Source organism: Acinonyx jubatus, chromosome D3 (genome assembly GCF_027475565.1).
Source record: "Acinonyx jubatus isolate Ajub_Pintada_27869175 chromosome D3, VMU_Ajub_asm_v1.0, whole genome shotgun sequence".
Classification (NCBI taxonomy): Eukaryota; Metazoa; Chordata; class Mammalia; order Carnivora; family Felidae; genus Acinonyx; species Acinonyx jubatus.
Window position 1 is genome coordinate 89820358 of NC_069392.1, and position 124761 is coordinate 89945118.

The following is a 124761-nucleotide window of genomic DNA, read 5'->3' on the forward strand; positions in this document are numbered from 1 at the left end:
GGCCTTTGGGGGTGATTAGGTCATGAAGGTGGAACCCTCGTGAATGGCATCGGTGCTTTAGAAAAGAGACCCCAGAGAGCTCCCTGGCCCCTTCCACCACGAGGGGACACAGCGAGAAGACCGCATCTGCGCCTCAGAGGAGAGCTCTCATCAGAACCCGATCATGCCAGCTCCTTGGTCTTGGACTTCCAGCCTCCAGAATGGTGAGCAATCAGTTTCTGTGGTGTATAAGCCACTCGGACTGTGCTACTTTATTATAGGAGTCTGAAGAGACTAAAACAGGTATCAAACATTGTGAAACAAATTTAAATCTGCATGTCGGTGCATCCCCAAGCCACGTCGTATGGAACAGACGTTGTGTATGTTACGCCGCAGGCACCATGGGTCAGAAGAGTCCCCTGGTTTTGAAACAGATGTCTGAGCAGGGCTGCAACCTGTGGGAAGCAAGCCTCCATGGACACTCTTCTGGTTATTTTGCTTTAATTATAGGCACGCAGAAATGTATCTGTTATTGCCGTTTCCCCTTAATCGGAAGATTTAGGTAATACTTCCCCAAATGTTGTACATATACCACAGATGGCAGAGGACATGATTTTAAGTGACAGCCCAACAAATATGTTTGAGTGAAGCATCTGTGCGTTTCTTTCATTTATATTAAAATATATTGCAAAACGTATTTGATAAAGAACTGGTACCCAAAATATACAAAGTTAAAATTCAACCACAGGCAAACAATCCAAATTAAAAAATGGGCAAAGACCTGAACAAATAGTTCATCAGAGAAGACGTACAGATGGGAAGTAAGCTCATGGAAAGATGCCGTATGTCATGTGTCGTCAGGGAAATGCAAATTGAAAAGAGGGAGACACCACCACGAGCCCGTTAGAAAGGCCCGAGTCTGGAGCTCTCGCGACCCCACGTGCTGGCGGGTGCGGAGCCCAGGAGCGCGCGCTCAGCGCCCACTGCGGGCGGCCACTGCCCACGACGGTTTGGCGGAACACGCCTCCCATACATACGACCCAGCAGTCGTGCTCTTTCGTGTTTACCCAAAGGTTTTGAAGATAATGTTCATGAAAAATCCCACACTCAGGTGTTCAGAGCAGGTTTATTCATAATCGCCAAAACCTGTAAGTGATCAGTGTCCTTCGCAGGTGATGGATAAATAAACCGTGGGCCCTGCAGACAATGGGATGTCGTTCAGCACTAACAAGAAGTGAGCTGTCAAGCCACGGCAATCCATGAAGGAAGCTGAGATGCGTATCACTAAGTGAAAGAAGCCGGTCGGGAAAGGCCACGTGCTGTGACTCCTGGAAGAGGCAGAACTATGGAGACAGTAAATGACGATGTGTGGCCGCCAGGCGATCCAGGGTGGGGAAGGCGGAGCGGCGCATGGGTGAGGCACAGAGAAATTTGAGGGCGTCGACACCGTTCTCTACCCCGTAATGGTGGGTACATGACATGCATTCGTCCAAACCCGCAGAATGAGTGTCCGAGACCAAGAGTGAGCCTTAATGTAAGGTGTGCAATGTATCGATATTGGTTCCTTCACTGTAACAGACGTACCAACTAATGCAAGATGCTGTTAGCAGGAGAGACCTGTGATGATGGGAGGGCGTATGGGGGCTCTGTACCAGCTGCTCAACTTTTCTGTAAATCTAAAGCTGTAGAAAGAATCTATTTATTAAAAAAACCTTCCAAGTTGTTGGTACCTGTTGTTATTTTAAGCAGCCAGTATGTGCCAAACACGGTTCCAGCACTGGAGGTCAGGCCCCTGTAATAAATGGCTCCAGTCCTGAGAAAGTGACGGTGGCATGGCTGGCCACCAGGTGGCGCTCCCTCATCTCACCCTCCTCCGTCCCCCCCCTTCCCTTCCCCCTATCCTTCCCCTCACCCCCTCTCCCCTTCCTGCCTCCCCATCCCTCCACCCCCTCTCTCCTCCCTCCCTCTACCCAATTTCTAATTCATTTTCTCAATTCCGTTCCTGTCTTTCCCTTTTCCCCTTTCTGCGTGTAAACCATCATCCCTGGACCTTATGACGAGAAGGTGGGTGGGGGAGGACCCCAGCCCTGCTCTTCTGGATAAGCATTGCCCACCCGGGCCAGGGCATGCAGAAAGGGGCGCTGACCGGCATCAGCCATGGTAATTGCACAGTGTGCTGGGTGAAGGGGTGAGGCTGCTCTGGGGCGGATCCCCCTCCCCCCACCACATACACTTAAGGTGAAGGGAGTGCAGTCCCGCCTGTGAGCTCTTAACTGCACCTGGGCACCCCTTGTCCACTTGCCGCCCTGTGCCTCCCCCTTCCTCCCCCAACCCCCGCCCACCCAGGTTTCTTTCCCTGTGGCTCCCTGAGATTCCCCTCACGCTCCCTCCCGCACCCTGGCCCTGGAGGTGATGATGAACGGTCTGCAGTGTGCTTCTGGACTCTCCAGCACTCTCGCGAGAACTGGTTTTGCTCTTGGGTTTCCTGCCCTGATGGGGGTGCATCCGCACTCAGACCACTGCCCCCCACCCATGTTGATCCTGAGTCTGAACAGCCTTGCCACCTCCTACAAATCCCCCTACCTGAGCAAAGGGGTTAAAATCCCCAAATCTAGTAGGGAAAACAGACACTCAGGTAACCAACACGAGCTATTACCAAAGGGATGGCCAGGATGCCCCATGGTGGGGGAAGGGGCAGGGAGAAAGCTGGATCTGATGGAAGGAAGCCTGGGAGGCCGTGAGCGTCACGAATGTGGGGGACATGGGTGGCGGGTGGACACATGGGCTTAGGAAGCCGGGCAGGGCTCTTGAGGTGAGTTAGAAAGGATCATGAATGTCCTGAAGGAAAAACTTGAAATCTCCTTGGGATGAGGAAAAGGCTGACATGTGAAATTATGATCAAATTGAAACTTGATTTTCTCTGATAAGATAGTATTTATCTGATAAAATACCCATATTTGTCATATAAACTATTAGTATTCAGAATATACAAAGAATTACAATAGATCAATGAAAATGCATACAACTGAATTTTTAAAATAGGCAAAAGCCAAACCAAAGCAAAAAAACCAAAAACCAGGCAAATCACCAAAGAGAAAAACAAGTGAGAGGTTTTGCCTCACTAGAAATGAAGAAAACTCACAACCTCACTGGTCCACAAAAGCTGAGAAGTCTGGTAAATACTAGATGGTGATGAGGACACAGCACACCAGACATTTTCAGACACCGCTGATAAGAATATAAATTCTTGTGATCACGTTGGAAAATCACGCTGAACCCCAGCAAGTCCATGCCTACGGCCCAGGGTATTTGTATCCACAGGGAGATGCGCTTTAACGATGTTTGGGGCAATATTATCTGTAGTAGCAAAGAAAAAACTAAAATTAGCCTAACTTTCATCGACAGAAGGGATAAGAAAATTGCAGTGTCGTCGTACAATGGAAGTGTTTGCAGCAGGGAAAGTGAAGACAATACGTCTGCCATCACAACATGGAGAAAGGAAGCAGATGCCCAAGTATACGCGGCACGATGCCGCCTGCAAAGAGAAGGCAAAGTGATACTCCATGCAGCTCAGCAGTGCAGGGGGAGCGGCCCCGTGGAGAGGAGCGTGCGGGCCGACACACGCCCCCCGGCTCCGTCTCTGGGGGTGACTTGGTGGAGGGGAGACTGGGGGCAGGTAGTGGCACAGCCCCTGTGCGCGTGCCCTGGAGTTGTGCAACGTAGTAGCTGTGAGGACACCTCCACCTGTGATGTCGGGGCAAGTGGGGTGAGGAGTGGGCAGGTGTTAGTGTTTATACACCTCTGTGCAGTTCAGCATTACACAAGGTATTTGAAATATTTTTTTAAGTTATTTATTTAGATAGAGAAAAATCGGGAGCAGGGCAGGGGCAGAGAGAGAAAGGGAGAGAGAGAATCCCAAGCAGACTTTGCACTGTCAGCCCAGAGCTCAGGTTCAATCCCATAAACTGTGAGATCACAACCTGAGCCGGAATCGAGACTCAGATGCTTAACTGGCTGAGCCACCCAGGAGCCCCCTATTTTATTTTAATGTATTTCAAAACAGAGTTTAAAATCCATACCGCGGGAGTTGGCGGACCCTCCGAATATTTAGGTTTAGGAGTGGAAAGGTCAGGTTTACACTCTAGAAAGATAACCTTGCTGGCAGGACAGGATGACTCAGAGGTTAACCCCACGGGGACGATGCAGGGGCAGGAGCCACGGAGCCACGGTCAGCAGATTCTGGGGACTGGCTGCAAGGAAAGCCCGAGGCGCCCCCGTGGAGCGGGCGGGGAGCAGCGCGGGAAAGCCGGCAAACCGTGTCCTGGGAACGTAGATCCTCAACCCGGAGGCAAGCTCGGCGGGAGCAAGGCCGTCCCGGTTCGGCAGGACGGCTTCCAGGTGACACTGGGCCGTGGGTGCAGGGAGACCTGGCAGGTGCTGGAGGGTCTCCACGGCACACGGCCTGAGCGGCTTGAGAAGCGGAGAGTGCGTCACAGGGGGTTGCTGGCTGAGACCACGGGTGGACCGATGGACGGGTGGGGGGCAACCAAGGGCAGGCCACAGCCGGGTGAAATGGGGCATGAGCTGAGCGAGGGTCCCACACGGGGACCAGGAGTCAGGGGAAGCATGGGCAGCGCATGAAGAGAGCAGGTGTGTGGGGGCCCGCCCTGGGGGTTCCCAGGACATCTGGAGGACGAGGGAGCTGAGAATGCGTTTAGACGGAAGAGCACACGTGGTCTTGCAGTGGAGGCGAGGGGGAGGCACGCTCCACAAGTGTGAGCAGTGGGTGAGCCCCGGGGTCCTCAAGGACACCGGGAGAGGGACAGGAAGGGGCCGTGGTGGTGGGGCGTCGGAGCACAGCCCGTGCCCTCTGTCACTTGGCCCCAGGGAGACCTTCCCGGGCAGTGGGCCGGCTGTGTTTAGGTTTGAAGATGAACGGGCTAGGATGCAGTCCTCTCTTTCAACGTGGCTGCCCCTGTGCTCTTGACCTTCCCAGAGAGGGGCGCTGGCACCACGGAGCCACACAAATGAAGCTGGGGTCTCAGTTTGCCAGTGAACTGTTAGCACATTGGTGTTTTTGTTACAGGCAAGCGTGACTCTCACACCTGCGATCCGCAGGCAGGCAGGGAGCCCTGGAAATGTATGTGTTCAACAGACTCTTCCTAAAAAAATTGTGTTTGATGTTTTCTGGTTGAAGCGTACAGGGGTGATAGCCTAGAGCGCACCAAACCGGCATGGGGACCTCAGAGAGCACGAGCTCAGCTCTTAGTTCTAATTTTGCCATTTGAGACCGAGAAAGGGAAGGTGATTTTCCTCGGGTTGCACAGCCTGACATCTGGAATGAGAAGGTTACTGTCAGCAGTTGCGGGGAGGCCACGGTAGGAAATGTGCTGGAAGTTTGTAAGCTCCACCGAGTAATGGCCACAAAATGTCGACCGTAGAACGTTCTTGTGAGCTGAGTGTGTAAAAAGATCTGGTTCATGGTGCATCTACGGCCTCCCACCTGGGCAGGTGAGGCTGGGGTTATCCGAGGTTAACTGGCTGGCAGAAAGGTCCCGTTTACATAAAACCTCTTATTTTTAGGGAGCAACTGAATGGATGAGGGTTTCCTGCCCCCAAATATGAGGCATAATTAAGAGCCCTTCCGTGTTTTATCTACTCAGGAGAAAAGTGGTCAGGCGCTTGCTCCAGCCCAGAACGCAGACAGCCTCGAATTTTCTGGAAGGATGAATCGAAGCTATCAGCCGAGGCCATAGGCTAGCGGGCCCGAACGGTTGTGGCATTCCTGTGGGGTTCCATGGGGCCGGTGCTGAGCCGTATAAATGGAAGGACTCACGGGGGTTCTACTTCGGGAACAATAGTCCATGTCACCTAAGTTCCTCGTGGACGCTGCTCTGGGACTCCTTCTGGAACGGAAATTTGAAAGATTCCCCAAGGGCCACCGAGCAACGTCAAAGGGCGCTGTGTTCCGCTCACCAGGAAGGGCGGCTGCGGACTGTGGAAGGAGTCTGGGCAGCTGTGTCCGAGGGCTGGATGCGGTTGTCCTTCCGCGATGGGTTATCACGTTTCCCCAGGAAGCCTCTGTGGGAGAGTCTGCAGCCGCGGGGTGCTCGCGCTGAGCTCCCTGCACCGCGAGGCACTGAGCAATGCCGTGAGAAAGAACGTTCCTGAACTGCGGGGCCACAGTAACGTGCCCTGTGTGAGGAGTGAGCGTGGTGTGCACCTGCTGCCTTCTAGAAAGTGGGAGCCGCAGCCGAGATGGGGATTTCTGCCTCAGCCCCTGGTGCAGGTGCGTAAAGAGTAAAATACAGTCTAAGACACCAAGGGGCTGGAAGGTGCCGGTGTGGGCTGTGGGGCATAAACATGGACATCAGAGACAGAACGGGTGTGGGTGCAGATGGGAAGGTGTCTGGAGAACAGCTCTGCTATTTCCTTCCGTGAACCTTGAGCAAGAGAGGTACTTCACCCCTTTGGGCCTCGGTGCCCTCATGACCCCTTGTCCATCTCACGTGGTGTCATAAGGGTCAGGTGCCAGCACAGACACAGACAGCGTCTTGGAGAAAGGGGGTGAATAAGCATTAACTTGCAAAGACTGCGAAATTTCCGAACGCCCCCAAATTGAATTTAAGTGCGTCATTGTCCGTATTACCAGGACAATCTGGAAATTTTATTCAGAAGTTTGATGTTTTGCCTGTTCTTTCTTGGGCATTTCCATGACTGAATCCGTTAGTGTATACAGTTTAAGAGAGCGAACGCTGTTATCTCTGTGATAAGTAGTCTTTGGCATAAAGAACTTAAAATCTGCCTTCTCCTTCCAACACCACTTTAACTTTCTGGTAGATGAACCCCTCGTGTTCCCCATTTTATTTACCCATTACTTTGGTCAACACGGGTGTGGAGGAACTGTGTGGTGAAAGAGGGCGGTGTCGTGCCTGGGGCATCGTGAGTGCCCAGTGGGCCCTATAGAAGGCAGAAGGCGGGTAGGTAGGCGCTAGACAGAACAAAGCAATCGCTTACTCCCAGGAACCTGTGGTCACTCACAGTTGTTCTGCCCTCGGGCATCGTCCCCTCCCTGACAGCACTTTCCTTTCCCACCTCTGTACTCCCATCACCGCTGCGGACCCTGTTCTGCGTCCTCCTAAAGCCTCATTCTTTCCTTATTATTCCAGGCGTTCACACATCACTTGCTTTCTTATTTGAATGTCTGAACATCATGCCTTATTTCCTATCGGCTGATTGTGCTTTTTGCAATCGTGCGGTTAGGCCGTAGATTCCCCCCACCCCTCGCCCCCCATCAGTTCTTTGCTAGTCTTTACACCACCCCTCGCGTGTGGACTGTGCCCATTCTCTTGGGCGACTGAGTGCTTCTGAAAGAGTCACAGGATGGGGCCGATTGGTATCACTAGGGAGTTCTCCTTGGACTCAGCAACCATCTTATTCGTCTGCTCATTGTATATCATTATTGTTGTTGGTTCACCTATCATGTTATTTCCATTTTCTTACGTGTCACACTAAGTCAATTTATTCTTGAAACTACTCCAGGCAGCTGCAGCGTCAGGTGGATTTCAGAGTCTAGTTCAATGGGCAAGCTGTGAGTGTAAACAACACTGGAGTGATGTTAAATTCACACTCCCAGATCTTAGTTTCTCAGACTCCTAGGTCTACACTTTAGTTTGCAGGTTCTGGAGACTTCGACACCTGCCTCCCCACCTGAATTCCTGTGCTGTGTTATCTTAGGCAACTTATTTAACATCTTTTGACAGACTTGTAACGTGGGAGTCATCGTGCACACTTCTACACCTAGGGCAACTAAAAGAGATTAAACATGTAAACATGCCTGGCTGCAAATGATGGATGCCCAATGTTTTTGTTTTCTTCCTCATTAGCCTTAGCTTGGATCCCGTCTGCTGGTACTTAATCCTTGGGAGCTAAGAAAAAGACAACAGCAGCAAAATTGAAAAGTCCAAACATTATAAGACTTGAAAAGTGTGCTCACGCTAACCTCTCCCATAAAATTCAAGAGAAAGGAATACTTCACATTTCCTGTTAGGAGACTAGTATTACCTTGTTACAAAGACTAGAAAAACACATAATAGGAATAAAAACAAAACAAAAGAACTACAGACTGAGGATATCCCTCATGAACACAGACGCCAAAGTTCATAACAAAATGTTAGTGAATGCAACAACATTCATTCATTCATGATGGAAGCTCTTGCCATCTAGGAGAAGAGGGGAATGTCCTTAATATGATAACAACTACAGAAAACCTCTAGCTAATATCCTAATTACTAGTGACAGACCAAATCCTCTCCCCTCTCATATCAGGGAGGAAAAAGATGTTGCTATTATGCCATCTACCCATTAGTACTACAGCTATTACCAGAAGTTCTGGCCAGTGCTCAGGGCGCCTGGGTGGTTCAGTCAGTTAAGCATCTGACGTCAGCTCAGGTCATGATCTTGCAGTCTGTGAGTTCGAGCTCAGGTCATGATCTTGCTGTCTGTAAGTTTGAGCCCCGCATTAGGCTCTGTGCTGACAGCTTAAAGCCTGCTTTGGATTCTGTCTCTCTCTCTCTCTCTCTCTCTCTCTCTCTGCTCTCTCCTGCTCGTGCTGTGTGTCTCTCTCTCTCAGAAATAAACATTAAAAGGATTTTTTAAAAAACTTAAAAAAAGTTCTGGCCAGTGCAATAAAGCCAGAAAAAGAAAGAAAAAAAGGTTCCATATTGGAAAAGAAGTAAAACAGTTTATTTTCAGAAATCATAATCACTTATTTAAAAAAAAATCTTTTGGAATCTATAGAAAAAGCTATTTTAAGTTTAACAAGGTTTCAGGATAAACAACCAATATCAAAAAATAAATTAAGCAATCAGTTTGAAACTACATAAACAATATGTTTAACATAACATCAAAGATGTGAAATACTGGGGCGCCTGGGGGGCTCAGCCGGTTAAGTGTCCAACTCTTGGCTCCAGCTCAGGTCATGTCTACTGGTTTTGTGAGTTCAAGCCCCGTGTTGGGCTCTGTGCTGGCAGCACGGAGACTGCTTGGGATTCTCTCTCTCTCTCTGCCCCTCCCCCACTTGTGTTCTCTTTCTCAAATAAAGAAACTTAAATAAAAATATATGAAATAGGAAGGATATATTTGACAAAAGATGGACAAGAGCTGATCACCAAAAACTAGAAAACATAGCTGAGAGAAATTAGACACCTGAGTAAGTGGAAAGAGACATTGTGGTAACTCAATATTGTTAAGGTGTGAATTTCTCTCAAATCAATTTATGGATTCAAAGCAATTTTTTAAGGTTTATTTATTTATTTTGAGAGAGAGAGAGAGAGAGAGAGCATGAGAAAGGGAGGGGCAGAGAGAGAGGGAGAGAGAGAATCTCAAGCAGTCTCCTTGCAGTCAGTACAGAGCCCAATGTGGGGCTTGATCCCACAAACTGTGAGATCATGACCTGAGCTGAAATCAAGAGTTGGACACTTAACCCACTGAACCATCAAGGCACCCCAGATTCAAAGCAATTCTACTCAAAATCTTAGTTGGCTTAAAAAAAATTTTTTTTTTTTGAAATTGACAAGCTGATTTTAAAATTCAGGAAATGTGTGTGGCATTGGAGATAAGCTAAACACAAAAAGTAATAAAACAGGGTCCACAAGAGACCCGTACATATATGATTAATTAATTTTAAACAATGTTGACAAGGCATTTCAATGGAGGAATAATCATCTTTTAATCAAATAATGCTGGAACAAGTGGATCACTTGTTGAAAAACAATGAAACTGAACTCTTATCTCATACCATATATAGGAATCAACTCATTACGAAGAAAGACCTAAATATAAGAGCTAAAACTTCTGAAAGAAAACACAGAAAATCCTAGTGACTTTGGGTTTGGCAAAGTTTCCTTGAAATGACACAACAGGCATGGAACAATTGATAATGTGAACTTCAAGAAAAGCAAAAACTTATGCAATTCAAACGACACTGTAACGGAAATGAAAAGGCAAGCCACGTACTAGGAGAAAATACTACAAAACATATACCTGACAGAGAGATTGTATCCGGAATATGCAAATAACTCTTCATCTCAGTGGTGTGACAAACAACCCAATTAAAAATGGGCAAAAATTTGAACAGACACTACATCAAGGACCATAGCATATACAATTACATATAATTACATTATACACCTGAAATGAATATGTTATATGTAAATTATATCAATAAAAAAAGGAAATAAATACTACTTAGCAATAAAAAGGAATGAACTATTGATTCCTACAATACACGGGTAAATCTTAAAATAATTATTGTGAGTGAAAGAAGTTAGGCAAAAAGAATACATATCGTATGATTCCATTTATATAAAATTCTAGAAAATGTGATCCAACTACAGTGACAAAAAGAACGGTAGTTGCCTGGGAACTGGGGATCAGGGAGGGGATGAGCGCATGGGGAAACAAGGAAGTGTTTGGGTGGTAGGATATGTTCACATCTTGATTGTACTGATGACTTCACATTTGTATACATGTGTCAGGTTTTATCACACTTTACTCTTTAATATGTGCAGCTCATTGTATGTCAATTATATTTCAGCAAAGCTATTAAAAATAAAATGAGGCACAATAAGAATTTAAGACATGAGCCCTTTTTGGATCCTGACTGGGAAAATAAGAAACCTTAGAAATAATTGGGAGTCTTTGAATCTGGACTGGATAGTAAATATATTAGGAGAGTATTGGTACTTTTCCTACGTATGGTAATGATACTGTTGCTCTGTAAAGAAATGCATGAATTCTTTTTTTTTAAATTTTTTTTTTAGATTTATTTATTTTTGATAGACAGAGAGAGACAGAGCACAAGTGGGGGAGGGGCAGAGAGAGAAGGAGACACAGAGTCGGAAGCAGACTCCAGGCTCCGAGCTGTCAGCACAGAAACTGACACAGGGCTCGAACTCACAATCCGTGAGATCATGACCTGAGCCGAAGTCGGACACTTAACTGACTGAGCCACCCAGGCACCCCAGAAATGCATGAATTCTTAAGAGAGTCATGCTGGCACAGTTAGGGGTAAAGTGATCTGCAGGTTATTTCAAATAGCTTGGCAAAAACAAAATAACAGGAAACAAAAACCACACACCAGAAAAACGAAAGACAATAGAAAAATAAATAGATAAAGCAAGTATGGCAAAAATATTAAGACTGTTGAATCTTAAGTGTTCAGTATATGGGAGTTCATTATACTATTTTCGAGCTGTTTTGCTTGTTTGATAATTTTGTCATTAAAAAGTTGGAAAAGCTTACCAAGTAGATTAGAAAAATAACCAAATTAGAAAAGATAAAAGATAATTGAATTATCAAGCTCAATGGATAGGTTCAACTGACATAGCAGAAGATAAAATTGGTCAATTGCAAAAGAAATATTAAAAAATCATCCAATGTGGAGGACAGAGAAAAAGAGAAAATACGAAGGGAAAGTTAAGAAAAATGGAGAATAAAATGAGAAGGCCTATCATTAAGTCTGGCTGGAACTCCAAGAGAAAGAGAGAGAATGGAGCTAGGGCCATCTTTGTAGAAATAATCCCTGAGAATTCCTAGTGAATCCCTGAATGTATAAATGAAAAGAATTCACACTTAGGCACACCTTAACGAACACACAAGGCATCGATGGCTGAGAGAAGGTCATAAAAGTTTCCAGTGGTGGGGAGGGGGAGGGGAATGACGTGCAAAAGAAAGAAGACGGATAACTGACCCTCCATCAATTACAACCGAAGCTAAGCTAAAAGTGGAATATTTTCAGTGGATTGAAAGAATTGTTTAACCTAGAATTACTTAACCAGAAAGAGTATCTTCAAAGAATGAAGACAAAATAAAGACGTTGTCAGGTAGACAAAAAATGTAAGAGTGCTTGTTGCTAAGCCGTGTTCACTAAGTGAAATTGTGCAGTGTGTCTATGATACCGACAGAGATAGGAGATGAAGTCTGGAGGTGTAAGGAGGAATGTAGAGGACAAAAAAGTTGGAATATATGTAAGTAATTTACACAAATGAGACAAATAAAACAATAATATCTTCTGCATTTTAGAGTAGAATTGAAACACCAAAAGACAATAGTATATGAATTAGGAGAAGACTAAAGGTGTTGATTGACATTCTACTTTCATAAGTATCATCTTGAAGTTTCTAAAGTTACCCTTAACAGAATAGAGAATATAAGTTTCAAACTAGCAAAAGGGAAAAAGCAGAATGAGAAAAAAAAAGTCAGTCCAGAAAAGGCAAGAAAGTAGAGGGAAGTAAACTTAGTTGACATGGAACAAATTGAAAGCAAAAAATAAATATTTTTCATCCAGTGTTAAAAATAAAACAAAACAAAAAACTCAACACCAGAAGGCAAGTGCAAAAATAGTCATAGCAGTGTGTTCACAAAACAACAGAAAAACAACTTGACATAACCCAAAAGTCTGTCAACAATGGATTGAATGAATAAACTGTGGCATACTCTTACAATGAAATGCTGTCCATCAGTGAAAATAAATGAACTCCAGCTGTATGTATCAGCACCGATTAATCTCACAAACCCAATATGAACAAAGATACAAGCCACAGAAGAACTTGGAAAACTTTGAAAGTTGAAAAGCTGGACCAACTGACCAATAGATTAATTTAAAGCCATCTAAAAAGACGGTACGATCATCAAGGCAAGGGGATGGTTATCAGTGTCAGGGGAGCAGATACCTGTAGGAAGAGGGCAGCCTCAGGGAGGAGCACCTAGGAGTCTTCCAGGCTGTTGGTCCTATTCTCCAGCTGTGCCTTGTGTGGTGGTTCTGGGGAGCATAGGTTTTATGTCCCCCTTTTTGTGTCTCTATAGGTATCAATTTAAAAATGAGATGGAATAAAAGAGCAGCCTTCCATGGAACCCTCTGAGACATCTAGGAATATGAGTCTAGGAAACTAACCTACATACAACCGACCAAGACTGACTCATGAAGAAATAGAAAATTTGAACAGACCAATGAGTAAGGAGATTAAAATCTAATAGAAAAAAAGTCTCCCACCAGAGGTGGGGCGCCTGGATGGCTCAGTCAGTTGAGTGTCTGACTCTTGATTTTGGCTCAGGTCATGATCTCATGGTTATGGGATTGAACCCTGCGTCTGGCTCCATGCTGGGTGTGGAATCTGCTTGGGATTCTCTCTCTCTCTCTCTCTCTCTCTCCCTCTGCCTCTCTCCTGCTTGCTCTCTCAAAAAACCTCCCACCAAAGAAAAGCTCAGTAACAGATGGTTTCACCAGTGAATTCTACCAAACATTAAAGAATAACACCAATCTTTCTCAAACTCTTCCAAAAAACCGGAGAGGGAATACTCTCAAACTTATTTTATGAGGCCAGGGTACCCTGATACCAAAGCCAGGTAAGGATACTACAAGAAAGCAAAACGAAACAAAACAAAACTATAGGCCAATATCCCTGATGAATATAAATGCAAAAATTTTCAATGAAATACTAGCAAACTTAATTCGGCACATTAAAAGAATTATACACCATGATAAAATGTAATTTATCCTTGGAAAGCAATGCAAATTAATGTGATACATCACTTTAATAGGATAAAAGATTCATGTTCATGTCAATAGACACAGAAAAAGAACTTGACAAAATTCAACATCCTTTCCTAATAAAAGCTCTCAACAAATTGGGTATGGAAAGAATGTACCTTAGCACAATAAAGGTCATATATGACAGACCCACAGCTACCCTCATACTCAAGGGTGAAATGTTCAAAGCTTTCCCTCTAAGATCAGGAATAGGACAAGGGTGTCCGCTCTCAGCAGTCGTACTCAACATTGTGCTGAAAGTCCTAGCCAGAGCAATTAGGCAAGAAAAAGAAATAAAAGACATCCAAATCACAAGAAGGCAAATCGCCTTGGTTTACAGATATGTTGTGTATGCATATGGATGGTAAGGAAAGAAACAATTGTAGGAAACTACATAGGGATATGGTGATAGGGATACAGCTGTCTTTTTATGGGTAAGAATCTTGTAACTAATCATGCCTATTTCTTGGGCTAAGACACCTGGAGTTCAACTCCTAGTCTCCTTTTATAAGTACATTGGACTTTATTAGTTTAGGCACTTACTCCCTTTGGTTTCCTACTTTCTTCCTTCATCCCAATTTCCTCATTTGTATTTTCCTGTGCTTCACATCTTCTTTGGAACAAAATAGGTATACATTTATACACATCGTCATCATCCAAATTGACTCACAAATTCTTATGATCTGCTTCCAGTCTATCTTCCCAGCCTTATACCTATGCTAGCCCTGATACACACGTTAATACTGTCCTATTTTGTCTAACCTTAGGTGTATTTCTGCTTTGATGCAACTGTGTACATGGGACGAACCAGTGAGATTGGGTTTGCACCTTGGACTTGCTGACAGGCTAGGTTCTCTTGATCAAATTACTTAACCCTTCTGAACCTCAGTATCATCTGTAAAATGGTATTTGCAGGATTGTGAAAAACACTAAAACGTTAAAAACAGCGGATCAAACGTTATTCAGTACCATTTGCCACTCATTGGCTAGCTGATGTTGGTTAGATAACTTGTCTGAGCTTGTTTCTTTTCAAATAGGATCCTCTGCTTAGTTTTCTTTGGCTCCTTGTGCCATCATGTCACCCCACTCTTTGTTGTCCCCTTAGTGTCGGAATTCTGTGGAAGCTGGTATGAGCAACAACAGAAATAAAAGACCAACACCTTTGAAAGTGTACATTTTAATGCGTTAACACCCGACGACGGGAACATCAGTGACGTCTGGGGCGGTCTTCGCCGGTCCAGCCGCCTCAGTTCTAAATTCGGCCGTGCAGCGTGTGCCGTGGGCGGGTGTCAGAGGCCTTCCCGCGAGACCCCGCAGGACGACGTGCCGGGTGTTCCCTGCCTTAAGTGACACACGTAAACGTACACGAACACGCCGGGGGCACCTGGCACGTCAAGGACCCTGGTCTTTTTCCTTCTTGTGTGTTGCTTCCACCGGGAAAGCGCTTTCTCAACACCTGTGCCAGTTCAAAGGCCACCTTTCCGATTTTCCCGACGGCTGTCCCAGCTGCGGGCTTCGGCCTGACACACTGCAATGCCCGCCCCCTCAGGCCAGACATGGGGACGGCGGGTGACCGAGGGTGACCACAGCCCGCTCCCCTCAGACCAGGACCGAGGAGGACCACGGTCGCCCACCCCCCCTCAGGCCACTGGCACGGGGAGTGACCGCGGCCCTTCCGTTCCCCCCAGGCCGGCCATTGGGACCCAGGGTGACGGAGGACGTCCACATGCCGCTCCCCTCCGACCAGGGCCGAGGGTGACCGATGGCGACCGAGAGTGACCGCGGCCCGCCCTGCCAGGCCATAGGGGCCCGAGGTGACCGAGGGTGACCGCGGCCCTCCCGCTCCCCCGAGGCCGGCCGTCGGAGGCGGCGGCCGCCAGGCGACCACGGCCCCGCAGGCCGCCCGGCCGCGCCAGGCCCGACCGGCGGAACGCGCATGCGCACGGCGCCTCTCCCCGCCCCCACCGCGCACCCGCGCCCAACGCCCCTAACGCGGCCCGCCGGGCCATGGAACCCGCCGAAGTCGGCTCGGTGCTAGCTCTCCCGTTCGCTCCCTCGGGCGCCTTCCCCCCGTGAGGCCCGCGGGCGCCCAGACAGGGCTCGGCGGCCGCCCGCCCTCCCGGGCCGCTCCGCCCGCCTCCGTCGCTCGGCCGGGCGCGCGCCGCGTCCCCGCGGCCGGTCCCCGCGCGTGCGCGCTCCGCCGAGTGTATGTGTGTGAGTGTGTGTGCGGCCGAGGGGTGGTCCGCCGCCGCCGCCGCCGACGATGCCGCGGGGCCGCCCCCCGAAGCCCAAGGAGAGCAAGGCGCGCGGCGACACCGGTAAGCGGCCTCGTCCGGGCCGGCCGCGCTGTGCCGCTCCGCGCGAATATAGTCCCCGGATGCGGCGCGGAGGGCGCCGGGAGCGGCCCGGGCCGGGGGCGGCGGGGCCGGGGGCGGCGAGCGGGGCCGGGGCCCGCCGCGCCCGCCGCCGCGCCCGCCGCCGCACCCGCCGCCGCCGCCGCCCGAGTGCGGGCCGCAGGGCGCGGGCGGAATGATACCGGCGCGGCGCGGCGCTCCCCTCCGCCGGGCTGGGCCTACTTTCCTGGGCCGGGCGGGCGGCGGCGGCGGGGGCCGGGGGCGAGGTGCGCGCCGCCGCCGCCCTCCTCCCTCCCCCTCCTCCTTCTCCTCCCCCGGCCGCCCTCCTCCCCCGCCGTCCTCCGCCCGCGGGGATCCGGCCTCCCCGGCCCGCCCGCCGCCCAGCCCGGCCCGGCGTTCCGGGGCGGCGGGCGGCCTTCCTGAGGGAGGCGCCCTCCCCGGGCGGGTCGCGGGGACGCCGGGCCCGCCGCCATCTCCGAGGCCGCGCGTAGCGTGGGCGGGCGGCAGGGCCCGCCCTACCCGCGGGCCTGAGGGAGCGGCGCCCCGGCCGGCCTGGCCGCCCCGGAGCGTCGAGTGCTCGTTCGCTGCGCGGCCCCGGCGGGGAGGCCCTGGGGAGGCCCTCGGGCGCGCGGCCCCGGGGGGTGGGGTGGGGTGGGGGTGGGGAGGGTCGGACCTGGGGGACGGCCGGGTAGACCGGCCCCGGGGCCTGGAGGCCGGGGGACCGGGAGGGCACCAGCGGGGCCCGGGAGACTGGGGGAGCCGGGGGTGGGGTGGGGACCAGAGCCGGGGCGGTCGTAGAGGGGGCTGCGTGGGCGCTGGATCCGGCCGTGCGGACTTGGAACGCGCTCCCGGGGTTCGTACCTGTCGCTGGCTGGTCCCCGAGCCGGGTGGCCCAGGCTTACCCTTTCCCGGAGGAGGAGTAAACTGGGACTCACTCTAGGACTGGTGCCAGGCGGCGCGCACACGCACTGGTTTTCAGAACGGAGCAAGGTCAGTTCTGGAAACTGCAGATCGATAGTGTTTAACTGAGCCCTTCATCGCGTTTAGGGAGAGAGGTCGAGACCAGCCAGCGGTGTAAACTTACGGGACGTACCGACCAGACGCTCTTACTGGTCTCATAACCGATCAAGTTAACAGACGGGTAAATGAAGGAGACGTTGGGACAGGAGCGCGTATGAATTTGGGCACGAACCCGCACGCCTCGCACTGCACTTAGGGAGCTTAGTGGGACGCTGGCGGGGGAACCGTGCGGGTTTGCAGATTTGTAGTTGGGCAGTAACTGCTCAGAATCTCGATTAGTGGCTCTTGGCTTCTGGAAGGAGTTCTGAAAGACCTCACTGCCTTGGCTTTGGCCTCATTTCGTCTAGTGTTTGTACTTTTGTTAATGTGCCCTCTGCCAAAAATAACAGAAGGTGCAGTGTCTCTCAGGTGCTCTAACGAAGGCTTAGGATGGAGAATGTAAAATCTGCCTTGACGGAGGGCTGGGAACCTAATCCCCCCAATCTTCCCCATCTTCCTGAATGGCATCACCGTTCACTTGGGTTTTCAAGCCCCGAACTTAAGAATAATACTCCTCTTATTCCTGAAGACGGTTCATAATGAAGTCTTGTGGCTTCTTCCTCAAAAATGTGTTTGCAGTGAGCCCCACCTCTTCTATCGCCAGTGTCCTTGGCTCCCCAGCCCCCTTGTCTCCAGGTGGACTTGAGTCCCAGGTAGTCTGGCCCCAGCCTAGGTCCATCACCTGTCCGTGGAGGGGCTCTTTAAACGGATATCATAGGGCCACACCCCGATTAAAACTCCTCAAAGGATTTCTCTTAAAGTCAAATCTACATTCCTACAGGATCCTAATTGATCTGGCCTTTGTCTAGGGCTCATTTCCCTCTTTTCCTTGCTGTAGCGTTCAATTCTTCGTGTTCCTCCCAGATATTCTGAGAATCCGCCTCCTCTGACTCCTCCCTTAGGTCTCAGGGCGTCAGCTTCCTAAAAAAGGCCTTCCTCAAACCTGCCTGCAAATAACTTCACTTTACACCAGTCTTTTTCTACCACAGTGGTTCTCAAAGTGTGGTTCGTGGACCCCTGGAGTTCCCGGAGGCGCTTTCAGGGGTCTGCAAGGTAAATCTTTTCATAGCGGTACTATTTGGTTTCTCCACTCGGTTAACATTTGCCCTAGTGGTACAAAAACGATTAGGAGTAAAATTGCTGACGCCTTTGCATGAATCAAGACTGGTGTATTTCACTCAAAACGGCAAACTCAATCTATCAAAGTAAAATGATTTGCAGGAAAATGAAATGCAACATATTGATTGCAACAGAGAGAATGCAGAAGCAGATAGGAGGATCTGCTTGTTTTGTCAGACATTAAAAAGATTTCTAAAAGTGAAAACTCTTCACTGTTTTTTTTTTGAGAATATACTTTTCATAAAAATATGTATTTGCATTAACATACGCTAGATGTTTGCTTTTAATTGAAGAGCTATTTTAAACAGTGCTCGGTTTGAGTAGGGCGAATAATGATGTAATCTATATAAACTTAAGGTCTTCGGAGTCCTCAGTAATACTTAAGAACGTGAAAAGATCCCCAGATCAGAATGTTTGAGGACTGTTGCTCTGTCACTCTGTTAATGATGCCTCTCATCGCCTGAAATTACCTTGTTTTCTGTGTTACCGTTAGGAATTTTATTCCTAAGAAAACGTGGAAGATCGGTGGGGATTTTTGCAGGCGGGGAAATGCAGCCCAGAGAGGTGAAGGGATTTGGAAGGTTTCCCCGCCTAGTCAGCACAGTTGAGATTTGAACCTACGTTTGACCAGACGGTGCGTTGTATTGTTCCACCTTGATAAATATAAAGCCCTACACATGGGTTAGTTTATTTAAAATGTTTTAAAGCACTGCCTGTCGCCGTGCTAGGGGCTGGGTTGCAAAGTTCAACAGCAGAGAGGTCATCTCTGCCTTGGCTCCTCAGGACCCTGTGTCCTGCGACGGTGGGGACTCTGCTTCCGGCGGCAGGTAACAGGCGCTGGAAGTACGGGGTTCCCGGAGAGGATGCTGTCAGTGTGGAAACCTCAAGAGGAGGTGGGGGTAGGCCCGCTGACAGACCTTTCTGGAAGTAATTGGCTCAGGACGAGTGCAGTGGTCCACCCTTCTCCGCACTTTCCATTTCCATCTGTCGGGGCCCCGCGGGCCGAAGCACGTGATCCTCTTTGCGGCCTATCCTCAGGAGGTCACGGGGGCCCCACGCTGTGTCCCAATGCCTCACAGGCCTAAGGTCACTCACCTCCCTTCATCTGGTCACGCGGGGACTGTATCATCTGTCGTCACCAGAAGGGCAGGTGCAGCACAGTAAGAGAGAGGGCGACCCCATGCACACGGCTTCTGTCGAATGTCGTCACGGGTGTCTACTCGGTTATTAGTTCTTGGTGATCTCGTACTGCGCGCAGCGTATGCTCAACTTTGTGGTAGGTGTGTAAGCGTAGGAAAAGACCCGATGTACAGGGTTCCACGCCCTCTGTGGTTTCTGGCATCCGCCGGGGATCTTGCAGGACACCAGTTGCCCAGGAGGGGGACCCTGTGGTGAGTAAGCCTGGGCTCCCAGCTGAGGGGCGTGTTTGTGGAGCCCTTGCTTGGCGCCTGGCACTCTCCTGGGCGAGTAAAGCTGGGTGAGATAAGAGTGCTTCCTTCTCACGCTTTAGTTTTGCTAAGCAGTAGTGACCTTGATGGAAGCCACATTTTGGGACCTTGTCTGGCCTCCGTTTGTTTTTTCCAGTGCGCTGGTACACGCTTTTTCTCCCGGGCTGTACCTGTGGTCGGCCTCCTGCTCACTTTCTGTTTTCTGTCGGAGGAGTATTTGTAACGCTTCATTTCCAGAGCTGAGAGCTGAGGCGGAGCTTGAGCCAAATGGATCCACAAGTCCTCTGTTGCTCAGATGATCACTTCAGGCCACTTCAGATTTTATTGCGCGTGTTCAGGAAGCTGTTGTCCCCTCCAAGGGCACTGGGCTAGTGGGAAGGGCTCAGCAGTAGGATTTTGTGTGCGAGACGGCAGGAGGTCCCGTGCCCTCAGATTTAGAGGTGAATCCTCTGCTTCAGCGGGCGGAACTAGGTACTCCTGGCGGTAACAGTTAAGGGGAGACAGATTCTGCTTCGAATAAGAACTTTCTGACAATATCAGGTGTCCAAGGATGAAAATATATTTTTTTTAAAATTTATTTTGAGACAGAGAGAGACAGAGCATGAGCAGGGGAGGGGCAGAGAGAGAGGAAGACACAGAATCCGAAGCAGGCTCCGGGCTCTGAGCTGTCAGCCCAGAGCCCGACGTGGGGCTCGAACTCACGGACTGTGAGATCATGACCTGAGCTGAAGTCGGACGCCCAACCACCTGAGCCACCCAGGCGCCCCGAAAAGATTTTTTCATAAAGGAGTACCCTTCACTCTCTGTAGTTGAACTTTTTAGGTAGGCAGAAACTTGGAGTTTTTAGTATTTTGAGGAAAGTGTATTAGGCAACACAAAATTTAAAGATTTTACTATCCTGGAAACAAGTGGTGAGTTAACATGAGTTCAAAATCTCGGTCTTTTCACAATAAAGGAAAAATATTTCATTATAAGGATGTATTTAAAAAAAAATCTTGGTCTCTGACACAGATACAGCCTCGGAAAACTGTACTGCACCGTAATCCTTCATTAGATAAACTCAATTCAGTGCTTTTTAAAATGATCGTTATCATATATCAGGGTCTTTATATTTTCTCTGTATACAAAGACTGTGTCTCTGTGCCCAACTGGTTTTCAAACTACTTTTAGTGTTGGAACTTTCTTACCTGAAATAATACAGCAAGGTCTCGAGGGGTGGTTTTCACCCTCGGCAAAACGTTGAAATTACCTGAGGAGATTTAAAAAATCCCGACGACCGGGCCTTGAGTCCAGTTACTTCCAAACCGGTGAGGTGGGACCCGGGTGATTCTGCTGTGTGGTCAAGGCTGAAAACCATTGATCTGTGGCAGGGCTGTGCAGGTTGAAAGGCATGAGACTGAGGGTTTCTCTAGGGTGCCGTCCCCCCAAATTCCTCTCAGCAGAGCAGAAAACTGTTGCTTTAGTGGATTAGAATAATTTACTTAACATAATAAGCAGCACCAACCGGGGTCTGAATTCTGATTAAGGGAGTCAGCCACAGAGGCTAGCAGAGCAGGGGAAGGTAACAGGTGCCAGTGCTTCTGGGGGTTTCAGAGAAGTGTGGGGGTCCTGTTTTGTCCACGGGGGCAGGCTCCTGCTCTGCTCCGTCCGCTTATCGCCGTGGCTTGTGATTTTTCAAGAGAAGCCAGACCTGTATGTTTTTGAAAGCCTTATTATCGTATTTTGGTAATGATGTTAATCAAACAGAACATCTATACAGGAAGTGTGTGGATTTTAAAATGAAGAACTTCACGTATGCGTATGCACAACATCGGTGGTATCTTAAAAGTTCCTTTTGTTCCTCCCAGTTACTACCACCTCCCTCTCCGCCCCACTGTCCTCTTCTGATACCTCAGGTTAGTTCGACTTGCTTTCAAACTAAGTTGGATTCACAGTATGTACCCTTTTGTTTCTGGCTTCATTCATTCAGTGTTTGCTTTTATGAGATCATCCCTGTTCTCGTTTATGGGTTTTATTTTTTAATGCTTTTATGTATTTTGAGAGAAAGAGCAAGTGGGGAGGGGCAGAGAGGGAGAGAGAGGGGCAGAGAGGGCAGAGAGGCTCTGTCAGCACAGAGCCCTGCTGGGGGCTGGAGCTCATGAAACCTGAGATCGGGACCTGAGACAAAATCAAGAGTCTTGATGTTCAACTCACTGAGCCACCCAGGCGCCCCTCCCTGCTATTGTTTGGCAGAGATAGGTTCATTCACATGGTTGTATATTATTCTGTTGTGTAACACACTGTCAGTTTGTCCTTTCTGCTCTGGGTGCTTGGATGGTTTCCACTTTGGGGCTATTACAGGTCAGCGCTGCTGTGAACTTGTATGCGTTTCTGGGTCCCAGCAGACACTGCCGAACAGTTGTCTAGTGACTATGCTAGTTTAATCTCCTACCAGCAGTGTCCCAGAGTCCCGTCTGCGCTGTCCTTTTAATATCTTAGCTATTCCGGTCTGTGTAGTGTTAATCTTGACTTCTAACTTGCGCTTCGGTGCTAATGAGGACTTTATGTTCATTAGCCGTTTGTTTTCTCTTGTGAGGCTCCTGTTTAAGTCTTTTCCCACTTTCCTGCTGGATTGGATATCTTACTTATGTATTTTTAGTTAATAGACTTTGCTTTTTATAGCAGTTTCAGGCTTACGTTAAATTGAGCAGAGAGTACATACTTCCTCTATACTTCTTATCATCCCCCTCCCCAATCCCCCCCCCCCCCAGGATTTCCCCTCTTATTCTCATCTTGTAATAGTGTTATATTTGTAACAATGGATCAGTTTTGTAGTAAAGTCCCTAGTTTACATTAGGGTTCACTGTCTCCATCGTTCTGCCTGCTCTCAAGCGGGAATCATACCATACAGAGCTTCGGACTGCCCTCTTTCACGAAGCGATATGCAGTTAAGATTCCCTCACATCTCTTCATGGCTTGACAGCTCATTTCTTTTTATTGTTGAATAATATCCCATTGTCTGGATGTGCCACAGTCCGTTTATTTACATTTTGAAAGATATCTTGGTTGCTTCTGGTTTTGGGCAGTTGCGACTTGCTATAAACGTTTGTGCGCCGGGTGTTTTGTGCGGACATAAGTTTCCAGCTCGTGTGGGTAAACACTGTGCTGGATGGTGTGGGGAGACTGTGTTTCGCTCTGCAAGAGATCGCCGCCCTCTTCCAAAGTGGCTGTGCCATTGTGCATTCTCACCAGCAGAGAACGGGAGTTTCTGTTGCTCCACATCCTCGTTAGCATCTGGCATTGATTTGTTTAGACTTTAGTCCTTCTCCTAGGTGTACGGTGGTGTGTCATTGTTTGAATCCGCAGTTCCCTTCTGAGATACAGTGTAAACCATCTTTTTGTACGCTTGCTTGACATCTGTCTATTTTTGGTGAAGAGTTGTGTGTCTTTTCATTATTGACTTATAGGAGTTCTTTGTATATACCGTGGGGGAGTTCTTTTACTTTGCCCTTCACTCTTTTAAGGATATCTTTCCATGAAAGAAATTCCCGATCTTAATATTGTCTAACATTAGTTCTTTCACGTTTAGTACTTTTGGGACCTGTGTAGGGAATTTTTGACAGTCGTAAGATCATGGAGACCTTTCCTTAGGTGTTCCATCTAGATGCTTCATTGTTCTACTTCTCACCTGTAGATTGACAATTCTTCGTCTACTATTTAAGGGCATTTGCATTGTTTTTAGCTGCCGGCTGTCATAGTAATGCTTCTGTAAGCATTTTTAAACATGTGGTTTGATTTTTTTAAGAGAGGGAGAGCACGTGTGGGAGAGGGGCAAAGGGAGAGAGAGAATTTTAAGCAGACTCCACACCCAGAGTGGAGCCCAGTGCGGGGCTCGATCTCAGGACCATGAGATCGTGACCTGAGCTGAAATCAGTTAGATGCTCAACCGACTGAGCCACCCACGTGCCCCTAAACATGTTTTTGGTCCACGTATGTGCAGGTTTCTGTGGGGCTATACCTGGGAGCTGAATTGCTGGGTTCAGGGTTTATGTGCGTTCAGCTTTGGTCAATGCTGCCAGATGGTTTTTGAGTGATTGTAGTGATTTTTAACTCTTTCTCATGGTACGTGCGATTTCCAGTTGCTTCATATTTCATCAATCCTTGTTTTCGTCTGTCTTTTAAATTCTGGCCTTCCTGGGGCGCCTGGGTGGCGCAGTCGGTTAAGCGTCCGACTTCAGCCAGGTCATGATCTCGCGGTCCGTGAGGTCGAGCCCCGCGTCGGGCTCTGGGCTGATGGCTCAGAGCCTGGAGCCTGTTTCCGATTCTGTGTCTCCCTCTCTCTCTGCCCCTCCCCCGTTCATGCTCTGTCTCTCTTTGTCCCAAAAATAAATAAACGTTGAAAAAAAAAAATAATGAGAATTTCATTTAATTCTGGCCTTCGTAGTAGATGTGCATTTTGCTTTTCTGGAGAAGTATTTTTTGTTTCCTATTTATTATAACTTGGATTTCCACAACCACCCTGTAAATTCCCTGTAAGGAAACCAGCCTCATCTTTGGAGGAAGAATTGAGCCAAGCGACGGATTATCTGGTTTGCGGAGACCTTACTGACCACTTGGCAGGACGGACACTCAGAAGTCTCATGACTGCTAGGCCTGTTTTCATCACCATCTCTCTAATCTGTGACCAACGACCCAAACTTTAAGCTATAGATACCCGTTTTTAAAGATAGGTACGTTAAAAACAGCATGTCCTGCACATACATACGTCATTGGAAATCGGGACAGGCTCTCGGACGGGGCCACGCACAGTTTTCTGTGGCAGTCTTCATTCAGCTCTACCTGATTGTTGTCGCAGTGCTGACATGAACCGTACGTTCGCAGAGATGAGAAACAGCGTTGGCAGCGAATACATCAAAGTGATTCTGTCACGTATGGAAAATTAGTTTTGTGCATCGTCTAAGGAGGTTATTCTCAGCAGTACACTCTCAGATCAGTCTCAAAAAGGCCCTGTTACTTTTAGACCTTGGGCCTAGATACGTTTTAGCTAGCTGGTGGGGCTTTAGATCCTGGAGGCTTTATTTTGTTGTAATTTTAACGCACTGTAGTTTTGTTAAATTTGGGTAACGTGTGGTGTCTAAATATACAGCCACCTGAGTTTAAAGTCTTTCTTTAGAAATCAAAATTTACAGGTAATAAAAGCAAATATTTGAAAGAGGACTTGATACTCCTTTTAAAAGCAGAGAAAATGTAATCTGAGTCATGAAAGGGGACCTTCACACAGGTACCTACTGACGGGCATTGAAAGTGCTCCTGGGTAAAGGTGAACCTTACTGTGGGAATATGAGCGGCCTGACCCTGTTAGGGATCATGTAATGAGTTTCTGACCAAGTATTTATCTTTAACTCTGTGCCACAGATACGTTTCATATCATGTATCATGAAACCAGTGCCAGTGTCTCTGTCTCTGATTCTCATTGAAACTCCTCATGGTTCTTTTTTTTTTTTTTTAATGTTTATTTTTGAGAGAGAGAGAGAGAGAGAGAGAGACAGACAGAGCATGAGTGGGGGAGGAGCAGAGAGAGAGGGAGACACAGAATCTGAAGCAGACTCCAGGCTCCAAGCTGTCAGCACAGAGCCTGACATGGGACTCGAACTCACCAGCCATGAGATCATGACCTAAGCTGAAGTCGGACACCCAACCGACTGAGCCACCCAGGCACCCCAAAACTCCTCATGGTTTTGGCCAGCGCTTTGGCTTGACAGTCCGTTGAATCTGTTTTATACGGAAAGAACATAAGCAGTCTTGGGCTGATAACTGACAAAGTGCTGTCGATAGAATCCCAGTTCATCTGCTGTTTTTACAGTAGGCATAATGTTGAAATTGGGGTCTTGTCTCAGAAATCAGGACCTTAAGAGGCAGGGAAGCCTGATTCTAGGACTTGAAGATCACTCCCACTTCTGCCCTGGCTTATTGTGTGATTTTGACCAAGTAGCTAAATTTCTCTGGGGTCTTGGTTTCCTTAGTTATGCAGCAAAGGTATGGACTGTATCACTCACCTTTCCCCCAGAGTAAATTTCATCTCTTCCTTTTTAATTCTTTTTGAACAGGTAATACATTCTAATGGTTTGGAATTTTAAAAAATGGAAGTCCCTTTCCCAGCCCTCGTCCCACTCCCGTAGTTGCCATTTTCACAGGTCACCAATGCTGTTATTTTTTTCTGTAGTTTCTCAAGGATATCATGTGCGCATGCAAGCAAACTCACGGTAAATCTCCGCCCCATCGTCCCTTTATTAAAGCAGTAATAGCACCGCAAACGTACTGCTTTTTTCGTCGACTGCGTTTTGAGGATTACCTTCATTTCCAAATGAATATTTACTTAACAGTAGATACATTTGAATAGATGAAAGAGGTCAGATTCAAACAGTGCCAGAATCTTCCCTGACAGTACTCGCCTCTCTCGGTGCGGGCACTCCTGAGTTGACAGATGCTTATTCCTTCTGAGAGGAAAGCGGGTGCTTGCAGCTGGAGCTGTTGACCGGAGCACTGGGTTTTCTGCAAGATTCTAGGGAGAAGATAAATGGCTCCTGGAACAACCACATGGTTAGAGAACATGTGCGCAAAGTCAGAATGGTTGGTGGATACGCAACAAGCTGGAGAAGTACTGAGTGTAACTTAGGTCATTTTGAGGCGTGAGTCAGGCTGAAAGTGGAAATTAGATATGTTGGTCTTGGGAGCTTCAGACAACTGGGGAGAGACCGAAAGAGTCATAACTTTCATCTTATCTCCGACTACTTAGCAAATACTCGCTGGGCGCTCAGGCTTTGAGCGAGGCTTCGGAGACACCGTGATGACCTAGAAAGGCTCACGGGCCCAGACCCCCCCATACTTGCCCTTGAACCGCTCCTGCCCGAATGCTGGCCCGTGTGGGGGGAGCAGCAGGAATCCGAGAACAGGAGCAAGTAGGAAGCAGTAAGAGAAAGGAGAGAATGGTAGGGAAGTGGCCTCACATGAAGCAGGGTGGTGGCTGTCAGACTCCCCGGGGCCCTCAGGGTGGCCTCAGAAGGCAGCTGGGGTCAGGGGGCAGAGGTCACGTGGGTAGAGAGCTGGGTTCCTGGGGACAGGGCGGAGTGTTGGAAGACGGGCCTATCGCAGAAGATAGGTCAATGATATTTTGGAAGGTTTTTATTCAAAAACATGAAAAGAGATACAAAGTTTAGGGGTTAGCTCAGTCTAGAAACTGAAACTGGTGTATCTCATTTTAATATTGATTATATAATTATAATTATATAATTAGTATGCACACTGTGTAATATATAATTATAATTATATTGATTAATAGTAATTATTGATACTGATATCCGATATTTAATACTGAGAATACCTCAGCAGGATTTATGGATAGCCGAGGTCATCAATGCACGGTGCTTGAGAATTTCAGTCAGGAGATGCAGATTTGAGGTAGGTCAGTGGAATGCTATAAATGTAATAGATTTTGTGGAACTCTCATGTCACAGACAGGCATTTTGTAGAAGACATCAACTTAGAGGGGCACCAGACTGGCTCAGGCAGAGGAGCACGGAGCTCTTGATCTCTGGGTTGTGAGTTCGAGGCCCACATTGGGTGTAGGGATTACTTAAAAGTAAGATCTTTGAAAAAAAAAAGGGGGGGGCCTGGGTGGCTGAGTCGGTTAAGCGTCCGACTTCAGCTCGGGTCATGATCTTGTGGCTTGTGGGTTTGAGCCCCACGCCGGGCTCTGTGCTGACAGCTCACAGCCCGGAGCCTCTTCGGATTCTGTGTCTTCCTCTCTGCCCCTCCTCCCTTACCCTCTGTGTGTGTGTGTGTGTGTGTGTGTGTGTGTGTGTGTGTGTGTCAAAAATAAATAAACATTAAAACATGTTTAAAAAAAAGAGAGATCAACTTAGCTCTTTAGATTGGAGATAAGGAACAGACCTTTGCCATTAAGATTTAGCTGACTGGGCTGAGCTGCCATGCCCGGTCTGGGAAAAGGACCAATTCGTAAGAGAGCTCATCCCGTCCCAGGTCCTTACAGAGCAGGCCTGCATAAAGCTGTGGAGCAGTGTGGTTGTGGAGGGCCGTGGAGGGCCGTGGAGCAGAAGGACAGCATTAGAGGTGGCTGTGCGCCTCAGTCATTGGCAGGCTTGTCCTCGTAGTGCCAGGAGGCGTTATCTGTCTCATTTCATCTGAGTGACTCTGAGGCTTTATTGTTTTGGGCCTGGTCAGTTATTATATACTCTTGAGAATCTCCGTGTGGAGTTAAATGATTCTGAAACTAGCGTTCACATTTTTTTCGAGGAAAACAAAGCTGCTCAAACAATTTTTGTTTAAGTTTATTTATTTTTCGGAGAGAGAGAGAGAGGGGGCGGGGGGGAGACAGGATCCCAAGCAGGCTCCACTTCCGCGTAGAGCCCGACACAGGGCTCGATCTCACAGACCCTGAGATCTTGACCTGAGCTGAGTTCAAGAGTCTGACTCTTAACTGACTGAGCCACCCAGACGCCCCTGCTCAATTTCTGATCTTTGTACAGTCAGTGTTTGTTTACATTTGGTGGTGAATTTGTGTCCTTGGAGTCAGGGAGAGCGGACAGTTGAAGAGAGTGTGTTGGTGCCTGTGTGTGTTAGGTGACTGGGTAAACTGATCTCGGAGTGATCATCCCCTGCCTCTGGGGGCAGGGATGGGCAGAAAGGCGTACTTGAAAAATCCTGGCCTGGGTGAACTCTTAGATTTGGGCCCTGCTGGATGCAGGTGGCTCTGTGCTTACTCTGCGTGTGTGGAGTCGGGTACAGAGGACACCGACCTGATTTGGACAGCATCAGGAACGTGTGCTGCCTGAGTGTCACGTGACGTTCCTCGGGCCGCTTCTTAACAATGCAGCTGTCCCCAGGAGGGCGGACCATTCGTGTGATCACACCTTACTTAGATCCGTGGCCCCTTAAACAATCTGGTGGCCTCTGTGGCTGCGGACATGCTACCTCTCCCCCAGCACAATGGGAAGTGTGTGGACGTGTGGGTTTCACAGGGTTTGTGGACCTCCTAAGCTCGTCCTAAGGATACATTTGTTTCATAGGCTTCTTTCTGAACAACAGGTACTCTGTGGACCGGAAATTGGACATTCGAATGAACTTGAAGAGGTGATAGGCGAAAGAGTTCTTTGTAAGGCCTGGGACGCTGTCCAGAAAGAACAGTGTGCATGATAGAGTCCACCTCGCCCTGGGAGGAAGGCTTCGTACTTTCTCAGTGCAGAGAAATGACGTGTGCAAAGCCTGTGTCCCCAAAGCAGAGCAAAAGTCGAGAGATGCTGTGGATTTTAAAATTATGCTCTCTGTGGAAACTAAGACATGTTTTTCCCTTGTAGTTATGCTTTGATTTGAATTATCATTTTAAGTTTGTGTTTGAACCAAATTAATAGTGTATTATCGCTGGTGGAAGGGACGTACTGAAGACATGATTTTAGTATGTTTTGAGCTTCGTTAAGGAGGTCTTGCTTCTTAAGATAAAAATCTTCCCTGGAAAAGTCTTAATTCATAAGCAAAACAATGTGATTTTTCAGGTTTGAGTGTATAGTCTCTTATCTCTTGGGTTTTATCTGTTAGTTGCAGGTAATTACATAATTACATCCTTTCTCATTTTGGGCTGTCATTAAGCAGTTTCAGCAAAGACGCTATGAACATCGTTTCGTTCTACATCCTGAAGTAGCCTTTTAGTTTTGTGTTTATTGAGGAGCTCTGTCACCTCTGTATTCAGCCATTCGGTGGAAGCAGTTGCTACTGAGTTCTTAAAACACAATTTTCAACAGATATTTTACTTGAACATTCTCAACCTCCCAAACTGTTTCTTTCCATAGTACAAACTTTTCCAAAGGGAATAATATATCAATTGATGTCCCAGCAACCATTTTTGGGGGGACGCGGGGAGTCCTAAAACATTTGTTATTAATTTACTGTAGAAATTTTGAATGCATGTCTGTGAACAGAATGTGGATATAGTTGAAGATAAATAGAATAAAAGCTATGTGCATCTTTTCTGTAGTAGACCCGTTTGTTTCTGGATGAAGTTGTGGTCTATCGAACTATGCCAGTGTTTCTAGAAACGAATCGGCTTTACCCGGGGTCCGCCGGAGGAATTCTTGAAGGTGCCACCCACTCTCTGTGCCCAGCCACCCCACCTCCTCCGTGGCCTGGCCTCTGCCCCGCCCCCCCCATCCGTGGCCACACTTCTCCTTCAGGGCACTTGCACCTTAGGAGAAGGACTTTTGGCCAAACTTGGAACCGTGGCTTCTTTTCTCAAGGGAGGCATTTAAAGGTCTTTTGAAAATGTGGAATGCCCATGTTTACCATGGCATTCCATGAGAAATAGAACACTTTCTGGAGCTTACTTTAACACTAGAGCCTTAAAATCAACCCTACTTTACTTCCAGATTTCTAAATTTTAATATTTTTGAGTCAGATTTGATACAAAGAGTCGTACGTGCTGTTATTTCTAGCTCTTGTATCATTAACATGTATTATGTATTTGTGTCTAAATTATAGTAAGACTTGGAGTTTATTTAAAGAGTTGTAGCAGTTTTGGACATCTTTATTTCCTGAAATTCTTGACGAATTTTTGTGATTATTGCATATTTTTATCAGAAAATACTCTTATGTTTGTAGCTGTTGACCTGAGTGCTGTCGAGAAGTGTATCGTGAGGCCCAGGGCTCATCCGGAGGGAGCACTGCCGGCCTCTGTCCGTCTGACCGGTAACCATCGGGGGACGAGTTTTCTCCTCTTTGACTTATCTTGCTCTGCGGCAGTTTTCAGAGGTGGATTGAGTGCTCCAGTTAGCTTTTCTGTCTCCACCAGAGTTTTGTTTGCTGCGTGATGGAAGAGGAACAGTGGGGGTTATTGGTGAATCCTCAAAGTGGCTTAGAGGTGAAATGCCTCTGCGATTTCAGGTGACTTTGAAACCATGTTAAGCCCAAAGGCAAGGCTAAGAGACTTGGCTTTCGTGTGTCTTTGCGTGGATATCAAGCTCAGGAGTTTAGCTTCAGGTTTCTAAAAACCCTACCACGGGGACCTAGAATTCTTTCGTGCTGTGCCTCAGGCGTCCCAGCGTTTCTCATATCTAACTTAAGAACGTGTCCGCTTAAGATACATTTAAGATACCATTAATTTCTTCTAAATTCTCTCATAAATCCCTGACGTCATTTGGTTTCTAAATAATAACCAAATAACTTAGTTTTATTTATGTGATGAGAATAACAACTGGTATTTATTGTCTATACTTATGCAATTTTATAGATGGAGTTTTAACATTGAATGCGGAGAACACTAATTATGCCTATCAAGTTCCAAACTTCCATAAGTGTGAAATCTGTCTGCTATCTTTTCCAAAAGAGTCCCAGTTTCAACGCCACATGAGGGATCACGAGCGAAATGACAAGGTATGTATCCTCAAGAGGGGTGTCAGAAATGTGAGCGTTGAAACTGGAGGTATTGTGAAAATCACCACGTCAAATAAAACTTTTCCTTGTAAGTTAGATTCCTCAGTCGTGGAGTGTTTTATCTTATGTCAATAAATCTTTGACGTTTTGTGTTAAGTTGTAGTCGTTTCCTAGCCATTATATTGGTTAATGAGACGAAGGGAGGGTTCGCCTAGGGAATCTAGGTGTTGAAGTTCTCTGTCAGCGGACAAAAGAAATAATCTCGAAACGGGACTTTCAGTAGTTCGGTTTCTGTATGCCTGAACACAACATTGGTGTATCTTGATGGGTTTTTCTCCAGCAGGGAGCGTTATCCTTAAGGTGTCTTGCATTTTATAAGAGATTCCAGATACTTTAGATCGAATTTCAGCAGGGACTAACACTATCTTAAATAGAGATTTGAATCCTTCTTTTCAAGGCCCCTTGTGGGCTAGGTTAAGAGTATTAGTGTCTTAATGGAATGATCTGCCCGATAGATAGGAAGTGGCAGTTAGAACCACCATTAAAAAGTGGTTGTTGACTTTCCTCTGGATGAGGAGAATGTAAGCCGGTGAGCCATTCGAGTTCAGATGACCAGGGAAGTCTCCTCTGGAGAACAAGAGGTGACTCACTCTGGCTTCGTCTGCAGTGCGAATATTAGAGATAACATATGACCAAGTATAATAACGTTAGTGCTGGTACTGACTGGGACTACCCTCCCAAGCGGAAAATCTGAAAATACTGACTCTTCAGGGTCTTGATACTTCAGAAATGCCAGCGATTACTTTATCTTTCTACAAGTAAGTGGCAGAATACTTTTCATTTGGGGGAAATTTTAGACTGTGAGAAGCAACTCTCTGAAAACCTAAAAACGTTGATTACTTGTTTTACTTGAAGTGATATTGTTCAGAGCGGTAGAGTTGATCAGAAAAGAACAGAAAAATCCAACCCAGTGAGTTGAAATTTCTCCCCTTTCTTTTCTTTTCTTTTTTTTTAATGTTTGTTTATTTATTTATTTGAGAGAGAGAGAGAGAACACGAGAACGCCCAAGTGGGGGAGGGGCAGAGAGGGAGGGAGACACAGACTGTGAAGCAGGCTCCAGGCTCTGAGCTGTCAGCACAGAGCCCAACTCGGGGCTCGAACCCACAAACTGTGAGATCATGACCTGAGCTGAAGTCAGACGCTTAACCAGCTGAGCCACCCAGGCGCCCATACATATATTTTTTAAAATGTTTATTTATTTATTTTTGACAGAGAGCAAGAGAGCATGAAGGAGCACAAGTGAGGGAGGGGCAGAGAGAGAGAGACAGAACCTGAAACAGGCTCTGGGCTCTGAGCTGTCAGCACAGAGCCCAACGTGGGGCTTGAACCCACAAATTGCGCTAAGTCGGATGCTCGACCGACTGAGCCACCTAGGTGCCCCACGTTTATTTTCATAGAGACTATATCCTGATGCATTTATATGCAGCATTTCTTATTCAAGATGTTTTCTACATACACGTGTTGTCATCCTTATAATCTTCTGAGGAATTTTGCAAGGAGCTTTGCCGTGTCCATTTTGGATTTATTGACTTCAGGTCCAGAAGAGACTTCAGAAATTCCTTAGAGAGGTTGTAGATCGTGGTACTTGTTGATATTTGAATGACATTTATTATGGAAAGATTGTGTTTCAGTGGCTTCTTGACTTTTCTCTCCAAATAGCCACATCGATGTGACCAGTGCCCCCAAACATTTAATGTTGAATTCAACCTGACACTTCATAAATGCACCCACAATGGGGAAGACCCTACCTGTCCTGTGTGTAACAAGAAGTTCTCCAGAGTGGCTAGTCTCAAAGCGCATATTATGCTGCATGAAAAGGAAGAGGTAATTATTTTGGCCTATACTTTGTTCATGGATTTTTAAAATGCATCTAATCCTTAGGGGGATTTTAGGTGGAAGCTAGTGTAAAAAAGCCTTGCGTATAGATTTCAAGGAGATAATTATCACTAAATGTGCCTTGGCTGAATCTCTAGTTGACTGACAAAACGTTTTCTTTTTCGCCTATGTCAGTACCTTAGGGCAGAGACCCTTCAATGTTTGGTGTATTTCCCCTACCCCCCCCACCCCCCCCCCTTTTTTTTTTTTATCAGAAATGAACTTTTGTAGGATTCCGCAGTGGCCAGAAGTAAATATTCTGTCTCTCAAGATGGTAGTGTCTCCTTGCTTGGCGTCTGAACCCCCTGAGGTGTGGGAATTCGGGGGAAGAGAAGTTCATGATGACCCAAAGCAGGTTAAACACCACAGTCAGGGGCTCTGTGAGGACCACAGGTGTGGTATTGGGAGCACTTGAGGGCCGACGGGGCTGCAGTGCTGATGAGGGAAACCCAGGCTCTCTGTCGCTGGTGAGGGGGGCGGGGGCGCTTGTGTCTGCAGTGTGTAAATGGGTGCTTCTTTGAAAATATTAACCCCCCCCATATCTCTGCTTATTGTGTAAAATTAGGAACATGCAAAAAAGTAAAAAGGGGAAAATAAAGTTTTAATTCTACTCTCCAAGGATGGTTAAGATAACTGTTTGGTATATTTTCCTCCTGAGACAGAAAAACAAATACATGATTGAAGTCGCATGCGGAAAATTTGCATCCTAAAAATTGAGTTCATACTTTCTACATAGGTTTGTCTCTTCTTTTTATATGTCTTTGCTTTTTATACAAAATAATGTGTTTTTATCTTTTTGAAACTTACTGTATAGGTAATATGTATTTACTTTGGAAAAAAGCTGGAAACTAAAGATTAAGAAGAGTAACATTATTAAAAGAACCAATAATCACAACATTTAGAGAGAATGCGTGTATAATCTTTCAGACTTTTTTTTTTGCTATATGTGCTTTCCATGATAGTTTATATATATATAAGAGTAGTTTAAAATTGTTTTTTTAATGTTTATTCATTTTTTGAGAGACAGAGAGAGATAGATCATGAGCGGGGTAGGGCGGAGAGAGAGAGGGAGACACAGAATCCGAAGCAGGCTCCAGGCTCCGAGCTGTCAGCACAGAGCCGGACGTGGGCTCACAAACCATGAGATCATGACCTGAGCCGCAATCGGGTGCATAACTGACTGAACCACCTGGATGCCCCTGTACTTTTTTAATATTATAAATAATACGTCTTTCTATGCATCTTTAATTATTTCATTAGGATAGATGCCTACAGTTGGATTTGCTGAATTGATAATACTTTTTCAGGTCTTTATAGAATGCCACGTTACGTTGTGGGAAGCCCGTGCTGCTTTATACGTTCTCCCGCACGGTGTAGGCGTGCCTTGTCTCGCTCGTTGTTTTTTGGTTTTGTTTTTGTGTTTTTTGAAAAGCAGAAAACGTGTGTGTTGAACGGTGTATTAAAATACTCTGGACTAATTTCGACACGCACGTGGTAAGAAATCCGAGTGGGGAGGGTGAGAGCAAGGTGTCGAGGCGTCCTGGAAGCGGTGTCTGTCCGCTTGCCTGGCATTCCGGGCGTGTGCAGGTCTCTGCAGCCCGGTCAGCGCGCGCCGTCCGTCCTGCCCCTGTTGTCTTCAGCTGTGCAGCCTCGGTGTCATTCCGCCTGTGTTCGTCTGGGCCGTCTCATTCTCTTCCACAGCCACACGGTGTCACCTGCAGACGCACGTGCGGAAGTCGGCAGGCTACCGTCCCTCTTCTAAGTGGCCTTCAGCTTTTCGTAGATACAAGGCTGCAGTGAGCAGCGCGTGCGGTTCCAGATCTGGTCCCTGGGACTTGCTCGGAACTCCTTCCCACATCTGAAATTACTTTGCAAGGCCCCGCCGCGTCTCGCAGTGCAGGTGCACGTGCGGCGTGGCACCCGCACCCGTTGCACCTCGCGGGCGCTCACACCGATCCCTCGGTTCCGGTCCTCCTGTGGGCCTTGCGCTTGCCCCCCGGCTCGGCCCGCGTGTCCGTCCTCTGCAGTCGGCACGCCCCTCCCCTCCCTCTGCCTTGCAGTTGTCCCTGGAATAGTTCCACAGCCCCCTGCTGGGACCGCTGTCCGCGCGCCCAGGAAGCCTCGTGCATCTGGGGAAGTCCGCGCCGGGCTCTGGCGTCCAGTCCACTTCTGTTTCACGTCCGCCCCTTTCCATCTGATTAAGCACCCGCCCCGGCTTTGGGTTCGGTGAGTGTGACCACACAGCCCGCAGCAGAGTAGGGATTGAGGGGCGAGGGGGCGTTCGGTTTCGAATATCTGCAAGGTAGCCTACTAGTAGAAGTCGAGATGACACAGAGAGTGGCATCAGAACTGCCGTCTCCCTCTGCCCGGTCCTCTCGCGGCTTCGTGGGGGTCACCACCTCCTCGTCCTCCACCGTTGTCTTTGCCGTGGTCCTCTGTGACCATAAGCAAATTTCGTATATTTCCTGCTTTCCTTTTCTGCTTTGTTACTAATGTGAACTTTAGAATTTTGCCTAGTTAGAAATCGGTTGGTATTTTTATTTTGTTTGAATTACATTTTTAGATTGTTACGGCTGAAAATTGAATGTGTTTACAATATTGAATCTTTGTTGTCAAAACATCTCAGTAATGTTTTATTCAGTGTATTATTTACACCCTTAAGCATTTTAGGATTTTTATTAGCATCGTTTAGGGTTTTTTTCTGTATGTGTTTGTCGTTCGTCTGTAGGAAAGCGATTTTGTATGTTAGCCTTTGTACCTTGCCATTCTGCCAGTTTCTCTGTAAGGTTTTAGCTACACAGCCTCGTCTAGAAATAGTAATCGGGTGATAAGACGTTTTGTTTTCACTAGCATATGGGGGGAGCATCTCCGATAAAACCAGCTTCTGATCCTGTGTGTCGTCATGGTGTGTAGTCAGTGGTAGCATATCCCCTGACTTTTTATTCTGAAAAAGTTCACACTTGAGACGGGTCCAGTGAGCACCTGAGAACAGTGAGTCCTTTACCTGGATCGCCAGGCACACCTCTGTCCCCCCGGCCCCACCGCATTGTCCCACTGCTGTTGCCCGTCTGAATACTTGAGTGTGGCATCTCCTGAAAGCAAAGACCATTTCCCTCGTCGTCACAGAACAGTGGCCGCGCTCCAGAATTTAACACTGCTGTAGGGACTCATCCTCAGAGGCGGCACCTAGCAGAGCAAGGGGTGACCCCCTGTGGGAGGGCTCACGGGGAGGGAGGGCACGGGTTTGGGGTGGACACCCGGCGGCTTCTGCTGCACTGGGCAGACTTCCCAACGTGTCTCAGTAAGTTTTTTCGGAGGCCAAAACCTAAGAGTTCCTTCTTTCCCTCCCCTCCCCTCCCCTCCCATCTTTTTTCTTTTCTTTTTCCTTTCCTTCCCTTCCCTTCCCTTCCCTTCCCTTCCCTTCCCTTCCCTTCCCTTCCCTTCCCTTCCCTTCCCTTCCCTTTCCTCTTTCCTTTCCCCTTTTCTTTTCTTTTTTCTTTTCTTCTCTTTCCTTCTCTTCTCTTTTCTTTCCTTCTCTTTCCTTCTCTGTTCTTCTTTTTTCTTTTCTTTCAAGTACTTAGATCCAAACAGCATAGTGAGTATTGGTCTTACTGAGTTATGTGAAAGACTTCCGTGCACGGATTACGTGCTGCACAGCTTTTTGAACCCTGGGATTTCCCATTCCACACTGATTGTCACTCAGTCCCTGCTTCTAACCACAGCAGGTACCGAAAGCCACTTCGCAAAGGTCTGATGACTGTGGAGCTGAGTGTCTGGAGCCGCTCGTGCATCCGGGACCGGACAGCAGTGAGCATCGCACAGCCCTTGACAATGCCCGCTGTCCCCGGCCCCGTCGTGACTTTGCCCTGGGGCACCCGGTGCCCCGTCCACAGCTTGGGCCTGTGGCTGGCTAGCCTCATTCTTCTCGGCGAGGTGGGAGCACTGCTCTGTCTTCATGAGGCCAAGAGCCGAGGCAGTTGGACACAGAGCAGGCGATAAGAGCGGAGCCTGATCAGAGACGCGAGCGGGGCGGTGGTGCAGGTGACGCGTGGCTCGTTGCTGAGAACGGGCCAGCGTGTGTTGGGTGCGAGCGAATGGCTGTGTGCAGCCTGGTTAGTGCTTCTGGAGCCTGTGTTTTGTGGGCAGAAAGCGTCTGGGCTGGGGTGTGTGTGGCTCCTCCTGCAGGATCACTCAGGCGGGGGCGAAGCGGGCCGGGGCGCCTTCCCCGGGCCACCCGCTCTGGCCCCTCGCGGCCACCCGCGGCTCCCCGACGGCCACACTCGCCGTGCTCCCCTGTAGCGCTTCTTCGGAGTGGCCTTTTGCAGTCGGCTTGGACCCTGACAGTCGCCTCTCGCTGGCAGGAGTTCTTAGTTCCTCGTACGTAACTTTCGGAGTCGTCCGTTGGTCGTATTTTCTCTTGCACACGCTTCGTCCGTATCCCTTCCCAGGTGGTTCCTCCCAGTGGAGCTCACCATCCTTCCCTCTGATCACGGTCTACGGTTTAACTTCCCTCGTGTCAGTTGTTGTTAGGCTGCAAGACGAGGCCCCGCCTGCAGGCAGCTGGTCCCACCTGACCGTCAGCGTCTTTGCCTTTTACTGTCATGGCTGTGACAATGTCAATGTTCCGTACTTTTCCGACTCTGTTACGGTTTTTCTAGAAAGTCTTCTGAGAGACGTGTCTTCCTGAGATGAGGGGACTCCACGTTTCTCTTGCTGCTGTCCCTGCGATCTGGCTCCTGTCTTTGAGTATAGCAGCCGGTCTCGGATCGTGAAGGATGGCGGGAGGGGAAGGGCGGCCACCATCGGGGAAGAGAGGTCTGCGGCACGTGCAGGGACGCGTGGGTGCCCTGTGTGTGCCAAGAAGGCTTCCGGAAGCTGGAGGCAGATACTCGGTGACCTGACTTAGTAACCCCACGCCGGGCAGGAATTTGTGTCTGGGGGGCTTTCCAGGGGCACAAGAAAAAGGGTTTGCTGTGCTTACTTCAGGTGTGAGAAACGTGTTGGCCTTACGTGAAAAGGAGGGAGCTCGTTCTTGTCTTAAATGCTTGTATCAGGCTCCATCCGGGTTCTGTATCCGTCGCTCACCTGTCTGGCCCCGTGCAGCTCAGAGCTGGCAGGGCCGCGCTGCCCCCTAGGCTGTCCAGGACCCCCTCTGCCCTCCTCTCTCTTTGAGGTAACCCTGTCACGTGGTTCGATGAGGAGGACGAAGAGGGCTTCTCCCGAGAGGCACGGTCCTCACGCAGGCTGGTGGCGGGTGAGCAGGATTGGGAGGTGGAGTATTTGGTCGGGTAGGAGATCTGTTACTGTGTAAGGAAAGTCTAGGTATTGGACCTCAGTTCTCTGTCTTTCCCACATATGTGAAAGTAATACGGTTTTGGCTGCCTTTCTCTGTGCGGTATGTTTGTATTTCTGGGTGATTGTAGAAGAATATGGTGTATGAATGTGACTCCAGGCAGAAGTCCTGTAGTCAGTCACATGCAGAAATAGGCCGTAAGAATCCAGCTAACACGGAGAAGCCCATCGTCCCAGGCCCCCTCACGGCTGAGATGCCTGGACGTGGCGGAACCCGCGGGTGGAGAGGGCCGGGGGAGGTGGGCGGAGGGCAGGCAGCTGGAGGGCGGGCCTCGGCTTCTTTCTTTCCTCCCCTCCCCCTGGGCGGGTTGCTGGAGGAGCCTGGTGCCCCTGCCAACACCGTAGATGAAAGCTGCTTCCCCGTAGCCAAAACCGGCAAAAGAGTGGCCACCGTGGGAAGTCTTTCTGACGATGCCCACCCTGCTCCGGCCACATACCAACTGAAAACCCGCTCGGCAAGGCTTCCAGTGATCTTTCACCACACCCCGTCCCCGTTCTCAGGAACAGATGGCCCTCTGATCCCGTGACCGCCTGGGAATATGTAGGAGCTGATCCCGCAGCCCTCCCCTGGTCGGAGGCGGCACCCAGGTTCCCCCACCTGATGGTGCCCGTGGAGCTGGGCTGGGACCTGACCTCCCATACTCTGTCTGGCAGGTGCAGGCAGTGGTCCGATTCTCTGCCCAGATAGTGTCCTTTGAGCCTCACCGCACCTGGCCGCGGCGACATTGAACCAGTTGGCGCAGGAAGGACTAGTCTGCCCTGGGCTTTCCACCCGTGGGGTCAGCGGGGCCCTGCGAGGTGAGCCTCTGCCCCTGCCCTGGTCCTGTGCTGCATCTAAGCAGAGTGACTACCTGCTGAAAGATAAGCGGAGATCTGGAGTCTACAGCATAATACCCAAAGTGTCCAGGATACAGTTGAAAGTCATCGAGCGGACCAAGAGCCTCGATAGTTCCAACTCTAACGAGGAAAGACAGCAAATACCAACACTGAAATGACCTGGCTGTTGGAATTATTTGGAAGGAATTTTAAAGCAGCCATCCTAAAATTGCTTTACGAATGGTTTTGAAATAAATGAAAAAAATGGAAGAGCCAAAGGGAAATGATAGAGCAGAAAATGCAGTGATTGAAATAGAGAACGCAGTTGAAGGGCTCAGCCGTGGAATAGAAATCCCAGAGGCACCTGAGAAGGCCAGGGGCAGACAGCAGCCTTAGATGCTGGAGCCTGGAGGGTGTGAGCGCGTGACTGAGAGATGGGGCGGCAGGGAAAGATCATTCGGTGGCCCCAGGGCTGGGGGGACGGAAGGGCAGGTGTTACAGGGGGAGTGGTCTCAAGGCAGTTAGTATTATCATATTTTATACCCTGACTTGTAAAAATTCTGTCTTCAGCAAGGTGGAGGCTGATTAGAATGCCATGCATTTCCCTTGACGATTTCTGCTTGCCACTTGTCAGTGAGGGAAACTACGCAGAAAGGTCTGTTCTAGGGGAGGAAGCAGTCGTCACTTCTAGCCTCAAAGATTGCCGTTAGCTCTGACTATGACTATGGAGCATGCGGCACGGTGAGAAGAGCCTTAGCTGTCCTCCGTGGCTCGAGGACAGGCTCCTTGTCAGGCTTCTGCAAGTGTCGCCAGCTGGCGGGAGGGCGGAAGGCGTGTCCTGGCTCCTTGGGCTTTCCCGGCGTGAAGCAGAGACCATGATGACGCTCTCCATCGCGTGGCCTCTTGCTTTGGCCCAGGGGGGTGGTTCTTGCCCTTGCTTTTACCAAATGAGCAAACTGCATAACCAGAGTTTTCACTCAGAGAACTGACAAACGTAGAGCTCTCCTAAAATATACTACTCTGATCATTTGGTAAAAAGGTGAGTCAAAAGAGGATGGGTCTGAGCCAGAGCAATAAAAGAATAAGGTGAGGACGGGGCAGGGTGCTGGGGTCAAGTTTTATTTCACAGTGACAAGATGGGAGGCCCGGGGGAGTCCTTAGTGAACGTGAATATTTTGCCATACAAATTGAGGAGCGTTTTCTAAAAGATGCAGCAAATTAGGTGTATTTTTTCTTTTTGACAGTTTCTGGGAGAGAGTTTTCTTACTATCAACAAGATGCTAACGATTCGGTAGTTCCTTATTTCCTTAAATTATTATAAAAGAATACTAACTTAAAGTTCTTTGAGTTGAAATCATTATGGGGTTGCCCAATATATTCCATTCATCCCTGTCTTTTCCTGCTAAGGATGCTCTCAGTGTCAGTGAACCAGCTCATTTTAATAGGGTTTACGCACATCCACAGGGCCATTATGTATAGTAAATGGAAGAAAGTCTGTTGAAAGAAATGGTTATATGTTTTGTTATTTGGAGGCAATAGTTTATGCTCATCGACGGGTTACACTCACTTTTTCCCCCTTGCTGGGACAGTTTATTTTGTGGATCATTTAAAAAATTGTATTAGGAACTCTGAATGGGGAAGCTAATCAAACCTCGTGCTCAGTCAGTAGCCCCTACTGATTCGTGTCATGCTGAGTTCTTCCTCCGTGCCGTGCTCTATGCGGTGTCTTTAGAGTACCGGTGAGGGCAGGTGTTACTGACATCCGTGTTTCACACACACAGTGGTTAACACCCAAATGCACGTGGCTCGTAACTGGCAGGCTTCATGTGAACCAACGCAACTCCAGAACATCTGGACCAGTGTTACCTAATTGACATACGACTGATTTAAAATGTATAGTAAGTAGTCCTACTACAAAAGAAAAAAAAAAAAAGAAATTTTATTTTGGTATATTTTGTATTGAAAATATATCCAAAATATTATTCACATATTAAAAGTTACTGACCTGTCTTATGTTCTTTGCTTTTTGCAGTAAGTCTTTGAAATCCCGTGTGTATTTTATACGTCCTCGTCCTCACGGCACTGTTCAGACCACACCTGTTTCACGTACGGAGCAAGCCAGGTCTGGACAGAGTCCCAGACTTTTCTGTGATAGACTCCCTGTAAACAAATTGCAACAATGAGAAATGTTTCCGTTTAAAAATTTGCCAGCTGTTTTGTTTTAAGGTAGTCTATTAAACTATAATCTTAAATTGTGTCCTGACCCTTCTGTGGAGGTGAAGTCGTTCTGCCTCTCTAATGTGTCCACAGCACAGAAGGACAAGATGCCAGTCACAACAGCCAATCGGAAGCCATTCACTTTGCCCAAAAATGGCAGTGTTCTCTCATCCCTTTCCCTATGTTTCTATCTTTTACTTCCAATAAAGATTATTTTTATATACTCACGTTTGGACATAGTGATGTATTTTTTGAGGCGAAATCGTGCTTGTTCCAGAGGAAAGTGTAATCTGTGTATTGACTGTTCCCAGCACCAGTTCTTGTAAGAAGTGTGGTTTTGAAACGCTTGCTCTGCTCACGAATGGTCTTTGCTGTTGCAGAACCTCATCTGCTCGGAGTGTGGGGATGAGTTCACCCTGCAGAGCCAGCTGGCCATCCACATGGAGGAGCACCGCCAGGAGCTGGCCGGGAGCCGCGTGCACACCTGTAAGGCCTGTAGGAAGGAGTTCGAGACGTCGTCACAGCTGAAGGAGCACATGAAGACGCACTATAAAATTAGGTACGAGCCGGGGCGCCTGCGGGGGTCGGCCGGCTGAGCGTCCGACTTCGGCTGACATGATCTCACAGTCCGTGGGTTCGAGCCCCACGTCGGGCTGTGGGCTGACAGCTCGGGGCCTGGAGCCTGCTTCGGATTAGAGCAAGAATTTTAAATAGGCAGCAGGCTGTATGGGTAGAGATTTTTCGCTAGTATAGAGTATTAAAAGTTGTAGAACAAGATCCTGGCAATACGTTTTTACAGGTAAGTAACGGTTCAGATGAGCACCCTTTTTCATGAATCGCTTTATTTATACCGTCTGTTTAGAACATTTATGTTCTGAACACTGCGCTTAGCGTGTGTATAAAAACACATAAATAAAGCTTAGTTTAATCATTACGAGCACCCCTGTAAGACCAGGTTGCCTTGCGGATGAGAAACCCGAGACTCCAGGACCAGGTTACTTTCCCACGGTTGTACAGCGCCGAAGTTTCCAGTGTCAAGGAATCAAACCCTCATCGTCTGCTTTCAGAGCTCATAATGCTGGCAGCATGAGTGTGCTTAAATACCTGTGTGCATTTGCTTCCAGTAAAACTTAACACCTCTTTCAAAGTTACCTGTTCGATTTATTCCTGATTGTGTATTCTTGTTGCAATTTCACTTTCTTGATGCAATGAAGACGGGCTCTTCCCGGCCTGTGCTCCCGGGGCCTGGTGTCGATGCTTACGTGTCACACTCGCGGAGCTGAGTTCTCCGCCAGACCCTGAGAGCCAGCGTCCGTTTTCTTGTTACCTACCCTTGTCACTTTGGCTCGCCACCGTTCCAGCCCCAAAGCTTAGGGAATATGCAGACCCTTAAATAACAACTACAGCCACAACCAGAGTGTCCGCAGCGGTAAATAAAGTGTGTGCACCGCGGACTCGGCAGGGCTCGTGTATCCTCTCGGGCGCTGTGGTTTGGATGTGGGGCCTGCACCCCATGTGGGGTCAGAGCTCTCTTCCCCTTCCCGCTCCCTCCATCTTGCCCGTTGTTGATGATGCAGAGCCCAGCGAGGACGTCACCATTTGAGCCGTGCTGCGTGTGCCCCGTCACACTAGATTTTTATTCTGATGAGGTTTTAGCGCAGGCGGTTTTGATGTGTCTGGGAGGGTTTTGGAGAGATGATTAAGGGTGACTGGGTGGTGGGCTTGCACTCGGCCACGCTGGCTTCTGAGTCTGCTGGGGTCGAGGGACACACTGGACAGACAGACAGCCTCGTCCTCACACTCCGTGAGGACTGCTCATCTACTCCTCGGGAGGCAGGGAGGCAGGCAGTGAGCAAGTGAGCGGAGAAGGGCGGTGGGTTGGGAGCCGCTGTGAGGAGGGGTCCTTGCAATGAGGAGGGCCCTTTGGGTCCAGGGCAGGGACCTGCAGCCAAGGGGAGAGCACACAACTCAGCAGCGGTGAGTTTTCTGCGTTTGAGAGCAGAAGGGAGCCTGGTGTCTGGGAGCCCACTGTGGAGGAGAGTTTGTGGCGCTGAGGCCATCCTGGGCTGAGGATTTTATCCCCAGGGTAGTGGGAAGCCCTTCCAGGTAGGCATGCCTGTCCCAGATCATGAGCGAACCACCCTGGCGCCCCGTCTCGATGGTACTGACAGCGGGAGACCGGAGGATGGAGGGACACTTGGCAGCGTAGAGCTGTTTACCTTTGACCGTCACGGTAAAGCTTTGTCCACAAGGGACGTTCTGACCTCCGCACCCCCCGCCCCCAAGAAAACAAGACAAAAGGAAGTTTATCGTTTCATTATGTAGCAAAAAATGAATTTTATGGTAATGAACACACAAAACAACTGCATGTATTTGTGCACCTGTGTGTGTGTGTGTGTGTGTGTGCATACACACACTCCTCTGTGATTTCTCACTGCTGTGTGTTCTGACCACCAGTCAGCCACACTTTCCGGTAGCATTTGAATTTTGAAATTGTAACACAAAGGAGATGACTTCATGAGTGTTTCCCCCCTGTGTTACACTAGGGTGTCAAGTACAAGGTCTTACAATCGGAACATCGACAGGAGTGGATTCACGTACTCGTGCCCACACTGTGGAAAGACGTTTCAAAAGCCAAGCCAGTTAACTCGGCATATTAGGATACACACAGGTATGAAGTACGTTCACTTTTGGGTGATTTATGAGGTGGTTTAGAGGAAGAACGAGTGCTCTAGAGCCAGCTAGACCTGGAAGATCATCTTGGTTTTTCATCCTTTGTCGTGTGCCCGTGGTCTTCATGTTGACTAGGTCGTTAGATATATGAGTCTACAGTTATGGGGCGGCGTTCTGTCTGGACAGATAGGTTTTGGGTCTTGAGTTTGGCGGAACGTATTTCTCTCTAGCTCATCCGGGGCTCCCACACTATGGAATTTTATTTTGATCATTTTTCTCCCTCCCTAGGTGAAAGGCCGTTTAAATGCAGTGAATGCGGGAAGGCTTTCAACCAGAAGGGGGCGTTGCAGACGCACATGATCAAGCACACAGGTGAAAAACCCCACGCCTGTGCCTTCTGTCCTGCCGCCTTTTCTCAGAAAGGGAATCTGCAGTCACACGTGCAGAGAGTTCACTCGGAGGTAAACGTCGCACGTGGGTGGGTGTGGTTTTCACGGGGCTGCGCTGCGCGGCTCTTGAGCCAATGGGTGAGCCTGAGACATTCTTTTCTAGGTTTAGGGTTGGTGCAGAGCAGACTTTGTTTTAAACAAGAAACAGATACCTGTAGATGGAAACCTTTTAGGCCGATATGGCAGAAACATAAAATATTATCCCTTTGTGGCCTTGCACTGTCATAGCTCTGATGAATAAATGTTTGAATATCATCATACCTTTGCTAGTTGTGATTGTTAACCTGTGTCATCCCTTTAGCAAACTTGAAACGTGGACACTCTGAAGTGTAAGAAATTGAAAGATAAGAAACAAATTGAGGAAAAAAGTATTTTTCCTATTATTATTATTATTATTATTGCTAAACTTACATGTGGCCTCATTCGCATTTTTTGTCAGACAGACCTCTGGTCTGTTTATTTCCCTCCGTGTTAACTCTTTCAGTGAAACTGATGTTGACAATTTTTTATTGTCTGTAGATCTTACCGACTTGCAAGGCTTCTGGAAGTATATCTCTTAAGCAGGTTAACATTTGTTCTTACTGACTATCATGATTTGGTGTTTTTATAGTCTAATTGTAGACTATAAATAAATGTTTAAGCGACACAAATACTTTTATCCAGGATCTGTTTATTTTGTGTAACTTTTGCAGAATTAAAACTCATGTATTTTTTAAATTTTTTGTTTTTTTAAAATGTTTGTTTATTTTTGAGAGAGACAGAGACAGAGCTTGAATGGGGGAGGGGCAGAGAGAGAAGGAGACACAGAATCTGAAGCAGGCTCCAGGCTCCGGGCTGTCAGCACAGAGCCCGATGTAGGGCTCGAACTCACAGACCGTGAGATCATGACCTGAGCCGAAGTTGGACACCCAACGGACTGAGCCACCCAGGTGCCCCAGAATGAAAACTCATATTAAAATCAAATGTGTCTCTTTTTATTTTCCTTGGAATGAAGTCTTAAGTATCACTAAAATAAAAAAACTCTACACCCTTCACGTAGTTTATAAACAGATTCAGACTTCCGTATGCGGTGAGTTACTTTTAAAAACCAAGGCTTATTATCTCAGACCCAGAAACATGAGGAAGAACACGTAAATGCTAGTGAGGTGGTAACAGCGTGAGGTGAGGCTTCCTGTAGATCGCAGAAGAATAAATGCGGCCTGCACGCGGCGTTCTCCCAGAGCCGCTTCTGCCCAGACGGGGTTTCGGGATGACCGTTCACTTGTGTAGTGCCCAGAGAGACCTCGCTGGGACCCCGAGCCACCCTGTGAGGTGCTCACCAGAGCTCCTGAGTTTGGAAAAGCCCTCCACATCACTCCTTATCTCTGGTGCCCACTTCCGGCTATGTCACAGTGGTAGAAAGTAGTTGCTGATGTGGAATATTGGAATTGGTGATGAAAAATGTACACACTGGGTGACCATCTGTCCTCACGTGTGTGTATGAGCTCCCTAAAGGCTCAGTTAGGGTGATGTTTATATCTAACTGTGTAGCCTTTCTTTTTTTTTTTTTTCTTAATGTTTATTTATTTTTGAGACAGAGACAGAGCATGAACTGGGGAGGGTCAGAGAGAGAGGGAGACACACAATCTGAAACAGGCTCCAGGCTCTCAGCTGTCAGCACAGAGCCCAACACGGGGCTCGACTCACGGACCGTGAGATCAGGACCTGAGCCCAAGTCGGACGCTTAACTGACTGGGCCACCCAGGGGCCCCAACTGTGTAGCCTTTCTAATTGAACATTGTGCTTAGCCATTTAAGAACTGAGAGTGTAAGTCAGATATTTTTACCAAATTATAATAACTGAACACTTCTTCCAAACGTGTCCTGATTTATAGAAAAGACTGAAATTTCAATTAATCTCAGATTGGCATTATTGATTAAAGAATTGGGTCATTGATTTTAGAGCTGTCTAATTTGAATGAGGAGGTAATGTTAAATGGTTAGGCTGTTTCTGTCATTTTCAATAGAACGGTAAATTAGATTGGCTATTATTTAAACATTTTTATCTAATTGTCAATTGTAAAAAACGTTTTTTCCTTTTTTGTTCCTTAAGGTCAAGAATGGCCCTACCTATAATTGTACAGAATGTAGTTGTGTATTTAAAAGTTTGGGTAGCTTGAACACTCATATCAGCAAGATGCATATGGGTGGACCACAGAATCCAGCAAGTTCTGCAGAGACGGCGCATGTGTTAACGGTGAGTTTAGTAAGCTGGTTGATAAGAGGATAATCTCTTACCGAAATCTGTCATCCTAATTTTGACCTTTAAGATTGAATATTACTTAAGAGTATTATTTAGTGCCGGGGCACCTGGGGAGCTCAGTCGGTTGAGCATCTGACTTCGGCTCAGGTCCTGATTTCGTGGTTTGTGAGTTCGAGCCCTGCATTGGGCTCAGTGCTCACAGTTCAGAGCCCGGAGCCTGCTTCAGATTCTGTGTCTCCCTCTCTCTCTGCCCCTCCCCCACTTGTAAAAAACATAAAAAAAAAATTATTTAATGCCATAAAGTGCCATGAAAGTTTCTAGCGGATAAGGGCTGCTTTCTTATTTTTTTAGTTAGTGAAAGAAAATCAGTCTTTTTAGACTTCAGAATGATACCAGATGACCCTGACTTATGGACTGTCATTTGAACCAGCGAAAAAAGGACAAAATGTAATCATTAATTTCTGACTTTGTAATTCCTACAGTGCTACTGACAATTATTATTGAATGATCTCTATCCCTATGTTATTATAATTTAAGAATCAGTTATCCTTTCCAAATAAGATTTCTCCATGTCTGACGTGACAGTGATAATTTTTTCCTGAGACTGTGGACTTTTGGGAAACTAAGTTGTATCTTCCAGTACACGTATTGAAAGTAGTCTGACACACAAACTTTTGGGAGGAATCTCCAGCTTGGCCTTGGTCTGTTGCCTCTATGGCAGGATCTAAGCGTAGGCTTGTTTCCACCACCGCAGACCCGCTGCGTCCAGGAATCTTGGAAGCGTTAGTGTGTGTTCGTCAGCACCTGCCTCCTGCCAGTGTAGACACTAGGCAGTGGTTAGTTCCTGAACGTGAGGGCCTCGTGTGCGCTTTGTGTTTTCTTCTCTTTTCTGCAGTATCTGCGGCATGGGATGGTTCCTCACCTTACCCCTGATCAGGGGGATTGTTGTCCATAAGTTCTGAAACTGGAGAACAATTAGAGACTAACGATTAAGTCTTCAAATGTCTATTTTGGGCTGTTTTTTAAATTAAAAAAAAATTTTTTTTTAAATGTCTATTCATTTTTGAGAGAGAGAGACAGAGAGCACGAGCAGGGGAGGGGCAGAGAGAGGGGGAGACACAGAGTCCGAAGCAGGCTCCAGGCTCTGAGCTGCCGGCACAGAGCCTGACGCGGGGCTCGAACTCACGGACCGAGAGATCACGACCTGAGCTGAAGGTCTATGCTTAACCAACTGAGCCACCCAGGCGCTCCAGCTGCTAAGATTTTTAAATTCTGAGACTGCTCCTTTGCCATCTGATTGCTTCTTTCTTTTCTGGTTTGGTGAGGTTTCCTGGGAAGCCTAGTTAGCATTTTCCTTTAAAAGTTCTCTTCTGCTCCTTGAGTGGTCTGCCCAGGGCCACTGCCCACCCTGCCCTCGTCGAGTTAGCCCGTGGCTCCCGGTGGCCGGTGGTGCTGTCGTCTTGCGCAGTGAGGCAGCAGTGAGCCCGTGTGGGATGGAGCTGTGTGGCCTCCAGAGCCACTTTACATGCAGTTGACCGGGGAACCAGCTCTTAAACTTGGGGTCCCTGGGGCAGAACGCAGACTTTGTTTAGTTGGGGGACTTCAGCCAAGAAGGTGCCCTGATCCTCCCAAGGTGCCCCCGTTGTTGCCTCTTCTAGAGACAATCCCCCATTTCTGTTGCCTCAGGGTAAGTGCCTGTCACTTGTTCTGTGGAGGAAGACAAGGGACTCACTGGCAGCCCTAAGTAGTTTTCCATCTTTTTTTTTTTTTTCTAATTAATAGACTTGATTTCTTAGAGCAATTTTAGGTTTGCAGGAGAATTGAGCAGAAGGTGGAGAAGTCCCGTGTACCCCACCAGCCCCTTGCGTAGCCGCCCCGTTGCTGCCCCCTTGCGTTTCCGTGCCGCGTCTGTCACAGCGGATGAGCGAGCGCTGCTGTGCTAGCAGTGACTCGGGTCCACGCTCTGTGTCGTGTGCCCTGTCGATTCTGGCAGACGTGTGGCGTCCTGTGTCCACCTTGATGGCACCGCACACACGAGTGTCTCTGACTTCCACCCTCTTCTTGGTGTGGCGTTTCAGATTCCTGAGTTTCTGGGTGATCAGGTCGGTCCCTGCTTGGATATTCTTGTCTGTGGCTTCACTGCGCATTTATTCCTCTAGCGCACGTGTTTTCCCTAAATGTCTTGAACTGTTTTGGCCACAGTGGTTTCTCTCTTACTTTATTTCGTAACCCTGTGCTCAAACCCCCACCTTGAACTGATGGTCTCTCCTGCCGCTTAGAAAAATTTAAAAAGTGAGGTGAACAATTCACCGAATACGTTCCTTTAACAGCCAGTATCGTGGCTCACGTAAAAATCAGTGAGACATTTTATTTACCATTTATCTTTGGGATATTGTTAGATTTTAATGGTCGTAAGGAAGAGGTGCTGTTCTTTTTTCTTGTAAATTGAAGTACAAGTTAATGTGCTTCTTATGTTTTCAACGACAATGCTGCTGCGTTTCAGGCCACACTGTTTCAGACGTTACCTCTCCAGCAGACGGAAGTCCACGTCACGTCCACGTCGAGTCAGCAGAATTCCCAGGCGGTGACCGATGTCATCCAGCAGCTCCTGGAGCTGTCCGAGCCGGGGCCGGCTGAGTCCAGCCAGCCCCCTCAGCCCGGCCAGCAGCTCAGCATCACAGTGGGCATCAACCAGGACATTTTACAGGTGAGACGCATCTGCCTGTTCCTGTCCGTGCTCGTCTGCGCCTGGGCTTCGGGACCAAAAAATAAATAGGCAGGGGCTTGTCAGAGGGAGGAATCATCAATAAAGATGCGTCCTAATTGAAAACGTTCTGTCGCAACAAAATCTGCTTATTGAGTTGCTTATGGACAGTGCGGAATCCTAGATGGTTAATGCATACATTTAGAAATAGTTTAAAACTTTAATTTTCTCCATGAGAGGTTTACTTGAGATGAATAGGCTTTTCAGAACCTTCCTGTATTTATCCCCGTTGACGGAGGCCTAAGACATACTTCGTTCTTTGTTGAGGCTCTCGTGTTAACTGTTTCGAGAGAGTCAGTCCCGTGTCTCCTCGGCCGTGTGGATGGTCCACGCTCCGGTGGGAGAGCAGCAGAACGAATCGGGGCAAAGTGCTCTTTTCTGATTCTTTCACCCCAGGCCAGCTGTATCCTCAGATCCTTCCTTTGCCAACAGAGACAGCCTGCCTTCTCCACCCTATTTAGTTACTTGCTGTAACAACTAACCTGTCTCCTCTCTGTACATTTTGGGACGAGTTGGTATAAAGAATCTCAGGGTGCATGACAACCGACGTAAACTTTTGGGTAGACTCGCTGTAACTGAAAACAGCGAGTCCCAGACCCGTTTGGAGATAACCAACGTGGTCTGAGGTAAAATTCCTAAAAGTCTAATAAGGAATTAACTTCAGTTCCTTTTAATTTTACCGTACCATGTTCTGGGTGGAGGGGAGATGTCAGTTATCAGAACGGACATTTCAGCTTCCTAGAGTTGGGAGTCGAGCTTACAAGTGACGATCGGCGGCGTATAGAGTTTTATGTCTCGTGGGGCGGAATTAGAATTCTGTGGGCGAGCCTTATTGCATCTCTGTGATTGATTTTGGCAGGCGGGTTCGGGCCTCACCCCTCCTAACCTGTTAGTTCTGTTCTGTCTCAGCAAGCCTTAGAAAACAGTGGGCTGTCTTCAATTCCAGCTGCAGCGCACGCTCACGACCCCAGCCACGCCAGGACGCCCTCCGCGCAGGGGCCCACCGCGGACACGCCTCACGCCTCAAGTGAGCCGCCCCCCCCCGCCGATGCAGAGCCAGAAAAAGAACAAGAAAGCCCAGAGAAGTTGGATAAAAAAGAAAAAAAAATTCTAAAGAAGAAATCGCCATTTCTCCCTGGTAATTTTCATATGCGTTAAGGCCGAGACGTTTAGGCTGGCATAGTGCTTATCTTTTAAGAAACGTGCCTCCTTTTTTTTTTTTTTCTCGCAAAGGCGATAGGTCTGTTGAACGTTCTGGTAGTATCAGCCTGTTTGTTTGATATTTCAAAACCACGACAGTTGTAAAACTTAGGCTGCTTTTCTCCCTGTGATTGGTGTCTCCTCCCGACAGCCCCTAGGGCTTTACCCCGGCGGTCTCTGCCTGTCCTTGATGCAGCAGCCTCTCGGCCACCCCTGTCCTCCCTTCCACCACAGCACCGCCATCCCGCAGGCTGGACCCTTGCCGGTTCCGACCGCGCTCACTCCTCGCCCTGTGGGTCCGTGAGCTCTCTGTGAGCCGGCCCCCGTGCCTCTGCGGCCTCCCTCCCTGGCCTTCGGGATGCTGGCTCCGTGGGCGTTTGAAAGAGTCACACTCTTTTTCAAGGGCCATCCTCTGCCACGGGCCTTTCTTCAGTGGGAGTGTCTTCTTTTCCCCTTCTCCGCCGCGTCCCTGAGAGCTCCGGCAGGCCTATGAGGCCATCCGAGGCCGGCACGAGTGCGGCCTCCTTGTGGAGGCTCGGAACCTGCCCTTCCTCTGCTCAGTGCCCGCAGCGCTGGCCCTTACAGCCCCCGCGCAGACTGTAGCGACATTCTGTTCGTTCCTGAGCACCCGCGGGGCTCAGCATGGCTTCATAGAGGGGCAGGCGTTCCTGCATCGTTCTTGAAGGAAATAGGTTTCTGTCTTTGGGGCAGGAGTGTTCCCACAGAAACGTTTTCTTGGGGACCGACTGTATGTCTCCCGGAGTCTGGGGAGCAGGTGCTCTCTGAGGGGCAAAGCGCTCATCTGTTAACGCTGCCTCCTGACACGCGTTTTCTCAGTGTTGACATGTGGCCACAAAATCCTAGTTTCTCGGCCCACAGACCGCGGTGGTTCTAGTCTCCTCTTCCCCTTGATCTGGCCCCTCGGCCCCAAGTGAAAAACTGGAGGTTGAAATCTAAGCGGTTTATCATCCGGGGATCCCCGCTGTCCAGACAGGAGGGAAGGAAAACAAGCACATTTCCACATATTTTTATTCACTGTATGAAGCCTCTGGGTTAGAAGTTCCCCTGCATTTCTGAGTATCTGCTTCATGTGCACCAATAAGCTGCTGGAAATCCACAGCCCGTGAAACCTCTCCTGCGAGAGAGCACCGGCCACTGTCCGGTTACTGTGCCAGAACCTTCCAAGGTGCTGTGATGTGGCCGCAGGCAGCACACGCTTCTCCAGACTCGCTTCCCCACAACACTGAGGCGCGCTGGCCCCCCAGATGGAGGGAGGCACTCGGCCCTGGGCCCGGAGACCGCGCTCTCTCCTGCCCCGAGCGCTGGATGGGGCTCCAGAGGCCGTGAGGTCCCATGCGGTGCTCCGCCTGGAGAGCTTGCATACAGTGCGTCCGTCTGTCGGGTTGTGACCCGAGTAAGCCACATACACGTGTAGACCGCTGAGCAAGTTTATGCAGTTCTGCTGCGCTTTCGGTAAACTGATCCTCAGGACGAGCTGGAGCTGGCGCTTGTTTTCTTCGTGTGCTGAGAAAAGGTTGAGAGACGGGTTGATGTAAAAGCTCTTTCTTCTGACTGACACTTTTCAGGGAGGAGCACACGTCTAGCATAGGGACTGTCTCTGCAAACACCTGTTTGAGGGAGGGGAGGGCTGTTGTCGTCCTGAGGAGACCTCACGAGCCAAGGTTTTGTTGCTAGCTCATAATTAACCATATATTTCCAGATTGAACACACTCCATCTAAAGCTGTCACTATTTGATTTATTTAGTTTTGTGAGAGAGAATGTTTTTAGTAGAATTTGGTTATTTTAAGAGGTATTTTGCCTATTAATTTAAAAGTTAATATGCTTTTTTGTATATTTGTCGTAAAACTTGTGACATATGAATCATTATTAAAACTTCACAGAGTTTGAAATTTGTTATAAAATACTGGCTCTCTAGAAGTCACAGCGAAAGGTGTTTTGAAAAGCTGGCAGCTTATTCCTTTAGGTATGACAGTGGTTTAACTGCTCCGTGTGGACGTCTTTCCTAAGGCCAGAGAGACTTCACCCTCTTACACCAGAGCAAGGTCTTGAAATCTTAACCTCTTCTTGATGACTTAGGACCGTGAACTTGACCCCTGCTCTGTGCTGTGATAGGCCGGCATCTGCTTGACCCGTTGCAGGACCTGTGGGCTTCAGTTCATCTGCCCTGGAAACTGCATTTATTATGGCGTGCGTATTGTTCTCAGCTGCCTGTAGCAGTCTTTGTCCCGCTCTCTTATTTTGCTGCTTGAGGTCTGCTAAGTGCTTGCAGCTCTGATACCTGAGGGCTTTTATAGCCGCCTGAAAAGTAAGTATGAATTGGGGCACCTTGGCTCCGTCGGTTAAGCATCCTGGCTCTTGATTTGGGCTCGGGTCCTGGGATCGAGCAGTATGTTGGGCTCTGCACTGAGTGAAGAGCCTGCTTGGGATTCTCTCTCTTTCTGCCTTCTCTCCCCAAAATAAACAAACATTTAGAAAAAAGTAGAAATTTGTTCTTGGTAAGAACTTTTGCAACCATTATACTTTGTCTAAAAATAACACGCATGAGCTTATTTGGAGTTTTATGTCTGCATTAAGTAATTCAAGAGAGTGGTATTTTCTTTTTATTCCTTTTCTTTCTCTTTAGATGGTCTGTGTTGTGAATAAAGAAGATTTCTGGGTTCATCGTTCAGATACATTGCTTGTTATTTTGTATTGTTTTATGCTTTTCATATAATACAGTATAGAAAAACTTTAAAAAGAAAAACTTATTCATTTGGACATAGTTGAATTTAGTTTGAAAATTCCATGATTTATCTCATTTGTGTACAATTCTTTGATGGTAAGATTCAGAGTTTAGAGGATTTTCTTCAGGTTTTGTTTTGAATTATTTGTCATTTGTAATTAAATCTAAATATTATCTTAAATTTTTTTTTAATGTTTATTTATTTTTGAGATGGAGAGAGAGCATGAGCGGGGGAGGGGCAGAGAGAGGGGGAGACACAGAATCCGAAGCAGGCTCCAGGCCCCGAGCTGTCAGCACAGAGCCCGACGCGGGGCCCGAACTCACGGACCGTGGGATCGTGACCCGAGCTGAAGTCGAACGCCTAACCGACTGAGCCGCCCAGGCACCCCAAATATGAATATTATCTTTACTTAAGACCTTTATTGTTTTGAATGGTAGTCTGGTTTTGAGCTGAGTCCCCGTTATGTACTAAATATAACACACCGTCAAGTATTAAAAAGGACACTGAGCTACCAGACGCTTAAGGTGTAGCGGAGTCTGTGCGTGGACGGTGTGCGGCAGTCGAAAGCAGTGTCTCGGTCGCAGAGGCGTATTGTTACAGATGTGCTCCGAGTGTAGAGATAGGAGAGCTCAGCGGACCACAGCGAGAAGGTGAAAGCTTTTGTGAGTTAGAGGGACGAGAACTGAGCACTGACGGAAATAGAGTGAACCGTGTGGAGGCCTCGGTGAGGGTCATCGTGACCAGTTCATCACACTTGTGTTTCTGTATCAAAAATTATTTTAAAAAGGTTCTAGTGTTAACTTCTGTTGACACATAGCTCACGTTGTATGCAGACTGAACATTTAATTTTTTTTTTTAACGTTTATTTATTTTTGAGACAGAGAGAGACAGAGCATGAACGGGGGAGGGTCAGAGAGAGGGAGACACAAAATGAGAAGCAGGCTCCAGGCTCTGAGCTGTCAGCAAGCTGGAACTCATGAACTGGGAGATCTGGACTGAGGACCTGAGCCAAAGTCGGATGCTTAACCTGCTTAACTGGCTGAGCCACCCAGGTGCCCCTTCTTTGTTATTTATATGTGTTTTGAATACCGTATCCGACACTCCTTAAGGTGTCTTTTCTGCCACAGTGTTAAGTAGACAAAGTAGGGAGAGTGGTCCCTACATAATGCAGATGAGAACTGACTCTTGTGTCCTGCCTTTTAAGGGGTTTGGTTTTAATGTTTCACAGTTGGATTTGGCTTTTTTACTATAGGCTTTTCTTAGATCCTCTCAAATTTGGGAAGCTGCCTTCCATTGTTGGTTTAGTAAGAAGGCTTTTTATGTTCTTCTCTATGTTGAATATTATCAAATGCCTTTTTTCCCCTCTGTTGTTATGATCATGTGTTTTCCTACTTTAATCTGTGAGGTGGTAAATCACAGTAATTGATTAATGGGAAGCAAACCACGTCTTCTGTTTGGGCTTTGATGTGACTCTTTCTCTTTCTCTCTCCCCCTTTCCTCCCTCTCTCATGTTTTCCCTCTATTGTGTTTTTTTATTACACATTTTTGAATCTGCTTGGCCAATATTCTTTTTCTCAATTTCACTTAAGAAAATATGCCTTTTTTTAAATAAAAAAAATGGATAACCGGTACTCACTTTTAAATCAGCGTATGAAACCGTTCCTTTTTATAGAATGTACATTGGTCTTAAAACAACTTGAAGAAATGTAATTGCTCTCTAGAAGAAACTAGTTTTGATCATTGTATTCTCCTACTTTGTGTGCAGACACATACAGGAAAATTTTTAAACATTTATATCCAGCAGTTTTTAAACAGTACAGTTTTCAACAGTGGTGGTCTTTGTAAAGGCCTTAAGGAGTCAGATAAATGAAGTTTAAGGTTCTAGGTACTAGGATAGGTCTGTAACGTTTTAGCAGCATTTCTGTATGCAGTGATCTGAGTTGGCTTGTAAGCAAATTCTCTGGTTGTCTCTCACCTGCGCTCTTGGGGAAAACTACACCCATTTTACAGAAAGTTATAGTACGGACACTGCAGTAAGCTCAAAGCAGTGTTTAAGAGTTCAGTGTGACCGGCACAGAAACTTCCTTCTTTATAAATTCCTTCCTGGGACGAAGCAGGAGGGAGACGGGCCTTAGGCTTTGCTTTCTGGGAGACACCTTTGCGTCACTTCGAAGGACTTCCGCATCAGGCTTCTGGAGCGCTTGCGAAAACTCGTGAATTATTTGCAGGGCTCCCCGAGAGGAGGGTGGGTGTTCTGGTGAACACTGCGCACTGTGGGCTCCCTTCCGGGTGGATTGTTTCTAGGGACGCCGCGCACACCCGTGGAGCCGGCTCCGAGGTTCCCGCTGCGGGTGCTGGGGAAACACGCAGAGAGGCGCTGCCCTTGGGGTCAGAATCCGCGAGGCCGCTGGCCGGCTCCTCCACCCTCGACTCGGACCGGCCCTGAGCGGTCCGGGAGCATGTCCTCTGTGCACTTGGGTCTGGATATCGGATTGTTCCTCGGGGACGGTGTCCCCGCACCTTGCTTGCCCTGACCCAGCTCACCCAGTGACGGTTTGCGGGAGGCAACGTGGCTCCTCTGTGAAGCAGCAGATTGGTGGTTTTCTCCTCAGAGCAGCACCTCCAGAATTGCATGAAGCAGAGGTGAACAGAAGTAGCAAACACGAGGGTTCGTGCAGCATCACCGTGCCTGTAATCTGGTCGATAGAAGGCACCAACTCCCGGGGGGACCTGTGCCCCAGCTTCCGAGCAGGTGTCGGGAGGTAGATGGAGTGGACGGCACCTCCTGTGGGCAGTGGGTCACGCGGGGACGGAAGCGGGGTCTCCCCTGCTGAGCGCACCCCTCTGCAAGGGGCAGGGGAGCTCCGGCAAGCTGTGTGGTCCACATGCGCTTCGGAACAGCCGCGTGTCCCGCGGTGTGTGGAGCAGAGAGCCTTGCCGGCCCCCCGGCACATCCACAGCTGGCTCAGTCCGCCGGGGAGGCCTGCCTTCCTCATCTGCGCCAGCGAAGGTTCTTCTGAGGGGACCTGGAGCCTCTCCAGGAGCGGAAGGGACAGATCCCTCCCCGAATGCTTGCCGCCTTTCTGCTGGGCGCCAGGTTCCGGCTGGCCCCGCAGCTGTCTCGTCGTCAGCACCTGCACAGGCGCTCACAGGGCGGGTCGCCCTCCTCCGCCGCCCTGCCATACCCGGGAGAGCTCTGGCGCATCTCGTCTCCTGTTCAGGGTGCCCTCCGTGAGAAAGAGGTCATCGGTCCCACCGTCACCTGTTCCTGGAGGGCCGCCGGCAGGGGAAGGATGCCGTGCTTTGGCGGTGAGAGCTGCTCCCTGGACAGTTGCAGCTTCGGAGACCTCGGGGATCTCCCGGGAGAGCGAACCCCCGGTGGTCCCTGCGTCCCTCCCCGTGGAGCACCCGCTCTGGGATGCCACGTGGGCAGGGAGCACCGTGCGACGGGGGGCGGGGGGCGTCTGGCGGCAGGACAGCGCTCTTACTGCCCCTACCTCGGGGCAGCGCGGGGTCGCCGGTTCAGCGGGACTGGGGGCCCGGCCCAGGGGACAGCCGCGGGGTCGGGGAGACTCGGTCACACACAGCACTAGTGCCGGCCGTGTCCTCTTCCCTGCAGACCTGGCTTCCTCCTCCCCCCTCGTTCCCAAACACACGTGCTTTATCCCAAGTCCGGTTGTCAGCCGGCCAGCACGGTGGCCCCTGCCCCAGAGCCACGTGGGCCGTTAGAGCAGGTGCCATCGTGCTCAAGGCCCATAGCTGCCACGGTGCCCGTTTTAGCGCCTGGGGTTGCGTCTGAGCATTCCTGCTGTCTCCCTGCCTCATTGATGTGGCCCAGCCAGCTGCCAGTGACCGTCCCCTCCATTTCCCGCTCCGGGAATCCAGCCAGGAAGTCCGAGGCGTCCTCCCGCCGATCGCTGAGAAACCCGGTAGACCGCGGGACTGGACACAGAAATTGTGCGCGGTCCACTTTACCAAGAGTCTGTCCCTTTGTGTACGACTCCAAATAAGCGGTCCCGTGGCGTATGGCCCAGCAGCCTATTTAACGGCCCCCCCACCTCAGGACACTGGCCTGTCACTTCCGAGTGGGTGTCCCAACGTTGTGCAAGATTCGGTGTCCTGCCTCCGCCAGGTGCGGGCTGCGCTGTTCCCACAGGGCGTCTTTTGCCAGAGGATCCTGCGGCCTCTGGTTTCCATGTCACTCCACGACCCACTGGCTGAGTCGGAGGCCGCGAGGGTCCAGTGGTGCTAACCTCTCTCGCAGTCCCGTCCGCCGCTGAGACGGTGTGAACGACAACAACGGCCGTCCAGGCTGGGGCCACGTAGGGAGATGCTGTGAACAGAAAGTGAGGGCACGCTTGGGCTGCTTTGCTTCGTTTAAAGTCTTCTCTGTAGATTCAGCATCTGAACGTGGATCCTGAGATACGAGCGTCTCCCCGCTCGTTGTTGAACAGTAGTTAAGTCTGAGTATTTGTATTCAGCTTGACGTTATTCAAGTAGATGTTATTCAGTAGAAAGCAGAACGACTTTCTGTGACTGTCACTGTATGTCCTCCGGACTGCACCTTCTGTGTGCACCCGCGGCCTCTGGGCACACCTTCCGTTGCAAGAATACGCCAGGGCCTTCGTCCAGCGTCTGAAGCGGCCCTTGGAGAGGGTCCTAGAGGAGCCTGTCTGTCTGTCTGTCTCTCCTGCTGTCCTTCAGTTCTCCGACAGCAGTGGCTGTGCGCTCTGGCCCCCAGACGAATCCACAGGCGTCTTCCCGTCCCTCGGTCCTGCCTCCCCCCTGCGGCGCCCAGGTCCTCATCACCTTGTCACCCTCGTCCTCCACCGTGGCCGAGGCCGATGCCGGGGACACGGCTGGCCGCGTCCCCAGTAATTCCTCCGGTGTGGAAACCGATTCAGGAGTGAGGAGGACACCTCTAGGGTGCGGTTTTCTTCGTCCTGCCGAAAACCTCTCGTGGCACGTAGGCTTTCCATCACGTCCCCCTGTCTGCCTCAAGCTCTGCGTCTCGCGGACCCCGCGAGACCTCTCACGCTGTGGCCGTTGTGAGCTTTAAGTTTCCAGAATTTCATACCCGGCTTTGCTTCTTCTTTGCCTGGTAAATGTACCTCCAAAAACTGCCTTTCGAATGCAGACTTTTTTATTTGAAGATTTCATTTTATGTTTTTTTTAAATAATCTCGACACGTGGGCCAACGTGGAGCTTGACGCATAATGCTGACACCCAGAGTCACGTGCTCTGCCGCCGAGCCGGCCAGGCCCCCCTTCCCTCGAATGCAGACGTTTCTGAGTGTCGTGTCGTTCCCCCCCCCCCCCCCCCCCCCGGGGCGAGTCCACCCTGACGCAGGTCCCTGAGCTCTGCTGCACGTGCGTGCTCGAATCCCGCACCTGAGTCCCTCCACGGGCAGGGGTCTGCCTGCCGTGGTCGCTGGCACGTGGTGAGCACTCTCCTTGAAGTGGAGCTGGGAGGACAGAGTGCTCTGAGAGAATCGCTCTCAGATTCTAGAATTACACAGATGTCAACGTGTGCCTTGACTCTTCCACTTATTGGCACCTGACTTGGGGCAGGTTCGCTAACCTTCGTCTGTGCGATGGGGCGGTGGCAGAACGAAAGGGAGAGACCTGAGTGTGAGGAATAGTGCCTGACCCGGGATGACTGCTGCATGGAATGCACAAATTTAAAAATTATTTTTTAACTAGGTGAAACTTGCTCTTGCCACGTAATCAAAAGATACAAAACGGTGTGCAGTGAAATGTCCCCTGTTCATCCTTGTCCTCCACGTAACCCCTCTCCAGGGCAGCTGCTGTCACTGGGGGTCTCTGTCTTTTAAACAAGTACAGGCATGTTATTATATAGTATGTATCGTATTGTTTTTCAGTATGTTGGGAGGCATACTGGGTGTGTGTGTGTGTATAAAATCTATATATAATCTTTCTTGCAGTTTACTTTTTTCCACCTGATATTTTAGAAAATATCTAGAGATTGTTCCATTTTATGGATAAATAATTATGTAGGTTATTTGCAATCTTGCAAATACAGGTGATAATAAATACAAATTTATTTAATACCCCTCCAAATACTTTAGTGTGTGTGTCCTAAGGTCAAGGATGCTGTCTTCTAGAACCAGAGTATAGACATCAACATCAGGGTAGTGAAATTGATCCAGTCCACAGATCTTGTTCAAATTTCAGTATTTGTATCACTAATGTGCTTCATATCAAAAGAAAAAAAACAATGGGGTAAATATTGCTGATTATCCTTCCAGGGCTTTCTGACAGTTTATACCCCCATCCACAGTGCATTGGGGTATCTGTCCATTTCCTCACAGCCTTTTGAAGGGATTGTTATCAAAATTTGGGGACTATTTTTACTCATCTGATAGGTTAAAATGGTTTCTGATTGTAGCTTTAATTTCATTTCTCTAATAAGGAGTAAAAAGGTTGAGCAACTTTTCATGTTGAAGAGCCACCTACATTTTTTCATTAGCCTGACTTCATTTTTATTTGCCATGATACATTAAGGATGATAGTATTTTGAGAGCATATATTCTTTTCTAATTTGTCGTTTTGAATTAAAAGGGAGAAATATTTTCTATACCCAAATTGGTCAGTGTTTCACAGATTTTGGACTTCTACAATACTTAGACTTCAACGTGGACATTATGGGAAATAACCTCTTTTATCCAACGCTTTTATACTTTCAATTTTTTTTAATGTTTATTTTTGAGAGAGAGAGAGCGAGCGAGCACGGGGGAGGGGCAGAGAGAGAGGGAGAGACACAGAATCCAAAGCAGGCTCCAGGCTCTGAGCTGTCAGCACAGAGCCCATTGCGGGGCTTGAACCCATGAACCGTGAGATCATGAGCTGAGCCGAAGTTGGACGCCCAACCGACTGAGCCACCCAGGTGCCCCTCATACTTTCATATTTTAAGCTGCATCTCTGACTCAATTTAATTTTTTGTTTTTAGATGGGCACCACGCTGTCCAAACACCATTTATGGACTAAGTCCTGTTTTCTCCACTGAAACACTGTGATACCGTTCTGTTCGTTACCCTTCCAGACCTGTATGGGTCTTTTCTGGACTGTGTTCTGTGCACGAATCTGTCTTCTTGTTCATGTCTACTACTGGTACGCTTTCTTGCCTATGGGCCTAGTCCTTTCCTGCTACGCTTGACGGTGTGTTTTGAACGATTTTCCCATACTTATTTTTTCATGTGTACTTCAGACTTGTCTGCTAAAGCTCCAAAACTCTAGTTTTTAAAAAAGTCCTTTCGGTATTTATATGTAAGTGATTTAACCAGTGAGAATTGATGTCTTTATAACTTTTAGTCTTTGTACCAAAGAATAGGGTGTAGATTTCCATTTCTTCAGATCTTTTCTTTGTATTTTTTCATTTTTTAGTGGCATTTTAAAATTTTCTTCTGGATTTTGCTTGTAGATATGATGTTGATTTCCACGTACTAAAATGTGTGCCTCTTTTTGAGTTTTAAGTTTTTTAAGGCATTTAATCATATCATTTGTAAATCATGATTTTTACCTTTTCCTTTGTAGTTAGTTAATGCTGTATATTTCTGTATCTTACCTAATTTCACTGGCTTGTATCACTAGAACACAATAAATTCATGGCAGTGATAGCGGATATTTTCTGGACTGTAATAGGGTTGTTTTTAGTATTTTCCTATTAAATGAGAACATACTGAGATACGTTTGTTCAACTCTTCCTGTGTTCAGACAATTTTTTAGGAATTAAGACTAGCTACTAAATTGTAGTAATTGCCTTTTCATCTTGAAGACGATTATAATGTAGGTTTTTTCTTCTTAAATTTATTAATGTGTTTGAAGAGAAAAGCAGTCGTCCAGCACCAGGGAAAGTTGCCGCGTGGGAATGCACATCTGGTTTTCCAGACCTTTCAGTTTGTCAGAGGGTTGAAAATCTGGATTTAATATTTTAGTAGCAGCGCGTGGGCCAAACAAAGCCCATGCAGGCCACGTGTGGAGACTGCTGCAAGGCCGCCAGTTTGTAATTTCTGTTCTAGTCCGTTCCCGGAAATAATTAGAACCTGGTGACAGTTGAATGTTCTGTCATCTTAGATAGTTAAAGGTACAGCTTTCATTCTTGCCTGGGTGAAAACCTGATGGGGAGGGTTCCCAGGTTTATTAGCTCATAGATACTCTAGTTCTGTCGCCTTTTTATACCTTGGCTTTTTTGATGTATCATAAATAAGACCTTTAGGTAATTACTGCACTTCTATGAATTAATTTTTACCGATTGGTTTTAAACAGCCTTAAGTTTCAGACTTCCTTAATGTAAACGGTGTCACCATAAAATAAATGCTCTCTCCCATTTTTGAAGCCACTTCCCTTATTTTCTCCTCTTTTCCCTATGGTTTGCATGTGTTCCTGACTTGACCTAGTTTCTGTTGCATCACTGTTTTTAGAAAAATGTAAGTTTTTTTCTTTTACCTAACCTTATTTCCTATGTTAGTTACTCTTGCAAAGAGCATCGTCTTCAGGAAGATACATTTTCGCTCCTTGTAGATTCACTTGTACATAAGGAGAATTCCTTGCATTTACTAATAACAGAAGGAAACAAATTATTTTTTATCTAATAAAGCTATGTCTGTAAAGACACAGTTAAATAAACAGTTAAAATTTCCTGATGAATTTTGTTAACCTGGCCAAAATCTTTCTAATTTTAAGTGGGTTCTTGACCTCACTGTAAATACCTATTTAATTTCCGATAAATAAAGCTAATCAAAATTATAAAAGATAAAAAGTGGTTCTGCTGAATTTTGTTTTTAAAATTTTTATAATTTAGAAATCATTTTACTTGTATTTCAGTAAACTCGTGATTTTTCTTTGGATGGGAATAGTTTATTTATTTATTTGTTTGTTTGTTTGTTTGTTTATTTAAATGTTTATTTATTTCTGAGACAGAGACAGAGCATGAGCCAGGGAGGAGCAGAGAGAGAGAGAGAGAGGGAGACACAGAATCCAAAGCAGGCTCTAGGCTCTGAGCTGTCCGCACAGAGCCCGACACGGGGCTCGAACTCACAGGCCTTGAGATCATGACCTGAGCCGAAGTCAGACGCTCAACCGACTGAGCCACCCAGGCGCCCCTGATGGGAATAGTTTTAAACCTGATTGAAAGTTGAACGATAATATTTAAAGTTACAAAATAGTCTTTTATATTTAGTCGTGAGCTATTTCTTTGTCATAAGTCTTTATGAATGCCTTTTCATAGGGCAAGAATTCATGGTCTCCCAATTACTTGCGTGGGGATTACTTGTTTGTTATTCATGGTATCAGATGGGCTCAGACAGTGCTTTCTCCGCCTTCGTCTCCTCATATCTCGAGTTAACTTTGGAGTCGTTTGGTCACATGTGCTTTTATTCACATGTACAGTGGCCTGAGTTTGTACGCTTGCCTTTGGTTTATGTATCTTACCTGTCCAGTTAGCCCTCTTCCCTCCCTCGGGCCATGATTTGTGTTCTCATGTGACTGTGAAGATTTTCTGCAGGATTCACTCATAGTCTTCCGTTATTTCAGTGATGATGGAAATTTCACCTTTTTCCCTAACTGATCGTATATCTTCTGCTGTGGCAAAGAAAGTAGATAGCTCTTTCATAGGTACGCTGTTGTTTCGATCTAACCCCAGACGGTCAAGTGCCTTAACAGTGGGTAGAAGACACAAGGGCCAGACAGGCCGAGCCGGACTGGTTGTGTTTTCTTTCGGCCCCAGGTTCGATCCGCGAGGAGAACGGTGTCCGGTGGCACGTGTGTCCCTACTGCACCAAGGAGTTCCGGAAGCCGAGTGACCTGGTGCGCCACATCCGCATTCACACCCACGAGAAGCCCTTCAAGTGTCCGCAGTGTTTCCGGGCCTTTGCCGTAAAGAGCACCCTGACCGCGCACATCAAGACCCACACGGGCATCAAGGCGTTCAAGTGCCAGTACTGCATGAAGAGCTTCTCCACGTCGGGGAGCCTCAAAGTGCACATCCGCCTGCACACAGGTGCCCGGGGCTCGGGGCCTTCCCCTCCCGTCCCCTCCGATTCACGGGGCCTGCGGGCAACAGCCAAACACCCTTCCCAAGTCTCTGTGATCACCTTGGTAGGCTAGGCTGCAGGTATACGCTGGTCCACAGAGTGACGGGAGTAGATGCCCACAGAGCCCGCGGCTGAATGAGGGAAGCACTAAGCACTAGCACTCGGAATGAACACAGGAGGCAAAGGGCCAAGAGAGGGGTGCTTGGGGGCCACCGCATGTAGAGCTGGAGGAGGTGGGCCTTTGTAAGGAGACACCTGGGTGCGGTGGGGGGCGTTTGTGCTGAGGCCTGGGGCAGGGAGGCAAAGCTGATGCCTCTTCACCCTTTCCGATGTTTTGTCGTCAGGATGAAGGCATGAAAACATTCATATTTAGGCTGTAATTTCGTTTAGGATCGTTTTGTTGTGATCTATTCACAGATCATAAAATGGACTCTTATTTTACGGTGAACTCAGAATTCACTGTACTCAGAAATTGTGCAACCCACCCAACTGTCTATTTTCAACGTTTTCGTCATCCCGGCCCCACCAAAGAAACCCCATCTCCATCAGCAGGAACTTCTCCTGCCCACCTTGGGTTCCGGGGCTGAGCTCATCATGTGGAGGAGTGTTCAAAAAAGCTGACATTTGTTGCTTTTGTTACGTGCCCTTCTTTGGAACCTCCGTTTTCGTTTACCGATAAAGTTGTAAATGAAGGAATTTCCTTCAGGAAAGGGAATTGATAGTAGAGAATTGTGAAGAGGACATTACTACTGTCAGCAGCAGCAGCATTATTGTTATTTACAATCACTGACAACTACCATTTACTGCTGTTTACTAAATGCCCGGAGCTGCTGAGTGCTAGTCAAACATGAGTGTCTCCAATCCCGGCAGCCAGCCTGGAGGCAGACGTTGTTCCACGTGACAGATGATGATTTGAGAGAGAGCAGTCTTACTGCCCTGGAGTATTCCTAGCGACTGAATATTTGAGTATCTGAAGGTTTAAATGTTTTACAATGCGAGGATAGCACATTTTTTTACTTCCAGTGATCTTAAGACGTGCCTTAACATCGATAGTACGCACTGTGTGCACACAGGGGAAAACAGCTGCATGAGATGCATGAAATTGTACGCGTGAAGCGAGAAACTCTTCAAGTCAAAATTAAACTACTAGCATTTTATGTTGGCATTAATTGTCGAGACGGATGTTCTTGAAATAATTCTGCCGCGTACTTCTATTTTTATTAGGAGTCAGACCTTTCGCTTGTCCTCACTGTGACAAAAAGTTTCGGACCTCAGGCCACAGGAAGACTCACATTGCTTCTCACTTTAAACACACGGAGCTAAGGAAGATGAGGCACCAGCGGAAACCGGCGAAGGTTCGAGTCGGCAAGACGAACGTTCCGGTCCCTGACATTCCTTTGCAAGAGCCGATTCTCATAACTGACGTAGGTAAGATTCTCTTCCCTCTTGCACCTTGCAGAGAGTATATGAGTATCTTGTCTACACAGCGCTAGACCGATGGTTACAGGGAGACAGTTTTAGCATGCTGTTCGTGAAGTGTTTGTGTAGCACTTTTGCCTTACGGCCCGGTATGTTCCACAGTCAAGCTGAAAATCCTAGCTCTGTCTCAGCCACTGCCCAAATTGTGTTCTTGCTTAAGAAAGAAAGGATGTGTCCAGCTGCAGATACTAGCACGTAAGTCCTCACTGAGGACAAATTTCTGTCTCAGGGGAGCCGTCAACGTGGACGAGCGTTCTTCATGTGAGACGCGCAGTCCGCTTTGTTACTCTCATCTTAAAATCCCTACGTGACAGGTCGCAGGTTTCATATGGGCTGCTTTCATGTTTGGACTTAAAAACGAAAACTGCTGGCGTTTAAGGCTTTTTTTTTTCCAGGCTCAATGTTATGAAGGTTAAACTATGATTTTATTATCTAGAAACACTGCTTATGAGAAAGTGCTAAACAAAATGAAAGAAACTGCATTAAATTCTGGGATAAAACTTATATTTTTATACAGTTTCTGTGTTTTATTAGGTCTTAAGCAAGATAATCCAGTCCACGAACAAAATTAACATCAAAGTATAGTTTAATATAAATAAAGGTCATATGGTATAAAGGGAGATATTTTAGATTAACATGAATTACGGTTTGCTAATAAGATGATCAGTAATCATGAATTTTTTTTAAAGTTTATTTTTTTGACTGAGAGAGAGAGAGAGAGAGAACGAACATGAGCAGGGGAGCAGAGAGAGAACCCCAAGCAGGCTCTGCACTGTTAGTGTGGAGCCTGATGCAGGGCTCGAACTCACGAACTGCGAGATCATGAACTGAGTGGAAACCAAGAGTCAGACACTTAACGAACTGAGCCATCCAGGCACTCTTCAACAATCGTGAATCTAAAGAAAAAAAAAATCATGAATCTTTATTTAGGAGCATAGCATCACATATATAAACCAAAAACAATTAGAAGGAAGGAGAAATATTCAAATTGTAAAGTATAGTGAAAATTCCTCAATTAGATCAATTTAAACGGTGAAACTGAAGCAGATTTGAAGTACGCATATATAAAAAAAGGGTTATTTAATAGCTTCATAGAATCTTTTACTCTATAATACTCTTTGAAACATGCACGGAATTGAAGTTGGTCAAATCTAGGATAAGGAAGAATTTCAAATTTTCAAAAGTAGATACTGTACAGGACACAATCTTTGATTGTAACTCAATGAAAACATAACAGAACAAAGCTAAATGTGTTAGCTGTAGTTCAGATAGCTAACACATTTGAAAATTTAGATGAAATGGATCTTTTCTAGAATCATGTTCTTCTATCATGATTGACTCTAGAAGAAATGGAAAACCCCAAAACAGACAAAAGATTGAAGGTCGTCATCCTCCCCAGAGTATCATGCTCTGTTGATTTTATGTGTGTGCTGTACTGAGCTTCCTGGAAACTATAATTCTTAGGGTATTAATTGTTCAAACCCTAGAAACTGACAAAGCTCCCATGGAGGTTAGAATGCCTTGATGTTCTTGTCCACTTTTGGTAGCTCACAAAGCAAAACAACACGCTGATTTAATGTGTATCTGATCTTCATAATCTATAGGTTCTCAATGGTTTGTGTCATTCCTGAAATGAGGAAAGTCTCTGAAAGTCAGGACAGATTCAACATTTGTTTAGTGGCCCTAGAATTTTCCTTCATGCTTTCAGAGTTACCCTCAAATTACCAGTTTTGTTTTCAGGTTGCCATTAATAAAATTAAACATCTGTGGGTTTCTTGACTTTAACTTTCTAAACCCGTAGTTAAAACTACAGTCCTGCTACTCCAGACTTTTTCCCAGGTTAAAACGGGTACATTTTACTCGTTGGTTTCACAGATAGCTGGGAAGCCAAACTTAGACCAAATTAGTGGAAGCAGAATTCTCCTTTGGTCCAGGCTGAGTGAGACACACGAGGGAAATGATTCATATAGAGAGGGCTTCGCATTATAGAAGGTAAAATATTGTAAATAATTATTTACAATGCTTAACGTCATTGTCATTTATATTTGTGTTTGTCTCTTCTTTCAGACTCTGAGCTCCTCAGGGGCTCTGTAGAAAAGATGTGACTTTAATAACCTTCCGGGGACAGATTTTGATAAAAATGTGACAGAGAGGGTTTTAGCACAGATTAGTTACAGTTATTTGACTTCATTGAGAGACGAGCTGTTCTAGTTTAGCCAAGTTACTTAAAACACAGTATGTCACTTAGGCTAAGACTGTCACTTCAGAAAGTTAGAATGCATTAAAACTACCATAGCAAGTAATTTAGTCTGCATATTAAGGAAGCACAGTTGGTGGTATGGTATTATACGGTCAGAAAAACTTTGAGAGCTGTGTAGGAACTTGAAAATAGTCATTCAGAACTTCTCTACATTCGTCGTTTGTACAGATATAAAAACTAAGCTCTAGAAAGAGTTATGATGTTGCTTTTCCATTATGCAACTAGTTTGTACTCATGGTAGAACTAGGATTCTGGATCTTCTGGCTTGTAGACCAGGGTTGTGGTCAGTTAAGTTCCCTCCCTCTGCACTTCCATTACCACTGCACTCCCAGGCACAAAAGTATGGGAGAGCACACCATGATTTTCAAGGAGTCATTGTATCTTGGTACCAAGCACCAGTAATTTTTACTGGACTTGAATGTTGTGAACTTTATTGTGTGTCAGGGATTGTATTTCACTAGACATGCTCTCTTGTACTCTAAATGTTTTTTCTTCGAATTCAAACACTAAATCTTAAACACAATAATGTGTAGACTAAGGAGGTATTGGAGTCATAAGGCAAGCATGATATTCAGAGGGAGCTCCTTATTACCATCATAAAAAGCTGAGAGAGATCATTGCCACCAGACCTTCTTATAAGAAACGCCCAAGGGATTTCTTTGAGTGGAGGCAAAAGAACAGTAATTAACATCATAAAAACATAAAAAGATAGCATGAGTCTCACTGGTAATGGTAAACATGTAGTCATAGTTAGATTCTGCATTACAACAATAGTGGTGCACACTTTACTTACAACTCTGGTTTAAAAGTTAAAAAAAAAGGTGGTAAAAATAACCATAACTATAGGCATTTGCAGTTACATAGTATAGAAAAAACACAAATTTTATCAGCAGTAACCTAAAATGTGAGGGGGAAGAGAAGTAAAAGTGTAAAATTTATGGATTCTATTGAAGTTATTATCTGTTTAAAACAGTATGTTATAAGTTTAAGATAGTCTGTGTAAGCCTCATAGTAACCACAGGGGGAAATCCGACAGTAATCCCACAAAAGAAGATGGTAAAGAAATTAAAACATAACTGAGGTATCAAAACACAAAAAGCAGGATAAGAAAACAAGGAACATAGGATTCAGAAAACAATTAACCAAATGGCATTAGTAAGTCCTTACCTATCAATGATTACTTTAAATGTAAATGGATTAAATCCTCTAATCCAAGGACACAGAATGGCTAAAGGGAGAACAAAACAAGATTCAGTGATTATGCTGCCCAGAAGAAGCTCAGGTTAGCTGTGACGATAACACATAGAGAGCGAAGGGGTAGAAAAAGACATTTCAAAAATAGTAACTGAAAAAAGCAGGAGTAGCTCCACTTGTATCAGACAAAATGGACTTTAAGGTAGAAATGGTAAAGAAAAAAAAGACAAAGGAGGTCATTAGATAATGATAAAGGGGTCAGTCCATCAAGAAGATATAACAATGGTAAATATTTATATGCCCAACATGGGAGCACCCAAGTATATAAAAGCAGAAACACCTAATAGGAGAAATAAACAGTAATACAGTAATAGTTGAGGACTTCAGTACTCCACTCTCAACAATGAACAGATCATTCAGATGGAGAATCAATAAGGAAACAGCACATTTGAACAGCACTACACACCAAATGGACCTAACAGGCAAATACAGAACATTCTAACCAACAACAGCAGAATACCCATTCTTCTCAAGCACACATCAGACATTTTCTAGGGTAGACCATACGTTAGGCCACAAAAAAAAAGCCTTAGCAAATTCAAGAAGATTGAAATCATACCAGGTATCTTCTGTGATCGCAGTGGTGTGAATCTAGAAATCAGTGAGGGAAACTGGAAAATTCACAGACACATGGAAATACTCTCCTGAACAACCAGTGGATCAAAGAAGAAACTAAGGAGGAAATAAAAAGAGTCTCTTAAGACAAGTGAATATGGAAACACAATGTACCAGAATTAATAGGATGCAGCAAAAGCAGCTCTTAGAGGGAAATTCATAGCAGTAAACACCAAATTAAGAAGCAACAAAAATCCCAAATAAACAACACCTTAAGGATCCTACACCTTAAGGAACTAGAAAAAGAACAACAAACTGAGCCCAAAGTTAACAGAAGGGAAAGAGTAGTAAAGATTAGAGCAGAAGTAAAGAGAGAACATAAAACGATAGAACATATTAATGAAACTAAGAGTTGGTTCTTTGAAAAGGTAAACAAAATTGAGAAAACCTTTTCTAGACTAACAAAGGTAGAATGAGAGCATCCAAATCAACAAAATTATAAATGGAAAGGAAAACATTACAACTGATACCACAGAAATACAAAGGATCCGAAGAGGCTACCATGAACAATTAAATGCCAACCAACTGGACAATCTAGAAGAAATAGAGTAATTCTTAGAAATCTACAACTTACCAAGACTGAATCAGGAAGAAGTAGGAAGTCTGAATAGACCAATGACTAGTAAGGACGTTGAATTAATAATCAGAAGTCTCTCAATATAAAAAGCCCAGGACCAGATGGTTTCACTGGTGAATTTTACCGAACATTTAAAGAACAATTAATACCAACCCTTCTCAAACTGTTCCAAAAAATCAAAGAGGAAGGACATTCCCCAAACTCATTTTACAAGGCCAACATTATCCTTACACCAAAAGCAGAAAAGGACACTACTAGAAAAGAAAACTACCCAGTATCCCTAATTAATATAAATGTAAAAATTCTCAATACAATACTGCTAAACCAAATTCAGCGGCACATTAAAAGAATTATTTACCACGATTAAGTGCGATTTATCACAGTGATGCAAGGATGGTTCAACATATGCAAATTAATCAGTGTGATATGTTACATTAATAGAATAAAAGAAAATAGTCATATGATTCCAGTAGACACAGAAAAAGCATCTGAAAAAATTCAGCATCCATTCATGATAAAGAATTTTAACATAATAGGAGTAGAAGGAACATAACTCAATGTAATAAAGGCTACAAGACTACAGCTAACAATATACTAAATGGTAAAAGGTTGAAGTCTTTTTCTCTAAGATCAAAACAAGACAAGGGTGCCCATTCTCACTGCTCTTATTCAACAGAGTATTGGAAGTCCTAGTTCGATCAATAGCATCAAAAACAGTAAAATACTTAGGAATAAATTTAACCAAGGAGGTAAAAGGTCTCTACTCTGAAAACTACAAGACACTGATGAAAGAAGTTGAAGAAGACACAAATAAATAGAAAAGTGTTCCATGGATTGGAAGAATTAATATTGTTAAAGTGCCAATACTACCAAAACCATCTATGGATTCAGTGCAATCCTGTCAAGATTCTAATGGTGTTTTTTTATGGAAGTAGAAGAATTGGTAAGGAACCACAAAGGACCTGATTAGCCATGGAAATCATGAGAAAGACGAACAAAGCAGAAGACATCACACTTCCTGATTTCAAGTTATACTGTAAAGCTGTAGTCACGGTTATAGTGTGGTACTGGCATAAAAACCAGTAGACCAATAGAATAAAATCGAGGGCCCAGACACAAATCCAAGTGTATGTGGTTAACTGATACTTGACAAGGGAGCCAAGAACACTCAATGGAGAAAAGATGCTCTCTTCAATAAATGTGCTGGGATAACTGCATATTCACATGGAAAAGAATGAAACTAGACCTTTATCTTATATTACATACAGAAATTAACTGAAAATGGGTTAAATACATAAATGTAATACTTGAAACCATAAAAGTTCTAGAATAAAACCTAGGAACGAAGCTCCTTGATGTGGGTCTTGGTAATGATGTTTTGGATATGATGCCTAAAGCACAAGCAGCAAAATAAAAAGTAAGTGGGACCACATCAAACTAAAAAGTTTCTGTACAGCAAAAGAAACCATCAGTAAAGTGAAAAGATAGCCTATGGAATGCAAAAAAAAAAAAAAAGTTTGCAATCAGTGTATCTGATAAAATGTTAATATCCAAGATACACAGAGAACTCCTAACTGAATGGCAAAATGATAAATAAGTAAATAAATCTAAAGAAAATTTTAAAAAGTGGGTAACGGACCTGAATAGACTTTTCTCCAAAGAAGATAGTCAGAAGGCTGGCGGTTACGTGAAAAGATGCTCAACATCGCTAGTCATTAGGATATGCAAAGTAAAACCACAGTGAACTATGCCTGTGGGACAACAGATGCTGGTATGGATGTGGAGAAAAGGCAGACTTTGTGCGCTGTTGGTGGGACTGTTAATGGGTACAACTGCTATGGAAAACAGTAAGAGGATCCTCAGAAAATTAAGAACAGAGCTGCCATATGATCCAGTAGTTCTACTTCTGCGTCCATCTCCAAAGGAAACGAAAACACTAACTCAAAAAGATAGCCACACCCCCATGTCCACAGCAGAAGTGTCTTCAGTAGCCAAGAGATGAGAACAGCCTAAGTGTCCACTGATGGACAGATGGGTAAAAACATTATGGAATATCATTCAGACATAAACGATGGGGAAATCCTACCATTTGTGGCAACGTGCACAGACCTTGAAGGCATTTTTTTGCTAAGTGAGACAAGTCTGAGAAAGACAAATACCATATGATCTTACTTATGTGTGGAATCCAAAAGGCAGAAAAAACAAAAACAGATGCATAGAACAAGAGGTCAGACTAGTGTTTATCAGAAGAGGGGAGTGGGGGACAGGGAGCGTTGGGGGGAGGGGGTCAAAAGGCACACACTTCCAGCTGTGAGATAAATACACAACAGCGATGAGAAGGCCGCCGTGGTGACTACAGCTGGCGCTGCCGTGTGATGTGCAGGACGGTTGTGAAGAGTAGGTCCTGAGAGCTCTCATCACAGGTAGAACTGTTTTCTTTTTTCCTTTCTTTCCCTTTTGTTGTATCTTTATGAGAGGATGGGTGTTAGCCGAGCCCACCGCAGTGACCACGTCACAATACGGGTCAGACCATCCCGCCGTCTGCCTTCCTCTGTGGCGATGTGTGCCTTTTACGTCTCAGCTTCTCAATAAAGCTAGGGGGAAAGAAAAAAGGAAAAGCGATTCTGGTCTATAGTTTCTTCTCCGTTTTCAACTCAGAGATACGTCTATTTTTTTAGAAGTCACTGTTTTTCCCCATACGTGACGACGTGTATGTGTGTGTATAAGTGTAATGTCCCCATTTTTTCATTTTGTGTAGCACAGATGTTTGAAATACCTTTTCTTTGAAAGGGAGCCGGGCTTTGGTTATCTTTTATTTAATTTATTTTTTTATTAAGTTTATTCTGAGAGAGCGAGCCCCCAAGTGGGGAAGGGCAAAGAGAGGGAGAGAGAGAATCCCAAGCAGACTCTGCACCGTCCGTGCAGTGTCCGATGCTGGGGCTCGATCCCGTGAATCGTGAGATCACGCCCTGAGCCAAAATCACGACTCGGACGCTTAACCGACTGAGCCACCCAGGCACCCCATGGTTATCTTTTATTTTAAACCTCAGGGGTGTAATGATTGATCTTCCAAGTTTATCTTCATGTTTTAATTATATTGATATGAGAGCATTTATCTTGCTTTTTAAAACACATTCGTCTCACCTCAAATATCAAGTTCATTTTATATGGTGTGCATTATCTATAATAATGTTATGTTTGTCATCATGTTGCAGTATTTGCATTCTCTTACTGTTTATAACGTGTGAAAGCTCTTCTAAGGCTTAAATGGATTTCCTGAAATACTGTAGCAAGATAAAACTTTTTCTCCTGTTACTACAGGAGGAATTTTAGGAGTTTTAAGCACATGTCCAGTTTGTTTTTGAGACACGTTAATCAACTAGAATTTATTCGTGCCTTTCTTTGAGAAGAGTAGTTTACTTAACATATGTATATATGTGTATATGTGTGTATATATATAGGAAATTTATGTATGTTTAATTCTCCCTTAATTTTTTTTTTCGAAGATTGAGACCTTATAATTAGTCTAACTTTGTAACAGGAGTTTATGTTTGTAAAATTATAGGTGAAAAAGCATCTAAAAAATGAGGCCTATAATTTTACTGCCTTAATAGCTCACAGTAGGGAGCCCCCTCCCCCCACACACTTGCAAAGGACTCAGGATCATTTAGGGGTCTGTTTCTCAATACATGTGCCTGGACACCACCCCAGAGGTTGTCATTCCGTGCGTGTTGGGGAAATGACTAAGGCAAAGAGTTGTATAGACTGGATTGTTCCTTGCAGCACTGCGACGGTATACAGTTAGGGCAATAGAGATACTCACCAAAAGTGTGTGATATGCACTGGACACATTGACCCAGGGGAGTTCCTTGCAGAGGATGATGAGGATGTTCTAGGTACTGACCTGGAAAGGTGGCAAATATGGAGTTGAAGTATAACCAGAACAGGGTGTATGGCCGATCCCACTTGCGTTTGTATATAACAGACCTTTTTGTTAGAACACACGCTGTTAATTATGATTACCTCTGAGAGTGGATTCTTTCACTTTTCTCTTAACGAGCTTCCTAATTACCGGAGAGGGGGCCAGAGGACTTGCAGAGTACACAGGAGCGCATCAGCGAGGGGTTGGATACAAGACTCTGCTCATGGAGTCGCAGGCAGGTCGGGAAGGAATGATGGCAGACCAGGAGGCAGCACAGGGCCAGGGCTCAGGGCGAGGGCTCCTCGTCAGAGAAGCAGCAGTCACTAGGAGTGAGGGTGTCGGCTTCAGGGGACTCACTCTTGACGGTAGGCTCATTGTCATGGAAAAGAAATGAGGCACTAAATATTGTGTGAAGTCGTTTACGGTGGAGGACATAGGTTCCAGGAGCCCCAGGAGAGGGTTGGGTGGGGAACCACGGGGGGCTGAGGGGTTCCTGCAGAGGTAGGTGGCTGGGGTGGGGCTTGTACGATCTTGGTTTGGATTTGTGTGTGTGCTTCTTTCCTGCAGTCCCTGGTTTTCTCGACACTGCGGGCGGGAGCATTAATTTCTTTGGTCACGATCCCTGTCCTCCTTGGCAGGTGACTGTCACGGGCTCGGGGCTATGTCCGTGACCATGGCACAGGTCCTGGGCTTCCGCTGCAGCCAGTGGAGGGGGGGAAAGAGACCGGGAGAGTGAGCCAGAGGGACTGGAGGGAGGGTGGGCGGCCGGGTGGAGCTGCCAGCGCCAGCGGGCGGAAGACACGCCGAGCGGTGCTGATCCAGAACTCGGTAGCAAGCCACGGAAGGCCTGTGAGCACGTCGTGTTCTTCAGTAACAGGGTCTTTCTGTTGGGGACCGGAGAAGGTTGAGCAGAACCGCGATTTGATGGACGCGTCGTCGCGGCATATGTCTCCGTGGGATTCGGTCTGTGGGTCCTGGGGGAGGCGACTCCAGCTGTTTTGAGCGGGAGCCGAGTCCCCAGGACAAAGCCGGGGAGCGTGGAACAGCGTTGCAGCTTCCAGAGAGAGAGAGAGTGACTCTGAATGGCACTGATACGGCTCTGCTGGTCCCAAACACTCGTGAACTGGGACAAGTTTGGGCAGTTTTAGGTTTGTGCTGTGTCGATTAAACACAGGTCACAGGGAGGGTGCCGAGTCCTCTTTGAAAAACAGGTGGGCTTCTGGTGCAGGCATCAGGAGGTACAGGTCCCTTTCCTGAGTCTGATATGGGAATGACGTGACTTGCTGAGCCTCTGAATCCTCCCCAGCTTTGCTTTTTCCTCCGCTGTCTGAGATTGGCGGCAGCAGGAATGAAGAAGGGGAAATAGGTCTCTGAGGCCATGGGGACGTAGGGCCCCCAGGACGGCAAAGGACCGAACGAGACCGGGGAGGGAGTTCTCAAAAATTCTGAACTCCTGGCCCCATGTGACTGGGGGGATTGTCGTTCACGTGCAACAAGGAGAGTTGGGAGGGAGAAGTAGGTTTTAGGGCAGAGAACTGAGCTGTGGTCTGGAGTGTCCAGGAAAGCCACGGTGTCCTGAGAGGTGCCTGCCAAGAATCCTCACACGGGAGTTAGTGGCCCAGGATCCTGACCGGCAGCCGTGTGGCCATGGGGCAGGAGGGGGCGCCTGGGCAGAGCGACGGTGAGGTCTCCCTCTTAACGTTCCAGGTAAATAGGAAGCGATCGAAAAGGCTCAAATGCGTGTTTGTCCTGAATTGCGTACTTAGCTCAATGGCTTGATCAAGACCTAAGTTTCACAGTCAACCTAAGGGGGTTCTTTATTTATTGAAAGTCGGTAAAACCTGGAATACTTCAGTTACCAGTTTTCCTATTCACAGACAACCCTTTAATAGCATTTCTATAAAAATAGACTTTTTTTTTTAGAACAGAAGATCACGTTAGAGTCATTTGTGTTTTGCGTTTATTGTCGTCCTTGGGGTACAGTCTTTATACCGAACAAATAAGGGATTCAGAGTCCTGGTTAACCTACAGTTTGGGTACGGTTATTTTGATTCCATGCCAGCAAATGTAGGAATGCATTAAAAATTGGCTCTAGAACCAGAGGAAGGAACTGCAATGTACGTATATTCCTTGTGTTGGAAAATACCTGTCTTACGTTAACTTTATAAGTGTTTCCCAGTTTTTTAAAATAGCCAGTTTCTAACACAATTAAAATAGCATTTAGCTGCAACACTGGAAATCTAGATCTTAACTCCTCCAAATTTTCATCTTTTGGGGAAAACAGATGCCTTTTGACATTTAACTTTTTTAGTAGCATTAACAGTGAATTATTCCTGATTTTCTTTTGGTTTGTAGGTCTTATCCAGCCCATTCCAAGAAACCAGTTTTTTCAAAGTTATTTTAATAACAATTTTGTAAACGAAGCAGACAGACCGTACAAGTGTTTTTACTGTCATCGTGCATATAAAAAGTCTTGCCACCTTAAACAGCACATCAGGTAAGGTGATGTCCACCCAGAAATGGGAGATGTAGCTTAATTGCAGTGATTCGGTGAGCGGGTAGCTTGTAGAAATAGTAAGGACGGGTAGTGTTTGTTTTTGGGATTCGAAAATGTCACATTTGACCCCACAGTATTTATTGGTGACTGATATATATATATTTTTATGTTTATTTATTTTTGAGAGAGAGTGTCAGCATGAGTGGGGGAGAGAGAGAGAGGGAGACACAAAATCCGAAGCAGGCTCCAGGCTCTGAGTTGTCAGTGCAGAGTCCGATGCGGGGCTCGAACTCACGAACCGTGAGATCATGACCTGAACTGAAGGCCGACCGACGCTTAACCAAGTGAGCCACCCAGGCACCCCCGGTGACTGATATGTTCATTCATTAGTGTTTTGACTAGACTATTCTACCCAGAAATTGTCACCGCATTTTATTTGCACTATTATATGTCAGCATTTGCAATTTCTAGGACGTGTCAAACAAGTACTGGGTTTGTTGAGTTACAGTGAGGTACTGTAACGGTTTTCCAGATTCATTCATCAGAATTTAGATGAATGCTTGGTGCTAGCAACAGTGAAAAGAAAGCAGAGACTTGGTCGCGAGAGATGGTGAAATGTCATGAAAACGTTGAGAACTTCGAGGCAGACTTGCCATAGACCTTTGTCTCCGCCGTGCGCCGCTGTGTGGCTCAGGCAAGTCCCTCGAGCTCTGAATCTCCGGCGCTCTCGCTGGTAGAATGTCCAGCCTTCCGCCGCCGTGGTGCTCAGTGAAACGGTGGACACGTGTGCTCTAGTCTAACGTACGAAGCATTGTAACGTTGTAAGACGCTCATTCACTAACATTTTTATTCTTTTTAGATCACATACAGGTGAAAAGCCTTTTAAATGTTCTCAGTGTGGAAGAGGCTTTGTTTCTGCGGGAGTGCTCAAAGCACACGTCCGCACGCACACTGGAGTCAAGTCTTTCAAGTGTCTGATATGTAACGGGGCTTTCACTACTGGCGGTAGCCTACGGCGACACATGGGTATCCACAATGACCTTCGTCCCTATATGTGTCCCTATTGCCAGAAAACGTTTAAGACCTCGCTAAATTGCAAAAAGCACATGAAAACCCATAGGTAGGTGTAATTCTGATGGTCCTTTTTTAGTTATGTGTAATTCCCAGATGGGGGTGCAGAGTGGTTTTGAGAAATAATGGTCTTTGTTTCTTGTTTTATTACTTCTAGCTGAGGTGTATGGACTAGATGAACTTTTATGTCATCGTCTAAGAGCCACACGCTCAAAACATTCACTCTTTTGTTTTTAATGTAATATCGAAGTGGTGTCTGTTGGGCTAAAGGCTCTGTAAATTCTCTCCGAGCAGTCAGCAGTCGCCCAAGTGCGGGGTAGACTGTGCCTGGTACAATCAGGTGGTGAAGAGGGCAAAAAAGACAGTGGTAGTCACTCGCTCTGTGATTTCCCGGCACATCGTTAGTGTCTCCGAACGCGCATCGCTCTGTGTTGTTGACTTGAAATGAACGTGTGTTTTAGCGATCACACAAACCCGTCATTCAAGCTCGCCGACGTTTGTATCTGATTCGAGGACTCTCTCATCTCCAGATGGAGGTGACCCAAGAAGCCCTCGCACCGGTGCATTTCTGGCTGTGTCTGGAGCTCATTCACTGGGATTTCTGTGAAGGCACAGTATTCTGTGTTGTACTGGGAAGGCTGCACAAGGTCACCACATCCCGGGATACTGTGACAGGAAGAGTCGCTAGGTCTGCCGGAAGAGAACATGAAAGCTTCTGCTCCCGAGTATTTCCTCTTCAGGCAGTATTTTAACCCAGATATCTCTGCCTGATGCTATCAACAAGGCCAAACCCCACGTGTTAGGATAAGCTACTTGGGAGAGGTAGTTGTTTGGTATTAGCCCTCTGGATGCCTCAGCACGTAGGACAAGGAAGAATGGTGTTTGATTTTGGCCCAGTTATCACTTAGCTGCGAGGTTTCGCTGCTTCTTGAGACCATCCTAGGGCACGTGATGGTGCTGGTGTCGACCAATCTTATGTCCGGTTTATATTTTCCTCCTTTTAGGGAGTAAATGATGTGCTTTGTGTGCATTTGGACTGGGGGACTGGTGGCCACGGAGGTTCAGGGCTCTGTGCTCCCTGGCTGCTGTGCGGGCGTGCCTGGGAGCAGCGTGTGCTAACAGGGTAGAGCTTGGGTTCGACCTGGCCTGGGGGCAGGCGGATAATACTTTTTCTCCGTCGAGAACTCAGGCCTTTTCAAGTCTGTGCACTTGCCACAGTAGCGTGGGGGTCCACGTCCGAGGCCTTGTTTATGGACTCGACGGCCAGTAGTAGAATTTCTGGGAAGTAGGTCAGCTGTTTTTAGCTGGGTCACTTCTCTTAGGTGGAGTGTCGTATCGGCCACTGCTTGTCACGGGTTATGCTGGGGGACACCTGCCACAGTTACTTGAGATGAATGTGTGACTTTGAGGTGACAGCCTGGAGACTGGTAGGTCTGTCGTGGGGCAGAACTGGGTGTCGTCTTACAGACTGGATGTGTCTGAACCCACCTGCAGGCAGCCCGTAGCTCCGGTGTTTCATCCCTTTGTTTGAAGTGGTGGGAATTCCTAAAACGCCATACACAGTTATTTTAGAAGTAAGTGTAAAAGGCAAAAGTATAGAAAGTAGCAAAGGTGCAGAAGTTACATACAAGATGCACTTCCGTCCTCTGGGGAGTGACGGCAGAGCCATACGTGACCGTCACGGGCTCCCCACAGTCCCCGGCGGTGTAACGCTGTGACCGTGCATATTTCATACTTATCTGTCTTATTACATTTTGTTTCCCCTTCTCAGTGAAAGTAGTTTAGAAGTGACTGGTTTTGATATTAGAAAATGAAGCAGGTAGAGTTTGTTTGGAGCTAAGAATGGAATTCCCAGGAGGCGGATTCATGCGATTCTGGAACCAGGCAGATGGTGGAGTGTATGTGGGTGTGACCCTGGCGTCTTAGAGGGGAGCAGACTGTTCTTGTCCTAGATGTTGTCCACCTGTTAGCCAGGTAATCGTTTCAGCTGGGATTTTACGTTCTTTGATCCACTCACTGAATGCCTTATTCATTTCTATCTTTGAAAGCAAATTGTTGACCTTGGTGGAAACGTACCGGGTATACTTACAGTACGTAAAAGCAGTACTAACGTGAATACGGGTTCTGCAGAAATACAGAGCAGCCACGTACATACCTCATAGTCCGTGCCGTGTCACGCATGGGTCCCTGGAAGATGTCTGTGTCCCCAGACTGTGGGGCCAGCAGGCCACGGCACTCGGGCCCTCTTCTGTACCCCGCATTTGTTTATGATACTGAAATCTGTCCGTAAAGGTGCTATCTTGTTTCGTTCGGTTCTTTTCCTGAATACTTGAACTCCTTGCAGAGTCTGCACTAGGACAGTTTTACTGTGAAACGTATGGTATCTTTTAAACTCTTTTTTAAGACGTTACCTATTCTGGTGCGTGTTCTGCTCTCTCCTCTTTGCTGCCTTCATATCCCTATAATCTGTGAAAGCACTTAGAGTCCGGGGAACGTGATTTTTTTTCTCCGGAACTCTTACTAGTGTTTAATTTGAGCTGGATTGCCGCCATGGCTTCAAGATGAAGTCATTCTTTTAAATGTTGTTAGTAAGTGACCGACCGCACAGCGGTCCTTCGCGCCAGCGGTTCTCGGCGGCCCCTGACCGCGCGGCCTCTCGTTGCTGTTCTGAAGGTACGAGCTCGCCCAGCAGCTCCAGCAGCACCAGCAGCATCAGCCAGCCGCCCCCCTGGACGACAGCACCGGGGACCAGCAGAGCGTGCACGCCCCGACGCACGTGCAGGTGGACATCGAGAGTGACGAGCTGCGGCGGGCGGCCGCGGACACCGCCAACCCCGAGGCCATGCTAGACCTGGAGCCACAGCAGGTCGTGCGCACGGAGGACGCGGGGCTTGGCCAGCCGTTGACACACCAGCCTCTGGAAGCGGACGAAGGCAAATATTCCAGAAGTCCTAACGTTTACAGTCACCCGTACGGTTTTTGCAGCCGTTCACGCTCCCTCCAGTCTGGGTTGGGGTCTCTGATCTCTGAGTTTTCGGATCCCAGTTTGTGCCGTGTGCGAGCCTGAGAGGGTCTGCTGGGATCCCGAATTCCAGAGATAGGACCCTTCACACACACTCCTCTTGTAGGCACTTTTAGCCCTTCGTGTGTCGAGAAGGGCCTGCGTGCTCAGGAAGTGTACATCTTTGTGACCTCTAGCATTGTGTAATGGCGCCCTGAGCATCTGTCTCACGGAATGGTATGGCTCTGTGAATTGTCACGCATCCGCAAGCGGGTAGGCCCCGGACCCAGCGGGTTGCTTTCTTCATCAGCAGGGTCTTGCTGCAAACAGATGTCAGCTTAGCTGTAGACAGTGAGCTCGGTGACGTGGTTGGTTCGTGTCTGGCACAGTTTCCTTGTCTTTCACGAGCCTAACAGACAGTTTGCTGGCCAGGTTACTGTTCCGTGTTACGGGGCTCCCGGACGTATTTTGTCTGTGAGCACGATTTTGTGCTTTTTATCCTCTGGGTTTCCTGGAACAATGCCCATCCAAAAATATATATATTTTTTTAAATGTAATTTTTTTAAGTTTATTTATTTATTTTGAGAGAGACAGAGACAGCGCAAGTAGGGGAGGGGCAGAGAGAGAGGGAGAGAGAATCCCAAGCAGACTCTGTGCTGCTTCTGCAGAGCCCAGCGTGGGGCTCGAACTCACGAACTGTGAGATCCTGACCTGAGCCGAAACGAAGAATCGGATGCTTAACCGACTGAGCCACCCAGGGCCCCTGAAAAGGTTTTAAATAGTCATTGAATGTAATTGCATTTAGGATATTTTCCCTGTAGAAGAACGTCTAAGTTTTAGGGTAAACTGTGAAGTGACATTCTGGAAGTACAAAGGTAATGCCTCAACTATAGTATCTATCTGTCGTGTATTTTATGTTGTGTATATATTTATACAGGTATATGTACTTCCTACTGTCTTTCCAAAAGAAGGAGGCTCATTTTTGAGAACTCACTAACGTATCATTTTGGACGGATTGGTAGATCTGAAATGACTTCAGAGTTTACAACTTGCCCCTTGTGTTTGCATGTCTACCTCAGATGGGTTCGTGGCCCCGCCGCCCGCCCTGCCAGGGCCCGTGGACCAGTTTGAGGAACGGGCTCCAGCACAGTCCTTCGAGCCGGCTGGCTTGTCGCAGGGTCAGTGAGCTGCACCCGGGTTGGGTTGTCTTCATAGCAGCCTTCGGTGTTCGTTTTAAGGCCCTTCCGAAGTTTATGATTTCACACCGATAACTTTCTGCATGGATCGTGTGTGTGTGTGTGTGTGTGTGTGTGTGTGTGTGGCCACTCAGTCGTCTGGAAGGCACCTTAGTGACCATTCTGCACGTGGTTTGTAGCCGAGCAGTGGTGACTGAGTAGAAGGGGACTCTGGGGTGGCTGCGTAGACGGCTCGTGTGCTGGACGCAGCACCTGTTCTCAGAGCCTGCCGATGTCGGCTAATCCTCATTCTAGTTCAGAAGGTAGAAATGTCCCTTTAAACATCTTTATTTGTAAAACTGACTTTTTGTTTTTTTTCTTTTTACCTTCTTTGTGTGTGACCGGAGCATCTTTTGTAGGACTCGTGTTTTCTGATTTGTTTCAGGCTTCCCCGTGACGGATCCGTACGGTCAGCAGACCGCGTTCGCGCCCGTCCAGCAGCTGCAGGACTCGAGCACGCTGGAGTCTCAGGCCCTGTCCGCCAGCTTCCACCAGCAGAGCCTGCTCCCCGTGCCCGGCTCTGACGCCATGAACGTGGTGAGTGTGCGTGGTGTGCCCGGCGCCGGCGCCTTCAGGCTTCCCTGTAACCTCGTGGACGTCGCTCACTTAGGAGGGCACGCTGACGTCTCATACCGACAGTGTCGCGTCGCCTGTGACGCCGAAACATTCAGCATGAGCGTCTTCTCTTTGAAAACATTTAAACTTGGCTGAGAGATTTCTGTCCCGTGACGTGGGATTTTACAAAACTTCTTAGAACTCAGGGAAGTCAGTAACGTGTAATAACGTGAAGGATGTCATGTTGCGTTAGTGACAAGCTATGTGTTTTTATTTGCGGAATCTTACATCTCAGAATGGAAATTCAAGGGATGCTGATGTCCTAAAAATAAATATCTGAATACATCATTTAAAAGTTTTACTCAGTCTGGGGCACCTGGGTGGCTCAGTCGGTTGAGCGTCCGGCCTCGGCTCAGGTCATGATCTCACAGTTTGTGGGTTCGAGCCCTGCGTCGGGCTCTGTGCCGATAGCACAGAGCCTGGAGCTGCTTCGGATTCTGTGTCTCCCTCTCTCTCTGTCCCTCCCCCACTCACGCCCTGTCCCTCTCTCAAAAATAAATAAACATAAAAAAAGTTAAAAAGAAAAGTTTTACTCCGTCTCATTGGAGACATTTAAAGTTTTGTTTTGCTTTTGATTTTTTTCCATGTTTGGAAATTTTTCAATAGTGAAGGAAATGACCGGCCAATGAATGGTTCGCTTTCTGTGAAAGCCGCTGTTGAAAACAGCCGGAGCCACCGTGGGTAGCTTCTCCAGCTACCTGGACCCTCCAGGGAAAATTCAGAGCACTTCTTCAAAGCTTAGAAGGCCTGTGGTCCAAATGCTGCATCCGGGTAGGACCTGGGGAGTGGATGACATGCTGTCTCTCCCTGTGGTTCTGTGACAAGCGAGGCAGTGGGAGTTTATTCATTTTCAGTAACACGAGAGCAGATGAGTAATCTCTCATTAAGAATTATAAAAAATATGGAAAGATCAACAATTTCATTCTTGGCTAGCCTTTGTATCAAAGCAAATTAATAGAAAATAAGTAAGTATTTACTAAAATTGATATGAATGATTATTTTGTTTTTTGAAAAACATTTTTTAATGTTTATTTATTTTTGAGAAACAGAGCATGAGCGGGGGAGGGGCAGAGAGAGAGGGAGACACAGGATCTGAAGCAGGCTCCTGGCTGTCGGCACAGAGCCCGATGAGGGGCTCGAACTCATGAACCGTGCATGGGATGTGTATGACCTGAGCCGAAGTCGAAGCCTTAATCGACTGAGCCACCCAGGCGCCCCTGAATGATTTTCATTGTTAACCTAGCCAGATGATTATACGGAGCTACTTAGCGTTACTCCTTTGAATCTGCATTTATAAATCTTATCCTTAGTTGTCGGTTGTTTTGCATTTATGTATAGATACTCAGGTAGTCTGCTTTATACTTGTGCTAAATTTTAGACAACTCGTTTGATCCAAGAGTCGTCCCAAGAAGAACTGGAAGTGCAGACCCCACGCCCCGAATTCCTGGAGGCCGGGGAGGACCAGGGCCGGCGCTCCTACAGGTAGCTGTCTGCACGGGGGGGGGGGGGGGGGGGGGGGCGGCAGACGCCAGTCCTGACCGCCGCTCGCCCAGCGCACGCGTCACCCTTCCCAGGGCCTTGTGATTTAACTCAACGACTCTGAACGGGCTCTGTTCTCATCCCATTTTATTGTAACTAAAGGATCGGAGACCAAAGAGATTAGCTTGCTAAGATTTCTACAGCTGGTTAGTGTTTGCCACCTGCCTGTGCGTTTCACCTGCCGTGCGGTGACTTCCTGTTATTGCCGAGAGCCACTGTTACCACGTTTTCAGAAAAACTTCAATTTGTTGGGTGTCTTTTTGTTCAGGGTTCTGTGCGTGCCGTATATATAACAGCCAAGGAGCACCGTGACCGCGGAGACTGCGTTTACATTCGCCTGTTCCTCATGCTTCCGTTCCCTTAGCTGTGTGCGCCGAGTGCCTATGGTGGCCGTGTGCTGTTTGGGACGCGTGCGGTGCCCTGCAGAGCGGGCAGGCCACAGCCCAGCTTCCACGGGATGGGAATGTTCACAGGGAACAAGATAGACATACTCATATACAATTAAATAAGAGTGTTGCCTTTGTAGAGATAGTCTTGGCTTTATAATATTTTAGTAATTTTATTTGCTGAAAATACTTTTGAAAGTCTAAATTTAAATTTTTTCCACAGCCATTTAACAACAACAAAAAATACTTTATAGTTACTCTTAAAAAATGGTGAGCTATCTTATCTCAAGTCAATGGTCTTAATTGAGGATTTTGAAAAGGGGTAAGATTTGCCAATGTCATTAAGCTGTAATGTGTAATGTCACTCTCCCATTTCCATAGGTTTTGTTTTTCACACACAACCTCGAGTACCTTGAACTGGTGTTTTTATACAGGAGGTTTTTCACTTTTGGGAGCATATTATCCTGAGATCTTCACGAATTTGCAAATCCAACACGGTATTTGTGCAGTGGTTGCTAATTCGGGTATCTGAGATACACAGAGATGGGCCTCAGGACTTCTGAGACTCTCCTTCTGGTTTATTCATACTTTGATCTATTCAGTGGGTATTCACTTGCTCGTGTTTAAGTGGGATTTTGCATTGGTATTTTTAAGTGAGATTAATCTGATTGATGTTTTCTCATGATTCCTTTGTGACATGTGCTTGGTTTTCCAGGACTTGTGGCCTTGCATCATTTGTGCATTTATTCAGTGTTTTTTAAGAGCCCACTAGATTAGTGAGCAAGACAGAACAAAAGCTTCAGTCCTCAGGAGTTGGCAATCTAGTGGCAAGAGATGATAGCAAGATGGATGGGCGAGGTGCACAGCAGATGGGGACAGAGACAGCAGGAAGGGGTGGTGGGTGCTGGGTGGCAGCCAGTGGGAGAGCAGGGGCTACTGTCCTGGGACTGGTGGTAGATGCCTTATCCATTCAGAAGGTGGGGTCTTCACGGGACCTCCAGCAGGCAGAGGTGTGGGAGGAGGGGAGGGGCTGAGGGCGGCCTCTGGGACTCTGACCTCAGAGCCGGGAGGGTGAAATCACTGCCCCTAGAAATGGGCCACCCCTGGGGGAGCAGGTATGGCACAAAGACCGGGACTTGGTTTCATGTCATCAGGGCTGGTGTTGGGGAACAGGGGTGGCGTCATCAGGGCTGGTGCTGGGGAACAGCAGACGGTTTGCCCTCAGTGTTGGCCTCTGTGACCCAGGCTGGCATTGGACACGTGAGGGGACAGCTGTGTGATTGCACGGCGGGCAGGGTAGTTCGTGAGGCGAGGGGAGGCAGAGAAGGGTCCTGTCTCCGCGTGGACGGAGGCTGGTCCTGGGGTGGGAGCGTGACTGGGCGGGGGTGACGTCCTGGCTTCAGACTGTTCTCTGAGGGCCGGTGTCTGTCCACACAACTGCCGATGTTGTTCCCGTGCTGGAAATTGGTCATAATCTGTAGGTGTGGGCGCCGGAGCCTTCCTCAGCAAACGTTGTGTGGTTTAGCGGTACTCAGTTCTGCAAATGGAGTATTTTCCTCGGCTGCCCTATATACAGAGCCAGTCCCGACTTCATTGGCGGAATTAGCTTTCTCACCTCAGCTGGTGAATGCTGTTTGCTTGCTTCTCTGGTTTTTTCAAAAAGCAAGCTTGCGTCAGAACCAACTTTGGAAACGCATCTACATTTGCCAGTCTTTAGATCGGTGTGGACACTAGGGGGCAGTAACTGCATCTGCAGATGTCTGGTCCTAGGGAGCGTGGTTTGGAACGTAACTCATTTCCTACTGCAGGTAAAACTTGGAAAAGCTAGGGAAATATAATAGAAGAAGCTTTCTAAGTCTTTTTTTTTTTTTTTTTTTAGTTTTTAATAATATGTGAATAAGAATTTAGAAGTTTATAATTATTTTATCCTTGAAGCAATTTTGGTATATTCTGTAACAACTTAGGGGAAAATAATACTGTACATTTACATAGTATTCAAAATAGATCTAGGAAAATGTGTTTTGTGAAGTATTTTATAAACCAAAAGAGTATATGAACTGGCATTTCCAAGTGTCTGGACTCAGGAATGATTCTGACCCTGAAGCAGTGGAAGGTTTCACAGTGTCTCCTATGACGTAGTAAAGAAAATAGTACGTGATAAATTATCTTCCTGTTCTGTATAAAGGAGGAGTTTCCGACCAATCAAATATTACGCCTGCTGGGGATTGGTACGGGATTTACCAACATTGAAATAATAAAGTATGTGTAAGACCACAGACCCTCTGAGCAGAATTTGATCTAATGTCATAATTTCTGTAATGGCGACGCCTGATTGTTTCCTGATCACTGGTGAAGATTGTTTCTCTTCCAGTCTCAGGTGTCAGATCTGAGTGAGCTCTGAATGAACGCATTCTCTGCTTTTCACTCTGTGTTCGCAGGTGTGAGTACTGCAACAAAGGCTTTAAGAAGTCCAGCCACCTGAAGCAGCACGTGCGGTCGCACACCGGGGAGAAGCCCTACAAGTGCAAGCTCTGTGGCCGTGGCTTCGTGTCCTCGGGCGTTCTCAAGTCTCACGAGAAGACCCACACAGGTCGCTGTCTGCCTTGCACTGGGGTTTTGTGGTTTTCTGTGTGTTCGTGGAGGGGCGCAGCCATCGCCACCCCCTGATCCTAGAACATTGTCGTCATAGCCCAAAGAAGCTCTGTGCCTGTTGTGGCCCCTCCCTGTTTTCCCTCGGTGCCCTCCCCACCCCAGTGTCCCAGGCAACCACACATCTGCTTCCGTGCATTGGCCTCTTCTGGACATTGCATGCAGGGGGAAACATACAAGATAGGGCTCCTGGTACTGAGCTTGTGTGGGGACCGGTCCACATTGTAGCGGGTGTTAGCACTGTGTTCCCTTTTGTAGGGATAACCTTCCCCTGTGTGGGTGGACCCTCTCATTATCACCAGTTGTTGGTCCTGTGAGTTGTCCTTAGGCTTCTAGGAATTAGCCTGCTGTGAACATGTGCATACTTTTTTGTGGACCTATGTTTCCATTTCTCTGTTTACTGGTGAAATTGCCCGGTCATATGGTATCTCCGTGTAACCCTTCGAGTTGATCAGCCTGCTTTCCAAAGTGGCTGCACTGTTTTACTTTCTACCAGCAATGGATGAAGGTTCTGGTTTCACTCTCTTGTCAACACCAGGCCTATCGTGTGTCCCTTCTGTTATGACTGTCCTTGGGAGCGTGTGGTGGTGTCTGATCGTGGCTTTGATTTGCGTTTCTCTAGTGGCTAATGGTGTGGAGCATCTTTTCATGTGCGTGTTGAGAAATGGCTATCCTAATCCTATGTCATTTTTAAATTAGATAATTTGCAAACATTACTGCATGGTTTAAAGAGTTTTCAAAATATATTCTTTATCAGATCTATGATTTGCCGTTGAGTATATTTTAAATATATTTAATTTTGTATTTTTATGTTGTATATCATATCTGTTTTACATCAGTATATTCTGTATAAGGCTTTATCTGAAAATAAAAACATACAGACAAAACAAGGGAGCGGTTTGGCGGGTGCTGGGAAGACAGGCCGAGGGCAGGGCCCGTGAGGGCAGGTCTGGGGTCCTGCTAAGGAGGCCGCTGTCCCCGCAGCAGAGAGCAGCCTGTACGACTCCTGCAACGAGCAGCGGCCGATGGCCGCTGTGGTCAGTCAGGGGGGCCTCTGTGCCCTCAGTCCGGAGAAGAGGGTCCTCCCATCGGGCCCGACTGGAGACTGAAGCTGTACAGAGGGGCTGTGGGCCGCTCCCCCGTCATTTGCTGTGGGAATGAGGAAAAAAGATGGATTTGAGAAAACGTCTCGAGGGTACAGTCCACGGCATGTTGTCAGTTTCAGTGTAGCAGACGGAGGGGCGGAGAGGACTTGGCGTTGGTCTGGAGCCGCGCGCTCGGAGGCTGTGATCGCACGAGAGAATTAGTAGGAAGATGTGCTGTCGTGGCCACGTCCTGGCACAAGACCAGGGCGAAGACGGTCTCGGGTTTTGTGGCTTGTTGAACGTATCTCTGTGTGCCCTCGAGTACTTAGGGCTGTAAGGTAACGAGATGCGGTTCTGTTGTCCCAGGAGTGAAGGCCTTCAGCTGCAGTGTTTGCAACGCTTCGTTCACGACCAACGGCAGCCTCACCAGGCACATGGCCACGCACATGGGCATGAAGCCCTACAAGTGTCCGTTCTGCGAGCAGGGCTTCCGCACCACAGTCCACTGCAAGAAGCACATGAAGAGGCACCAGGCGGCCCCCTCTGCCGCGCCAGCCCCGGGGGAGGCGGACGGAGGAGGTACTGCCCGTGTGGGTGGAGGTCCGGGGAGCGGGTGCTGACGTGCCCAGAGATCGTGTACGTGTCACCCCTTCCAGTGGTTTCTTTCCTGACGACCACGGCCTGAGTGCCCTGAAAACCAGGTTCAGAGAGGCGCAGAGAGGGAAACCCCCCCGTCACCGGTCACCGCCCCCGGGGCGGCCGTGCACGTGGGTGGAGGTGCGGTTTCCCACCGGAGAGGGGTTCGTGCTCCGCATCGTGGGCGTGTTTGGTACCCGGCACAGGTGCGCGTCAGGTCCGGGGACTGCACGCACGTCCCTCGTTTTCTGTCACGCGCTCCCCACGGTGCACGCACCGCAGTGCCTCTGCCGATCCACGTGGCGCACCGCGCAGTTCCACGGGAGCAGGCTGACCCCTCCCCCCCCCCCGAGTGGGCGCAGTAGCCGTAGGGCTGCCATTCCGCGCCGGCCAGACCGAGTCTTTGTAGCACATCCCATGGCGGCATGTCCACACCGCGCGGTGGGCGCTGCATGTCGCCGGGTGGGCGTGACGGGGCGGGGGTGTGAGTCCCCGGGCTCCTCTCCCCGCCTGTGGCCCCTGTGTGCTCCGTGTTCAGCTGACCTCAAGGTCACGGTCGTCCCTGGTGGCTCTCCTGGGGAGCGAGTGCTGTAGCTCCGACCTCTGGTTTGGGGAAAGCGTCTTTCAAACGTGCCTAACCCACCCAAGGCTATAAAAACCCCCAGCCTCCCCTCTACAGGCCAGCTGCTCCGGCTTCTTCCGCAGGTAACTCAGAATGTTGGCCCCTCCTCCGTCACACAGCGCCAGCTTCCACCCTGCTCGCTCCTCGCAAGGCCTTTCTTTCCACTTCTGTCACGTAGGACCTCTCCCTGCGCTGACTTACAGAATGGGGGCATCCTCACAACAGGTTCTGGAACCCTGTAGGGGGAGGGCGCCACCTTGTCAGCTGATGCTGACCGCCTGGGGGCTCCCGTTGTGGCCTCGCTGCCCCCCTGCGTACACAGCGTGCACCCGAGGGCCTGGTGTTCTCCTCGGTGGGCTCACTGAGAAACAGAGCTCCGCGGGAGCCTTCTTAGCCGCAGAAGAAAAGCCACTTGCGCTGGTTTCTTTTACCCAAACCTAGAGCCACTCGGTAGGGTTTAACCTGCTCTCGGTGTTGGGACAGTGAGTCTGTGTGGCACACACCATCGGATCCCGTCTCTTCCGTGCGTGGCGCTCCGTTTCGCTCGCCTTTTCCCGCCAGTGGCTTTGCCCTGTGGATGGGGTTCCTGGTACTTTAAGTGTTTGAATAGTTGTGTCCGCATTTCGTTACCTGTGCTGGTGGGGCCGCCAGCTCTACCCCACTGCCCCCAAATCTTGCCAGACTTCATTCTCTCCTTCACGGCCGACCTTTCCTCACCCTCCCCTGGCCTCTCTCTTCCCTTCTCTCCTCCTTTCCCTCCCTCCCATCTTTGTCCCTTTATCCTGACGCGGCATCTAGTTAGTTTTTATCACTGATGTGGTGTTAGCCACTGTCCGTTTGGCTAGTCGATGCTTCTGTTGAGTCTTTATTCTTTTATTTTTTAGCTGTCTGTGCAGTTCTGACCTCCCTCCCAGCCAGCTCTTTTCCTTCTGTTGGGTTTTAATAGCACCTTCTTCCTGTTCACAATCTATGTAAATACTTCCTTACGTCTCACTCAGAGAACGCTTATATGTATATGTTTGAATTTTTTTTTTTAACTCTTTAATTAGGGCCTTTTTGCTAATTTATCTCTGGTCTTCTGTCTTGGGCTCTGCTGATTTCTTTATGCAACGATATTTCAGGGTTTGCCCGTGGTAGTGCGTGTCTGCTTAGGAATGCCGGTGGCCCGTGTGGACACCGTGGGTCGGAGCTGTCTGCCGGCTGGTCCTTGAGCACTGCTCCCACGCGGTGACCGCTGTGCCCCTTCCTCCCGGGGACCCCGCTAGGCCGAGTGATCCACTCTAATCCTACATAGGTGTTTGGTTTTAATATATTTGTTGTGTTAAAACCTAAGTTTTTATGAGGATTTGGTCCTTCCTGTTTTGTGTAGATATGTGTGTGGAGGAAGAGGAAGAAAATCCCGAGAGAAACCCATCTCGAAAGGCCCGTCCCGAGGTCATCACCTTCACAGAGGAGGAGACGGCACAACTGGCCAAAATTCGGCCGCAGGAAAGCGCGACGGTGTCGGAGCAGGTCCTGGTGCAGTCGGCGGCCGAGAAGGACCGCGTCAGCGAGATGAAGGACAGACAGGCGGAGCTGGAGGCCGAGCCCAAGTTCGCCAACTGCTGCTCCTACTGCCCCAAGAGCTTCAAGAAGCCCAGTGACCTCGTGAGGTGAGGTCGCGGTGTTGCCCCGGGGGTTCGGGAGGGGCGTCCCCGGGAGCCTTCGATGGTGCCGTCGCGGGGGCCCTGTCGGAACCCGGTGCCTCGCGAGGGGCTGAGGAGTCTCCTGAGTTACGGTTTGAAGCCCGTGTAAATTTTGAGGCTTCCCTTTGAGCTCATTCGGGAAGTTGGTGAGAAATGAGTTTGCTGCGTGGATTGTACTCCTTTCTGTAGAGCCGTGGGGTGCGGCGTCCCCCCTCATCGGCGGTTTCTGCTCGTTACCTGAAGTCAACCGTGGCCCATAAGTGGGCGACCCTCCTCCCGAGCTGGGTCACGTGCCCATGTCTGTCACCTGCCATCATCTCACGTGGACATGTCATCATTGCCCGTCATCACGGAAGGAGGGAGGGGGGATGTGGCACAATCCGGTATTTTAACTTCTATCACAGTGTGTTGTTGTGAGTGTTCCCGTTCATCATCAGTTGTCATCAACCTCACCGGGCCTAATTTAGAAATCAGACCTCACGATAAGTATCAGGTATAGGAATGAACGGTGTAATACGGTTTGGTACACACACGGGGGGGTCTTGGACCGTACCTCCCGCAGGGGGGTGTGCTGCTCTAGTTTAAAAAAGAAAAGAAAAGGAAATGAGTTATTTCTTGAAGACAACATGGTGCTGAGCTTTGTACATTTGCAAACAGCATCAGGGACATCCTTATCCCCAGGGGTGCTGGTGTGCGTAGGGAGCGGGGGGCGCAGGCTCAGGCCGGGGCGGGAGCAGGGCTGCTGGTGTGTGTAGGGAGCGGGGGGCGCAGGCTCAGGCCGGGGCGGGAGCGAGCGTGTCAGGAGGCAGGGTGCAGTTCACACCAGTCTGTCCAAGCAGTGACTGACGATGTGAGGTCAAGTCCAGCAGGATGATGCAGACTTGGAAACGGGACACTGAGGGCTGGGGGCAAGGTCAGCCTGCGGGAAAGACGGGGAGGTAGAATGTTCTCCTGCAGTCTCTGCAGGGTCGCTCTGGACGGCTCAGGATTAGGAGCAAGCTGGTAGGTTGGGGGATACCGGGCCCCCTGACACAGGGAGGAGCAGTTCGGAGTTGGAGGCGGGGGAAGGAGCAGGCTGCCCTCCAGCTCCTCCTGAGCCCTCAGCGCCCTCCATGTGGGTGGGGCTGGTGGCAGAGCGGCCACTGGGTTGGAAGTGCTCATCAGTGAGCCTGGGTGACCGCTGGACTGCCCTGTTCTTCCCACTGCAGCGAGGGTGGTGGTGAAGGGGGTGAGTGGGGCGACGGCGCGTGCCGAGGAGGTGGCGGTGGTGTCCCTTCTGGTCACCCGGAGGTCAGGTGCAATTAAGTGGGGAGTAAGACAGCAGAGCGTTCAGGGGGAGAGGACCAGGTCCTGTGATGAAGCAAAACAAAAGCAAAGCACAGCCCGGGACACCATCAAGTGAGAAAAAGTCCTTCCTGCTCCCCAGAGACAACCGCTGTCAACTGGTTCTTACGTGTTTTTCCCAGAAATGTCCACGTGTCACCGTTAAGTTCTACAGTTTTATTTTTGGTATAGTTTTTACATATTGAGTCGTAGACACCCTTCTTTGTTTGTACCTGCAAGCTCGTTACCTTCTTCTTAGTGGTGACGTGTTCTGTCGCGGGGGAATGCCAACTTTCATCTCATGGCACGCTTTCTGTCTCCGGTCGCTACAGGAGCCCTCGCGGGTGCACCTGCAGGGGGGTTGGGTCACTGCCGCCAGGTGGTGCCCAGACTGCCCCCCTGACTGAGGCTTCATCTGACTGACAGCAGAAATGCTAGCTTTGTGTTTTCATTTCCTCTTTTTCAATTCTGGGTATGGGTGAAACGCTTTCCCGTGGCTTTTGGCTGTATTTCTTCTCTGAGCTTCCTATGCATTGTCCGTTCTTCTACTGTGGTGTTTCTGGTCTTATTGCTGATTTATAACAACTCTTCGGTTTAAGAAAAGTTAGCCCTGTGTTCGTCCATCTTGCAGATGTTTTTGTTTGCTTCTGAGTTTGTTTCTGCCGTTTTTGTGTAGATGGAGATCAAAGGTTTTATTTGGCCGAGTTTATTCAGCCCATACTAACACATATTTTTTACTTACAGGCATAGTTACGAATTTAAAATCATGAGATTGCTTGTAAATGTGTATAAAATTAAAAATAAAAACACTTACTGTAAATGCTTTCTGGTTAGGCACGTGCGAATCCACACTGGAGAAAAGCCATATAAATGTGATGAATGTGGGAAGAGCTTTACTGTTAAATCGACCCTAGACTGCCACGTGAAGACGCACACAGGTACGATTGGGCGCCTGTGCTCCACGTCGGTGCCTTATGATGGCGCTTTGTAGAGAATTTTAAATGTTCATTTATTTATTTTGAGAGAGACAGAGAGAATGAGCAGGGGAGGGACAGAGAGAGACAGAGACAGAGAATCCCAAGCAGGCTCGAACTAATGTCCTTTGAGATCACAACCTGAGCTGAATCCCGAGAGTTGGCTGCTAACTGACTGAGCCTCCTAGGCACCACGATGGCATTTTGTATTTGTCCCCGTCTACCTTTCAAGATCATAGGAAGCTTAGAAGTCAGGAACCATGAAGAAATGGGTATAAAAGGAGTTTTGATTTCTGACTTGGGAGAAATGATCCAGAAAACACGGAGGAAAAGGAGCCCGGTCTCCGATGCCGAGCTGCCTGCTGTCAGTGTTCTTACTGCGCCTTGAACACCTTTGTTAAGAAAATTCTTTCTTAGTCTCATTTAGGCCAGAGACCTTTGGTTTGTCGAGGTTTTATAAGAACTGGGGATTTAGCCAAGCTGATTATAGTTAGCAGCTAATAATTCTTTTCATGTGGGGGGAAATCTTGTAAAGGAAAAACATTAATGTACGATTCCCAATGGCCATTTTTTTCTTCATCTCATTTGAGGAACTGAAGGTTAATGGTGCTCATTAAAATACAGCAGGGCTTTGCTGCTTGCCCGGCACAGGGTGCCCAGTGGTTAAGGGGCAGGCCTGCACACCCCACGCAGATTTGACGTCTGTGCTCGCTTCCGGGCCATTTCTCGGAGCCTCTGGCTGTCGCGGGAACTGTGGTGAACTCTCAGTAAACGGGAGAGTTGTTCATGTGATTCATAGGATTATGATTGTGAAACTCATTTATATTCTTAATTTTTGGTTCCCGGCAGAATTGACCAAAAACGTACAAGGGAATTTCACATGTTTATGTAAAGTCCTATGATTCTTTTCTGATGGGTTAGTGTTTGGAATTTAATAGATAGATACAGGAACTTAGCGTGCGCCCCTGCTGTGGGCAGTGTTTCCGCTGGTTCATCGGGTGCTGTGTTTTTGTCCCTCTCGTGTGATGCTGTGAGCCGCCAGGACCAGGAGGGGCCTCTCACCTGGCCAGTGCCAGTGGTGTTCACGATGGCTCGCATGCCGGGATTCTGTGTTGGCCCCTGTGCCTGAGGCCCAGAAAGAAAAGTCTCTGTGAGAGATACCTTTCAGGCCTCGTCCTGCACTCCAGGCTCCCCGGGTGACCTCTGAGGGCCCCGAGCAGGGCTGGACAGCTGGCCTCCCTAGTCCCGGGGTGGGTCCCAGTGTGCCCGCCCGGTTAAATAGAAGGCAGTATTGTTTCTGGGAGAAATAGAAACAGAAAACCGGGACGCTTTCGTCCCCCCAGAGCCTCTCCGGGGCAGGGTAGGCGGGTGACCGGGCCTTCGGCCCCACCTCCCGGCCTCCGTCATGCCCTTGGCTCAGAGTCCCAGGAGCTGAGCACGTGATCCACACCTGTGGCCACTCCCCACCTGCGCAGGTGTCCCGGGGCCCCCCTGCAGAAAGAAGATAGACGTGTGCTGACACGTACAGGTGCCCTTTGTAAACTGAGGGGCGAGTGACAGCGACACGGGGCTGAGCCGCTTAGTGCCCCCACCCCGGGTCCCGTCGAGGCTCGGTGAGAGGTGGTGCAGACGCCCAAGTGCTGTGGGGTCGTGGACGCAGGCTGTGGCGGTGCTCACCGCGAGGTCTCTGCGCCAGCACCCGCAGAACAGGGTCCTCCTTGACGTACCTGGCCCCGCCCCCCGCCCCGTGCCGGCCGCTTGCGCGTGGGTGTGGCGCGTCGTGGGCCCCGCTGACCCTTGACCTTTCCGCAGGTCAGAAGCTCTTCAGCTGTCACGTGTGCAGCAACGCCTTTTCCACAAAGGGGAGCCTGAAGGTGCACATGCGCTTGCACACGGGAGCGAAGCCCTTCAAGTGTCCGCACTGTGAGCTGCGCTTCCGCACGTCCGGGCGGAGGAAGACACACATGCAGTTTCATTATAAACCCGACCCGAAGAAAGCCAGGAAGCCCGTGGCCCGAAGCCCGTCGGAGGCGCTGCAGCCCTTAAACCTGCTCAGCCCGTCATCCGCTGACCCCAGCGTGTTCGTCATGAACAACTCTGTCCTGACGGGGCAGTTCGAGCAGAACGTGCTTCCGCAGGGGCTGGTGGGCCAGGCCATCCTCCCTGCCTCCGTGTCGGGTGAGCGCCGGGCCTGGGCGGCACTGGTGTGCTGGGGGTGGGGTGGGGGGGGCCCTCCGTCCACGACGTGCGCTTCTCTCCCTTGAGGTTTGCCCGTGTGAGGCAGGTGGGAAAACGTACATTTCACTCTTGAGGCGAGTCACCCTCCCGTCCCTGCTCCTCCCGCCGCAGCATCTGCTTTTGAACCCTTCACGGTGCTCTGAGCTGCTTTTCCTGGGTTTACGTAGGCCTCTTGCTCTGCACCCCACAGACGTGACAGTGACACACGTGACCGGTGACTCCCCTCCAACATCGTGTGTGCTATCCTAGAGTTCTTTAAATAATCGCTCTCGGGTCACGTGGGTGCTTGAAAAATAGGAACTTTCAGCCATTCGGGCTTGTTGTGCACTTACAAGTCACAGAGTGAGTGTCAGCAGCCTGTGGATGTGACCCGTGGGGCCATTAAAGATACAACACAGCCGTGAGTTGTTGTTTTAGACCTTGGGCCAGTCAGCGTAGTCTCTTTGAGCCTAGTTTGCTCGTGTGTTTAAAATGCGTAACATCACCTATTTCAGAGGATGCTTTGTGTTGGGTGAATTAGATCATGCGTGTGTCTGGTGGCAATATTAGTATGCCTTAACTACATACATCACGTTGATGTACGAATAAAACCGTGTACACAAAAATTCCCATATGGAAATGAGGGGTTTTTGTTCTGTTTTGCTTTCTAAGAAGGCTTTCAGATACGCAGTCATCCCGGTTCTCTTCCTCTGCAGCTGGTGGTGACTGGACGGTGTCTTTGACGGACGGGAGCTTGACCAGCCTGGAGGGCATACAGTTACAGCTGGCTGCTAACTTAGTCGGGCCAAACGTCCAGATCTCTGGAATCGATGCCTCCAGCATTAACAACATCACATTACAGGTATGCCGCTTCTGAGGTTTTCCGGGCTTTAATTGGTCAAAATCGCACGTGAGCACGCTTCCCGTCACAGGTACCTTGTTACACGATCACACGTGAGCGTGCACTGCCCATCACAGGTACCTGTTTTGCCTTTCAGATTGACCCAAGTATTTTGCAGCAGACACTACAACAGGGCAACTTGCTCAGTCAGCAGCTGCCGGGGGAGCCCGGCCTGGCCTCCCAAAACAGCACCTTGCAGACACAGGACAGCACGGTCCCAGCCAGTGTCGTCATCCAGCCCATCTCAGGCCTGTCCTTACAGCCCACGGTGACATCTGCCAGTCTGACCATCGGCCCGCTGTCTGAGCAGGACCCCGTGATGACCACCAGCAGCGGTAAGTGGCAGCCGGGGGTCCAGCTCCTTGCTTGTGGTCACGCATTTGCATTTCGGGCTCCGTGGCTCCCCTTTCCTCTCCTTACCAAGCTCAGCAAACACGTGGAGTGTCCCCAGCACACGCGCACTTTTCCTCTGCTAAGTGATGTGCATTCATTCCGTCTACGCACATCCCTTTCCGCCCACACGTAATTCCCGCGGTCCTGTTGCCTTCCTGTTTCTAAGGCGTCTTGTCTTTCCGGATGAGGGAATTCTACACGTGGTTGATGTTTTCTTCTGAATCTTCTTTTGAAATAACAGTTTTATTAAAATATTCACATATACGATTAAAATAACATTAAAATAACATAATACGAAAGAAAATTACTATTCTTTTAAGCCCAGCTTTGTTTTGTTTTGTCACGACGACCAGGGACTCAAGACCTCTCTCAGGTGGTGACGTCGCAAGGCCTGGTATCCACCTCCAGCGGCCCCCACGAGATCACCCTGACCATTAACAACTCGAGCCTGAGCCAGGTGTTGGCGCAGGCTGCCGGGCCCGCTGCCGCGTCGTCCTCCGGGTCCCCGCAGGAAATCACCCTGACCATCTCTGGTTAGTCACTTAACGTCTTAAACCTCCTCCCCCCACAGTTGAAGTGTGTCTTAGTCGTATGTACGTATGTTTTCGGCAACACCGAATTTTGCACAAAGCCAGTGCTCCGGAAGTGTTGGTAACACGTGTGGGAAATTCAGGCTTAGCGAAAGACCGTCACAGTTGAGATCTAACCAGAAGTTAAAAGTGAGAGTTCCTCACGTCCACTCTGAGACCACTGTTTGGCCACCTCGCTCTGGTTAGCAGACAGCAGGAAGCCGTGGCTTCATGTGCCGTTTTCCTGCTACGTGAAACTAGAGGACTGTGGTCGGCACAACCTGAGCGTGAGGATGCTCTGGGCGCCTCCTGACTTCCCAGGACTCTGCACAGACCGTGTGGAACAGCGTTAAATGTGGGGTAGAGCACTGAAGAGTGGAGAAACAGGAAGATGATGGCCTTTGGCAGTGGAGGTCACTTGAAATTGGCAAATTGATCCCGTGTGTCAGCCGAGAGCAGGCGTTCCGTGTCTCCGGGCTGTCACGTCCACGACCAGACTTCTCTCCGTCTGTGTCGTGTGTGACCTAGGTCAGCCTGGAACACGTTTTACAGCGGTGTGCTGCCCACATGACTCTTAGCTGTGAGCCCTTCGTGGTCATTAAGAGTCATTTTCAAATTTAGCAGCCCTTTGTATGACCCTTACTATGTGCCAGGCGCTCTTCTACTGACTTTTACAAATATGAACTCATTTAATATTAATTCATTCAAGCCTCATAGCAACCTTATGAGGCTGTTGTTACAAATAAGAAAAACATTTCGCTGGGAGGCGAACGCTGCCCCTGGAGAGAGGGTGTGATGGCGGAAGGGGAGCGTTTTCCCTTAAACACTGGGGAGGGCGGAGGGCGGACCGGGTAACGCACTTGCGCTTCAGGGAGATTCCTGCAGAGATTACTATTGCAAAAGGAGGAAAATTTACTTAGAAAACTGAAGAAAGCTTGCTTTCTTAGGGAGCGTCTTTTCCTCTTAACGCGGGTGAGAAACTTGAGGAGCTATTCTTAGAGTTTTGATTTTGAGCGACGTGAGTGATTTTAGACGCTCTTAGGCAGTGGAAATTAACTTACAGTTTTATAGAATTCAGTAACCTTCCTACTTTTGTTATATGCATCTGAATTTTAATGTTTTTTATGTTGAGAAACCTTTGTTGATCGAATTAACTTTTTGGTGTGCCCTCCGTGTATGAGGCATTGTGCGAATCCTGTACAAAAGACACATAATCCAAGATTCTGGCTTATAGTTGAGAAAGTGTGTTGTTTAGCTTATGGGTTGTGCTTCTGTTTCTCCTGTATTTTCCTGTCATTGATCATGTAGGTACTTTGCATATTGGCATATTCAGAATAAGGAAGTGAATTTAACTAATTGTTTAAAAGTTAGCTTAAAAGGTTTACCCTAGGAGAAATCTTTAAATCAGTTGATGACAGGAGGTTTGCCCAAACTTTGGGCCGGAGGCTTCTAATTCTCAATCCTCATTGTTACGCATCATGAGAATTGTCAAGTCACAAGTCAGCATTTCCTTATCCCGTTCGGAAGAGGCTGTAGGAAAACAGTTTGCGGTCTCTGTAGAGATTTTCAGTTGTTTTTTCCATTAATGTGTATAATTGTAAATGCTTGTCGGTGCTAGAAAGCAAAACTTCGATTGAGCTTTGTAGACTCTTAGCAATTCAGAAGTCAGTTGAGAAAAAAATATGGGGTACAAGGCAAGGATAGCCCCCGGGCTCCCCAACTTGTCTCGTGTCTCTACAATAAGGTCCTCTTCTCTGATGGTTTCGTCCAGTTTTCAGTGAAAAGTTATGTCAGGCAGAGAATCAAGAAAGTGATAACCTTCATCCTCAGATCCTTTGAAGACGGGTCTGCTCTGCTGATAGGAGTTTGCGTTTTTCCTTTTGCCCGTGCTCATGCCCACAGCACGCGGCTTCATTTCCTGCTCCTGTGTCTTTACCGAAGCGTGACGATGTCGATAATTACACAGCACGGTGGCAGTGCAGCATTCCTTTGTCTTTTGACGCTTTCCCCCTCCGGTTTAGTCTTGCGTTTGCCTAACTTGACAGCAGATGTGTTTAAAGTAACTCGTTCACGTCCGGTCTTTGCAGAGATTCCGTCAGCAGCCGTTCCCCTTCTCTGTTCGTCTGTTTTCCATGCAGTTTGCTTACGCTTACGTGACTCCTGTGGCTATCGAAGCTGGCATCCGCGGGCGGGTCTGGAGGCGAAGGCCAGCGCTTCCTGGAAGGCGAGTGGCACAGGTCCCCTCCCCTCGCCCGCCCTAGTGCCGAGTGTCCCCGCCTCGCAAGCCCGCTCGGTGGCGGCTGGGTTCGGGGGCTCTAGGGTCACCTGCTTTTACAAACATACCTAGCCACACCTGCCAGTCTACCACATTTGGAAGTATTTTCAAGTCAGTTTAAGTTTTAGTCAACAAAGTGTAATTTTAAGTGCCTAAATACGGAGTTAAAATAGAACTCTTAGGAAGCACTTGAAAATACTTAACAGCTTAAAAAATGGGAACAAATACTGTCATTTAGGGAAAATGTATTGCTGGTCTTTTCAGTTTTTCTAGGAATATTATTAAAAGTGAAATAGCTTTAATTTTAATAAGATGTTATTACATGCTTAGCACACGTGCCAGTATGTAAGTTAACATGTTATTTTCAGATATCACAGTATTAATTTCCATGTAGGTCGAGACCTCATTCAGCACAATTCTTACGGAAATAGTGACCTAAACGGAAGCATAAGATTGTCAGCACCTGCAGTCAATGATCAGTGTCCAGGTGCCACCCTAACCGGAGGCAGTGATCAGCTGCTCTTGTGGAGTGTACCACTGAGCTCTTCAGGTGTGCACGCGGCTGCTGGCTGAGCCACGGACACACTGTGCCACGGCGTGGCCACAGGGCTGTGCCCCCGGTCGGCGGGGTCGGCGGGCGGGAGCAGGACCCCCGTGTCATCTGTGCTCTGTCACGTGTCACGTGATTCCATACTCCCTGGCCTTACCCGTGCGTGTGGGGTTAGCAGCCGAGCCGAAATTCTGCTTACCAGGGAGGGCAGGGGAACGGTCCTGTTCCGACACACGAGGCGCGATGGAGTTAGCACTTGGAGGGCTCGTCACAGAACCGTGCCCTGTTCCCTGTGCGGGAACCCAGCCCGTTCCTCCGCGCCCTGCAGCCTGAGTCTCCTGTCACCCACCGCTGTTAGGAGAACGCAGTTTTAAAATGGTCTCTTGCTAAGCTTTTCAAGTGTAGAGTTCTATAAAAACTTAAATGAGCTCCAGTAACATAAATGACAGCTTCGCAAGTAATGGTCAACGGTTTCCAATGACATGCCTGTCTGGTTTATCTCCTCTTGTAGAGATCTTGTTAATTTCTTAGCCTTCTTATTTTCCAACTCTCTATATCATTTTTTGAGAGGAAAAATTTAATTTTTACATATATTTGGAGGCGCAGCTAGGCTTTTTTTCTTTTTCATGCTCATTTGAGATGCTTTCTTAGCCGGTAATTCATTTCTTCACTAACAGACTGTATAATGTGTACTGTGTGATAAGAACTGTACTCAATCTGGGAATAGAATACTAAGCAAGGCAGACGTAGCGTCTTTGCACTTAGGATCCTAGGAACTAATGGGACACAGGCGCTTACTGAGGAATCCGTAAATCATGGTAAACTTGTGGCGGTAACGATGTATAAAGGAAAATAGGTCATCGGTCCTGGGGGATTTGACCTTGTTGGGACAGGGCTTCTGTGAGAGTGGGGCTGGGAGTGTGGGGGCATCTGTCCACCCCTGTCGTTTGCTGAAGCATGAAATGAGGCCTGAGTGGTTAAGAATTTTGTCCGAATCCCATGTCGGCAGATCCAGAGTCTGGATTTCTGGCCCATGATGTCCCCTCTGTATCTGATCCTTGTGTCTCGTGGGCCGGCCGAGTGGCTGTCCGGCTCCGGTGCGGACTCTGTTCTGGAATGCTAGCCATGTGAGCTCTCTCAGCCCGCTCCCCTGGGGCCGTGACATCTCGTGTCTCCCTGGAAGCTCTGCTTAACATCTTTTTGAATCCTGGGCAAATGGTTGGAAAGATCAGTGGTTTCAGGTGTTTCAATTTACATGGAGTGGTTTTCTTGCGCTGCTCTGGGGATTGTGGGTGTTTGCTGGTGCCGTAGATAATTGAAAATGGGAGATGTTCCGATCAGGATGGAGAAGCGCATGGCCTGAGGGCCCTGCTTTGGCCACCAGTATACTTCATTACAACACTGTCGTCTGGTTAGACAGGAAGCGTTTTCCCTTGGGATCGCCCCCCCCCCCCCCCCCGCCCCCGCACAGAGCTGTAGAGCCTTGCGTGCAGGGGAGGGTCCCTCGTGCAGTAGAGCTGACCACAGCCAGTTGTGCCTAAGGGTCCTGGGTGTTATGCACTAGCGTTTCTTTGAAAACAACGAACGAGCCCTTTTCCATGATTTAATTATTTTTCCCTTTGGACTTACTGTTTTAGAGCCAGCTGAGAATACTTTCTTTCTTTTTTTTTAATTTTTTTTAACGTTTATTTATTTTTGAGACAGAGAGAGAGAGACAGAGCATGAACGGGGGAGGGGCAGAGAGAGAGGGAGACACAGAATCGGAAGCAGGCTCCAGGCTCCGGGCCATCAGCCCAGGGCCCGACGCGGGGCTCGAACTCACGGACCGCGAGATTGTGACCTGAGCTGAAGTTGGACGCTTAACCGACTGAGCCACCCAGGCGCCCCGAGAGTACTTTCTTTTTGATGTCACTTGAGCTTAATTTGGTGCCTCATTCAAATTTACTTTCCAAGCAATTTAGTGAAATAAAATAAAAGTTGAGCTCATAACGTGAACACGTTTGTTTAGTGATGTAATAGCAGGTGTCATAAACACAGGATCGAGTTTATACGACCAGGTCAGTTGTATTATGTTCTCGTGTACCTTTGCCATCTTTGAACGATTCCAGACACAGGAAGAAATTCTTCCACATGCTGAACTACTCAGGCCTTGATAGCTGGCAACTATTTTGAGAGGTTTGCATATCCACTGGTACCGGTGATAATGCGGGAGCTGACCCGTCAGTACAGTACAGGGCGGGACATTGCTTCTTGAAAGGGCGGCGTTTTCCTGAGCGTCAGAGTCACTCCCAGACCAGGCTTCAGGCCACACCGTGCAGAGTTGAGACCAAAATGACTTTGACACGTGACTTAGACATGCCTCTTCTAAAACCCTCAGTGATTTTACAAAACTTCTGTTGCCAGCCAGTCCGTTAGACCAGAGCAGGCTGGCATGCCCATGACTGTTCTCACTTGTAGTTCTTTCCGTCTTGTTCACAAGATGGGCCGAGGCTCCCCAGCCCCCCGGGACGGCGTGCATCCTAACTGAAGCGTTGAAAAGAAGTGTGTTACGTTCCAGGGGGCTATACGAGAATCAAAGTACTGCAGTCAGCGTTTCACATGCGAGACAGAAACACGAGCTTGTGTTCGGGTGTCTGACACGGGGCCGAAGGCCATTTCACTGGCTCCAAGGGTGTCCGTGACAGCATCGGACACATGTGCTTGTATCAGAAAACGGTCAGATGTGACGCAAGTGCCCTTTCAGAGGCTTGAGATTTAGCACAACTTTTTAAGGAGTTGATCTCAAACGGGAATCATCTTTTTGTTCTTACCCTCGTCCACTGTTAAGGTAATTTTGATGAATAAATTGGGTTATGCTTTCAGTGAAAAAAAGGAATTCTTTCCTTCCTTTGTAAGGTTATTTTAGCCTTGGTGTCTTCTAGATTTAAGTATAATCAATTGCTTATTTCCCATTCTCCATTTGTTGGGAACATTTTATAAGTAGGGAGGACATTCTCCCCACTTTCTCCTTGGAAACGAATGGCTGGACTGTGTGTTTCCCTGTTCCCGTGACGCCCCCCCCCCCCAACCTTTATTGCCACATCTTTGTTTATCTCAAGAAGAAACTGATCTCACATCCTTTAAACTACTTATGAAACCTTCCAAAATCGTAATTAAGTTTTCTTAGAAGCTATGAAACCTTATCCCAACAAAGATTGAATACAGTGTTGGGTTTGAGGACCGTAAGAGATTTGTTAATCCTTTAGACGTTCCTGTTTTTGGAGTTAGAATCATATGCCGAAGTAGGACCTAGCTCTCTGTGGTACAGCCCGAGCGTTTGTGCTTCAGAGCCGGTGAATGAAAACTGAAAGTAAGACTTCGCAGCCTTTGCTCCAGTATTCAGTCTCAGTTTCCATGTTGAGAGTATTTAATTTGAGTTAAAACTGTGGTTTCTGAGCTTTAAATAAATCTTCTTCTGTAATTTAGAACTGTATATTGAACAAATGTGATTTAGTTACTTAATTTCATGCTGAAGAAAATTCCATTTTTTTCCTACTCACATCACCTGTTTTTGGACCATTTTGAGGATTGAAATTGTACTTGAGCTGATATCCTCTTTGTGGGAAATGTCTTGAACGAAGCACGCACGTGAAGTGCACCCCCACACTTGGAGAGAGACGTGAGCTCCAGGCGTTGTGTGAGGTTAGTGTCTCCACTGGCCCGTGTGTCAGGATTCGCTTCAGCGAAACGACACACAGGCTTCTGTTTTCTCGTTGCGTTTCTTGTGCTGCACAGCCCTGGACCCTCTCCCTACGTTAATAATCGTCAGAGAGAAAGGTGCTACTGGTGGGAGGGAGAAGAGGTCTCGTTCCTTTATTTCAGGAATTCCTTTATTTCGGGTGAGGTTTGACCAAGTCTTGGCCATCCGAGGAGCAGCTCTTGGCTTTGCTTTTTGTAGATGTGATCCTGGCGAGCCTGGTGCCGGCACGCCTCTCTCCGCCCGGCGCTTTGACAGCCCAACCCCCGTCTTCTCCTTAGTGATTTTGACCGGACATCAGTTCACCCGTCTGGTCACTGCCACGTTTTACAGGATCCTTCTTTTTAATCTTTGCCCACTCCTGTTAAAATCAGGCTGGTCTGCAAGAGTACGGGTGCGTGGAGGTGAGGTTAGAACACGAGCTTGACCGTTGTGCTGGTAACTGGAGTGCTTAGAACATACACCCTCCACAAATCCACACTCCTCCGGTCCTAGCGTGTCTTAGCAGTCCGCTCTGCGCAGTTGCCCAGCAAGGTGGGAGGGGTCCGGCGAGGTCGTCTTTGGAGCCCCGGTGGCTGTGCAGAGCAGAGACTCCTAGCCTCCTAATGGTTATACTGCTTTTGAAGGTTCCAGGTCTGTGCAGCACAGTGTGGGACTCCAAGAGTGTGGATCTATGGAGGCATTGTATTTGGAGGACTCCAGTTACAAGTAAGTAACCTAGCTTCCCTGTTGGCCCCTGATCAGAGCAGAGGCTCTGGACCGATGTGACCCAGGTCACTGCCAAGGATCCTCAGGAGTCTCTTTTTGTTTTGTTTTCACACCTAATGAGGACATAGTGTTTTCAACTCTGCTTCAGTTACCATCTTGGTGTATCTGTAGCACCGAGCCCAGCGGCTGACACCGTGGATGATAAGTCATGTTTGTTAGATGAATGGAAGCCTAGATCGTGAGATTTGTGCGTGCGTGCGTGTGTGTGTGTGTGTACACGCATGTGCATGTGTGCTATGCTTACCAGTGAAACCTCACAAGCGTGTTTTTGTCGGTGCGGACCGCAGGCCCTCGACACCCCGTGCTCAGCCCTCTCTCATTTGCCAGTCGGGTGCATGAGTTTCTGTTTCGTAGAAGAAAAGGCCCTCCTTTGCCTGATTCTGTCCCAGATACCTTCCTTTCTCTTCTCATTGGCTACAGGGGGAAAGTGTCAAAAAGTCTTGTTGTCTTTTCCAAAGAAGAGTAAGATATCACGAAGGATAAATTAATGTTTATAGGGTGCATGAGGTTCATTTCAGACGAAGCAGACCTAAAGGACGTGGAAGGGAGGCCTCAGCAGAGATGGTCACGTGAGCTTTGGAGCCGATCGGTGCTCAGGGGGTCACATTCGGTGCCTTCAGGCTGCTCTCTGGTCCTCGACGGGGACGGTGTCCTGGAAATTCTTGGCAGTTTCCTTCTGCCTTAGCCGTAGTGACTAGGACTTGTAGGGTCATATTTTTACTCTTCTCGTCCTGTTTTGTTTTTTCTCTATGTTATACTTAAGCAGAGTGTATTTACGTATATAAAGATATTTAGAAACTATAGAAGCCTTGCCATGAAATGGGAACAAAAGATTCTGTGATTATCTTGATGCAATTTCAAAAGCGGGGGCGATGTAGACGCTGATGATGACAGACGCAGTTCCTCTATGAAAGCCGCTCTTCCTGTCCCAGCAGAACCGGGCTTATCTAGCTCCGCCACTGATGTGTTCATTCTTCTGTTTTGCAGAACTTAATGCTACAACTGGAAGCCTGCCTTCGACGACACCCATGTCTCCGTCGGCCATATCTACTCAGAACCTGGTCATGTCTTCATCAGGGGCGGGGGGAGATGCCAGCGTCACGCTGACTCTGGCCGATACTCAGGGCTTGCTCTCCGGAGGACTGGACACGGTCACACTCAACATTGCTTCTCAGGTAGAGCACGGCCTTTCCTTCATGGAGACTACCCTTTAGTTCATTCTTTCCTAAGTGTGTATTCTGATCGTCTGTTTCAAAATTGTTTTTTTTTTTCCTGATGAAAGTACAAGTAGTATGTTCAATGCACAAAGGAGAGAACAAGAACATTCCGATAATACAGAAAACTGTTTTCAAAAAATCCTCCTCCCCAGGGGCGCCTGGGAGGCTCAGTCAGATGGGCATCTGACTCTTGATTTCTGCTCGGGTCACGATCCCAGGGTCATAGAGTCAAGCCCCAAGTCGGGCTGTGTGTCGAGGGTGGAGCCCGCTTGCCATTCCCTCCCTCTCCCTCTGCCCCTCTTCTGCTCGCAGGCGCTCACGCTGTCTCTCTCTGTGTCTCTCTCTTCCCCCGTCTCAGAAAAGAAAAAAAAAAAATCCACTGCCCAAACGGAACTAAGATTGATGAGTTAGTCTATATATCCTTGTAAACCTTCACGCGTTAACGTTTCTATAGAAATGAGTTCGTGTGTACGTCGCGTGGTGGGAACCTCTCGCCGGCTACTGCTCGGTGAATATCTTCCCCATCAGTGATTTCAGGAATACGCAGTTTTCAAGTGGCTCCGCAGCATGTAGCTCTAGGAGTTTATTGAGGGGCGTTCTGTGGCCCTCAGGGGCCCCACAGGTGGTGGAGGGATCTCACGCTGTCAGTCACTGTGTCCTTCGATGAGTCAGCAGGTGGCGGTGCTGGATTGCAGGTGTGCGTTTTGAATAGTGCTTTGAGCTGGGACACCACAGCACGTCTCGGTTTAGTTGGAAAAGCCACGATACGGTAGAATGAAGGTAATTAAGGAGAACCTAGTTTCCCTCTGACCCCCTGGCTCCGAACCCCCTAGGACGCAGAGCGCGTTCGGGCAGCACCATCGCTCCGCCCCCGGCGGCCCTGTGCGGAAGGGTACTTACCGGGCCTCTGGGACGACAGTGTCCCGGACCCCGTCATGCCAGGCGCACACTGGCTGTTTTGACTCTGCAAACTGACTTCCCTCTTCTAGGTTCTAGTTCTTTCCATTTGTAAAAGAGGGACGTTTCCCGCCTCGCCCCCTGGCCAGTGCTGAGCCAGTTTCCGGCCGTACGAACACAGGCCGTCGCGCTTGCAAAGTGCTCGCGGGCTGCTGGCCAATGGCCCTGTTGGGGCCCCCGGGGTGACACGCACGCGGTGTTGGCGCTGCCCGGGCGCCCACCTGGGAGGGCCATTTGGAAGCCAGCGTCCGTGAACCTCCTCCTCACCGAGTGGCCTTCTGTGGAAAAGCGTGTGGTGGGCGCTGCGAGCGCGGGGGGGGGGTGGGGGGGTGGGGGGGGGCACCTGCTGAGTTCTGTGCTGCGAGTCCTTGCTCACATCGTGTGACACTTATGTGTTCTCATGTGTTACTCAGCACCTGTTTGTCATGACACAGTCACCCTTTTGAATACCGAAAATTAGCATTGTGGGGGGGGGGCGCCTGAAAATTAGCATTCTGATGTGGGGGGGGCACCTGAAAATTAGCATTGTGTTGTGGGGGGGGGCTCAAAATTAGCATCCTGATGTGGGAGGGGGCGCCTGAAAATTAGCATTGTGTTGTGGGGAAGTCCTGAAAATTAGCATTCTGATGTGGGGGGGGGGCGCCTGAAAATTAGCATCTGTTGTGGGGGGAGTGCCTGGGTGGCTCAGTCGGTAGAGCATCAGACTCGATCTTGGGGTTGTGAGGTCAAGCCCTCTGTTGGGCGTGGAACCTACATACATACATATATGGGGCAGGGGGGTAGCCGTCTTAAGAGGTCCATGTGCTGTGTTTTCTTTCTAGATGCAGGATGCAGGGAGCCTGATTTCTGGTGAATCAGTGTTGTTATTTCCTACCCTGATTCTAGTGCGTCCGTCACAGGGCTGGGTTCGGGTTATCCGTGATCTGGGGCGGGCGGGTAGGGAAGGAGGCTGCGCAGAAAGTACCTTTTACGCACTTACTCTGCGAAGAACAGACTGCCGGTCCAGGTCCACGATGCCATAAAGGGCCTTAGTTTATTTGCTCCACCTTTGACTTGCTGCTAAGCTGCCGATTTTATATTCACACGGTGGTAGCTGTAAACAGGACCTTGTATCACGGTCGCCATTCAAAGCCTGACCTACGCGTGGTGCTGCCTTGCCCTTGGCCGGCTGTGGCCGGTGCTCGGCCTCGGCGACATGACTGCCGTCCTGTTGCATTTCTCTCCAGCCCCCGGGCCATGTCCCCGTGTGCACTTCTAGCCACGTAGTTCTGGAAGTAGCGTAAGGTAAAAACTATTCAAGGTACAGATTTTAATGGAATTCAGTGCCTTTGAATAAGTTTTGCGGGGTGGGGTCAGTTTTGATCAGAAAGAGCCAGGGAACCATTTGTTTTTCTGATTATGGGTTTATTTTCTGTTTGTTAAATTAGATCGCTTTGTTTTTTGCAACAGTAGTATTACTGATCTCCAAGAGAAATTCTGTAGTTTTAATTTGAATCTTTCCTGTCAGCTGCCAAACTTGGATTCACAATGATTTAAAACTGAAAATATGAAAAGAAAAACAGAACAAACCTGTCTTAGCCTTAGGAGTGTAATTTTTCTAAGTGTAATGAATTGTTGTACAAATGAAACCATCATTGTCAAGAGGTCAGTGAACATCTATGGAAGTGTCTATAAATATGTAAATTATTAGGATTGATTATGACTATAAAAATGTGACCTGGAAATCAAAGGTATTTGTGAGAAATTAATCGTTCTAGCAGTAAGTGTTGCATACAGGCGAGAGTCACTAAGACGCAAAAGTTGAATGGCTTAATATTAGTCCCTTAACACTATTCACAACATGTGCTGCTTGAATTCAGTGAGGAAATAAGTGGGAGCAGTGAGAAGGAGCTGCTGTCTGCAGGTGAAAGTCACACAGCACGTGGAAGATCAGGGTCCCCCTAAAGGCACGGAAAGGACACGAGATTGTGAACACGTGAATTACAATTTAAAGAGGCAGTATATTTAAAAAGTAATACACTTTTTTGAGTGTCATTTTTCTATTTTTCTGTGTCTGTTTATAAAGTCCACAAAAGAAAATGGTTCTCAAAGCAAAAAGAGGTGGTCTTAAGTAGTTTACTTATGTCGTATCGTTAAATAGTTTTTAGCCAAGGGTCGAGGTTGAGTCTGTCGTAGCAGAATGTTTGGAACGAACACATTTCTGTAAGACCACGATTAATTGTAATTTAAAACTTGCAACTAGCCCAACTAGAGAAGAATATTTTGTGGGGTAAATGATCATTCTGAGACCGAAAAGAATTAGTTTATTTAAAAATACAATGTGTTGAAGCCAAAGGTAGAATACAGTGATGTGACACACACTTGGATTAAGAAGCGACTTTGTAGTTACTCCACTAGGAGAAGTATTAAAAGAATTTGGTAAGTTATGAAGATTCCTCTTTGAACTGCAAACCTGAAGTTAGGTTTTCTTTCCAAATGTTGGACTGTTGTTGGTGGGGGTGGGGATCAGGCCCAGGGTGTGTCACCGCTAGGTGGCTAAGTGTGACAGTTTTTTTTGTTTGTTTTTAAAAATTTTTTTTTCATGTTTATTTTTGAGAGAGAGAGAGAGACAGAGCATGAACAGGGGAGGAGCAGAGAGAGAGGGAGACACAGAATCCAAAGCAGGCTCCAGGCTCTGAATTGTCAGCACAGAGCCCGATGCGGGGTTGGAACCCATGAATTGCAAGATCATGACCTGAGCCGAAGTCGGACGCTTCACCGACTGAGCCACCCAGGCGCCCCTAAGTGTGACAGTTTTATAAGGAAATGCAAGCATACGTTTAAAACTCTGTTCAAGAAAGCAGAGTGATTCTTCAGCATTTATTCTGAAAACAAAAAGAAGTAACTGATTCTTGATGGGAATTCTATTTTATATGAATTCTTGTGGGTTTTGGTTTCTTGTTTGTTCGTTTGGTTCTTATTAATTAACTCTATTAGTACAGACAACTGGCCCGGTACAAAACATAGGAAACTTAGTGGTTAGACATGTAAATGTGGTTTTCCGGGTCTTAATAAGAAGTCAGAATTTGACAGTGCGGTGAAGCGGACACTGACAAGTCTGATTGGAGACTCTCGATGTGAAAAGCAGCCGGTTCTGAAGTAACGGGACTTGTTTTAGCCCGGGCTGCTAATTCCAGCTCCTCCGCTTCCTTCCTGTACGTGTCTCGTCCTGGTCCTGGCTTGTTCTAACTCTCGCGGCATTTTCATTGAGGCGCAGCATTTATTGTAGTTCATTAAGAGTTCTACAGGGAATTGAGGCCATGAGCTGCTACGAATATATTCCTGGTGAGATTAGCACATGGGAATATTAAATTAGGTTGACTTAGAGGGACCTGACAGGGAGTCAGATTTGCCGTCATACCAAGTCTCACCCATCAGTGTGGCAACTCTTGGTAATTTTGCAGCAGTATTTCCCAGACTTGTTTGCACGTGACAATCCTTGGCTCTCGTCCTGCAGGGTTGATTCAGTAGTAGTGGGTGGGGCTGGAGTCTGGTAGTGGTCCCCTCCCTCCCCGTGACTCTCCTGCAGCCCTCGGCCCAGCAGCATTCAGGTGCTTGCAAAACCCACGTGTGCTTGAGAGCGAGAATTCCTGTAACTTCTAACACAGTGCGAGCCAAATATAGCAAAGAAACACACTGTAAGTAATACTGCAAAGCGAAAATAAATGACTTTCAGATGGCGTCATTTTAGCAGATTCAGGTCACTGCATTCATGAGTGTGGCTGATGGTTGAACATTTATTTTACTAGATGCTTGGTTTTTATATATTAAAAAAAATTTGAATATTCATTTATTTTTGAGAGCACGCGAGAGAGAGCAGGAGCAGGGAAGGGGCAGAGAGAGAGACACACACCCACAGAATCCGAAGAGGCTCCAGGCTCCGAGCTGTTAGCACAGAGCCCGACATGGGGCTCGAACTCAGAAGCTGCGAAATTGTGACCTGAGCTGAAGTTGGACGCTTAATCGACTGAGCCACCCAGGTGCTCCTGAATGCTTGATTTTTAAATCAGGGTGTATACATTAAGAAGACTTAATATTAGCAGTTGAACCACCAACAGTAAGCTAGTAAAGTTACGTTGTGTTTGGGGTTCTTTTCATTAAACTTTTTATTTTGAGATAATTATCGACTCGTCGTCAGTTTTAGGAAAGGATACGGGGGGGGGGGGGGGGGGGAGCTGGCGCACCTGTGGTATCCCTAGTGGTAGTATCTTGTAAAGCTGCAGGGGTAGTATCACAGGACCTTCCTTCCAGCCCACAAGGTCCCTCACGTTTGATTTCCTGCATCCCCTTCCCCTGACAATTGCTCATCTGTCCCCCGCTTCTGTGATTTTGTCCCTTCGGAACAAAAGGAGTTGCGATTTGTCCTTGAAAACCCTATAGAAGCTGAGTATCTCAGAGGCCTTAGCTTTCTTTGAGGGTATATGGATTTACTGAGCCAACGCTGGTTCTTAGGTGTATCAGAATTTCTGGCCAGCAGTTGCATTTGTCTTTGATGGGTAAAATTACGAAATGTGAATTTATTAATTTTGATCGATGCCATTCCCCCAAATCGGGTGGTTTGGCGAGAGGGCAGGCAGAGCCGGCCGCAGACAAGGCACCACGGTGCAGGAGTCACCAGTACTTGAAGGGAGCCGTATCGAACCGTCTTCCCCACTGGAGGGGGATAGCGAGCGGGAATCTCTGTGGATGTAGATCAGAACTTTTCAAAATACGTCCGTGTAAAAAAATTTGATATATGGAGACACCTAAAATATCATTTTGTTTTTTTTTTTGTAAAGGTGCCTGCAGAAAGCAGAGAATCCAAATCAATTTAAGACATTCCTTTTGTCTAGAATCTATGACGATGTCCTTGTAAATTTATGTTCTGCCCCATGTTTCCCTGTGTGCCTTGGGAAGTGTCTTTCCACGGGAAGTGGACCTAAAATTCCTTCACTGCCTTCTCAGTCCATTTTCCACCGCCCACCCCTGCTCAAGTCTCTGCCCCATTGGAGCACAGCTCGTGCCGTGTCCCAAAGACACAAGAACAGCCCTTGTCTCCAGCCGTGGGGGACCTGGGACACGGGCCACGTTCTTTACGACCCAAGTTCTCTTGGAGACTCCTGGCCCCTTCATGCGTGGGTGTTGGCTCTTGAATCCTTGTGTTTCACGCACACGTTCTGATCGCGGGTCGGCCGTGTTGGAGTCTGTGCCGATTCGGCAGCCCGCGCTGTGTGTGTGCGACGTTTGTGTGGCTCCCGCGCTGGCGTGTGCGGTCGGCCCGCCGGGCGCAGTGGGAGGTGTGCTGGAGCAGGGGAGGGCTCAAAGTAGCTGGTGGACCACAGCAAAATGGAATGTGTGGTGTTTTGGGTTTTTTTTTTAAAGTTGATTTTGAGAGAGAGAATGAGCAGGGGAGGAGCAGAGAGAGAGGGAGACACAGAATCCGAAGCAGGTTCCAGGCTCTGAGCTGTCAGCACAGAGCCCCATGTGGGGCTCGAACCCGTGAACCGCGAGATCATGACCTGAGCTGAAACCAAGAGTCAGATGCTTAACCAACTGAGCCACCAGGCATCCCCAAAATGTGTGTTTTTAAGCACGAGTGCTTATGATATATATATATTTACAACTTTGTTGAGATATAACGTGTGTGCTGTAGCGTTCACTTGTTCAACTTAAAGTATACAACCTACTGGTCTTCAGTATGTTTACAGAGTTGCACACCCACGACCACATCTAGTTTGGGAACATATCATCACCTCAGAAATGTGGCACCGTGAGCAGCTCGCAGTCACCCCCGTGTCACCCCTGCCTACCTCTCGCTGTCTCCCCCGCCCCTGACAAGCACCAGGCGCTCTCCCCTTCTGTGGACGCACCTGTTTGGGATGCGTCACATGAGTGGGTCTGCACCGGCCCCCCTCACTCAGCGTCTTCTGTTTCCACGGCTCACCCTTCTCGTGCTGAAAAAAGCGTAGATACGCCTCGGTTTACAACCCCTTCTTGGTTGCCATGAACGTTCGTGCATAAGCGTTTTTGTTTCCCTGGGGCAGATACCTGGGACAGAGCTGCCCGGTCACCTGCTGATTCTGTGGTTGTTTCCGAGGGCCTGCCAGCTCATTTTCCACAGTAACGGCTCCCGAAGCGGTCTTTTAAATTCTTCCTGGGTTTGATAATGGTACGGCCTCTAACACAGTCTGTCTTCAGCAGGGTCAGCAGTTCCCAGCCTTACTCACGGATCCCTCGCTCTCCGGCCAAGGGGGAGCGGGCTCCCCACAGGTCATCTTAGTGAGCCACACCCCCCAGCCCTCCTCCGCTGCTGGCGAAGACATCACCTACCAGGTACGTCGCTCACACTCAGCCCCAGGTGCTGACACACACGGACCGAGAAGGGCTGGTCCCTCTGGGGCGTGGGGCGGGGCGTCTGCACCCGCGCGGCATGAGGAGTGGGCGCTGCGGGGCAGCCAGTGGTGAGCAGAGGACACTGGTCTCGTCCGGGCCGTGATATGTTGCTTGTTGGGTGGGCTTTCCGTATTGCAGAGTCATGTAGAAACAACTTGTGAGTCTGGTTGTAAATTTATTCCTCTGGCCAACCGATCCGACTTCACTCGGCCATTTACCTGCGTTTAGTTCTTTTCATAGGTTTTCTTGTCAAGCCTTTGCTGATTGTTTTAAGTCTGGTTATACTTTTTCATGCATCACACCTATATGTGTCTGCATGACCTATTTGTCATTTGACCAGTTTTGTACTTAAAATGCATGTTTTCAGGGTCTAAGAGTTAGTGAATGATAGTTCTAAATATACAAGAATCTAAAAACTCTTTCCTTAAAACTTTTCAAAGTTAAAGTACAGATAATAAATACTGACTGTAAGCAGCATTACATTTTATGCAATTTTAGCAAGTAAGTTTTCAAGAAAATTTCTCATTGGCCTTTCATTGGGATGAGGACTCCTTTATTTTTTTTAATTTTTTTTTATTTTTGAAAGAGAGCACAAGTGGGGGAGGGGCAGATGGAGAGAGAGACACAGATTGTGAAGCAGGCTCCAGGTCTGAGCTGTCAGCACAGAGCCCCACGTGGGGCTTGAACTCGTAAAGCCATGAGATCATGACCCGAGCCGAAGTCAGATGCTTAAGTGAGCCACTCAGGCGCCCCCCGAGGACTCCTTTGTGTTGAAGAATTGAGACACGGTCAGCCTCATGCAGCTGCATGTCAGTGCGGGTCATGGTAGCCCACTTGTCTCTGGGGCTCTTGGGCTGTGCTGCCCGTGGAGGACGGCCTGGGGAGGCTCCCCATCTGATCTTTCACTTGTGGTCCCAGTGATAGGGCGCCGCCTCGAGTCTTCATGTCTTGTGATGGCGTCCAGTTACCATGGCTACTGGGAAGGACCAGCGGAGGAATGGAGGCACGTCAGCGCCATTAGCTCCCAGGGTCTGTTTTAGGGACTGCACTTTTTGCATCATTTGCTTTAATCGTGTGGTTTGTTTTTGTTTTTGTTTTAATTTTTTTTAATGTTTATTTTTGAGAGAGAGAGAGAGAGAGAGACAGAGCACGAGCAGGGGAGGGGCAGAGAGAGAGGGAGACACAGAATCTGAAACAGGCTCCAGGCTCCGAGCTGTCAGCACAGAGCCCGACGCGGGGCTCGAACTCACAAACCGCAAGATCATGACCTGAGCCGAAGTCGGACGCTCAACCGACTGAGCCACCCAGGCGCTTTGAGTCTGATTTATTCCAGGGGTTTTCAGACTTTTTTTGACTCACAACAAATATATTTTATGCGCTGATCTGAATACACAGTGTGTCCTTGTTTCTTTGCTTTACACACACCGTCACACGTAGAAACGTGTACCCCTAACAGGCACCACAAAGTGACACCTATTTATGGCACGTGACGCAACTGCATCATCTTTGTGCCTCTCATGTTTTCTCTTTTGTTTTTTCATTCCATTCTTTTTTTTTTTTTATTACGGCACAGATTAATAACATTAGAGCACCTTGTAGAAATCTTCTTGTTAGGTGTTTAAATTTTATCCACTTTTGTATATTACAGTATTATGAAAAAGTACTTGATAAACTAGAACAAAAATGTTGAAAAATCCCATCAATTATCTTTATAACTATTTCTGATTTTCTTCCACTAAATTGTCCTATATAAGTTTTCACCTGCAAAACCAAAGTCTTTTTTATAAAAGTGAGTAGTAAACTCCTCTGGCTTTATTTATTCTCCGGGTGCTAATAGCACCCCATTAAAATGATTTGAAAACCTAATTCGTTGTGGTTAAAGTTTGGAGAAAATGCTCTCATCCAATCAAAAGCTAAAAACACCTTCTACTAAGTATTGTTTATATTGCACTTTGCTGAGAAAGATCTTCAGCCAAGGCAGCAGCATTGTGGGGGCAGTGTCCTTTATACTTGTCTCTGCTAAAACTACTATCACGAATTGCATTTCCTGAGTACGTGCTGTAAGCCAGGCATTATTCTCAGGACCTTTCATGGGTTACCTCATCAAACCGTCACCAGCCCTGATAGTTATGGTTGACCAGATGAGGAAGCCAGGGACAGGGTAGAGAAGCTCTCTCCAGAGCACCCGGGATGTCAGGTGGGAGCCGAATTTGCACCTGGGAGGTCACGTGTGCGGAACCCCGTTCCGTTCTCTAAACTCTGCCCCGAGTGCGAGAGCGGGCCGGTCAGATAGGATGCCTGGGTCCCCGCCGCCCCCCCTAGGGTGACAGACGACACTCGGGGCTGGGTGTGCCTGTGTCGGGGGGTGCCTCTGTCGCTCTGCTGCAAGCCGCAGCCGTGGAGTAACGCCCGGGGTTTCCGGCCCCACCGCAGGTCACTGATGTCTCTGCCAGCCTGGCCCAGGGCGGGCCGCCCGAGAAGGAGGCCCGGCTGCACCAGTGCGTGGAGTGTGGCCGCGGCTTCGCGTCGGCCGCCATGCTGCTGCAGCACAGCAAGGAGGTGCACGGCCGGGAGCGCATCCACGTGTGTCCCGTGTGCAGGAAGGCCTTCAAGCGTGCCACTCACCTCAAGGTAGGCTCCCCCGCAGCCCGGCCGCCGTCCCCCAGCACCGCCACCCCCTCCGAGGGTGACCGACGCGATTCGGTGGAAGTCCTGAATCTCACCGGTGGAAAGTAAAGGGTAACAAATGTGTCGAAGGCACCCGGGAACCCTCTGGAAGAGCTCCCGGCGGCCAGAGCTGGAACAGTTGCAGCAAGAAAAGGTATAAGGTAGCGTTGGGTTATAACCCAACGGCGCACGATAAATCCCTGCAAGTCCTTGCGGACGTAAATGTGCTTGGAGAAGTTAATGGCCAGGAAAGGAGACAAACCCAAGCAATTTGTGTGGACACCGCCCTCGTGGCGTCCCCTCCTCCTTCCTTCTTCCCCAGGGTGCAGGAGGATGCGCGAAAAGCAAAGTGTGCCTGGGAGGGGCTGACAGGTGAGACGTCAGCCACGTGGTGCAGCTTGTCCACGGTCACGGAGCAGGCTGTGCGCCCCTGATAGTCTGGGACCGGGACACCTCCTTACCCCCTAAGCCCAGAGCCACGGTCCCGTCACGGGAAACATTTCAGACGGTTCTCAGTTGACGAACATCCTGCAGAATAGCCGAGCGGTGCTCCTAAAAACCGTCAAGGTCACGGGCAACGAGGGAGGGCAGAGGCCCTGGAGAGCCGCGCAGCTGGTGCCCGAGGGCGGCGGGGTCGGCCTGCTGTGTCCGACCCGCGGGGCGGGGCCCCGGGTGGGCCGTGCCGCGGACATGATCCCGTGGCCGTGTTGCCTTTCCTGTCACAGGTCTGTGGTCCCGGCGTGACCTCAGGTGTCTTGTGTGGTCGTTAACAGGAGCACATGCAGACGCACCAAGCCGGCCCTTCCCTCAGCTCCCAGAAGCCCAGAGTGTTCAAGTGTGACACCTGTGAGAAGGCGTTCGCCAAGCCCAGCCAGCTGGAGCGGCACAGCCGTATCCACACAGGTAACCGGGCTGCGTCCTCCGGGGCTGGGCCCGCATTCAGGGGCCGTTCCTTCCCTTCCCCTACATCCTCAGGCTTCTCTGTGCGGACGTCCTGTCCCCACCTGAGCCTGCTCGGGTCTGTCCCTGCCTCTCCCGCCCCGTGACGCGCCACCCGCCCTGACCCGGCCCGGCGGCCTCTGCCTCAGCGCCTTCCCTGCTCCGCCGAGGCCTGGTCTGCCTCCGCGCCGGCCGGGTGGAGTCCCTGGGGGACAGGCGGACGTGGCCGTCCCGTGCCCTCTGAGGACCTGCAGCTGCGCCTGCTGTCCCGTGACTGGCATTGCTGTGCGCGACCTGTGCTGGCCTCCAGGTCTCCCTCCGCCCGGCCTCCTCTGACTCCTCTTCAGGTGTCAGCCCGGACACCGCCCCCCACGAGGCCTCTGCGCCCTCCGGTGCCCCTGGCCCTCCCCGTCCGCGCCCCTCCCGGCCCCGGGCTCTGGCGTCCTCGGGGACGTCCCCGGTGGTCCGCACAGGCCACCACTCGGCAGCGTGGGAGTGAAAAACAGCGAGGCCGTACCTGCTCGTGTATTTACGTGCTAAGGGGCTTTCCCAATGAGCCGGGTGCGTACGGAGGCGTGGAGAGCCCGTTGCTGGCACGTCGCCCCGTGCGCTGCGTGCCTCTTTCCGGGACCGCCCCCTTCCCGCGGGCGCTCCGTCTGCAAACCCGCGGAGAGCCCCGTGCAGCCTCCGGTCCCTGCGGCGGCCGCCTCTGCTCTGGCAGGGTGTGTGTGGGCCCACAGGGACGATCCCCCTCTGGGTCCCCCGAGTCCGCTCCAGTGGCTGTAATGACGTCTGTGATACCGTTCCCTCTGTGTGAGGGAGCACCGTCACAGGTACGACGTCCTCGCATGCAGAGTCCCGGGGATTACGGCAGGACAGCGTCGGAGCCCTTTCACGGCTCTGCCTGGCACCGGTGAGCCGTGGTTGAGACCTTCTGTGTCTCGGCCACTGGGTAGCAGGGACAGACTTAGAGCGACACCCTGGGAGCAGAGCAGGTGATCTCTGAGCCACCACGCGGTGCTTCCTGCTGACACGTGGTCCAGGAAGGCTGCGCCGGGAGAGCGGACAGACCCCTGACCGGGAGGCAGCCGCGCAGAGTCCACGGGAAAGAACCTTGTAGGCCCAGAGGAAGGAGTCGTGCCCTGGGGGCTTGGCGGTGGCCCGGCGTGTGGGGCAGAGGCAGGGACGGCGAGGGGCAGGGCTGCGGCCGGAGCGGGCACTGGAGACGAGCCCACTGCCAGACAGGCTTGCGGCAGGAGGCCAACATGGAAGCTTTGCCTTCAGTTTTCAGTTTCTACATTAACTCAAAAGCAGCTAAAATGACATTTGAGAAAATACTAGATAAACTATCCTTTTAATTGAGTGGCTTTGATGTTCTCTGTACTTAATGTTTTCTTGCCTTACTGCCTAAGGTGTATTAGCAACATTTTGTGTAAGCCACGGGTGCTCTACTTTTATTTCCGGATGCTTCTAGGAGTTGCAGTAGCTTTTGATTCAGCTTTTAGTTTGGGTCTCGCTGTGGGGTACATTCGCACTAGCACTCTGTGTAGACTGCTCAGGACGCTTTCCCTTGTGTGCCCTCGGGCGCGGCGTCGCGGGGGGCGGAGGGGGGCGCTCACGTGTGCGCAGCGTCCGGGAGGGCGCTCACGTGTGTGCGTCCCCCCAGGAGAGCGGCCGTTCCACTGCACGCTCTGCGAGAAGGCCTTTAACCAGAAGAGCGCGCTGCAGGTGCACATGAAGAAGCACACGGGCGAGAGGCCCTACAAGTGTGACTACTGCGTCATGGGCTTCACCCAGAAGAGCAACATGAAGCTGCACATGAAGCGGGCGCACAGCTACACCGGTAAGGCCCGCCCCCGCCTGCTACGGCCCGTCACCCCCCCCCCCCGCCGCCCGCCACGGCCCGTCTCCCCCCTGCCCCCTGCCCCCCCCACCACGGTCCGTCTCCCTCCTGGTCCTTGGTGGCCCGCACAGCACCTGGCTTTGCCAGGGAGGCAAGGGGAGCACATGGCCTCGCCGCGGCCACCGTGGACACTGCTAGCTGGGCGGGAGGCCCGAGCTGGAAACGTGCAGGCAGCCCATGCTTCTGTGTCTCGGGATCATGGTTGGTCAGGACAGCGGGGTCCGGGAGCCAGCGGGACGGGCCTTCGCCTGGGGCGGGGCATCCAGAGAGGGAGCCTTTGTTGTCACACAAACATTCTGTGCTCCTCCTCCTGTGAGGAGGCCATGCCCGCCGTATTGGTGGGATTCATGATTAATCGCTCACCACGGCCCGCGTTGACGTAATCGTCCGGCAGCGAGCGTGCACGGCAAGGGCCGTTCATTCACATTCCAAGAGCGGAAGTTGTCACCCCCATAATTATTTAAGCTGCAGCTCAAATGATTTTTCCAGTGGGACGGAAAGCAAACCAATTTAGCGATCTCTGGTCTCTGTTTAATCGTCTCTGTGTAAAGGTGAGTAGCCGTGTGCCGCTGGCCCAGCCCCCGCCTGCTCTTTCCCGTCTGTGCTGCAGGAAGCGTGCAGGAGCCCGTGGCCCCGCAGGAGCCCGGAGCGGAGGAGCTGAGCCGCACCCTCCAGCTGGAAGACGTGGTGCAGGAGGCCGCGAGCGAGTGGCAGGCCTTGGCCGGTGTGTTCTGACGCGCCCGACCCGCCTGGAGGGCCATCCCTGCGTCGCGTGTCGCGGAAGAACAGAGCGCTTGGAGTGTCCGTGTGGAAGCTCCAAGTGTCAAGGATGTTACCACCGCGGTGTTTCAGTTATAAAATTATCTAAGAATCATTGTCTTTCAGAGACTGAGAGGAAAAAACCGGGGACGGTGTGAACGCGGTGCCGTCATTTGTCTACGAATCATTGAGCTCAGGTACTACGCTAGGTAGTTTCCCCCTCTACTCGGCGGCCAGTGCATCTAGTTAAACAGAACTTAACTGGATCTCACTGTCCTCGTGGTGTGACGTCTTTGTATTGGCAAAGACGAAAGTTACCATGGAAAAAGTAAGATAGTTTCCTTCATGCTTTCTGTCGTAAGAAGCAGAGCTTATAAAACACACATAAAATAGGTGCATGAAGTTCGAAAAATGTCAGAACACACAGGGAAGTTTTTTCCATTTCTTTTCCTCTGTGCATTTCGAAGTTAGAAATGGACTGTTTTTGGTCTACCGTAAGTTAATCTAACTAGTTCCTTGAGAGCCGGCTGGACCAGTTCTCTCCGCATTACGTTTGTCTAATCATTAGCTACAGGAACACAGCATCGGGGCAGAAACCTGGGGGGCTGTAAACCCGACGCCGAGAAGGATTAAACCGTCCTCACGGGAGGGGCCGCACTTGCTTCTTTAGTCGACATCCAGGTACGCGGGTTAGACGGTTGCAGAAAGCACAAGCCATACGTCACGAGCAGGGAAGGGCAGAGCTGGCTCCCGGGAGTGAGGGCGCCGTGGCCCTGCCCACCCCGACGCCTGAGAGGTGCGTTTGTAGATTAAAGGTAAGGACCGTACGAGCCCCGTGACTTTCTCTTCACGCATAAGCAGGTGTATTTTTTATTTCAGGGAATTCTTTACTATCATCAATGGTGCCACATTGAACACGTCCCAAACCAAATCCCACCCCGTGCGGGGGGCAGTGTGCGTTGCTCCTACAGCATTCCAAAGATGGAAAGTTCTTTACTTCATGTGAATTTCTCCTTCAAAGTTATTTATATGTTCTATATATAAATACATATGTACATACGCAGATATATGGGCCTCTGTGTGGCTGAACAGTATATTTTGTAAATAGAAGCTCTAGTCCCCAGATTCCAGAGAGAGCGTCAGAGTTTTTAGCTCCCTGCGAGCACTTCAGATCAGTATTGTATTCGTTATATTCACAAATGGGTATCTTTTCATTGTAACATAAAGGTGGGGTTGCTTTGCTTTTGGTTTTTTTCTTCCTGAAAAATAATTGCTTTTATTTTCTCTCATTGCCTCCCTGGTTTCAGAAGAGAGCAGTTTTATTATAAATATTGTATGGACTTTGTATATTAAGAGACGGGCTCATTTCAGATTCCTGAAGAAAGAGACATTCTCACTGTTATTTTTTCAAAGGGCATCTTTTGATTTTTTTTTGTTGTTGTTCACTTTGGGCATATGTATATAAGTAATATTGATGGTGATATAAAAACTTTTGTTATGTGAAAATATTTAAGTCAGAAAACTGTTAAATAATATTACTTTTTTTTCAAACTGCTTTGTGTATTGTATATTTTTTTAAGGAAAAAAAAAAAAAGCCTTATTTGACTTATTCTTGTGATACTGGACTTCTATATCCTGAGGTTCTCCTTGAATGTCATTGTGTACCGGCAGTAGTCCATATATTCAGAATAATTGTAATTGTGCCAGAGTTTTAAAGATTCTGCTTTTAATGCACTTTTCTTTTATAATTTTGTATTAAAATATTTTAGAAATGTTGATTAATTTTGGTGAACAGAGATCTCCAAAGTTGAAATTATTGCATTTAAAAAATTTTGTTCTCGCTAGGTTATTTATTTTGGTTGTAGCATTAAATGTCATCTCTCAGGACAGTGTCTGAAAGGGTTTGATTCCTACTTGTACAGAAAGCGTAGTTCAGTGAACTGTATTGGTGAATTGCCTGTTTACGTAAGGCCTTACCAGGTGAATCTAAAGCCTACTTTTATTTTCGTCAAAGAAAATGAGGAACAATCTATCAATAATTCATTTTGTGAGTTTTCTCGATTTATTAACTCAGCAGGCAAACACAAGACATTAATATATTATTTTTATTTACTTCCTAGTTATAAAAGCTGCTTCTTTGCAAAACATTCCTTGAAAATATAAGGTTTTGTAAAGACATAATTTCACTTGAACCTTTGGTGGAGTACAGGTTGATCTTTATATTTTACTGGTTAATAAATGTCTTCTGACAAGAGATTTCTAGCCTCCTGCATAACCAGGGTTTTGAGAACAGATAACTGTATTTTTAGAAATATCTCCTCATAGCGTACCTGCTTTGGAATAACAATAAATAAAAAATGAAGTTAGGAGGTGTGATTAATTTTTTTCTTTTAAAGTATTTAATACGTAATAGTTTGGCACATGAATTAATTTCAAGTTCAGATCATTTTTAACAGAGCAGAACTTTAGCGATCTTTCCTTTCCCCTCTGTGAAGGCCAGACGACGAGGACTTAACCCCCTGGAAGGTCCCTCTGAGGGGCTCCAGACCTCACAAATCAGGATGTGGGTCAGTGACAGGCGCACCGTCCATGTGAGCTATGAATGTCCCTCCTGTTGTCCGTTGTCTTCATGATTGGCCACCTTAGACAATCCCCTGGTCACTTGGGTCCCTCTGGAAAGTGCGTGACTGTCCTGAACCCACTCTGGTGGTGAGGGGAGGGTCCGGGAGCACTCACGTGAGCCTAGAGGGTGACCTGCCTTTGCACAGACACTGAGAACCAGGGGATGCTTCCTGGGGCGGGCAGGCAGCCAGGGTGTGGCGGGCGTAGGGTCCCGTCCCCTGGAGGACACAAGGGTGGTCCTGTTTTCCCAGAACAATAGAGTAAAATAAAAACATCTCTTCAGAAATGTAAACCGAAGTGTCCCTACCCTGGGCCCTCCTCTGTGGGTCCCCCAGTGCTTGCACGGGTCGGGGGGAGGGGGGGCAGACCCCACAAGGGACTAGGGGAGACGCCTGCCTGGCTGTTCGGTGCAGACCCGACCCCCCGCCGCCCAGCGCGGATGGGACGGGACCGTCTGTCCTAACGAAGAATTCCCACTGACTGCCCCCTCGGGTTTCTGTTCCGAGCAAGTGCGACATTGAATGGGGCAGTGACTCTAGTTTGATATCCTGTGCTCCCTGCCCCATTGCCTGTAAGGGAATGTGAGCTTGGCCTCCACGATTATACCCAGTTCCCCCATCTCCTCTGAACCTCCCTTGGAGCATTTATGTGCCAGAAATGCTTGCACTGGTACAGGTACAAGGTTTTCTTAGAAGTGTGAGTAGGTTTCTGTTCTTCGCAGACAAATATCTGTAACTCGTGAATGTGCACACTTTTGACATTAAATGATCACTCAGATTTCTGTAAGTGACACCTTTGAAAAAAGATAGGTAAGATACGTAGGTCTGCTTTCTGGGTGTTCTTTTTAGAGACTTCTCATGCCTGCTTTTTTGTCTTTTTTTTTTTTCCCCCAGAAGTTTATTTCAAAATCATTATTGTGTCCCCACCACCACCACCAAAAAAATAATAATCCAAGGGTTGGTCATTGCTAATCTATTCTTTTTCTCAAATCTATGTAAAGTGAGGCAGAGATGAAATTATATAATTGGCACCTTGTAGTAATCTAGGTTTTTTTTTTCTCTTTTTGCCACTGAATCCCTATTCATGCAACGTAGGGGTTTGGCTTTTTAGAACAGAATTTCAAAGGTGTTGACATCCGGGGCCTCTAGATCTTTGCCTTATCCTAATGAAAATCAGGTTTTTAAAACCTGCTTTCATTTTCACTGTTTAGAAAGTGGAGCCACCCCGCCATGTCTGCGCATCTCTGGTAAAGACGTTTTCTTCGCCTTGGTAAGTTTTGTAAGTCAAGTTTCTCTTTGTCACTGTTGACCTCATCTGAATGGACTGCCCTTCCTGAGGCATGTGCGCGCGTGTTGCACACACACATACACACACACACACAGATGAGCTCACACTCCCTGTCATACCCCTGCCCTTCACATAGAGGCGCTATGGTAGGTTCTCATGGATGATGAATAAACTATTTGAAGCACTAAAAAAAATAAAGATTACGTGGCAGGAGCAATAGGCAGTAACCTTAAGAAATTTTGCTATTTAATCTTTTTTACATGTAATGCTTTACAACATGAAGACTTTTGTATTAAATCAAGGTTTGTAATCTATTTGACAAATCCTACAATGACATTGTGATTCACTCTTGATTCACCAGTAAAGAAAAATAAATTTTTTTTTTTATTTACAGAAGAATTTTTTTTCTACCCTTCAAAATTGTCCCATGGTCTATTTATACATTGGATAATATTTATTTAATCCAATTTTGTATTAGAAATGGATAGTTCTGCCAAAAGCCACTGTACTGGCTTTAAGAAGAATAAAAATAGTTCTGGTATTATTTTAAAGCTCCTGTAGATTTACATTTTTTGGGTTCGGGGTGAGTTACGACTGTTTTAAAGATGGATGTTTTCTGTAGGTAGCGTTTTCAGCAAGAGTTAACCCAACACAGCGACGCTGGATTTGCAATGAATCGAGATCCATGGGGTTTGAAGAGTGTGAACGGGTCTTCTTTTCTGTCCTTGAGGATAACTGTTCGTTTTCTCTCTCTCACACGGTATTTGGGAGTAACAACAAGGAAATTAAACGCCATCATGGTATCACTGTGTCTGTTCGTGAGCTGTGTGGGGTGTTAGACTTCCTCAGAAACACCAGTGGAGTTCGTTTATATTATAGCATCTAATCCTCTATTTAAAGATCTACTTCCAGGGGCGTCTGGGTGGCTCAGTCGGTTAATTGTCCTACTCTTGGTTTCGGCTCAGGTCGTGATCTCATGGCTTCGTGAGTTCGAGCCCCTGCTTGGGATTCTCTCTCTGTCTCTCTCTCTCTGCTTCTCTCCTGCTCAGCGGTCTCTGTTTACCTTAAAATAAGTAAATAAGCTTTAAATAAGTAAAGATATATTTGCAGACTTTTAGAAGTTGGAGGTTTATGAAGTCCTTGTCCTGTTGAGACGACAAACTGGGGACATCCCTGTGCACCTTGTTCCTAGCACAGAGTGGAGGGAGGCTCCATACCTTGTTGGACTGAACTACCTAAAATGATTTTGGGTTTCCTTTCCTGGACTTATATCAGAGGGAATGGTGAGAAATTGACAATTCTTGTTTGTCGGAGGAATATTGCTCTAACAGGTTTTAAAATGTGATGGGTGGGGGGAAGGGACTTTTTAGAAAGAATTCCCAGATTCTGGAAGATCTGCTCTCTTCCAGAGAGACAACAGTGGTTGTCTCCGTTTAAAACGCTTCTCCAGATGCATTTTCCCGGGCCGCTTGGCTCTCTGATGATGTAAGAGTCTTTGTGTCCAAACACAAAGGCATGAGTTCACAAAGCTTCCTGTGCGCCAGCAAAGCTGAGGGGCAGGGTGACTTGGGACCTCGGGTCAACCGGTCCTGGGGCTGATGGCTGACCGTGTCGTCAGGACGCTCAGTTAACTTCTCAGGGCCTGTCCCCTCACCTATAAAGTTAGTTGTTCTCAGTTAATGAGCCGTCATGGGTGGGAGGCCACGGTCCGCAGGTGCCTCGTTCCTGGGCGTCCTGGGACACAGTGCTCTCTG

At 48.2% G+C, this 124761-nt stretch overlaps 1 protein-coding gene and 1 long non-coding RNA gene across 9 annotated transcripts; both read left to right on the forward strand.

Moving 5' to 3' along the window:
- Positions 1–5271: 5271 nt before the first annotated feature.
- On the forward strand, positions 5272–13205 carry LOC128312398 (uncharacterized). Its single transcript, XR_008291692.1, has 2 exons — positions 5272–6268; positions 12847–13205. It is a non-coding gene; the product is annotated as an uncharacterized LOC128312398 (long non-coding RNA).
- A 2344-nt stretch (positions 13206–15549) lies between these two features.
- On the forward strand, positions 15550–121465 carry ZNF236 (zinc finger protein 236). Of its 8 annotated transcripts, XM_053206050.1 has the most exons (32): positions 16604–16914; positions 17886–18036; positions 30826–30968; positions 32688–32852; positions 41669–41847; positions 43835–43959; positions 44250–44422; positions 46502–46645; positions 49155–49358; positions 50325–50553; positions 63105–63377; positions 64636–64839; positions 75874–76015; positions 76875–77135; positions 79760–80019; positions 81167–81265; positions 81708–81859; positions 83316–83419; positions 86301–86452; positions 87963–88175; positions 90224–90506; positions 92697–92800; positions 94649–95014; positions 95770–95915; positions 96052–96289; positions 96701–96880; positions 105233–105420; positions 112636–112770; positions 115264–115461; positions 116271–116400; positions 118103–118279; positions 118950–121465. In XM_053206050.1, the coding sequence occupies exons 3-32, from the start codon at positions 30942–30944 to the stop codon at positions 119072–119074; spliced, it is 5376 nt and encodes a 1791-aa protein (XP_053062025.1). In that variant the 5' UTR covers positions 16604–16914; positions 17886–18036; positions 30826–30941; the 3' UTR covers positions 119075–121465. The 8 variants fall into 8 exon arrangements, with proteins under 8 accessions (XP_026924996.1, XP_053062027.1, XP_053062025.1 ...); XM_027069195.2 differs by lacking the exons at positions 16604–16914; positions 17886–18036 and adding an exon at positions 15550–15888; XM_053206049.1 differs by having other exon boundaries at positions 16604–18036.
- Positions 121466–124761: the final 3296 nt, after the last annotated feature.

Bases quoted from the DNA above. Each gene is read 5' to 3' on its own strand.
- ZNF236 (XM_053206048.1), top strand. From the start codon at position 30,188: ATGTTTGTAGCTGTTGACCTGAGTGCTGTCGAGAAGTGTATCGTGAGG. The intron at 32,853-41,668 runs GTAATTATTTTG...TTGCTGTTGCAG, and splicing joins TGCTGCATGAAAAGGAAGAG to AACCTCATCTGCTCGGAGTG. The intron at 46,646-49,154 runs GTGAGTTTAGTA...GCTGCGTTTCAG, and splicing joins AGACGGCGCATGTGTTAACG to GCCACACTGTTTCAGACGTT.